Source organism: Eulemur rufifrons, chromosome 15 (genome assembly GCF_041146395.1).
Source record: "Eulemur rufifrons isolate Redbay chromosome 15, OSU_ERuf_1, whole genome shotgun sequence".
Classification (NCBI taxonomy): domain Eukaryota; kingdom Metazoa; phylum Chordata; class Mammalia; order Primates; family Lemuridae; genus Eulemur; species Eulemur rufifrons.
In genome coordinates this window covers 81,130,953-81,267,135 of record NC_090997.1, presented here as the reverse complement: position 1 = coordinate 81,267,135, position 136,183 = coordinate 81,130,953, and the positions used below count along the sequence as shown (strand labels likewise).

General features: G+C 36.3%; 1 protein-coding gene across 1 annotated transcript; it reads left to right on the top strand.

Annotated features, from left to right (window-relative positions):
- The first annotated feature begins 19,091 nt into the window (after positions 1-19,091).
- MOXD1 (monooxygenase DBH like 1) lies at positions 19,092-105,343 on the top strand. Its single transcript, XM_069489176.1, has 12 exons — positions 19,092-19,440; positions 41,404-41,550; positions 43,207-43,374; positions 43,513-43,596; positions 79,692-79,871; positions 80,156-80,258; positions 84,040-84,206; positions 85,241-85,432; positions 87,190-87,249; positions 92,094-92,236; positions 103,322-103,490; positions 103,951-105,343. Exons 1-12 carry the CDS (start codon positions 19,177-19,179, stop codon positions 104,113-104,115), a joined length of 1,842 nt encoding a protein of 613 aa, XP_069345277.1. The 5' UTR covers positions 19,092-19,176; the 3' UTR covers positions 104,116-105,343.
- Positions 105,344-136,183: the final 30,840 nt, after the last annotated feature.

Sequence of the window (136,183 nt, the reverse complement as noted above, 5' to 3'; positions counted from 1 at the left end):
ACTTCTCCACTTTCATATTTATAATAACAAGCACAACTTTTCTTTTTTTAGTGAAAAATAACCAAATAAACATATTCCTTTTATGGAATTTAAACTGACGTAAAAGACCATTTTGGCTAAGGAAGAATAAAATTCTTAAAAACCTTTGTATTCATTTTTCCTTCTGAAGTTTTCCAATGTTATTTTGCATAGATGTCTGGTTCTTAAAATTGAATATTATGAGGACCAGGATTCATGTTAAGTTAAAACATTAGGCGAGGTAATGGAGGTAAGTGCTGAACCCAAATGAATGAATGTTCTTGTGAAATTTACCCTGTTTTTCCCATTTCAGAGATCTGAAAAGGGTTAGTCTCAATAGGGAGTGATTTGCTCTACCTAAATAAGATTTAAGAAGCAGAGAAGAGATATTGAAATCGAGCCAAAGCAAATCCTGTCTAGAAAAATGGGAAATGCAGAGAATTTGCCTAGTCAAATATTTTCAGTGATTAAAAGCCAACTTAAAAAAATAAAATAAAATAAAAATAAATAAATAAATAAGAGCCAACTAAAGCCATAGACATTTCGAGGAGTAGAAATGAATGGGAGAGCATGGCACACTTCACCCTGAATCTGGAGAACTGGGGCCTCATAGTTGATGTCTTGGGAGTCATGAAAGCTTTGGGGGTAGAACAGACAATAATGGGAGAAGGTTTTATCAAGATAATCTGACTGAAGCGGAGGCTGAAATTTCATTCTACTCCTTTACTAGTTCTATAAATATTTATTGGACACTTACTATTTGCCAGGCACTGTTCTTGTGTCATGGGACACAGCAGTGAACTAATCAGACCAAAAACCTTGCACTTATAGAGTATATGTTCTAGTTGGAATATAGGCAATTAAAATACATAAAATTATTGGTATGTTCAATATTGATAAGTAGTAAGGTGGGGAACAAAAGCAGGGGAGGACAGGAAGTATGAAAAAGGCTTGAAATTTTAGATAGAGTAGCCAGAGAAAGCACTAGCAAGTGAAAAAGATTTAGACAGGAGGAAAGCTGATGTATTTCATGGTCAAAACTTCTGTTTCTGACTACATGGTGCACTAAAAAAAATGGCGAACCCTCTCTGTGGAAACATCTATAAATGCTGGACACACTATAATAAATCCACCTATCTTAGATTTATATCGTTGTATAACAAATTTTCTCAAACTTAATGGCTTTAAACAACAATGAACGTTCATTATCCCTTACACTTTTTTGGGTCAGGAATTCAGGAGCAGCATAGTTGGGGTCTACTTCCAAGGTGGCTCAGTCTCATAGTTGGAGAGCTAATGCTCGTTATTGATGAAAGTCTCAATTCATCCTCATGTGGGCCTTGAAACAGGCTGACTGCATGTCCCTAAAACATAAGACTTTGTTACCCTTAGAGCAAGTTATCCATGATAGCCGGGCCAAGATGGAAGCTGCAATGTTTTTATAACTTAACTTTGGAAAACACACTGTCATATCCACATTATTGTAATGGTCACATGGGTCTACCTCGATTCCCTGTGGGAGGGAACTGCACAAGTATGTGAACACCAGGAAATAAAGATCATTGAAGACCATCTTGGAAACTAGACACAACATCACTGCATAAACACAGTTGTACACTTAAGAAATAAAGAAAAACAGGTAAAAGAAGCTAAAAGTCTTAGTGCTAAGCAATACTGAATTTGTTATTACCCTCAAAGGATCTGCCAGTCTCCATCTTCCTGGGTCTAAAGCATAGACTTCTAACCATAATAGTGGTTAGAAGGCTTAGATCCAGAAAGATAGAGATTTGTAATAAAAACCTAATGATATAACCAAAACCCTAAAAATACTACATGTATTGCAAAAGGAGAATCAGAAAAATCTACCCCCCCAAGAGGAAAACAATAAGAAATGTCATCTATATTGGCTTAGGTTCTGGTGGGGAAAAAATGTTTCCTCAGAATTTGTAGCCACAGTCAGACCTTCACATGACTTCTAGTTTGGATTTACACTTTCTCCAGGATCCATGAGCCCCAAACTATTAATAAAAAATTCATAGAAAGTGGTCCTGAGTTGGTAGCCTTAGGTTGCCTGGTAGAATCAATTATAAATCCTCTCTGGACTAACAAATCTTCAAGCCATGCTCTCCAAGATTCCTATGTAGTATATGCTTAACAAACGTGGGAATACACTGCTAAATTATAACATGCACAAGGAAACATGCCATTTTGAATGAGAGTCAAAAGGAACAAGCAACAGCAGAATTACACACTCAGAATTTTGGATTAAAGAACTGTTAAAATAAGAACATAATGTAACTGTTTATAAAACAGTAAAAGAAGTAAAAATGAAATAAACACATTAAAAAGATCAGGCAGATTTGAAAAATAAGAACAATAACAATCACAAAATGAATAATATAATCAAAATTATAATTTCATTGAGATATCCTACTTGTAGCATGTCAGAATGAGGAAGTAAACAAATCCTCTTCCCATAAATCTGGACAAAACATCATATGATCATTTCAGCAAGTGCGGAAAAGGATTTGGCAAAACCTGTTCTCATTTGTGATAAAAATATCTCAACGAAGTAGAAATAGAAGGAAACGTCCTCATCTTGATATAGGACAGCTGGTATCATAATTAACATGAAAGACTGATGGGTTCTTCCCTAATTTCAGGCACAAGGCAAGGATGTCCACTCTAATTACTCCTATTTAACATTATAGTGGAGGTTCTAGCAAGAAATAGAAGGCATCCAGACTGGAAAGGGCAAAGTAAACTTGTATATATTCACAGATGACACGATCCTGTATTTAGAAAACCCCAAATATTCCACAAACAAAAACTATTAGAACTAATGAACAAGTTCAGCAAGGATGGCTATAAGGTCAATACATAAAAATCAATTTTATTTTTATATTAATAGTACTAGCAACAATCTTAAAATTAAATTAAGAAAACAATCCCATTCACAATAGCATTAAAAAAGAATTAAATACTTAGGAGTAAATTAAACCAAAATAGTACAAGATAGAAGCACTGAAAAATATAAAACATTGCTGAAATAATTTATAGAAGATCTAAATAAATGAAGAAATATTTCATGTTGTTGGATTGGAAGACTCAATATTAAGAGGACAATTCTCTTCAAATTCTTCTTAGAAGGTCTTCAAAAAATTGACAACTTGACCTTAAAATATATATATATATGGAAATACAAAGAGCAAATAGCTAAAATAATTTTGAAAAAGTTGGGGAACTTAGAATTCCTGATGTCAAAAGGTGGTATAAAGCTACAGTAATCAAGACGATGTAGTATTGGCATAAGAATAGGCCTGTAGATCAATGAAACAATGTAAAGACCTGAAATAAAATAAACCCTTACATTTATGGTCAGGGGGCTTTCTTTTTTCTTTTTTCTTTCACTATACCTGCAGGTATCAGTGGTCAATTGATTATTTTCAGCAAAGGTGCCAAGGCAATTCCTTGAGGAGAAAGGTTAGCCCTTTCAAAAAATAGTGCTGGGATGAATGAACATTTACATGCAAAAAGAGGAATTTAGACCCTTACCTCACACCACATATAAAAATTAATTTAACTGGATCATAGACCTACATGTAAGAGCTAAATTTCTTAATTTTTGTCCTTTGTGTGTTGTTTGCTTAGTTTTCTATGTCTTTGGCATATATTTATCCTTAAACTCTGCCAGATGTATGAAATACCTCAAACATATCAGGCATTCTGTTAATTTCAGTGTTTTGGAAGTTCTCCTGGAGCCTACTGTTCTATGCCATGTGGATTGGTTTCTTTCAATTGTTGAGTTGTCATCTTTGGATTTCTGTCCATCAAATTCTTTGTCTCTTTTGTGTCTGAGCCCCTGATTCATGGTTCCATAATTATCCTCTTTCTTGCTCCAGCATATACCTAAAAATAGATGCATAGGAGGTAAGTTTTTGGAATTTTAGCAAGTTTGAAAATTCTTTATTTTACCCTCATCCTTAATTGGTAATTTGGCTGGGTTAAATTTTTAGGTTGGAAATAATTTTCCCTAAGAAATGTGTTGGCTTTGTTGAGTAACTTGAGGTTTTCAGTGAGCTCTTGGGAAGTTCCAGCCAATCTGTTTCTCACTTTTATAATGCAAATTTTTCCTTCTCTGGCAATTTTTCAGATTGTTTTTTTACCCATGTGCAGTGATTTCATGATGACTTTCTTTGACTATCTTCATGCTGAGCCCAGTGAACTCATTTCTAAATTCTGAGAGATTTTCTTGAATTATTTGATACCTCTCCCCTTCTTCCCAAATTTCTATGCCTTCTCTTTCGGGAACACTTCTGTTATTTGGATAGAAACTACTTGACTAGTTTGGTGTTATTAAAAATAGTTGTTTTACATCTTATTTTCATGTATTTTTTTTTTTGCTTTATTTTCTTGAGTTTTTCTTTTTTCAACATTATCTTCCTAGCCTTATTCTGAGTTTTTCATTGGTGATATTTTATTTTTAATTTCCCAGACTTCTGTTTTTCATTTATTTATTTATTTTTACTTCAGCATATTATAGGGGCACAAATGTTTAGGTTACATATATTACCTTTGCCCTACCCGAGTCAGAGCTTCAACTGTGTCCATCCCCCAGACAGTGGGCACCGCACCCGTTAGGTGTGAATATACTCATCCCCTTCTACCCCTCCCACCTGCCCGACACCCGATGAATGTTACTACTATATGTGCGCTTAAGTGTTGATCAGTGAAGTCAGTTAATACCAGTTTGATGGTGAGTACATGTGGTGCTTGTTTTCCCATTCTTGTGGTACTTCACTTAGTAGAATGGGCTCCAGCTCTATCTAAGATAATACAAGAGGTGCTATGTCACCATTGCTTTTTGTGGCTGAGTAGAACTCCATGGTATACATATACCACATTTTATTAACCCACTCATGTGTTGATGGGCACTTAGGTTGTTTCCACATCTTTGCAATGGTGAATTGTGCTGCCATAAACATTTGAGTGCAAATGTCTTCTTTACAGAATGTCTTTTTTTCCTTTGGGGAGAGGCCCAGTAATGGGATTGCTGGATCAAATGGTAGTTCTACTTGTAGCTCTTTGAGGGATCTCCATATTACCTTCCACAGAGGTTGTACTAGTTTGCAGTCCCACAAGCAGTCTATGAGTGTTCCTATCTCTCCGCATCCACACCAATATTTATTGTTCTGGGACTTTTTGATAAAGGCCATTCTCAGACTTCTTTTATTATCTGATTGTTTCTTTCTTATAGCATCCTGATATTATTTAATAGATGCAATATTATTTTTTAGCTCTGTGTGCATATTAATGATAGAGTTTTGTCGTGTTTTATCTTCTTAGGATAATATCTACTTCTTCAAGTTGCATTATTTTTTGTAGTTTTAAAATTGATATATCATAGTTGTACATATTTTTGGGGTACTTATGACATTTTAATACATGTATACAATGTATAACAATCAAGTCAGGGTAATTGGGATATCCATTACCTTGAACATTTATCTTTTCTTTGTGTTAGGAACATTACAATTCTTCTCTTCTGGCTATTCTGAAATATATAATAAATTATTGTTAATTATAATTTTCCTACTGATCAAATACTAGAACTTATTCCTTCTATCTAAGTGTATTTTTATTACACATTAACCAATTTCTCTTCATTCCCCCCTCCCCTCTTCCCTTCCCAGCCTGCATTTTTTTGATGGCCTGTTTTCCTCTTATTAGTTGGTTGTTGTTGCTCTGGTTTCTGATTTTCATTTTAGAACGGTAGAGGATTTCCTTAAATACCGTATGATCCTTCACAGTTCACTCATACCGAAAGCTGGAGAGCAAAATGTAAGTTGTAGGGCCGAGTGGTACTTGTATGCTGTGGTCTTCATGGAATCTGAGTCTGCAGTTTTAGTGAGGAGCCCCCAACGTTAATGTCTTTAGGAGGAGTAGATTCTCCGGTGAATAATCTCTTTCCTGTCTAGAGGGCTTATGTCAGCTCTCAGGGCCCTAGGAGCTGGTGGAGAAGAAGGCACAGCCATTTGACCTGTAGCATTTCACTTATCCCCCTCTTCCCTTATAGGGGGTTCCTCTCCCATGCAAGTACTAACCAGGCCCGACCTTACTTAGCTTCCGAGATCAGACAAGATTGGGCACATTCAGGGTGGTATGGGCATAGATAGGACTTCTCCTCTCAATGTTACCTGGTGCCTTCCTCCCCTTAATGGAGTTGCTCTGTTATCCTTTCTGCAGAATAAACCTTCAGTTTGGGGCTAGAATAGAAAAAAGGCATTGGGTCAATGTGGTGGTTCACACCGTAATCCTGATGATTTGAGAGCCTGACGTGGGAGGATCACTTGAGGCCAGGAATTTGAGACCAGCCTCGGTAACCTAGCAAGACCCCATCTCTATAAAAAATAGAAAAATTAGCCAGGCGTGTAGTCCCAACTACTCAGGAGGCCGAGGCAGGAGGATCACTTGAGCCTGGGATTTTGAGGCTGCAGTGAGCTATGATGCTCCACAGCACTCCAGCCTGGGCTGCAGAGTCAGACAGAGTCATTGGAGCAGCTGAGGAGAATAGAGAGGGGATTTGGTTCCCTAACTGCTTCTTCCTAAGTTTTCAAACACTTCCTTTATTCAGTGTCTCCCCCATTCCCACCCACACCTGTGGGCTCTCTGGAGTTCCCAGTGCTGCCTCAGCAGGGGATCCTGTGATGTAAGTCACCTTTCTCCTGGACTTTATCACCAAGTTGGGATTTAACTTTCTCGGGTTCGCCGTTAGTTAGTTACCATTGATCCGTAGGCTTTATAGTTCCGCAAAGTTGGCTGCTCTTTCTCCTCTTGCATTATCTTTTTTTTTTCGTGGGTTTAGGGCTCCAAAAACTTGCACTGGGGTCTCAGGAGGGAGTCCAGGCAAACCAGATGTTCAACTGAACACCTGCACTCAGAAGGATGTCATAGTATTCCTTGTGTCTTTGTATGTGTCAGAAAGTTTTCATAATTTAATTAGAAAATTTCATGCTCAGAAGTAGGTACAGTCAGGGCCAGCCTGCTGGTTGGTTATTGGTTAGGAGAGTTGTGTGTCCCAGAAAGACACTGTACGGTCAGCATAGCCACATGGGACCATCTTTCTTTACCACAGAGAAAAATCACATTTCTGATCTCAAAGGAAATGACTATTCTTGTTTTGATAAATGTCCATAAAGATGCTACTTGGCCTTTTTTCTTGCTACACATTTTCACATTTTACTACTTTTATTTTTATCCATTTGGGGTATTTTTTTTTTTTTTTTTTTTTTTTTGGAGAATAAACAGTGAATAGCGGTCTAGTAAATGTAGCCATTATAAAGCAATAAAAAATAACACAACATTCACATTTTAAATTCCCAGAATTAATGAGTATTTCAAAATGATTTCCTAGGCCCACAGGCTTGTGTTTGAACTTCCTTGCAGATGAATAGCCATCTCAGAACTCTCTCAGGAACTAGATCTTTCCCATCGGTCAGAGGTCAGCGTGATGCAGCTCAGAGAGGGCAAGTGCTTTGGGGGTGATGTCAGAACCCTTGGGGGAATCTGCAAATCTGAGAGGGCCTTTATTCATCCGAGTCGAATTCAAGGATCCCAAGAAGTCACCACTGAAGAGACAGGAAGAAAAATCTGTCTCTAACTAATTTCAGTGGGCCTCTTGGTCCCCAGGAGGAACCGCCTGTGACGCCACTTGCAGGCTCATCTGCCAGAGTTGGTGAAGAATTCACATTTAGAGTCAAAGCTGCCGGTTTGGTTAGTCTGCTGGAAAATTGTGTTAAACCCAGCTCATCCAGGGAGGTTGGGTGGGGCTCCTTCACCCCATCCCACTTTCCCTTTGCCTTTGATGTTATTTGCCCTGGAACCCTTTACCTCTGTATTTATGGCTAACGACATGCTGGAGTAGACATTTCTCTTGTAACTGTGTTATTGGAGTCAGCCGAGGTTAACAGAACTCTGTGCATGCACCTAATTACAGGGTTTTTAAATGTTTTCTTCTGCTTTCCTGTATTTCACTTTTAGACACTTCTGCTGCACTTTTCTCTCTGTCCACTCTACTTCTCCACACTGTTATCTATAATAATTTCAGAAGAAATCCTGCCTTTCATTAATGACCTATGGAATGGACACCATAGGAAACTTCTGGAACTTTCATTTACACATGTGAAGTAGATGGACAAAAAGGAATACATTTTAACTTCTTGAAATAGAATGTATTTGTTGTGCAACAACAGGTGCAGTGTGGGAGGTAAACAAAAATTAGGTGGCTTCACTAACTTTCCATGGTTTTGTTCTAGAGATATTATTTCTAGAAGTAAAGAAGAGTTTTATCTTTAGGCTTATAGATTTATTTTATTTATTATATACTTACATAGCACTTCCTAGTGCCAGGCTCTGAGGACTTTACAAATATGAGTTCCTTTAATCCCAACAATCCTATGAGATAGTTATTAACTTTATCCACATTTTATAAATGATAAAAATGAAGCACAGAAAAGTTAACTAACTTCCGTAAGGTTGCACAGCTTGTAAGTGGCAGGGTTAAGATTCAAATCCAAGCAGTCCCTTGTTCCAAAATCCATGATCTTCCTTTCCTAAAAAATTGATGTTGAAGTCATTCTTTGTTGCCTATGGGTATACTCTGCTTGCAGAAATGAAATAGGGAAGGAAGAAAGGAAGGGAAAGAGAGATAGGCGAGACAGAGTGGAAAGGTGAGGGAGAGAGGGAGGAGGAGAGGGAGAAAGGGGACTGAGGGAGGAGAAAAGAGAATCACAAATGACAATGATCAGTCACTTTCATCGCAGTCATCACAAGCTGGGCTTATTTAATTCAACAGCATACATTTAAAGTATGTGCTATTGGAAAATGCTTCCAATGCAATCTTAAATATGCAGCAAAATAAAGTGTGCCTGCACTTGAAAGCAGTGAAATGATTCATTAAAATCTGAATCTGCTTTCAATCAAACATTTTAGTTTGCTGAGTAGAGCTTGCTAAGTGTGGGGGAATAAAGAGGTAATTTCCTTGTATTTTTCAGGATATTCAAAAGCTTCTCAATATCTGATTAGGGAAAAATATGCATAACATAAGAAAGGTTTCACTTTCTATCATGTTCCTAAAAATTGTATTCTGTTTTAAAAGTCAGACTCAATAACTTAGTTTGAACTTTTGCAAAAATGGGTTAAATAGGTGATAGAGAAATGCTCTCTGTGCACGTATGTTTTCTAGGCAAATACAGCTATCCCATAACATGGGTTTATGGAATACGTTACAAAACTGGAGACGTATTTTAGCTTTGTGTACGCGTGTGTTGTGCAGTCCATGGTCTGGAGAGTGATGTCAGGCTGCAGAGGAAATGAGGCTGGGAAGTGAAGCTGGGATAGGGAGACTAAAGAGTGATCGTGAAAGTGTGGATCCCACTGAGTAAACACAGGGGAGGAGGAGGCTGAGATTTAAGCAACAAAGCTAATGACTCAAAATGGCCCATATACACCCAAACACTCATTCAGTTGACTGGATTTGCTTCCCAATAATTTAATTTGATAAGTTTAAACATCTATGCTTGTAGCATATCACATAATGAAATGCATTGGCCTTTCAGACCTTGATGAACACTGTACTCAAGCCCTGCTCACAACCACACGTCTCTATTTGTTTCTTTAGTGATTGGGCACATTATTTCTTTATGGTGGTTTAAACTTTGTGTCTTGGCTCCAAGAAGAGTATTTTGATGTAGTTTTCTCTTATATAAATACTCTTCCTCCAAATTTTTGTTTTGTTTTAGTTACCGTCTATGTTCCGATAATTCTTACCACATGGAGAAAACACTACAACGCATTATTTATTTAGGAGAATGAAGGCCTTTATTTTGCTCTTTTTTTTTTGAAGGAGTTCAAAATAACAAAGTGATAATATTTCAAAAATTGCTTTATATTAAAGAAAACTGTGTGCCATATCCAACTTAAAAGGGGGGGAAACTTGTCAGGTTTGTGACTATCTCTATTTTGATTTTTCCTCTAGTGCTGCCCGAGTTAGTTAAATTACTAGAAGGCAAGGTTCACGAGGGAACAGAATGGGTATTGTTCAGTGCTAAATCTCCAGGGCCTAGAACCTATAGGTACACAGTAAGTTCTCAAAGGTATTTGCGAATAAGTGAATAAAGTAACATCCTGCAATGCAAACTAAGTGAAAATTGCACAAATTTCATACAAACAAAATATATAAAAGGATTAATCCCAATGAATTAAGGAAGTAGATGGTTTCTTAGAAAGGTTTTGCTTCACAGTACACTTGAATTTTTAAAAATGTTTGCTTGTTTAGAAGAAGTTCTCTAGTTGCATGAAAGTCAATTGCTTTAACAATTTTTAATCATTGGTATAATAAAAATATGGAGATTTATAAATCCTGGAAGCTATTCACAAAGGCTTATTGTCTTTTAAAAGAACCTTTTCCATTGTAGAATGAATACTGTGACCATTTCCTTCTGTTAAATAGTTGAGTACTATTTCTTAATTTTAAAGTGTTCTTTCCATAAAAGTCATAATTTTTTAAAAAAATTTTTATTTTTTTTTAAAAAAGAGACGGGGTCTCGCTCTTGCTCAGGCTGATCTCGAACTCCTGAGCTCAAGCGATCCTCCCACCTCGGCCTCCCAGAGTGCTAGGATTACAGGTGTGAGCCACCACGCCCAGCAAAAATCACAATTTTCTTAGATTTTTCTGATTTTAAAGTGTGGCGCTCCCCAATCTAAAATGTGTAGTATAGATAGAGAACTTTCTTCTAATCAAAACCACATAAAAACCTCCTCACAAAACCTGACATAATATCTCATCTGTATTTAAATTGCATTTCAATCGTTAACTTTCCTTTTCAGGCTGGATTGTGAGATGAGCTCTACTCCTACTACCATGTCTGCAGCAACTCATCTTACTTCTCATTAATGTGTGTCAGTTGGGCAGAGCTGTCTTGGATAATTTAGTTAGGGTAAATTCTGTTTTCTGTTGGAACAAGCCAAGCCCTTGCTCTCCTGGTTTAGAAGCACTATTGTGAAATGCCATAAACCAGCCAAGTTAGCGCAGTGGCCATCATTGGTGGAGAGTTACCTGGAACCGTGCCATTCGAGGGAGGTGGCGATCGTGTGGGCTGAGGCCATGGGCTCGATGTTGGCAGGATTCTAGGATCCCGCTGTCACCCTTGTCCCATTCCGTTCTGCACATCTCCCACTCCTCTGACTCATTCAGAGCAATTCAATCTGCTACTTTTTATAGTTCTCTCTTTTTCTCTCTTCAACCACCAATAAGACATACAGAATTGACACTACCTTAAACACACACTTTTCGGATAATTTCTTCATATTGAAAGGGTCATTTGGCCTATCAGGTAATGCGGAACTGACAATAAATATGCTTTAAGAATGACTACCATGCGATTGATCAGTGTGTCTAACTTTGCCACATGGCATTTGCTCTTGTTCGCTGTGAATTAGAGATTTCAAATGAATGTTTTTTTACTCCATACTACTCATTATTTCCTTGGGAAATAGATTGATCCAGGAATTTCTGCAAGACTGAATTAAGACGTTACTTTTAAAGAAGAAGGAAGAACGAAGCAGGACATGGTCTGTGTTAGCTGTTCATTTGGTGCCCTCTTTGTGGGAGGCAGATCAAAGCAATTCCCATAGGTCAGGTCAAAGCCCCTTTTCTTGAATGCTTAGGTCCCTTATGTATTCTCTACATGGATAAACTTACCTTACAAGAGTCGATATTTTTGAAATATTTCCAAATCAAAACATTAGCTGTGCTGGTCAGAAAAGGCTTTTTAACAGTAATATTGGAGATACTGAAATAATACTTGGACTTCTCTGGTTTAGGTTCCAAGTCATGATATCTTTTGACTCCCTTTTTTTCTCTGATTTAATAGTCCTGCAATATAAGTAGCAATAAAACATTATTTCTCAGCTTTTAAAAAAGGAAAACAAGTTTTCTTTTTTAAATTAGATTTTAAAAACATTTTGTACCCACTAACTGGGTACAAATACTATGCTGTAGTCATGGTCTGGATTAACTAAATGCCTTCATTCTCTGATGTCACGAGACGCCACAAGATAAACTCTTAATTTAAAAAAACGTGATTATGGCAATTTTCTCCATAACTTTTTGCTGCTATGAATTCTAAGCACTGATTATTAATGTATACTTGAAAAAGAGAGCTAGATTGCTTTTTTCCCCCTGAGTTGTTCCTTACAAGACATTCACTCTCATTTTATGTTCCACTAAGTTCAATTTTCAATATAATTAGTTCTCCTTTTCCTAACACTTGAAAAGAGGAGAAAAATGGGTTTGATGATTACCATCACCTCTAACAAGAATAATTGAACTTACTTTAATGTGTGCCTGTGTGTGTGTGTGTGTGTGTGTGAAGAGAGAGAGAGAGAGAATAATAGAGAAAAAGAAAAAAAATATGACTTGCTTTCTTCAATTTCACTCAAACTCAGTTCTTCTCTCCACATCATGTCCCCCACCATGAGGTTTTGAACATTAACTTTTTATATGTCCCATTGCCATATAGCCAATCTCAGTAAATAGCCACTCCTCTGGGAACTCCACAAGCACATAGTCTTAGACCCTTGTGTCAAGAAAAGCTCCAAACATCTGTAGCACATTGGCTTTCTGTGGTTAATTTGTATCCAACAAAAATACTAGCAACAGAATTATTTGATAAGAGATATCAGAGCTTTCTAAAATATGTAATAGTTTGTGGTATTGCTAAATATTTAACATTATAAGAAACTTCTTCCTTCACAATTGAGAGATCTTGTTATCTTTGCTTTTATATCAACTGAAAAATAATGTTTTCCTCAGTTTCCTCCAAGCAACAACACTGGCCTCAAAAAGTTGCAGTGAAGATTACATAAAATAATCTATGTAACATGTTTATGGCCCTCAACAAACATATTATTATTATGATCATGGTTTTACTGCTAATGCTAACAATGTCTGACTCCTTCCACATCCGCCTTTTAACAGTTATTCTTTATTCTTTTGGTGTCTCAAGTTCACTGTTAGTATTGGTTTTAGCAAATATTAATTTCCATAAACATGTTAGAAGGAGAAAGAGTGGAGAGGAAGACAGCATTGTAAATATAATGATATTCCTTCCAAGCCTAGAACTCCTTAGCAATTACCTTTCTGGAATATGTTCCTGTGTTATCATTATTACTGATGGTTGTATTCCTAAGGATAATTTTGTAGTGATTCGGAGTTTTGATAGACCCTGTCAGGGCAAATACTACTTTAAGCGAAGTGACAGCAATTATCTGATCAATTATAGCAGTGACAGTCAATCTGATTATTTGGTTTAAAATGTATAGTCTTTTATTTCAGTATCTAAATAAGGAAAAAGATGCCTTTTGAAGATCAAGTTGTATTTATGTAAAAATAAGTTAATTATCTAATTTGGACCTTTGTGGAAATTTCCAAAGAATTGAGACTAGAGCTTACATTAAGAAGAGAGAAAATATTAAAATCTTGCAGCGTAGAAAATAAACACATACATATTTCTTCTTTATCTGTGTATTGATTAGAAAGCTTTAAAGGCTTGTTTAACACTTATTCCCCAAATGTGCCTTATATTTTCCAGATTCCATTTGGAAAAATTTACTGTTAATTATTTCAGTTTGTTATTTAAGAGAAACTCTATTCATTGTTTTTTATTCCTAGTAATGGTTATAATGACTTTAAGTTTTGGATAATTGAATTTTTCTATGTATATTTCCAGTCTTTATGTTTTTTCACTATAGTATAGATTTCTTTAAATTTTTCCAAAACCACATGTGGAATTTTGGAATCAAGTGAGTAGTTCTGAACCCTTTCATCATTCTCAGTGTGGAGTTAAATTTGTATTCAGTTTTAAATTGATGCTAGTTGCTTATTTTGACTAAGCCTAGACTTTCTTTTAAATTCATGGCCATGGAAGAATAAGCATATAGAAGCACAAGTATTTAAAGGCCAAATCTGCATAATCAAAAGGACTCTAAAGAGTCTTATGTGGGGAAGAATATCACTATTTTCACAGTACCCTCTTCCTCTCTACTCTTTATTGCAATATGTTTATGGAAGCTAAAAGTTGGTAAAATGAATACCAATGATGATCTTTAGACACATAAAAGATTAAGGGGAGGATAGAAGCCAGGCTGTTAATAGTGCAGGCAACCAACCTTCCTACTTGTATCCATTAAAAAAAATTGTAGCCTTAAACAATTCACTTCTCTCTAGGACTTGCTTTCCTTGTCTGCAGATGAGGATCTCGACTTCAGAGTCCCTAAGGTTTTTTGCAAGACTGACATTCCTACAACTAACTCAGCACATTTTATCACCCCTCATTTCTCCTCCTATAATCATTGACAGTTTCAGTTGCCTGGTCCTTCTAGAAGTGAGGTTTGCCAAGATGTGAGGACATGGATATTTTTCTGGTGCTGAAAAGCCCTCTGATACAGAGCGGAATTCCAGAGTCCACTGTCCTCATCTATTGCTAAACAACTTTTTAAACATGATTTCACAATAATATAGACTGAGCACATTAGTATAAATCAATTTCTTCCCCTCCACATTATTGATAACATTATGGTTCCCTGTAAAGGAAAGTTTTAACAGATGGTCATTAGTGACAAAAAGAGCATTGCTTTTTTTTTTTTTTTTTGTTCACAGACTTTTTTTTAGTTGAACAGTTTTGTTTCAGAGCATACTTTATGGATGTTACTAATATGTAAATTTTTCACAAAGAAAGTGATTTGCTTGCTGTGATTTTCAAAATGAAGAGCCTAAGAGTGATTTTTCAGTGCCAACTGGCACTCAATTTCAAAGTAACCTCAAGAACTCAGTTAAGCACATTTCAGTTTCCTGATAATAAAAATAAATGCACTAAATCCACACCTTCTCCATCCATTATACCATCGTCAATAATATCATCCATTATTAAAGTGAGGGGCATAACACTAGGCTAATAGTAGATCACAGGATCTCACTCATGTGAAAAATAGCCCTGCTGAAAGAATGTTTCAGGGTGATGACCTAGTGGTTTTAAAAAGTATGATTTTTTAATGGAGATGAGGTGAGAGCTACAAAAAGTATGTAGCTGAAAAAAAATACACACACACCAAAGTTCTATTTTTGGCTTTTCTGCCACTGACTCATAGTATGAACTTGAACCAGTCACTTATCCACACAAGTGACTTAGTTTATAGACTAAAGTGAGAAAGTGCTTCAATTTCCCTATTTTGGAGAATGCTGAGATCACTTATATAAATATTTTTCTTTGAGCTTCCTAGAAGACAGGAACTTATAAATATTTAGTATTATTGTTGCACCTTCAGTACAAGTAGACAGAGAAATTATGATACTCTCAAAAAGAAATACCTATTTCAGATCATCCTAGTTCATACTTTGCATTGGCTTGTAACCATCCCTTGGGCTTTCTTTTCTCTTCCTCCCTTCCCCCAGCCCCTTGCAGTTGACTAATGTAGAAATATAAATAAACCTTAGCAACAGAGGGTTGGGAGGTAAGGAAGCTCAGCATGGGTGCAGTCACACTGGCAGATTGCAGGCTATGTATCAGAGTGAGGAATTAAAATAAATACTACATTTTAAATCCCTGATTAAAAAGTGTGAGAAAAATGATTCATTTTAAGAATGAGTAATATGGTTGAACGTTCTGAACTTAAGTAAGACCTCAGTGAATCTCTAGTTTGGTCTATTCTGTTTCTTTTGTCTATTCATGTATCCAAAAAACACATGTGGAAAGAAGCAGCCTTACAAAATATGATTGTAACTGGGATGTTTATAGTGTCTCTGTTTATTTCAAGTGGAGTCTTACAAAATTAATTCACCTGTTTCTTTGCAAATTCTTGCCCAGTGGACTGTTCCTCCAACCCTTTAATGGAACTGGGTTCTGAAATGATGTTCTTGGAATGCATACAAGGGTTATTTTTGGATGGTGGAATTTCAGGTGATTTTTTTTTTTTAGTTTACTTTCTTATTCATACTTTTCTGCATTTCCTGACTTTTTTTCCTTTAAATAAGCATAATTCATTTTTAACAAAAACAATAGTTGTAAAAAAAAATTTGAAGACTTTTACCTTTGAGTTTATTCTTCTCTCTGCCATATTCCCTGAATTTTTGGTGGACCTATGCTTTTTTTTTCTGCTTTTCTTACATATTTAAGACAAGTAGCAATACAGTAATTGATTTCCAAGTCAGGATACTGAGTCTGCTAGAACATGATTTTGATCCAGAAAACTCAGGCAGCTTACAAAGAACACAAAGATAAATTTTTCTATTCTGTCTTAAGTTACTGGGGTAATTGAAGCCAAAACAGAGTGGGTCTCTTGAGTATGAATTATGCTAATAATGTTCTGGTTTTTGTCCTAATCTCAAGATGATTATATTAGTTTTAATGTTTCTTGAGTATTCAGGGCATGTTTGGTTGTAATGCCAGTCACAACAAAAGATAATAACTTCCCACTCAATGAAATAATAAAATCAATTTAAAACTTTCTCTTTTGTGTATTCATGTGTGGTCTTTTCTACTTTTGCCTCAATACCAATGCGAAGCAGAACATTCCGTATCTGGGGCCAAGCTTTCCCCCAAAGTCCAACTTTGTTAAGAGGGTACTTCCAGGAAGATCTGGAGGTGCATCTATTCATTCTTCCTACAAATATTTATTAAGTGCCTATTTATTGCATAAATGTCCATATTCTAGGCAATGGGGTTACAAGAAGGGACCAGATGCTATCCCCGACCTAAAGATACTACTGGAGGGGAAAAAAAAGCCTGTAGACAAAAAGTGTCAGGTGCCATATGAGGTCTGGAGAGAACATTCCATGGGCACCACTCTGGACAAGCTGATGCCATCTGACTGTGAAGTGTGAGGAGGAGGATGAGAAAATACTTCAAAGGGTGGCGTGGAGAAAGGACAAAGAGCAGAGCAAGCCGTCTGAAAAGGCACAGTGATGCAATACAGCATGGCCCTCCGTTAAGGAATCTAGAGGTAGTTTTCATGTGTCTAAAGGACAGTGGGTGAGTGAGATGAGAATGATGGATGGTGAAACTAGAACAGTAAATGGGGCTCAAATTCTAGAAGGGATGACATAGTTTTGTTTTAATAAGGGGACAGAAAATGTCTTCTGATAGATGTGAATCTGGGGTTTACATAATAAACCCCAAGAAGCAAAGGTAGCTGTGTGTTTGTGCCAGTTTCCTTCATGCCAGGAATAAGAGTATGGTAAAAAAAACAGGAGGCTTGCCTTTGATCACTCTGCAGTAATCTGAAATCCCCATGCAGTGTAGTGAAAGGCTGCTCAGTATAGCGAGTGCGTTCACATAGTGCCTTAACCTGCTCCTCTTGGACCCTGTGTCCCTCAATTTTTGTTTCTCTTCCTCTCTGTATCCTCCCTTTCTTCATGGCTGGAGCCAGCAGCAGCAGTCAAGTCCCCAGTGCTTGCAGAGACCCTGTTCCAAGGCTGGCACCCTTACATTGCTGTGGTGGATGTTTCTGCCCTTGACATCTACCCGGCAGGTCCTGGTGGAGGTGAGGCACCTGGCTACTAATATTTCACATTCTCAATGCCCTAGTTGTTTTAAGGCTTTACAGGTGCTTTTATTTCTCATCTTGTCCAAAGGTTTCAACGTCACTCTTCTCTGATGCTGGCCTATTGTCATTGGCGAAACCTGTGGATCTTGATCCAGTTTTTTCTTGGGATGAATCCCTTTCCAGGCAACTCCGTGAATCCCCTGGTGAGCAGGTCCACCCAGGGGTTGCCTTCCAGACATGCTCAAATATGCCCGAATCCATGGAAGAACATAGATGCACGCTGGTAACTTTGGAAAAGTTATGGGAAAAGAAAACAGGTGCAAGAAAAAAACAGGATGAAATATGACCAGGAGACAGAATAAGTAGTATACAGGTGGCTTGTGTGGAGCCTGCAAACCCAGAGTCAATAGTCCGTATTTGTAGTAGTCTTCTTATCCATATTTTTCATCTGATATTCTCGCTTATATGTTTTTTTGCTTTGTATTGTTTCTAATTTTATAAGCCACTTTAGAACTTTTTTTGAAACATAGAGTATAACAGATAAATAAGGAAGGTAATTTATAGTTGCCATATTAGTATCTAGCATTCTGAAGACAGGAGTGATCCAAGGTAGAGGCAAAAACAACACAAGACAAAACAAACTTTTGATAAGCAAGGCTATAGCCAGAACTTGAAACAGAAGGAAAAGAAGATTTTTAAATTAAAATCGAACTCTCAAATGACAATTCAACCCTGACCTCCTCTGCTGATGGTAATTTGGCAGAATTTGTCACATCAAAACCAAACCAAAGCAATCCAAACAAAAACCTAGGCGGAAAGCAAGCATCAGGGCTCCGACTCTTGCCGTGAGGAACTAGATTCGGGGCCCCCGCAGGATGAAGGTGAGAGAAATGTGCTGGGGGAGGTGAACCGGGTCCCTCCAGGGCAGCAGGGGCATCGCCGGGTGCGAGGACTCTGGAAATTCGACAACGGATACAGAGGTGTTAAGGTTGCCCGGGACGGGACTTCCTCTCGCTTTCTCTCCACCACACCCTGGGATTATCCCTTTTGCTCACTCAGCTCCTCCCCTCCTAGGCTAAACTTGCTGCCCCTCCTCAATTTCTCGCTCTCGGGCTTCCTCGCCCCCTTCCCCGAGGGCCGCGCACTTCCAGCTGCTGGACTCTCTCGCCCTCCTGCTTCCCCCGGCCCTGGGCCCCTTTTCTCGGGTCTGCTTCCTGCTCCGTGTCCTTCCAGGCAGCCCCTCGCTTTCCTCCCACCGAGTCCAGACCTCTGGACCAAGTCAGGGGTGGGGGCGGCAGGTGGGTCGGCAGGGAGGGCTCCGCAGGGCGAGGGTTTGCAGGGCTGGGGCCCGACAGGACGAGACGGGGCGGGACGGGGCGGGACGGGGCGGGACGGGGCGCGTCCTGCCGGTCGCCCAAGGCGGGAGAGCGGGTCCTGCCCCTCCCGGCCGGCCCGGGGGCGGTCCCTGGCCTCCCGCTCGCCGCCGCCCTCCCTGTGCCTGCTCCTCGCTCCGCAGAGGCTGGAGCCCGGGTGCCGGCGGGCAGGAGGCACCCGAGGATGTGCGGCTGGGGGCTGCTCTTGCTGTGGGGGCTGCTCCCCGGGGCGGCGGCGGGGGACTCGGGCTGGACCTTCCCGCACCGCACCCTCCTCGACTCGGAGGGCAAGTACTGGCTGGGCTGGGGCCAGCGGGGCAGCCGGCTCGCCTTCCGCCTCGAGGTGCGCACCGCTGGCTACGTGGGCTTCGGCTTCTCGCCCAACGGGGCCATGGCTGCGGCCGACATCGTCGTGGGCGGGGTGGCCCACGGGCGGCCCTACCTACAGGTAAGCGCGTCCCCTCCCGGAGCCCGCCCCGCTGAGCCCAGTCCCGTCCCTACCCCAGGGAGGGTGCAGGTGCGAGACTTTCCGGGACAACCGGCTCTGTCTCTCCCCGGCCAAGCCGGGACACCTTCGCCCCCCTGCAGCCCCGCACACTCTCACCAGCTCCTGCTCCCCGGAGCCCAAGCCGCGCGTGTAGCTGCGCTCCCCACCTCCACCGCGCCGCTCCAGGCTTTCGTCCCGGGAAGCTGAGCGCGGGTGACCTCAGGCAGTTTACCTTCTCTGAACACTATCCTGTTCCCAGCGCCCCACGTAATAGATTCCTCACCTACACACCTGCCACATAGCCCCCTTCATCCCTGATGGGAAGGGAGAAGGATCTCGGCTTGGGGACCTAACGGGACGGCGCTCAGAGGAGGAGGGGTGGGGGGTGTGGAGGGACAGGGAGCTTTAGCACTTTGCGGTCTTGCAGTCTAGGAGTGGGAATCTCAGAACTTCCCAAATCCTGGCTGTTTTGGAGCCCCGGGCGCAGCGCTGTGGCTGTGTCCGCTACACCATCCTCCAGATGAATGAAGGATCCTTAAGCGCTTAGGAACTTTGCTCTTCCAAGAGCTGTTTAGGAAGCCACATTTAGACCTTCAAAACCTAAGGTCCCCAGGCCAAATCTCCTATTAAGCGGTAAAAAATTTTCACTTATTTTAATAGCTAAGAAAGTTAATTTGACAGCTGCTGATTTGCTTTGAAAGAGTCTAGCGCCATTGCCTGTTCATGGGTGTGCCTTTCTGAATAGAAAAGCAAAAAAAAAAAAAAAAAAGTTGTGCGATGACCAGAACAATTAGGGGTAAGTTTCCTGGATATCTTTTTATCTTTGATCGTGACCAAAGTTTCAATCGTGGTGATTATACACTCTTTGTTACTTATCTAAATTCATCCAAAAATACTGCCCTTTGCTAAAAATCGCTTGATCGAGATGAAAACTAGTTGTTCTGGCATTGCATTAAGGCTTTGATAGTATTAAAATCCATGTTTCCTGATCGATTTTGAGTGCATTTCTTAGTAATTTTATCCCCGACTTCTGAGTTGGATTTCCTCACCATTCCGAGATACCATCAAATCTGAGCCCTAATTCTGGCACTGAGCTCTGGCAGGAAAGAAGTGACAACAATAAAAAGTTCAAAGCCACCCTATTATCTATTTTGTTCATAAACTAATCATTTCCTCTCAAAATAAGTAACTCTACAACTCTAATAAAATAAAGTTTATGAGGATTGCATTCTGCTGAAGTCACTGATGGGTAAATTTTCTTCTGTTGCAGCATCTCAGACATTAAATTTTGTGAACCAAGGATTTGATCTCAAACACAGGCCTCACTAGAAGAATGACTTATTCTCCTGTGATATGAAGTAGACAATACCTTATTTAAATATGGATTCAGGCCAAGGCTTTTTTTTTTATTTTTGACTGTTTAGGGTGGAGAATGTAATATTCCTTTTAACTATTCTTGCATGTTCTATGAAAGGGGGCATGAGAAATTTTACTATAGTAATATTATCAATCAGAGCACATAAATGTTACCTTGGTATTATTTTTCCCCAAAGTATTGCAGTTCTAGAATTTGATGTCAAATGAAAGGCCAAGAGTAGAATCCTGATTCAACATGCCACAATGGGCCCACTACAAACACAGACTTTGTTAAACTACAGAGTGTTTTCACACTGCTAGTTCTTCTTCATAGGCTTGCATAAGACTTAATTAAGTACTCTTTAGATTGATTTTGAAACATGGAACTTTTCTTAAAGTAATTAGTGAATATATATGAGTATGAGGTAAGTTAGAAATGGATGCTTTCTCAAATATTTAATGAGCAAGAAATAGGATTTTCCCCTCCATTTTTATTCCTAAGGAAATGAAATCCTTATTTTCATATATAAAGGATAGCCATTTTCTTATTTCGCTGACATCTTTTGCCATTCCATTTCCTTAAACATTGTATTCATTTTTGGACATATAAAATACAATTAAATTATGCTAATCAGTTAAGTGGAAAAACAATTTACTTACAACTCATTTTAAAAGAAGAAAGACACCAAATACTATAAATAATTAAATAAAAAGAAATGTATTAATTCCAGCTGCATCATCCAGGCTGGTGATTCTGTTTTCCAATACTTGAAATTGAATCTTCTCCCTAGAAACTATTTGAAATTTTTCATATACTAGTGTGAGAAGGGTATCTTCAGCAACTAAACCAAAAAGTAAAAAGGATTCTTAAATGTAGTATATATGATTCTATCAGTGGACTTAGGATTTTGTGTAATTTTGTTCCCAGTGAGAATAAACTTTACATGGAACAATGAAACAAAAAACATTGGCTTCTGGGGTGTCAATGTATATGTAGCAGCCACTGATAGTTGGACAATGACATCAGGCTGATAATAACCTAAGTTAATATTCCAGTCACCTCATCTTTCATCCATAAAAGAAAGGATTTTATTTCATCCTTTCTTATTTAATTTTAAATTTAAACTGTAGATTTTTAAAATTGTTTTCTGACTTTTAGTTTTTGGATTGTCTTAAACTCTTTATTCAAAAAGATGTTAATTCCTTGATAACTATATAAGTAACTTTTAATCAGCCAGGTAGAGGATTGTTGGCTAAATAGCTATCACAAGCCCAAATGTCTGTAGATGTCAGGAAAGAAATGAGTGAGAACAAGCAATATTTGTCTTACTATGCCTGGCTTATTTCACTTAACATAATGACCTCCAGTTCCATCTAGGTTTCTACAAGTGCCATGATTTCATTCTTTTTTATGGCTAAATAGTATTCCATTGTGTATCTATACCACATTTTTTTTATCCATTCCTTTGATGATGGATACTTTAGGTTGATTCCATAGCTTTGCTATTGCAAATAGTGCTACAATAAACATGTGAGTGCAGGTATTCCTTTGATACATTGATTTCTTTTCCTATGGATTGATACCCAGTAGTGGAATTGCTAGATTATACAGTAGTTCTAATTTTAATTTTTTGATAAATCTCCATGCTGTTTTCCACAGTGGCTGTACTAGTTTACACTCCTCTCTGCATCCTTGCCAATATCTATTATTTTTTGTCTTTTTAGTAATAGCCATTCTGACTGGAATAAGATGATACTTCATTGTGATTTTGATTTGCATTTCTCTGATCATTAGTGATATCAAACATTTTTTCATACACCTGTTGGCTACTTATATGTCTTCTTTTTTGAAATGTCTATTCATGTCCTTTGGCCATTTTTTAATGGGATTATTTGGGTTTTTTTTCCTGTTGAGTTGTTTAACTTCCTTGTATATTCTGGATATTAGTCCCTTGTCAGATGAATAGTTTGCAAATATTTTCTCCCATTCTGTAGGTTGTCTCTTTACTCTTTTTGATTGTTTCCTTTGATGTGTAGAAGCTTTTTAGTTTAATATAATCTCATTTATCTATTTTTGTTTGTTTTGTGCTTTTGAGGTCTTAAACATAAAATCTTTGCCTAGACCAATGTCCTAAAATGTTTCCCCTATGTGTTCTTCTAGTAGTTTTATAGTTTTGAGTCTTGTGTTTAAGTCTTTAATCCATCTTGATTGAGTTGATTTTTGTATATGGTGAGAAATAAGGGTCCAGTTTCATTCTTTTGCATATGGTTATCCAATTTTCCCAGCACCTTTTATTGAAGAGGATGGCTTTTCCCCAATGTATGTTCTTGGTACATTAGTCAAAAATCAGTTGGCTATAAATACATAGATTTATTTCTATATTCTCTATTCTGTTCGCTTGGTCTATGTGTTTGTTTTTATACCAGTACCATGTGGTTTTATTTACTATAGCCTTGTAATATATGTTGAAGTCAGGTAGTGTGATGGCACCAGTGTTGTTCTTTTTGATCACAATTGTTTTGGCAATTCAGGCTCTTTTTTTGGTTCTATACTATTTTAGGATTTTTTCCCTAATTATGTGAAAGATAACATTGGTATTTTGATAGAGATTACACTGAATCTGTAGAGTGCTTTGGACAGTATGGTCCTTGTAATGATACTAAGTCTTTTGATCCACAAGCATGGATGTCTTTCTATTTGTTTGTGTCATCTTCAATTTCTTTCATCAGAGTTTTGTAATTTTTCTTGTAGAGATCTTTCATTTCCTTGGTTAAATTTATTCCTAGGTGTTTTATTTATTTATTTTTTTTTGTAACTGTTGTAAATGGTATTTTCTTCTGGATTTCTTTCTCAGCTAGTTCATTATTGGTGGATGGAAAGGCTACTGATTTTTGTTGTTGATTTTGTGTCCTGCAACTTTACTGAATTTATTTATGAGATTTAAGAGGTTTTTGGTGGAGTCTTCAGGTTTTTCCAGATATAAGATTATATCATCAGCAAAGAGGAACAATTTGACTTCTTTTCCAATTTGGATTTCATTTATTTCTTTCTCTTGCCTAATTGCTCTGGCTAGGACTTCCAGTGTAATGTTGAATAGGAGTGGTTATAGTGAGCATCCTTGTCTTCTTCCAGTTCTTCGAGAAAAGGATTTCAGTAGTTGTTTCCCATTCAGTATGATGTTAGCTGTGGGTTTGTCATATGTGGCCTTTATTATGTTGCGGTTCCTTCTATGTCTAGTTTGTTGAGAGTTTTACCATGAAGGGATGTTGAATTTTATCACATGTTTTTTCTGCATCTGTGGAAATGATCATGTAGTTTTTGTCCTTTATTTTGTCTATGTGATATATCACATTTATTGATTTGTGTATGTTGAACCATCCTTGCATCCCTGAGATAAATTCTACTTGATCATGGTGTATTATTTTTTTGATGTGCTGCTAGATTTGGTTTGCTACTGTTTTATTGAGAATTTTTGTGTCAGTGTTCATTAGGGTTGTTGGCTTGTAGTTCTCTTTTTTGTTGTGTCCTTGTCTGGTTTTGGTATCAGGCTAATGCTGGCTTCATAAAATGAGTTAGGAAGAATTCTCTTCTCTCTGATTTTTTGGAATGGTTCAAGGAGAATTAGTGTTATTTCTTCTTTGGAAGTTTGGTAGAATTTGGTAGTGAAGCCATCTGATCCTGGACTTTTCTGTGTTTTCTGTGTTGGGAGACTTTTTTTTACTGATTTCATTTCATTACTCATTATTGGTCTATTCAGCTTTTCTGCTTCTTCCTGATTCAGTCAACCAATGGTTTTAAATTTTATGTGCTTTCATGACAGTGTATAACAAGTCAAGTTGTAGTTGTCTAAGAATTTAGCCATTTCATCTAAGTTTTCCAATTTGTTAGCATATAGTTGTTCATATTATAATAGTGGTATCAGCTTCCCATGCAGCTGGGATTATAGGTGCACACCACACTGCCTAGTATAAATTTCTTTTTTATTAGGATATGTTACTGGAGAATTATTGTGTTCCTTTGAAAGTATCATATTTCCTTTCTGTATCATGTTTCTTGTATCCTTAGTTGATATCTGTGACTCTAGTATAACAATCGCTTTTCCAATACTTTGACTTTAGTTTTGTAGGGGAGGATTTTTTCTTAAAGATATATCTATGATATCGGTTGGGTGAGGTACTTTGGCTTTGATTCTGAATGTGTGCTGTAGTGTAGTCTCTGTGTAGTTTTTTGGCTTTAAGTAGTCAGTAGTGTCTATTATTTCCTTGGTGGTTTAGAATGCATTTGTTGGTAGAAGTTGTGGTGAAGTTTGACTGGGGACTGGAATGGCAGGTGGGCCAGTCTTTGGGCCCCAGTGGTGTCAGCAGCGGGTTAAGCATGCCTGTCTGTGGGCCCCAGGCAGTGTATGCTGGCTCTGGTGTTAGCAAATCTAGGAAGGCTGATTCTTGGGCCTCCAGGTGTCTTGCTAAGATGCTGGGAATGGCAGTATTGGGCCGGGTGGGTTCTTGAGCCCCTGGGAAGCATGTGTAGTGTGGGCAATGGCAGTATCAGTGTTGTGACAAACCTCCAGGAACCAATAGGTCAGTGCTGTTGGTAATGGCTGCAGTGGGCTGGGTGGACCAGTCCCCAGGCCTGCAAGTGACATATGAAAATGTGCAGCCACCTCTCTTCCGGGGCGAGGGGGCAGGGTTGCTGCCAGTGGCTTTAGGGATGTGGAGATACAGGGACTGTTGGGCCCCAGGACAGGACATAGTCTGGTGGAGATTGGGCTCCTAACATGGTGCCATGCTGCAGTTGCTTAGGACTTGGGGTTGTGTAGGAGCCAGCATGAACTCCCTCTCTGGAGCAATACTGCTGTACAGTCTCCAGGCAACTCTCCAAGTTAGTCTTAGGGTCTGTGAGGGTTGAGAGGCTCTCCCTTGGCTCAGATTGTTGGAGTCCACAGCGGGAGTGTGGACCACTGGGGATCTCTCACTTACCCTTGCCCTGCATTGGGGAACCTCTCCCGGCTCCCCAGTCAATGCTGGCTGAGCAGGCTGCCTTGCTTTCCTCATTTTCCTTGCTTTTGGTGTTTCCTGTCACTTCTCTGTTGAATTTCAATATTCTCTCTTAAATCATCTGTTTGAAGTGTGATTATCTCCTTGCTATTTTGGTTCCTCCCCATGGAAGAGGTGAGTATCAGATGCATTAGTCAGTCATCTTGAAGCACCTCCCTTACCACCACTTTTGAGTACCTGTCCGCATGTATCCATTCTCTCTTGACACTACTGAAATTAAGGGCGGTGTTTACTTTGTCACCTCCCACCCTACCCCTCAACACAAATACACACCCCCACACACCCCTGCACACCCCACTCACAAGGAGTTACTAAACAATTGGTAATTTTCCCACTGTCCTCATATTCCATACCTCCTTCCCCCCAAGCCCCTAGAGAAAAGATTCCTGAACCTCAGCAACCCTATATTTTTCAGTGGTTACCAATCACTAATTCAGGGTTAGAGTCAGTGAGACTACCTCCAGAGGGCGCTGTGACATTTACCTGCAGACTCGCGGAGTTAAAAAATCAGATTATGAATTTCCTTGCCTTAAAGCAATAGGTTTGGCTACCTTTAAAACTATATATTTGATGCGTGCCATTATAGAAATTTGCCCTGCCCATTTTGTAACCTTTCTGATCATTTATGGAGATATATCCTCAAAAGGTGTATAGCCAGGTATGATCAAAATGGGGAAGAAAAGAGAGAAATGTTGTGATTATGAAATGCAGCGTATCTCTGTGTAATCTATTGGACAAATTGTTCTGGAGAAGCTTATGCTTGTGGGAACGTTGCTTCTGGGATGCTGCTGAGGTCAGTTTCTACACTATCTTTTCCCAGAAGCGGCAGAGGTAGGAGTGGGAAGCAGTCTTTTCTTTTGCGTTGGCTTTTTAGAACCTCACTATTTTGTGTCAGTGAATCAGCTCCACTCTCATTTCCCTGATGGATTTGTGTCCTTTCCTTGTTCTTTGCCCCTTTTTGACGCAGAGCAACTCCACCCCTACCCAAACCATTTAGCAACTGTGAGTGCCCATTTGAGGCAAGTAATGCAGTTGATGAATGCTCAGTTTGTGTGAGTTTGAGAAGAGAGCAGCATTGTTGGATGTGCCTGTTGAATTTGCACCAAAATTGATTCACCCTTCCTATGGGGGTATACATCACCAGTGAATGGAAGCTGAAACATATGTCATCATTCCTTACAGCCTAGCTTGCCGGCTGTCTCTGAAACTGAAGCCTTTCTGTGATGAGAAGTGTCTTCAGCAGCAGGGTAATTGCTGCTGGGCCACTCGCGGAGGAAGTGCTTAGAACCGATTTGAAATCACAGAAAACACTGAGCATTCTTTGTGGTTAACGATGTGCTTCTTTTGAGCGCACCCCAGCCAACCGCAACAAAGAAATGTTTGGAAAGCAAATTGAAAGCCTGTAAGGGAAAAATGAAGAGCGTGTGCATCCCTGACACAGCTCAGCTGGTGCTTTGTTAAGAGATATTTATAAGTCTTCGGATTGTGCCCTCTGATTTCCAGATGACGAGGGGACCTGTCCGAGCTTCATGCTTTGCACATTAGTAATAAGGACACATGCTTCAGGGTAATTCTGGAACCGGGATGATGCTCTTCAGCTGTATGCTTCTCCCTGGCAGAGCAGAGGATTTCATAATTAGCCTGAGGAAACGGGAAGACTGAACAGCCAAGGAAACAATGCACCTGAATTGACAAACGGAGTTCAAGGCTTCAGGCAACCTACAGCGTATTTCTGGAGCGCTGGAAGGGGAGGCAATAGTCCACTTTAAAGAAAGTGAACAGTGGTTTATTGGTTCATCATTTGTAATAGAGTCCTGTTACAACAGTTACTGACAAAAGGGATGAATTCATTACATATCATCATGTTTCTGGAAATGTTTGATCCATATGTAATAAAATATTTCCATATGGATGACTCACAGTGCTTTTTATTGTAACATAAAGAAATAATTAGCAAAGAACTTTTAAACAGAACAGTCTTTCTCCAGGAAACTTCTTCCATATCTATGTCTTTTTAACTTGTTAAATTTCAGAGCTCATAAAAAATCTGCTCATAAGGATATCATCTAGCATATAAGCAAAAATTTCTACAAAAATGATTTCAAAGGGATAACTTTTGCTAACTGTAAGCTTGGGATTCTACATCTGAATGCTACACAAATTAGAGAACAAATTGAATTTACTATGGAGGTCTTTCTTATTTATCTAATTTGCCAAAAATGATGAGAAAACTTTTATATCATTCTTGTTTCTACCAGTTAAATGTTGAAGTTTTGCGTACTTGCTGCCCCTTAAAAGCTCAGAGTTTGGTTGATTTTTCTCAAACCCCTTCCCCGATGCCCCCAATGTTTCAGGTGAGGAAACTAAGCCTTAGGTTACAATTACATGGCTTGTTTGGGGCCATACAGATCAGCAGCTTGGATTTGTTTTCTCTGAGCCTGGGTTTGGTGCCCTTTCTTCTGCAAGCAAGATGTAGCTCATGTAAAAACAGTCCAATTTTCTTCCTAAGTAGTGAAAGAACATGTATACTAAAATACATATATAAACAGAATGAAAAAATAAAATCGTAGTATTTCTCTTACTACTTTTGTTCCACTATACATGTCACAGTTATACATTTTTGTAATACGATTTTTCATTCATTGAGTTCTCAATATATGCCATACATTGTGATAAGTCCTTAAAGTGTGTTCCCCATGTAATTCTCACAGTAGCCCTATGAAGTCAATATCTTATTTCTCTCATTGTGTAGATGTACAAACATGGGGTTCCAGGTCACACAGCATGGAAATCGTTTGTGACTTTCACATGGCTGTCTCAATAAAGTAGTCATCTATAAGCAGAGAATTTTGGAATGTTTATTTATTCATTTAGCCAATATTTATTGAAGGTTTATTGAATAGTTCTAGGTGCTGAGGACATAGCATTGAATGAGATAACACCAGTGGTATTATTGGAGCTCATATTTTGGTGGAGGGTAATAGTTAACAAATAAATAAGAAAAATATCAGAATGTGATAAGTGCTATGTAGAGAATCAAAATGGAGTGATGTGATAAGAAGTGTGTCTATGTGGCACTGATAGTCAAAACATCAAGGAAAGCAAGGGTTCCAAGTTTTGAATGTTGTCTTTTGAGGTTAACCATAGTGCTTACAATTCAAAATATTGTATGCTGTGAAGAAGATTATCTGGCGTGGGCATCAAAGAGCTCAGTAGACCTTAAATATAGAAAACTGCCTACCTGGAAGAAATATAATTAATGTTTTTTCAAATGTGTCTGAACCGCATGAGCTCTCTTTTCTATTTCTGTGGCACTGTTACACAGATGTTTACTAAGCTCAACTAGAATCTTTCAAGCTTTGATCTAGAGACTCTTATATTCTGTATTCTTTCTCATCTTCAACAATATTTGAGAGCTAAAGGACTTTGAGAAGCTAGATCAACAAAAAATGGTCCTCTGCAGAAGATTTCCATCTTTTATGCAGTTTTTAGACTTAACCTTTGACATCTTAGTTTCTTAAGAAAAAACTGAATTGCTGCCTTTTTTTTTTTTTTAATCCTGTAGAGTTTATGCACTGAAACTTCACCTATATACGAAGAAACTCATGGTAGATTAAGCCACATAGACACTAGGCATCCTGGTACTTTGGACACACAGTTCCTTTTGGATAGGGACAAGATGAATTCATGCTATGGCAGATTGCAGTCCAGTAACAAACTGGCAGAGTTTAATAGAGAACTGAGAACTGAGAAAGATACTTCCTATTCCTATGTCAACGTTTCCAACTCATCTGCACATTAGAATCACTTGGGATCTTTTAAAAATTCCATTGCCAGGGGACCCTCTCACCCATACCAATTAAAGCACAGTCTCTGTGGAGTGGACACAGACATTAATATATTTTCAAGTTTCTCAGTTTATTTCAATGTGGAGGCAAGTTTGGTGATTACTGAACTTATGTGGTTAGGTTCTTTGAGAGGAATCAGGTGACTCAGCTTGCAGAAGCTTGGAAGATTCTAGACCTAGGGCATGGTGATACAAAGCAGGATTCCATAAGGAGCCATTCGGAATGACCAGTTGGTGTTGGAAGCAAAGGCTAGCATAGCTTGGACATTTCAGATTATTTTTTTTTAAATAGGAAAATAAGGTGGATTTTCCTGGCATGACAACACTTGTGAGATAAGTTTAATGAGTTTGTTGATAACTCTAAGTATTTTCTCTCATTTATTTACTGAGACAGGAGCAACAAGTGTTGAACTGGGAGTAGAGGTGTGTTTTCAAAATATGCTGAACCAGAAATCTTTCTCTCATCCTCATAGCCCTCCACCATTCCTGGGCACCTTTTGTCACCTGGCACCAGCTGCTGTATTTCTGAGCAACAGGATTAACTAACTGCACACACAAGCCTAAAATGTGTCAGTTATGCTTGGTTACAGGGCATCAATGCAACATTATTTCATTTCATTAATAAAATGAAATTCCCCAGTAATTCTCAGTTTATGTTTAAGCCAAGAGAATTATTCTGCCCTAAAATCTCTTATTACAACTAACAGTAACAAAATGGATTCTCTTTGTATTTGGAAAAATTCTCGAGTCTTTCCAGTTATGTAAATTCATATCGTTTCCCTTTCCTCTGCATTCCCCAAGGTTACTAATAAGCAGTGAAATGCCCTCAAGAGACAGTTACAGAAGAGAGAAGGAGGAAAAGTAGCAGGAGTGCTAGATAATAGTGTCTTATTTGAGTCTGCATGGAACATTTGCAAGTTGATGACTGTGTCAATGCTGCCAAATCTTCCCGAGGTACCAGAAACAATTCCACATGCTTGGCAAATCCCCAAGAAATACCTGCTGAATAACTGCTAAGCAGTTAAGAACAGGAAATCTTCTAGACTGAATGTGAATTCCAGCACTGCTTGCTACTTATTGTGTGGCCTTTGGCAAACTCCTTAACCTCTCTAAGTGACAGTTTCCTTCTGTGAAGAAGGGAGATCATCATATTTAACTTACAGGCTTTTGTGAGGATTAAATGAAATAGGCATGTAAAGCTCTTAGCAGAGCATGTGACACATTGAAAGTAATAAATACAAGATATTATCGTAATGAATTAATCATTTAGTGTAATGTGAGACTGGTCAGAAGACCACATGAAGAAAAATATCCCAGCTTTTCAACTTGGGGAGAAGGTGTGCACTAAATGTATAGATGGGGAGATTGATAGTAATTTTTGAGAAAATTTGAGGCCAATCTTTAAGCAATTGGTTTGTGAACACTGTGCAGTCATTAATGACTAGAGGCCAGCATGGTTTCAATAAACATAGATTATATGACAAGACTGCATTTTCTTTTGTATTTGATTTGCTGGACTGTAGATTAGGGTGTTAAATAAATAGTGCATCTGAGTCATAGTAATATATTTTACAGAGTTTCTCATGGTATCCTTGTAGAATATGGACTACGGTTGAATTAGTTATAATTGTAAATATTTAAACACCCATATCCAAACCTGTTAACACACTGGCTACATTGGGTTACAGAATGAGGACTTAAAAGATAGTGATATACTAAAACAGTAACAGGAAACTAACTGGGAATATAAGTAAACTTCAACAACTTGGTTAAAAAATTAGCTATGTATGTACAAATGTACAAAGTTGTACTTAATTGAAATTCATATGAAAAAGCTCTAAGTATTTTCCCATTTTAAACTCAATATGATGTGGCTGCTAAACACAGAAATACAATAATCACCTGTAAACTCTACTGTTCACATCAAGGGAAGTAGAATTGACATAACACTCTATCCTGGGCTGATAACACTAGAGGATTCCTTCTAGGAATAGCATTTTTAAAGGACATGTAGATAAACTGGAGCATAATGAAGAAGAATTACAAGGATGGTTGAAACTTCTGGAAATCTGGGTACCTAAGGAATGGGAAATATCTGGCAATATTTTGCCTGGAGAAAGAACAATGAGAAAGACATGATCAGTGTCTTTGAAGTAGTGTACAGTCTTCCTCAAGAAATATGAATTAGATGCTGCCTATTTGGCTCCAGAAGAAAGAAAAAAAAGACCCAATTAATATACATTAAATGGTAGAAGATTTTAGCTTAGTATAAAAAATGCATTTCTGACAATCAGAGGTATTAAAATTGAGTGGGTTGCCCTGTGCGATTGTGAGATCATGAGCTTTGTCACTGGAAGTGTTAAATACTGTGTGATCTTCTCTTAAAAAATATTTTTGAGACAAATCCTCCTTCAGTGGGAGCCAGGATTAGGTATCCTTCAGGTCATCTTGGAAGTTGAGTGTGATGCTGAAAATCACTTCACTTCACATTCATGCTTTTAGGTTATTCAAGAAATGAAGAGAAGGGAAGACATTAGCAACTGTAAAACTGTGTTGTTTTTTTAGTCTGCTTCAAGAAGTTCGCCTGGTCTCTGTGGATAGGTTTGCCCTGGACCATCGAGTATTTTGTCTCTTTTCCTATTATGAATTTCAGTATATTTGATTTCTGTATAATGGACAAATATTAGTTTTGAAATCTGAAAAAAATAAGGAAAAAGAAGAAAAGGAATGTTTTAAGATTTGTGTATACTCAAAGGCAAGAGCAGGGGGGCTTTTAGAGCAAAGCAGAATGTGCAGTTGGGGAGATTCTGAGCCCCTCCCCCCCCCACCCCGCTGGTGCATTGCTTTGACCTGTCTTAGAACAGGTTGCGTCTTCTCTGCCTCCTGACCTGCCCTCTCAGTGTCTAGATAGACATCTTATACTTAACCCGATTTACCTCCAAACTGTTTCCTTCCCAGCTTTCCCCTTCTTAGTAAATGGCACGTCCTATTAGTGCCAGTCAAAAATTAGGAGTTATCCTTGTTTCTTCTCCTTCCTTCACCCCGTGTATAGAACCCATCTTTAGGTTCTATTGACTTTTCTCCGGACCGAATTTAAAACCTGTCCACTTCTCTCCATTTTACTACCACTCAAACTGGAACCCACGGGACACCTGCCAGACTCCTGTCTTCCAGCTCTTATTCCTTCTTCCCTTCACTCTCCACACGGCAGCCTTGCTGCTTATAGCTCCCTACAATAACCTATAAGGCATCACAATGTCTGTAGCCTGGTGACCTCATGTACCCCTTTGGGCTCTACCATTCCACCCCACCAGCTTTTATTTGCTTCATCACACTGGATGACCCAACTTCCTCTCCAGGTCCTTTTCAGTAGCTGCTTTTTCTTCTTAGAATCTACTTCCTCCACACTTTGGCTGGCTGGCTCCGAACTATAGTTTATTTCTCAGCCTAAGTATTAATATCATTGCCTCGGTGGTAACTTTTCTGATCACCCAGCCTGAAGTAGCCTTCTGATCCCTCTCTGTAATCTCTATTTTATTTTTCTGTAAGCACTTAGATAAAAATTTTTGGTTATTATTTAAATTTCTTTAAATGATACAGTATTATTTAATATTACTAGTAAATTATAAGTTCCATTATAGTAGGGACCTTGTCTACTGTCCTGTACCAATCATGTACCCTCAGCCCTGCAACAGGGTCTGAAGAATAGTAGTCACTCAATAAAATGTGTTGGAGAAAGAAAGGAGAGGGGAAAAGGGGGAAAGAAGGAAGAGTGGAAGGAAGTGAGAGAGGGAGGGAGGAAGAAAGGGATGAAGGAAGAAAGGAAAGAAGGGAAGGGGAAGGAAGGATTGAATGAAGGAACCAGCTTTCTCCTCAAAATTTATTTCTCATATAAAATGGTCATGGACAGTTAAGAGAAGTCATCTAAAAATTTTTTGAAAATTAAGATGATGGGATAGGATGAAGGTAAAATTATATCTTATTTGAATTATGAACTCTGAAGTTGTTTTTTTTCTGCTGAAGTATATTGTTCCAGATGAAGAGTCAAATTTTTAATTTTATACTATATCTCTGATGATTCTATAATTATAGCAAAGTATTAAATTATTCTACATGAAAACTACAATGAGATGACTGGCTGTGGGAGAAAATTCAGGATGTGTGTTTTTAGAAGGTGGCACTTAAAGAACAAATTGCTCAGGTGAACCTCTTTTTATTGGAACACAAGCTGTAGGGTTTATATTTTGGCTTTCTGGTGGGTATTTAATGGAGCCCTTATGAGACATAGAAAGTTTCAGTTTTATCTGACATGGTTTCTAAAAGACAAGCCCCTTCTATTTTGACATTCCACTCAAATTTCTAAGATTAGTGAAGAAATAACTTATTAAGATTAGCTTATATTGAACTCTGAAGATTGTGTTTATATCGTTGTTTATACAGATTTATGATTTTTTTAGGATCAAAGATTGTCTTTGACCCACAAATATTTATTATTATGCTATCAATATTATTAAACCACCCTAACATTTATAGAAATTGATATTACAAACAGAAATGTTTGAAGTAACAGGGCTTTTGAGATTTAGAAAAAGAAGAAAAACTACAAGCACCTGTTGAAGAAAATGATGACAGATGGTAACATTTTTCTCAAGAATCTTCCTGCAGCTGTGCTTACATTCAGTTCTCTAAGCTGAACCAAGGTCTGTTTGTATCATTTGTTACACCCGTGAGTTTTCACTTCCTCCTATTCAACACAGCACCAGTCAAAGATTTTATTTAAGAGAGAAGAATAGACTGACAATGAGTGAGAACCAGTTTAACATCTGCGTAATCATGTTTTTGAACAAGAAGTCATAGCCATCTTGGTATCTTAGTTTGAAAGTGATGGTCAGCACTCACGCTATCATGCGACATAATAAACGTCAATTTCCTGCCAACTTCTGCTTGATGGTAACTTCCATTACTGTTGCCACATGGCATTTTGAAACCTCAATTATATATTTCTTAATTTTTTTCAAAGCATAAAGTGTTCAAAAGAAAAAAAATCTTGTAAGAACATGTTTCAGGAATGATGTTTTTGTGACACAACTGAAGATTAGCCTTATTACTGGAGTCTAATTATTAACTCAAATTTTCAAAGGAAACAGGTAATTTTTTATCTAAAAAAAGTATGAACAAGCTAAATACATGATCAATATAACAATCCACAATAAAAACAAAAAATAATACCTCAATGACAATTTATATTGAAGCTGATCTTAATCCAAGTATTTGAGTTAGAATATGAGTTCTACATCAAGCCATTCCTACGGGCTAACAGGACTTTACGTTTCACTTTGCAGAACGTTAAAACTGAATAACTGAAAACAAGAATGACTTCTGCATATCATCCTTAATATTCACATTATTAAAAAATTGACATATTTTTCTTAAACTCCTATAAAATTTCTACAGAATCGTGATTATCTGAATCCTCCCCAACTCTCTTACCCCCCAAAAGCCTATTTTTAATGATTCCTAATTGGAGCTTACTTTCATCAGTATTTTATGTTGTATTGATATGTACAATACATTGAATGTGTATATGATACAATTACATTTTAATGGCTGTGACATCAGGCATGACACTGACAGTATGCTGCAATCAGTATTTCCATTTTTATTTTAGACATCCTGGAATATCAAGCACTATAGGAAAATGGCTAAGGAATAGTCTTCACCGTGGATGTACCATAGAGCTGCATGTGATTCCATTCACTAAATGGGACAGGGATTAGGGGTGAGGCCATCATCTGGTTCTAATTCTAAAGGTGAAAATCAGATGTAGTAAAAGTGGTTTAGGAAATTTCCTTAAATATCTCATAAGTACTATACAGTGTGGTTTTCTGAATATCAATTTCTTGATGACTTTACCAGTATTTGAGCTCTTAATTGGTCAATGTTTTACTGTGTTAGTTTCATTCTACAGGATTTTTTTCTTGAGGGTCATAGTAACATAATAACTATTCATGTGATTATCCACTTGAATAATGTTTATCCCTTTGTCAAACTGTAAGGAAACTCAAACTCATTGCATTTTAGGGGGGATTTAACCAATTTACATCTCAAGACTGATGGTTTCAATGCTGACTTTTCTTGGAGCGGCTTGTGTTCTTTTTCTCCTTCTCTCTTTACCGTTTTCTTTCTTTTCCTGTTTTTATTCCTCTCAGCAAGAATAGTTGAATGATAGGAAATTTGAGACCCAGAATTTTTTTGTCTTTTTCTCTCCTTTTACCTAACTTAATTGTGCTCTTACGATTTGCCAATATGCTATTTTTACTGTGTAATATTGATGCCATGAAGGCTGTGTTTGATAACAGTCCATGAATTTTCTTAATACAGAAGGAAGAACTAAGGTACTACTGGTGAATACTTCGGTTCCACCAAGTTAAACTATTCCTATACCACAAAATTGTGAATATCGATACTGAGTTCTTGTATTCTTATCTTTTAATTTTAAAATTATTTAGATTTAACAAAAGGAAAGGCAGGACACTCCTTTTTAAAGCATGCACAAATATTTAATGAGCATCTTCTGTAGGCAAATCTCTCTGTTAGGTACTGAAGATATAAATTAAGACTAGCAAATATTCTGAAACATGACTTCTCTCTCTCTCAGATCTGTTGTTTTTTTCTTATTTATTTAAAATTGGTAGGAAATTCCTTCCTTGTGTAAAAAAATTTCAAAGAATTGTTGCATGTATAAACTCCTTTTTCTAAAGACTAATGTCAGTTTCCTAAGATTCATGTCCATGTGGGGGCCAAAAGGTCACAACAACGTTCCTGGCTTTCAGTGCCAGATGTGTCTACGAGGCAGATCATGCAGACCCAAACTCATTCTAGCATCTGGTTAAACACATTCCACACTAGGTCTTAACCATATGTAAATATAATTAAGAGCAAGTGGGAAAATAATCGATTATCCCCCCAACACCTTATTTTTTTTTTACACTCACAATATAAACAACTATTCTAAAGGCACAAATTTATAACTGGATGAACAAGATTATCTGTCTATTTCTAGGCAATTATCACGTGGTTGAAAGATAACGCAATGTCTAGAATATATTGCATGTTACATGGGAATGTATATAGAAGAATAAGGATTCAGAGGGGGAATGATCACTTTCAGTTGGAATGATCAAAGATAACTTCACAGAGGAAATAAAATCATGAGCCTTGGAGGAAAGGAAGAGATTAAGTATGTGGAGTTAGTAGAGAGGATATCTCAGCCAAATGAAGAGAGTAGAGGAGACAGCAAAGAACAAAGTAAAGAGCTGGAAAAAGGCCGAGTATTTGAAGGGAGCAATAAATAGATAATAGAGGGTATGTCATAAGATTAATAATAGGAAAGCCAGGTTTGGCCAAATTTTAGGGAACCTGGAATCTAAATTACAGAATTTTGTGCTATATACTGTTGAAAAAAATGCAGTGACACACTGAGAGTTATTATTCAAGGAAGATCTTAACAGAAGGAGGTAAATGATAGAATCTGAACTGAGATAGGAGTTGAAATGAAATAGAACTAAAAGGTGGATTATTTTTCAAAGGAAGACTTGATAGGAGCAGAGGCTATCTGTGGAATGTGAATCATGGGGAAGAAGCTAAAGAAGACTGAAGTTTTGACTATGGATGGCTAGGAGAATGGCAGCATAATTAAAGAAAATCAGGAAAACTAGTCTTCCAGGTGGAAGGTGAATACAATTTTGGATTTATTGCATTTGAAATGACATTGAAACTTTCAAGTGAAAATAGACTTTTGGATATGTGATGCTGAATAAGGGTAAAAATTTGAAATTATTGGAGTAGATGAGATTCCCAAATAATGAAATGTGAAGATGGAAGAATATAACGTCAAGGGCAGAACTTTGAAGTCCTTAGTTAGAGAATGGGAGGGCAAAACAGAGCAGGGAAATGACCGAGATAAACTGTCAGAGGTAGACAGTCAACAGTGGGGCTTTCTGGAAGTGGAGAGTGTGGCTATACTTGCCTTGTTCCAGGACTTACTTCTTCTTAAACTTAGTGGGGAAGAATTCAGTCTTTCACCATTAAGTATGATGTTAGCTGTAGGTTTTTGTTATAGGTACCCTTCATAAGGTTGAGGAAATACTCTTCTATTGCTAGTTTACTGAGCAATATTATAATGGATGAATATTTTCAAGTGGTTCTTCTGAATTTATTGAGATTATCATTGTTTTTCAAGACTTTTGATGTGATGAATTCTATTGATTGATTTTCTATTGTTGAGACAACTCTGCATGGTTATGATATATTAACCTTTTTTATATTGTTGAGGTCTATTTGCTAAGAAATATTTCTATTTCTATTAAGAAAATCTGCATCTAGGTCCATGAGAGACAGCGGTCTGTAATTTTTCAGTAATGTCTTTAATTTTGGTATCAGAGTAATGCTGGTATAAAAAAAAAATGAGTTGGGAAGTACTCCATCCTTTTTTATTTTCTAGAAGAGTTTGTGAAAGATTGGTGTTACCTCTTCCTTAAATAGTTGGTAAAATTCCAAGTGAAAGCCTTTTGGCCTAGAATTTTCTTTGTAGGGAGGTTTTTTTTTTTTTTTTTTTTTTCCTTTACCCATGAGGGCTATTCAGAGTGTCTCTTGTTTTCCTGAATGAGTTTTGCTGGTTTGTGGATTTTGAAGATTTTGTTTCTCATCTAAATTATCCAATTTTTTGGCATCAAGGTGTGCATAATATTATTAACCTTTTAGTGTCTGTAGACTCCATTGTGATGTATCTCTTCATTTCATTTATGTCTATTTTCTGTGTATCCCATCTGCTCTTTGTTTTATTTTCATTTTCTCCTGCTTTCTCTTACAGTCAGTATTTTTTTTTATTTCATAAAGTGGATATTTTTTAGAATAGAAAGAAGAGAGATGGGAGCTCTCACGTATCATACCTGAAATTCTCTTAATAAGATGTGATGTGTGGGTGGACAAATATTGTCATCTTATATAGAGAAGGTTTAGAATAGATATTTGGGGAGGTCTCCTGAAAAAACAACAAGAAATTAATATGTGGTCTTCCAAGCATTAATGAGGGCCCAGCTGAAGTAAACTTGGAAATCATATTATTTGGGCAGCTAAGGTATACTGTAGTCACATCTGAAGATCTGCCTCCAAAATAGGCCCTAAAAGTTGGAAAATGTGAAAAAACAATTATAGTGGAATTGCAGTGGTGGTTAGGTTAGTTCACATTTTAATTTTAGTTTAAATAAGATCCAATCATATTTTCCCTCATTAAGGTTGACGATATCAGCTTCTTTTAGACAATCACACTCTTCTGAGAGTTCAGAACTTTGAAATAATTTGGCAGCTGTCTTTTCCAAATATTAAGCACTCAGCTAATTACACAAGGCAGATGAGTGCAAGGGATCTTCAATAGGAGCTGAGAGAAGTTTCTCCCGTTTTCTAATAGCTAAGTTATCTGGAAAGCGAGAAAGGTGCAATAGCTGGAAAGAGTTGGTATTGTTGAGTTGTTGAGTGGAAATAAAATGAATGGAAAATTGTCAAGCCAGCTGGATATTTTGTGGAACTAATGGTTTGGGGAACATATTTCCGAGACTAGGATAATTATTCTACTCTTTGAACTGATTACAATTTGTATTGTATTCTTTTTGTTTGCAAAAACTGTGATTGCTTGAATCATGTAATGAAATATGAGTTCAGTGAAAAGGCATAGTTTAGTTGAGCCAAATCCTTTGTCCATAGACATTGCTATTTCATTTACATATTGAAAATCTACGTGATGAAAAATGGGAAAATTACAGTATTGTAGGAGTATTTCATTTAAATTGCTTTCAAAATTACAACCTGGTTCTCAGAATAAATTTTTTGACAAACCTCAACCTGGGCAGTAGAAAAGTAACATTTTACGTGAAAAATTGATGTAGCTAGTTTCTATAGACAGAAAAAAATAAAAATAAAAAAAGTAAACTGACCCATCCTATGCTAGCAGTAGCCCCTGTAATATGGAATAGTGAAGAAGGGTGCAGACTGGGTCGGAGTACCAGGGTTTGAATATTGCCTTTACGATTTATAGCTGTAGAATCCTGGGCAAGTTGCTTAATCTCTTTGTGTTTCTTTGTCTTTATCTGTAAAATGGAAAAATAGATTTGCTGTGAAGATTAGATTAGTTAATATATGCAACATGTTTAAACAGGTCCTGGTGCATAGAATATACTCAGAAGTTGTAGTTATTGGTACTGGGGTGAAGAAAGGTTAGACTCTGTGCATTGCCAGTAATGTGGAGTTTTAACATATTAAAGAATATCTAGATCTGGATCTAGATCTGGTACTCTGGATGCCAAATTTATGCACACTCAATAATTTACCTTACAACGGTACTTGGAATGAAAATGTCAAATGCCATCGATTTGAGTGTGACTATTATAGACAATTTATGATTTTAGCTTGGATATTGTATTTTTTTAGTCAAGTATAGCAATCATTTCTTTATGATTTCAATGTTAGTAAGGTAATTATAATTATGTTTCTACATGTATATTCTAAATCAACTCTATAATTTTTCAAAAATGAAATATTTGGTACTGAAAAAACAGTATAATCAAGGAAAATTTTGTGTCTTTTATAAGTGACAAAATTAACACCATGATTTTGATAACTCTCAACATAATAGGCAAATGGTAAAAGGTATGGGAAGATATTTGGGGGATAAAATCAAACTGTAGTGTAAAGAAGGGAAGAAAATTAGCATTGAATGGGTACTAACCATGGTAGACAGTTACACCCCCCCATATATTATCTCATTTATTTATCTTCCAAAATCCATAAGAGAGGTAGATATTGTTCCCATTTTACTAATGTTAAAACTAAAGCTCTCAGAGTTTGATTTCCACAATTCTTCCAGGCTGGTCGGGAGCACAGCTGGGGGTCGGATCCCAGGCATTTGATTTCAAAGCCCATGCTCTCTCTACTGCACTTGTCTGCCTCCTAGAAATGATTTGTACACCACTGAACAAGTTTAGTACAAAAATTATGGCTGAGTCACAAAATCAAAACTTCCCTAGTTTTTAAATATCTTGTAATTCTGCTAGTTTCATTTCTTTGCAATTTTTTCCATTGCATTTAATTTTAATAAGAATGTGCCATTAAAACTCATGCTGAAACAACCCTCCCATTTTGGGTCTTTTTGCTCTTATGAACAGTGGAGGGAGGCTCCACCAGGCACAGTTGTGGAAAGAGTGATGACCTGGGGCTGATTCTGGCTTTGAGGCTCACTAGTTTTCTCCCTTTGGGGTAAGACATTTTACCGTGCTGAAGGCCCTCTTTTAGTTGTACAATGAAAGAAAAGTACTAAATGATATCAAATGTTCATTCATTACATTTCTTTTGATGCTGTATGATGTTATCAATCTGCACTGCCTTTTCCTAAAGGGCCGAAAGTTCAAAGATGCACCAGTTTCCCAGGAAAAGATTCCCTAGTTGGAAAACTCCAGCAAAATTCCTAGTTGGAATTCCCCAGGATTTATAAAATGACTCTACATATAGGATTTTGTAATAAGCAAACCTAGAATCATTTTTTTAAGGTCCTATAAATTCCTTTCATTCTGTATGTAGGATATCCTGATTTTTCTTTTCCATATTTTCCACAGGATTATTTTACAAATGCAAATAGAGAGTTAAAAAAAGACGTTCAGCAAGATTACCACCTCGAATATGCCATGGAAAATAGTACACACACAATAATTGAATTTACCAGAGAACTGCATACATGTGACACAAATGACAAGAGTATAACGGTAAGGAGTCTATGAGTGAATGTTTGCATGAAGAAATTCTGTCCTTACACTTGTGAAATGCTTTACAGAATAAAAGAAACAAATAGTTAAAGATAATCTTTGATAACAAAGTCACATAGTCTTTTTGGGAATATCTAAAAAATCTTTTTAGAAGACAAAAATAAAAAAATCTAAGACTATAAATTTCAATAATGGCAATTTTTGTGTGAATTTAACATTTTGAAGAGCTCTTTAAAATTTGTGTGCTTTAGCTATAAATGCATTTTAGCTTCTCTGTAAAGTTTGAAAATAGACAATAGATAAGGTTTGAAGACATGTATTACACAAGAGAGAATTATGAATCTGAATACTAGGATACAATTGGGATTTGTAACTGATTCATATTTGTAAAGTTCTAAAATCAAGATGAATACTTGGCTGATTATAATTGCCTATTAGCATATTATATGAGAGCTCTTATTTTCAGACTTCATGCAAAAATTAATATCTTTATTCATATGCAAATTAAATATTTAGAGGATATATAATTCATGTGGTACTTCAGAAATTTCCATGAATTGCTTGGATCAATTTTATTTTGTATAGACCAATATAATTATCTTTTTTATTTGGTAAATTAAAACTTTAAAATGGGAACATAAAAAATATGAAGCAATTCTGATTAACATTCAGCATAAAGAGTAAAAAAGAAAGAAAAAAACACATGCAAAGACATGGATCACTTTTTATGTAATATACAGTACAATTATGCTTTAATTGGAATAATAATTATAGTCATTTGACTTATTAAGAAAGAATATAGCAAAGGGAACATTTAAAATAAATAGCTTTTGCTTTATTATTTCTTTTCAAAATTCTTATTACAAAGATCTGACAAAAACACCTCTATCTGTGGGAGGACTGAACAATTTCTTTACACCCCAGAAAACCTTCCCCACCCACAACCCTTTGGGCAATCTCTCTTGGTTGCTCAAGGGAAACCAATTTCATCTGACAGTACTTTCCCTAATTGGGGTACCTGAGTCCCTTGGAAATTCCCAAGATTCATAAAATGACTATAGAGCGACTCTTATGTAATAAACAAACCCAGGATCAGAAAGTATAAATGCTTTCCGTATAAATTCATACATGTGACCAGGCCAGTGCCTAGGAAAAAACCTACTGTGAAATGTAAAGTCTTAAGATAATTTTAGTTTTTATTCTATTTATTTATTTTTCCTAACATGTTCCATGGCACTAAAACAGGTTCTAATTTTCCAAAGTCCCTGATGCTTAACAAGAATATTTGCTTGGTAACTAGTAGATGCAAGTTTAAAGTTTTGGTATGACAATGAATTGTTGTTGTCATATTCATGAAAGTGTTAATTACTAAGTCAATTGTCCCTCATTCTATTTTGGAACACATCTTGTCAAAAGAGACGATTTCTTCCAAAAAAAAAAAAAATAATAATAACTTGTGTCTTTGGGTCCTTAATAACTTAATCAAATGTACACAATTAATGTTAGAGACCATGTTGAAAATGCCGTGTCATTATTCTCTCGCTTGTTTTTGTTTTTTACTTGTATATCTTGTTTAAAATAGAGCTCTTTAAACTCAACTCAGTGGTAAGGAAAGTGCTCTCATGAGACATAATCTTGCCTATGTCTGGTCACCAGGATAGCACCGTGAGAGTGATCTGGGCCTACCACCATGAGGATGTGGGAGAAGCCGGCCCCAAGTACCACGACTCCAATCGAGGCACCAAGAGTCTGAGGTTACTGAATCCTGAGAAAGCCAGCGTGCTGCCTGCAGCCTTACCATACTTTGACCTGGTAAATCAGGATGTAAGTTTTTTTTAGGTTTTGTGATTGTAGGGATGGTTTATTGAAAGTATATAAGAGCATTTTTGCTTACATTATTGTATTTAATAGCATGTCAAGAGTATGTGACTTTGTTTCTTCCTCCCCTTTTTATTAAGACAGGTCCCCATCCCAAACAAAGATACAACATATTGGTGCCAAATGTTTAAGATTCCTGTGTTCCAAGAAAAGCATCATGTAATAAAGGTATGTCACTTGCTCACAGGCTTAAATTAATTTGTATGAATGGAGGAAGAACTTGATGTCCTTAATATGAAAACAGTAAAAAAAAAAAATAGAAATGATTTTCCATTATATGGAAGTTATTTAGAGAAGAAAGAACTGGCTTGCTTAGCTGAGCCACATACTGTCGTAAGAGTCTGAAAGCTTAAATCATAGCTGGTATTTCAGTTATCTCCTAATTTTATATATCAAAGGTAAAAATTTTGGTATGCATTTGAACACCACTAGTTATTTTTTTTAGTCAGCTTCTACAATTGGAATTGCAAGAATTGCAACTTAAAATAATATGTTTACATATTGATAAATTATATCCAGGAAGGTTACATTCCCCACCAATAATTTTTGAAAATATCTGCTTCATTGAAAATGCTGGATATTGTCATAAAAAATCATTATTACAGTATTTTTTTTTTTGAAAATAGAAAAAATACAGAATTTGGTAATAAATAAGCCCAATTTGCCTTTGGCATACAATTTCTTTCCACCCTCCTGGAATGGGCCTCCCAAAACTTTTGCATCTGGTTAGTGAATGAACAAGTATTTTTAAAAAGTTACAAGTCCTTGCCTCCGTGCTAGTAATTGCTGGAAGTGCCACAGAGACTGAAGATACGATCTGCGCTCTCAAAGAACTTACAGTGAGGTTGTGGTAGACACGGCCGTGACGTAAGAAAGAATAAGACGGAATTAAATAGTGCATCCGGAATATTGTAGACATTCAGAAGCCCAGACATTGCTGCCTTTCTGTCAGCCCCCTACGATGTAATGAGGCAGCGTGGATATGAGAAAGTTGCAAATTTCCAAACTCTGAAATGTAGAGGGAAATATGTGGGTTTGAATCACAAGTCCACCCTTTAATTAACTATGTGCTCACAGGTTAAGTCACTCTGGGGTGATGCTGTAGCCCTAGGTTTCCTCATCTGTAAGAGGTAGACAGTCATAACACTTTCCCTCCCAACCTCAAAGCATTTTAGCAGAGATGGAAACACTGAGAACATTCTATAAAGTGACTTACACTTTACAGAAGTACATTTGTAAATTCCTAATATATTTGTCCAGCTGCACAGATCTGCCTTTTGTTTACAGAATGATTCACAACTACCTAGAGAGGCAAATGGGGTGGGTTGAGGGAATGTTAGTGAGTTAATATGTGGTCCTAAATATTTGTAGGATATTTTTGCAAACACAAGACTTACCGACAGTATGACTATAGATGAGTCATTTCCCTCTGTGCAATAAATTATTTTCTGCTTTAGCATGGGAAAGGGGGATGCAGATTCTAATTTCATATACTTCATACAGTGCTTAAGTCCTTCCTTCATACCAATGAAAAGTCTTTCTCAGAAAAGAGAATGTTATATATACTGTGTGTCATATATTACTGTGTGTCATTTGCGGTAAATTTAACTGGGACCTGGCTTAAGGGACAAATGTAAAACTGAAGTTTCAGAAATGAAAACGAGTGTTTCACAAAATAGGTCCTTTATTCATTTTTCAGCAAACATTCATTGATAGGATGTAAATTCCTTCACCACTTACGTGAATGCATTTTTATTCTTGTCCTTATCAATGCTAATATAATTGAGTTGAATGAAATAAAAATAATTGCCTACATTTCAGAGAGGTCAATATATATGTTCCAACCTTCTATGTAGGATATTTGCTGGATACCTCATCTAAGAATTTTTAGCTAATTTTCCTATAACAAGCATATCACTATAATACTCAGCTAAGTGGGCTTAGAATTAAGTACTTACGGGACCACTTTACTGTCTTCACCAGGCATTTACATCAAGACGGATCTTAGTGACATGAAAGGCTCTGCAGCATTTTTTGCAGTGTTTGGGCCTCTACCAAACAACAGAAGTTCTTTACCTTGGGCAAGAGGGGATTTGAGGGAGAGACAGCAGGTCAGAGAGGAGTGCTGATGTCAACAGGAGTGCTCTGTTGCAGGGGACAGAGGTTTGGTGACTAGAATTTATAATTCTATTATTATGTAAGAATATCACTTATAGGATAGATTCCTGATCTTGTTAAACCCTAAAATATTTTAAAGTTCATTAAGTATTATGAAATATTTTTCTTGAAAATGAACTCAAGTAGGACAATATACATATATATATATATATAAAATGGAAATGTTACTGGAAAAAATAAACTTAAAATACTTAGGTTATGTAAATGGTTTTAAGGCAGTTTTTATTTGCAGCTTGTACTAGGTTACAGTAAAAATCTTAATGAAATAGAATGCATAAGGCTAGGACTTGGCCTTAAGAAATGACCTAGTTTCCATTCCCTTTTCCCTAGCAGAGATGATTTCTAATAATTTAAGAAAAAGTATATGTTCTTTTCATAGAATCAAAGACTCCTGTTTTGAAAAGCCATTAGCGCTTAAGAGCTTCTCCTTATTCTTTATTTTATGTCTCACAAATCTCTGTATCAAAAAGCCTCAGTCCTTCTCTGATACAAACAAAAACTACTTTCATAGAAAAGAGAACATTGCTTTTACAATGCATTGTGTGGTGTGTCATTTGCCATGAGTTTTAAGAGTACAGATCATACCAGTATTGTGAGAAATCAGTTTCGTTGTCTGGACTCTAATTCAAAGGAAGAAATAGTTTGTATTTACAGTTTAAGTGTTGATAGCACAGAAGTCCCCCTTATCTGGAGTTCCACAGTTTCAGTTTTCCGCCCATGCTCAACCACAGTCAAAAAATATTAAATGGAAAATTCCAGAAACAAACAATTCATAAGTTTTAAATTGCACCCCACTCTAGGTAGCATGATGAAATCTCACACTGTGTTGTTCCGTGTGACCCGGGACTTGACTCATCCCGTGGTCCAGCATATCCGTGCTGTAGATGCTGCCCACATGTTAGTCTCACTTAGTAGCTGTCTCAGTTATTAGATCTGCTGTCGCAGTTATCAGATCAGTGGTCGTGGTATTGCAGTGCTTGTGTTCAATAACCCTTATTTGACTTCATAGTGGCCCTAAAGTGTAAGAGTAGTGATGCTGGCAATTTGGATATGTCTAAGAGAAGCTGTCAAGTGCTTGTTTTAAGTGAAAAGGAGAAAGTCCTCTACTTAATAAAGAAAAAAAAATCGTATGCTGAGGTTGCTAAGACCTATGGTGAGAACGAATCTTTTATCTGTGAAATTGCGAATAAGGAAAAAGAAATTCATGGTAATTTTGCTGTTGCACCTCAGACTGCAAAAGTCATGGCCACAATGCAGGATAAATGCTCAGTTAAGATGGAAAAGGCATTAAATGTGTGGGTAGGGGCCATGAACAGAAACGTGCTCCAATTGACGCAACGTGCTGCGTCAGAAAGCAGTGAGTCTGTATGAAGACTTCAGCAAGGGAACCCTGAGATGTGTCACTGAGCCATTTACTGCAAGTAAGTGATGATTACACAGATTCAGGAATGCAGAAGGTCAATAGTAGCCTAAGGCTATGTCACAGTGCCAATGTCATTCATCTCACTTCATCCCATCATGTAGGCATTCTATCCTCTCACATAATGAGAAGAAAAGAGTAAGTACAGTATAATAAGGTATTTTGAAAGAGAGGCCATATTCACATAACTTTTATTACAGTATATTGTTATAATTGTTCTGTGTTTAGTTATTGTTGTTAATCTCTTACTGTGCCTAATTTATAAATTAAACTTCATCACAGGTTTGTATGTATAGAAAGAAATATATATAGGATTCGCAGTTCTAGGCATCCACTGGGGATTTTGGAACATACCCCCTTGGAAAAAAGGGGACTACTGTATACATTTTGTAATTGTAGTAACTGACTAAGCAAATAAAATACATGAGTAGTTTGATGGGAATAACTGAACTTAAAAATATTAATTACATTTTAAATTTAAGTCTTAATCATGTAAAAATTGCTTCTAAAATTATGAAATAACATAAATGAGCTCTAAGATTATTAAAATTTTAAAATAAACATAAATTATTTTATCTGCAGGAAAGACGAGATTATAATAAAAATTATTGGCTACTCCAGTTCATTTGTGATTCCAATTTATTGATTTGTATTTTGATTCCTGAAAAAAATCTTTAAAATTGTGACTTGAAAATGTGTGTATTGTCAGATGACTTCATGTCACACTTGCAGGTGGGTATGGAAATTTTAGGAAAGAATATTTTTCACACTTGTAGAAGGATATGGAAATGGTAGAAAATAATGTTCTTGGTAATTTCTATTAAAACTGCACTTCTCATCAGAGATCAGCTCTGTGACAGACACTTGAGACCCTCTCTCTAGTTCTTCTCTCTGTATTTCAGCATGACTCTCTTTAAGCTTTACCATAGATGTGACTTTACCCTAAATTAAAATATTTTAGGGAAGGTGATGCTTTCTGTTCTCTTTAGTCAATAGTCATGTCATTGTCACGACTCAGTCATGTTTGGATATACTCTGCTAGAGGCTAGTCTAATCAGCTGGTTTAATACGCTGCCTCTTTTGAAGGGCTGTTTTTGTCAGGGAATTCTCATAGATGAACTCCATTTCTAATTCATCGGTTTAAACATGATGTGTCTGATTCAATAAAATAAATACTTGTTGATGGCCTATTATGGTCAAGAGGAGAAGAAAGGAAACCAGCCAGCCAAAATCACCATCCCTTAGTCCTCTCTCCTTCAAGGACCAGCTTCCTAACAGGGAGGCAATAAGCCTTATGCTCTAGTAGGTGGGTTCTGTGGTTGGGTGGATGGTTTTCCATTTATTGGTCATGTAACTATGGGAAAGTTGTTAGCTACTCACGGATCTCATTTAAATGTAAATGATGCTTTCCTTATGGGATTGTTTAGACTATGGATAAAATAGGTTTCTTTAATTTAAAAATTAGCACAGTATGTGACACTTAGAAAATTATTAATGAGCCCAACTATTATTATCAGGCAATTTATTTTTAATGTTGCTCTCTGAATGACTTTTCATTATAAACTAACTACTGTTTAGTGAGGAGGCCCAGAAAAGTATAGAGCATCACACTAAAACATTGACCATTGCTGTTTTAAGAGAGGATTACTCTTACTAGTTTTGTGACTTCAGGGAAATTATTTACCTCTCCATGCCTCAGTTTCCTTATCTAGAAATTGGGGATAATAATAGTTCTTACCTAACAAGATTGCAGTAACTAATAAATGAATCAAATGGGTTTAATATTTGTAAAGTATTTAGAACAGTACCTGACACATGATATCTATTAAACAAACTAAGTAAACAAAATTTTGTTGATCACTAATAATACATAATTGCTAATCTGTTGATCATCTTGTTAGGTTTCTGGGTTGCTGAGGGATCACAAACCAGTCAACCCTTTCTAGACAGAGTTCCAAATAAAACCTTAGAATGTCAATTACTTCATTTAGGGAGGTCTCCCTGAAAACTTTCTGCTTTGGAGAAATGTAAAGTTGGGGTAAACAAAATGCAGCCATCATTCTCTTCATCAGCAAATGTGGGAAGGGAAAAGCTTTATTACTTGCTACTGAACAGACATCTTTCCATGAAATTAGATGCTGTTGTTCTCTTCTATTGGTGACATTTGTAAATCTCAATGATTGAATTTGGGGAATGTTTCCTAGGAAATGAAAATCTAAGAATAATTGACATCGAATAGCCATGGAAATGTCCTTGAAACCAGAATACTGTAGAGCTGTGAAATAGTCACTCCAGAATTGACTTCCCTATACTGGACACATAATGCGAACATTTGGCTTAATACATCATGTTAAATGGACAGTGCTGCTCAGTTTCCCTATTGTGTTCCTCTTTTTTTTTTTTTTTAAGAAAAAGACACCATCAAATGGAGAACTTTATCATGAAAACAATTCTGAAATGTCAAGTGTGATAGATGGTTTCTATTTTCTGAAAATGTGTAAGCCTTCGAGATTAAATTTAGTAAACTGTGGGAATGTAAGCATTCTTAGTGCCAAACTACATGATTTTGCAACTATTAGAATGAGCTCTTCTCTGACAGGGCATCTCTTTCATTTTTTTCCCCTGAAGTGATATTTTGAAATATATTTTAATTGATGTGTTTTTTTTCCCTGATGGAAATAGCATTTTTGGCTTGTTACGAGGGTGCATTTCCTTGGACTCCCCACTCTGGTTCTCATTTTCTTTTCATGTGTTCCCCTCCTGCTTCCCTTTATCACGTGAGATGCTGGTGGGTGTTTGCTATTGTGTATTGGCTGAATGGTTCTGTGTGTTTTCATTCGTATCCATTCCAACTCTGTAGAAGTTTTTTTTGCTCACTGATGTTTCCGTTTTATCCTTGACTAATTTAACCTTATTTAGTAAAGGCAAATCTTTGGATAGATTTACTTAGCATGTTGAAACAAATTACCTTTAACTATATACTTCATATTAAAATACTATCTACTCCTTTTAAATACTTTGCAACACTATATTTGGTTATTAAGTTCTTAATACCAATGGGTTACCATTATACCTGTGGGTTTTGTCATCCATTGACAAAATATGAGATTCTTGATCTTCTAGAAAAAGTTATGCTATAAAATCAAAAGAGTCCCCTTCTTTGGGAAGGGGTATAATGGTATAGTGTTGGTATATTTGTGGTATAGTGTTTACAAATGCCAAATAATTTTATCCCTTATGTCCTAGTACACTTGAAGTTTTATGTATATTTTTTATCTACTAGAGAAAAGATGAAAATACTTGAGCATTTACTGTGGTTGAAACTATAACTTTGGACAGAAAAAGTTGGTAGTAACACTACCCTGACAATAATGATTTGACTCAAATTCCTGCATTTAAAAGATTGCTGACTTCGATAGCTCAGTGCTGTCAAGTTCATGCTAGATCCTCCTGGGTTATGCCTACTTTACAACACTATATTGGTTATTATGGACACTGTAAAGGTTTGTGGTTCCATAGTTCAATTTGATGTGAATGGTTTGAATTTTCATTGTCATTTTGTGTGTATAAGCAGTTGTTTGAGAAACTCAATAGTCATTAAATATCATCGATAACAAGCTCACTTAAGTTTATGGGAATTCACAGAAACATTGGAGATTGTCTAGCTACATGGGTGTTCTTAACAGTCACTTGAGAGTACAAGGTAATTAAATTTACTTTGAAAGCATGTCTTTTCATGGAAGTGATTTATTGCTAACTCTGTCACTAATTAGCTTTCTGACCCTAGAGAAAGTACTTAACCTCGCCTGGTCCTCAAGTTCCTTGTCTGTAAGATAAAAGGATTGGACCAGATGATCTCAATTGGCTCTTTCTACTTCTAAATATCTATGACTTGATGAAAACAATAAGTGAAGTCTGTGCTGGGGTTTGGATCCCTGGGATCTGAGTTTCTGACATACTTGCTTCTCACAGTTCCTGGGCGCATGGATGTGAAAATGCTTAGGACCCCACTCCCTCCCTTGAAGGTAAAAGGCCTCCTTTAGCACCTTAGCACTGACTCTCCTAGCATAACTCTTGAGGCATTCCAGTTCTTTCTAGAGCAGGCCAAAGCATCCCAGAACCCCCAGGAGAATTCAGAATGTCTAGAGACATCTGTGGCTACTTGGTCTGTTAATAGAAATACTTAATTTTTTTTAAAAAAGGCTCATCGAGTTTCTAGTTTCTGGGCTATAACTCATTCTTTTTAATCTTTAAATTCCAGTAAACGTAAGTGAGCTTGTTATTGATATTATTTAATGACTATGGAGTTCCTATAACAACTGCTTATATACACAAAAAGACAATGCAAATTCAAAGCATTCACATCAAATCAAACTATGGAACTGGAAATCTTTACAGTGTCCATATTATCTAGTGACTGTTACATGGTCTACAGGGCCAGGCCACATGGATTAAATTTTGGCTCCACAACCTACCAGCATGTGATAATCCAGGGCAAGCAATTTAATTTCCTTGAGTCTTTGGTTTCCGTCTGTACATAGGACTAACAATAATTTTTGACTCAAATGTTAGCTTTCATCAAATGAGATATCTATAGAATGCTTATATGTTTGGCATATTGATAGATCAGTAAGTACTGGCTATATCCCCAATTTGCTTTGGTTTTCAGCTACCTCTTAAATCCTGCAGATAATGTCATTTAAAAATAAGGATAAAAATGAAGAGTGCCAGGACAAGCAAAGCTTTACTGAGATAGGTTGGTGCTGTGCACAAGGATGGGATCTGGAGATGGGTGGTGGTTGTATTCTAACTCTGCTTCTCATTAGCCCAACAACCTTGGGCAAACTAAACTCTGAGCTTGCATCTTCATTTGCAAGGCAGGAAAAATAATTTTCAGTGAAGATTAAATGAATACAAGTGAAAACACCTGTTGCATAATAGGCTTGTAATTGCTTGTTTTCTTCCCCTGAAGAGGATTATAGAGATGGATGACTAAAATTTCATCTAGTATTTTCTCATACTTAGAGTCAGGGCTGCACTGAAACGATGGTAGGCAGTAAGTCTCTATTTTATTTCGAAGAAAAGATTCCCTGGGAATTAGATTTCATAGTTTGTTTCCATCACTCTAAACCAAATGAAATTTAAGCTTATTACCTCCTGTTCTTGTCTAAGTAAGGATAAAAACCAACTGGTAACTATCCTCTGGGAAATATGCTTTCACATTCTTAGGCCACCCATTAGCCTTCCATTCTATGGCCTTAAATAATGCCATTTTCAACAGACATAAAAAGATTTTTTTTTTAAGTTTTTCTTCTGCCACCCAGCTCTACTCCAACCTCATAAATTTTTTTCAAGTAGTCCAAAAGGTTAGATGACAAAATTGAAAAGCACTAGCACATTGATTGGGAAGTATTCACTGTAAAAATGAGTAAATAATTTAATTAACAGCACTTTTATTGAAAGACTACTGAGATATTTATGTTGAATTCTAGATGTTGATAGCACAATAGGGTTAAAGGGTGTGGTAAAATTTACTTACATACAGGGAACTATGTAGGTAGAATACTTACCTATTTTTTGCTACTTTAAATACATTATCTCATTAGATTTTCACTCACAGCCTCCCACAATGTAAGTTGAATTACTTACTTTCCAAATGAACACACTGAGGAATAGCAAGCTTAAGTAGCTTGTTCAATATTATGCAAATTAGGTGAAGCAGAACCAAAACTTGAACACAGATCTTCCAGGCAAAATTAGTTGATCTTTCTCTAAATAATTTTGATAGCCTGGGCCTTCAGATTTTTTTTGAGATATATATGTTACAATGGAAAATAATTTGTGTGGGAGATATATGATATCTTATATCCTTTGAGTAAACTTCTCAGAGCCCAGGCTACTTCTTATTCTTCGACAGCTTTGATGAGGTGTAACAGATATACAAAGAACTGCACATATTTAATGTGTACAATTTGATGAGTTTAGACACACACAAACACTTGTAGTATCACCACTGAAATCAAGGGAATAGACATATTCATCACCTTCCAAAGTTTCCTGTGTCCCTTTATTTTTTTGTTGGGGTGACAACATTGGACACGAGATCTACCCTCTTACCAAATTTTCAAGTGCACAGCATCATATTGTGCAGGGTACTTTTGAGTCCTACAGAATTAGTGCATAGACCCAGGGCTTTGTGAGTAAAATCCACCAGAATCTTCCAGAGACATCAGGTCAAGGATCCTGGGAACCGACTTAGACCTAGCTAGCGGCATATGAGTACACAGCGGCTGATGTTTTCACCCTTAGGGGTTGAAAAATGCTCGTTAACAATGGATGACATATGAAAAGTTTCATTTGTGAATTAGGAAGTCACTTAAATAAGATTAGCATTAAAATGATTAGGCTAAAGATTACACATAGGATTACAAAAAGGGGTAGAATGTTAAATCTCAGTGATGATGTTAGGGAGAAAGGAATTGGAAATAATTTCAGTGGAAAGGAAGTAATGAGCTTGCTAATCTTATCGGACACATCTTGTAGCATACGGATCATTGGAAGCAAGTCAAATGCCTTCTGTTTAAGCTGAGTGAACATCTTCTTTGGAGTTAAGGGAAAATAATGGTAATAGACTATTTTATTCCCCTTCACTGTAACAGTCTATAAAATGCAACTTGTGAGAGGAAATACTAAGATTTTCATTTGGTGGTTAAGTTTATAAGAAAAATGCCTCACGTAAAGCACTCTAAAACAAGAAGAGATATGTTGCGTGTGAGAAAACTAGAAGTGTTGGCATCTCAGAGTGGCCTAAGAACCAGACTGAGAGTCTGGGTTCTAATCTTACCTTAACCACTGGTCAGCTGAAAATTAATGTAATTATACCACGGTGCCTCTTGAGATGGAATTCATGCTAATAACACAATTCAAAGACTATAAATCTGTATAACTGAGAGATTGTTCTAAGTGATCTTTTACCCATAAAATTCTATGACTTCTTTCATTAAATATTGGAATCGACAAAGCTAGAAATTTATGAGATCAATTTATAAATGTTCATATATTTATAAAATAAACTGTAATAAAAGGATGTCTTAAAAATTGTAAAAGGAATACAGATAATTTTTGTGTGTTACCATTTGTATGTCTATTTTCAATGGAAAGAATTGTTTACTTATCAAAACAGGGTGACATCCATTACCCTCTTGAGGCAACAATGAAATTTTTTATAGTTTTTACAAATGGCACTTTTAGTATTTAGCAGAAATAATAAAAATGCTTTTAATAAATGAGATATTTTACATTCAAATTTATAAAACACATAATCAGAGTTAATGACTTTAACTGAATCATGAAAGGCAGCACAGTTGTATTCTTTAAAATATCAAAATTTTCTTTGGTGCAGTTAACATGACTGTATTTCTACATCAAAAAATTCAGATCATACTTAAGAGTTTAATAGTATATCTATTTTATAAGAAAAATGTTACACTAACATATCAAAAATGTTACGGTTGAGGCTTGCTTCACTGAGTCATTATTAATGTTTCTTGATCCATAATGCAGGGTGCACACCAGAATGCTCTGTGTCAGAATCTTTAGGGACGGAGCCCAGGCTTTTGTGATGGTCGTTGCTATTGTTTGGAAAAGTTTCCCAAGTGACCCTGATACAGACCCTCTGTTTGAAAATTATTGTTTTGTATTTGTGAAAGTTTCCCAGGACTCTGCATTTGTTAAGTTATATTTTATAGCACCTAGTAAAATGCCCTTTGTGCCCTTTATATTAAGAAGCATTAATACATATTTTTATGGCAATGAACTATTTTATTCAACAAATGTTGTAAAGAGTGAACACACGTTGAATGTCTACTATTGAAATGCACTAAATTAGTTGTCTGCATATGAAAAAGAGTTAAATAGTCGGTGGTTTTGAGATAATTTATTCCTTGATGCATTGCATATTTTTTGTGGAAATGAAGAGGAAAAAACACCAGCTGGTTCCTGGAATCACAGCTGAATTTCATTATAAAATTTGAACTAATTCATAAGGGATAATTTCTTCTATGAAGGGAAAAAGATTTATGTTCCAGTGAAATATATGCATTCAAATTAACTCTATATATTAATGTTTGTAATGTAATGGACCCATTTTAGAAACTATATACTGAAAGCTACCTCGCTGACTTTAAAATGCATCTTGTTACAAATAGAGAGAGATCTTTTCATCACTGAAATCTCCCTTAATTACTCTATGTGGAATTTAAAAAATTAAGTAAAGGCAAGACCATGTAAATAACTGTTAGTGTGTAAATGCTGCCTGTAGTCTCTCGGACTGTAGCTTGGCCTGAAGACATCCTGAAAATAAAGGCGAGACAGTGGTTTACGGTGTGTTTCAGAAATCAGATGCGTATTCAGTATGTCTACTGTGTATCCCAGTCAGCTGGAAACATCCCATCACACTGCACCTCTGCATTGCAAAGAATCAACGTGTGTCTGTGAGTGCCTGCTTTGGGCAGCGCTCCGTGCTATGTCTTTTGGCAAATGTAAGGTGACATAAAACATTGCCCTTCACCCCAAGGACCTCACAGTCAGGATGGGGAGAAGAGAAGCACACACAAATGATAGAGAACCCCCAAAGCCGACGAAGGAACATTCGTGTCAACCTGCATTGTAGAGGCAGGAAAGGACATGAAGACAGAAGGGAGCAGTGATAGCTTGGGCACATTCTTGTGCCATATGGAAAGAATAATTCAGGGAAAGTACAAAGTAGATGAGTTTTAGGTTAGGGGGAAGTGGCAGTGTAGTGCGGATGACTGCAAGGCAACCTCTTTGTTTATGTGCTTAAGCACCAAAATGAAATTGGATGATGGAAACTAGAATTCATTGAGAGCACTGTCCATTTCATGGGCCATTTATTGAGAGCACTGTCCATTTGTGTTTTGTCCTCACAAACAACCTATAAAGTGGGTAGTATGACTACCCTCATTTTACAGATGAGGAAACTGAAGCCCAGAGAGGTTAAGTAACTTGCCCATTGCTGATAATTTTCCTGGTAATACTCTTTTCCCTGAGGAAGATAGTATATTTTTAAAATGAACATGTATAAGCACTTTTGCTGATTTAACTTCAAAAGATGACTTTTACGTCTAAGGAAAACAGCATTCATTGACTAAAAAATAGGACTCTGGTTTCCAAGTCAATGTTCTGAAGTATTGCATGCTGATCTGTGTGGAAGATCTGTTTGGTCCCACATGTGGCAAAGAACATTTGATGCTACAACTGACATCTGCCCATACTAGAGCCAGCTAGCAGCTGCTGGCTAAATCCATAGTCTAATGTGTCAAATTAGAATGCAGGGTCCCTGCAGTGACTTGTTGTCAGGGTAACCGCATTTTTTGATCAGAGAATGCCTTAACCATACCAAAGCCCCTAGTGTATAATATTGAAGGGACTGCAGACTGTGGCCTTTAATACCTAAATGGGGTCAATGATTTTATCCTGAATGATACCATTGTGTGGTTTTAACACATTTTACTTATTGTTAAAACTCTGGCAAATTGCGTCATATTCTCTAAAATAGAAATAAAGGCTACCACTTAATTGCACACACATGCATGTAACCATTTAGTTGTTTAAAGGAAAACTGTAGGCAGTTCCTAAGAAGAGGACAATGGACTTTCAATTATTGTGAAAATGAAAAGAACGTCCCTAAAGCTAGTGACTTGACTGTGGGGTTTGTGGAAACAATGTCCACTGCCATTGCCAATGTCTGTCATGTTTTCTGAATAGTTTAAATGTATGTGATGTGTGTGGGACTCTTTATATTAACAGAAGAGGTTTGTATCATTTAGCTTTTCATTTTGTTGAAACATAGGCCTAATAAAGATCTCAAGAGATTATTTATTTATTTTTTGCCCAAGATATGAAAAAAATACTGCTTTAAAGCCATCCTCCAAAGATGTATATTTGTGTTTCTCCAAATTATTAAAATCTTCCACAGGTTTTCTAAAATCATCTTTGTTAATGAAATTGGATATTTTCTCCATAATAGCTGATTTTAAACTCACGACTTCAATGTGAAATGAGTCCTTTTGGATGGAAACTGAGCAAGGGTTTTCAACACAATAATCAGTATTATGGCCTGTTTTTGAATATGCCTCTTTACTTTTCCCTAAACTTTTATGATCTTGGTGTCAGTATGCACCCATTTGTAAAATGGAAGCAACAATAACTGTCTTTTCAAGATTACTCTGAAAATCCTTTTAAAATATTGAATTTTAGAAAACAAATATTTATCTATTGCTCATTATGTGCCAGACAGTGTGCTTTACTTATTACTTCCCCACTTTGCAGATGAGAAAACCGAGGCTCAGGAAAATTAGATGTCTTTTCTAATGGCACAGAGCTAGGAAGTGGTAGACATGGGATAGGAATCTGGCCTCATCTGATTCTAATGCCCACTCTCTGAATTACTGTGATGAATGAACTCTTTTCAGTATAAATGTGCTACACATGTAGGTATGATTAGTACATGTATTACAAACCATCATTCATTTAGTCTAATGGTGGGACCTTGAACACTTTATTTGAGTGAAACATGTGAGCCTGTGTTTCTTTCTGGTCACATAGATCCACTTTCAAATCCTGGCTCCACCACTTACATGACCTTGAATAACTTAAAGAACTTCTCTGAATCTCAGTTTCCTCATTGGCAAAATGGAGATATGACTTATTCACAAGCTTACAGTGAGAATTATTTGAAAAGTGTTTATAAATCACTTGAGGTATGATAGATATGAAATACTGTCATTTTATAATAAAAATGTTTCTCTAACAGTCTAAACTTTCTATTTGCTTTTGTCAACATTTATTTCATGGTGTTAGAAAATGAAGTCCAGTGGAAAAAACTGCCTTTCTTATCCAGTTAATTAATTGAAATTGGGATTTAAACTTAGGTCATAATTTATAGTTACTTATCTGTATCTGTCTTTCAACATATGAAATATAAAACAATTTCAAGGTGAAAAATATACCGAAGATTTATATGCCTTTGCACTGTTGGCATCTTTTCACAATCTATAATTAAATAATTTTTAGAGCTTTTGAAAAAGCTCTAAATTACTTGGATATAAGTATCCAATAATTTAGAGCAGTTGGAGACTCACTTTGATTTCATTGACTTTTCTAACACATTTAAAAGAGAAATGGAATTGAAATTTATTTGTTTATTTCCAACTTTATTTTATATATTAGTTCCTTTATAACTTGGAATTCATTACTTCCCCTATCTTTGGTTTTTATTTCTATATTCACTTTTAGGGTATTTTGAGATAAAGGTTAGTTTCTTTAAGAACTAGACTGCCAAATGCACCTTATTTGTTTAGTAAGGCAACTCTCATTGCAAGGATTTGTAAGATTCACAATTGAATTAAATTTACAAGGTTAAAGAACTAAGTTCTTTTTATAATGATAAACAGGAAATATCAGTGCTCTGAGTAATATTTTCCACTCCTATAGCAAATAAAATTTTCCAACAGATTGTTGGCTCAGTCAGGTTATTTCAAACTATATTTACTGCAAGTGATAAAAGATATTTTATGGAATAATTTATTACTTTTTCAGCTTGAACTCATAATCATATAAAATTTATATGTGATATGATGTTCTCTTGGATTGGCATTTAACAATCTCGAAAAAAGATCACAACTGTTAAGTTTTTATCTTTCATCATTTGAAAGATTAAGGAGTTTGTTTTGTACACTGTTTCTTGAGAGAATGCTTTATTTTCTCATGTGAGAATATTTTCTAATGTGTGTACTTGTTTCATTTCCAATGTAATATATGCTTGTTATAACAAGTAAAAAATTGGAAAACATGTATAAAAGAAAAATTATTGGTGTCCCCCTCCCCAAATTTCACTTTCTCGAGGTGACCAATGTAAACAGATTTATTTGTATCCTTCTATAACTTTATGCTCAAAAAACATTTACAAAGTTATATAGGATTTTATTGGATCAATCTACCTTCTTTTTTTAAGAAAAAATTTAAGATCACTGTATGTATTACTTTAAAATTTGCTTTTTCAAATTCCCACCCTTATCATTGCAGGTCAAAATATAATATCACTTTCATTTTAATATTTACATAATTTGATCCTATTAGGTATAAACTGTAATTTTTGCAGCCATTCACTATTGATACACATTCAAAATGACTTAAGTGTTTTGCTACTATAAACACTTCAATAAATGTTCTTGTAAGTATAGCCTTATGTAATAGCAGTCTCATTTCTACAAGATAGATTGCTAAATGCACTGAGTCAATGTTACATGTATTTCAAATTTTAATATGTTTGTCAGATTACTTTCTAAAATTCGCACACTAGCAATGTGTCAATATTTTCTTGTTCCCTCTCAAGCACTGGATATTTCAGTCTTTTGAACTTATTGCCTATTGATAAGTGAAAATTAATATTTCCTATCACTTTGACTTGCATTTCTCAGACTATTAGTAAGACTGATGCTCTTTTTATTTATATTTTCTCTTCTGTGAATTTGCTGTTCAACTCTTTACCAGTTTCTTTTCTAAGTATTTTTTTTATTGAATTGCGTATGTAAAAGTGCACAAACACTGGTGTAAAGATTGTCGAATGTTCATAAGGTGAACTGACTCATGAAATCAGAATCAAGACCAAGACATAGAATATTACCCCAGAAGTGACCTTTGAGTCCCTTCCCTGGCACTATCTGTCCCCAGAGGTAACCACTATTCTGATTGGATCACTGTTTACTAACCTTGCCTGTTTTGAACTTTTTGTAGACAGAATCAAACACTATTCTCCTCCTGTGTCTGGCTGCTTTTGTTCAACAAGATGTGCAAGTCAGCATGTTGTTTGTAGAAAATGTGTTCATTTTCATCTTCGGATTTCATTGTCTGAATATATCGTAATTTTTTATTCATTTGTATTAGTCAGCCTATTTCTGTATGCCAAACCACCCCAAAATTCAACAGCTTTAAATAAGCTTTACATAAATAAACACTTGTTGTGATTTCCAGGTTAGCTGGCCTGTTCTTCTGTTCTTAACTGGCCTTACCCTCAGATCTGTAAGCAGCTTGGGTTCAGTAGGCAGTTCTCTAAAGGTGCCTGGGCTCTCTTGTATGATTGGGGTCAGCTCTTTGTAGTTGGTCTTGGAAGCCTCAGCTGGAACAAGTGGGCCCTCCTTTGTAGTATCTTGTTTTCCAGAAATCTAGACTAAGCTTGTTCAAATGGTGGCAGCCAGATTCCAAAAGAGAGAGTAGAAACTGTCAGGCCACTTGAGCCTGGTTTGGGATTAGCAGACCATTCCTTTTGCCATAAGAAGCAAGTCCAGCCTAGATACAGGAGATGGGTAAATAGAATATACTCCTTGTTGGAGGAACTGCAAAGCCACAAAGAAATGAGCATCAATATGGGGAGAGGAAGAAAGTTAGGAAAATCTTTACAATAAATTAAGAAAGTTTTTGCAATCTATATGCCATTCTACTGTTGATGGATATTTGGATAATTTCCAGTTTTTGATTATGTCAATTAACACTACTATAAACACTCTTGTACATGGGTTTTGCTGAACATGTTTATGTGTTTCTGTTCAATATGTACACATGAATGGAATTGCTGTGTTGCAAAGCTGAATATGGTAAATACCAAACAGTTTTTCAAAGTTTAATAGTTCCAGTTCCTCCATATCCTCGTCATACTTGATATTATCAGTACTTTTCATATTAGCCACTCTAGAGGACTATAGTGGTATTGCATGGTGGTTTTTCGAAAACACAAAAAGCAGCTTTGTTGAGGTATAATTGATTATACATTGCACATGTTTAAAGTAGAAAATTTGATAAGTTTTGATCTATGTGTACACCTGTGAAACCATCACAATAAAGATAATGGACATATCCCTAAAACTTTATCAAGGCTTTTTGTTATCTCTTTCTCCTGTTCCTTCCCTACCCCAATTCCCAAGCAACCATAAATTTGCTTTCTGTCACTATAAATTATTTTACATTTTCTAAATTGTATATAATAGAACCACAGTATATGCACTATTTTGGGAGGTTCTGGTTTCTTTTACTCAGCATAATTGTTTTGAGATGTATTCATGTTGCATGTTTTAATAGTTCTTTTTATTGTCAAGTAGTATCCTGTTATATAGATATAACCCAATTTATTTATCTGTTCACTTGTTGACAGATACTTGGGTTGTTTCCAACCTGAGGCTATTCTAAATAAAGCTGCTGTGAACATTTGTGCATAAGTCTTTGTACAGACATATGCTTTCTTTTCTCTTGGATGTATAGCTAGGAATGGAAAGACTAGGTCAGATGGTAGGGAGTATATTTAACATTTTTAAAAGTTGCCAAACTGTTTTCCAAAGTATTTGCGCCATTTTACATTCCTAGTAACAAGTAACACGGTATGATTATTTCAGGTATTCCACATCCTCAGTAACATTTGGAATAGTCAATCTTTTAAAGTTTTAGCCATTCTCACAGTTTTATCTATTGTGGTTATAATTTGCATTTCCCTAACGATGCTGAACATCTTTTCATGTGCTTGTCATTCGTATATCTTTTTCAGTGAAATGTGTCTTTGAATCTTTGTTTATTTTTTAAATTGGAAGTTTGTTTTCTTATTACTGAGTCTTCAATATTCTTTAATATGCTAGATACAAGTTGTTTATCACATATGAGACTTGGAAATATTTTGTCTTAATCTGTGGTCTGTCTTTTCATTCACTTAGTGATTTTAAAGAAGAGACATTCATAATTTTGGTAAAATATTAATCTAGCTCTTTATTCTTTTGTAGGTCATGCTTTTGGTTGTAACTAAGAAATTTTTGCCTAACCTAAGGTCATGAATATTTCCTTGTTTAGTTAATTTAAGCAATATTTTTAGATTTTAGTGTAGAGGTCTTAAATGTTTTTTGCCAGATTTATTCATAAGTATTTCATATTTTTTGATGCTATTTTAAATGGTATTTACTTTTAAATTTCACTTTGATTGTTGCTAATATATACAGCTGATTTCTGTATAGTGATCTTGCAGCCCTTACACATGCTAAACTCACCTTTTAGCTTTCGTAGCATTAGTATAGGTTCCACTGAATTTTCTGTGAGAATGATCATGTTACTTAAGGATAAAGACAATGTTACTTCTTCCTTTTCAATCTTATGCCCGCCTTGTCTCCATCCCTTACTCTCTCTCTCTCTTTCCTTCTTTTCCTTATTGTACTGTGTAGAATCTCCAGTATAATATTGAATTGAAACGATGAGAGTGGATCCTTGCTTGTTGCTTATCTTAGAAAGCGATCAGTCTTTTACCATTAGGTATGCTGTTAGCTCTTTTCAATCACTTCCTATGGTGACTTCAGTTTTATGTTTATTAGGCTGTTTCTAGTTGTCCCATATCTCATTGAAGCTCTTTATTTTTTTCAGTCTTTTTTGAGTAGTTTTATTCCATCAAGTTCACCAATATTTTCTTCTTTATTGTCTAATCTGCTCTTCATACCATATACTGCATGTTTCATCTCAGACATTATAGTTTTAATCTCTAAAAGTTAGATTTGAGTATTTATTAATATCTTCTATGTCTTTACTTAATATGTTTAATTTTTGGTCTGTCTTCTGATATATGCAATGCCTTTATAAGAACTGCATTACTATCCTGTTACTTCTGTCATTTACATTATTTATGTGTTAATTTGGTTTAATTAAGCTTTCTCATTATGGGTTTTATTTTCCTAATTCTTTCTATGACTGGTAAATTTTGCTTAGATGGCAGATATTTTTTAATTTTACCTTACTGAATGCTGTTTATGTTTGTATTCCTGTAAGTATTCTTGAGCTTTGTTCTGAGATGTAGCTAAGTTATTGGAATCACACCTTTTGGATCTTATTTTTTATTGTATTTAATTTTAATTTTTTTTTTTTTTTTTTGAAACAGAGTTTCATTCTGTTGCCTGGGCTAGAGTGCCGTGGTGTCAGCCTAGTTCACAGCAACCTCAAACTCCTGGGCTCAAGTGATCCTCCTGCCTCAGCCTCCCAAGTAGCTGGGACTACAAGCATGTGCCACCACTCCTGGTTAAATTTTTCTATTTTAGTTGCCCGGCTAATTTCTTTCTATTTTTAGTAGAGGCAGGGTCTCACTTTTGCTGAGGTTGGTCTCAAACTCCTGATATCAATCGATCCTCCCTCCCACCTCGGCCTCCCAGAGTGCTAGGATTATAGGCATGAGCCAACGTACCCAGCCTGGGTCTATTTTTAAGCTTTATTAGTTACTAATTTTACGTACTATACGGCAAAATTCTTCTGAATATTCTGTGTAATACTCTGTGAATTAAGAGATTTTTCATTCTGACTGCTGGGAAGAGGCCTTATTTTCTTCATTGTGATATTTCTGTAACTGTTCCCTCTAATCCTTTAATGTGATTTTTACCTGGCCTTGGGTAGTTTCCTCCTACGTACGAGAGGATTAGTACTCAATCGAGTACTTGAGGCAGACCTTCTGTAGATGTCTGGAGTCCTCTCTCCATGCATCTCTCTCATCTCCCACATTTTACTCTCTGAACTGAAACCTACGAGGCCTTTCAGGACTCCCAGCTCTATGTCTTCAAGTCGGGGAGAAAGCCAGGTCCTGCCTGGGTTTCTCCTTCCTCTGTAACAGCCTGGAAACTCTCTCCAGGCACTAACCTAAGAAAATTACAGGACTGACCTCAGTCATTTTTTTTTTTCTCAGAGATTTTTTTTCTTTTCTATTTTTTAAAAAAAATTTAATAGATTTATAGGGTAAGTTGAATTCTGTTAGGTGTATGTATTGTATAGTGGGGGAGTCTGGGCGTTTGGTGTACTCATTACCCAGGTAGTGTCCATTGTACCCCACAGGTAATTTTCCATCCTTCACCTCCTCCAATCTCCCCCTTTTGAGTCTACAGTGTCCATTTTACTACTCTGTGTGGCCCTGTGTAGGCATAGTTTAGCTCCCACTTATAAGTGAAAAGATATGGCATTTATCTTTCTGCTCCTGAGTTACTTCACTTAGGATAATGGCCTCCAGTTCCATCCAAGTTGCTGCAAAAGACATTATGTCATTAACAATGCTGAGTAGTGCTCCATGTTTTATACACACACACATATATAAATACACGTGTGTGTGTGTGTATATATACATATATACACATATATATATACACACCACATTTTCTTTATCCACTCATCAGTTGGTGGGCACTTAGGTTGATCTATATCTTTGCTATTGTGAATTATGCTGGGATAAACATATGAGTTCAGATATCTTTTAGATATAATGATTTCTTTTCCTCTGGGTAGATACCCAGGGGTGGGACTGTAGGATCAAATGGTAGATATACTTTTGGTTCTTTGAGAAATTTCTATACTGATCTCCATAATGGCTGTACTAATTTACAACATCTATGGAGATAATTCCCACCAACAGTGTGTTACTATTCCCTTTTCACCACATCTAAGCCAACATCTATTGTTTTTTGACTTTTAATAATGGCTCTTCTCGTTGGAGTAAGATGGTATGTAATTGTGGTTTTAATTTGCATTTCCCTGATGACTAGTGATGTTGAGATCACTCTCCTTTTTTGCCTGATGTCCAGTTTCTTGAGATACTTCTCAACATTACTCATTAAAGAAGTGCAAATTAAAGCCATATTGGGATACCACCGCACACCTGTAAGAATATCTAATATTAAAGAGTTGGAGAGATGTGGAGTAATTGGAATTCTAAAGCACTGCTGGTAGAAATATAAAATGGTATAAACACTTCGAAAAACTATATGACACTTTTTTTTTTGCTTGTGTAACTTTTTTTTTTTTCAAAGTATTATAGGAGTAGAAATGTTTTTGTTTATATAGATTGCTTTTGTAATGCTGGAGTCAGGGTTAAAAGTGTGCCTGTCACCCAGATGGTGTTCATTGTACCTGTTAGGTAGGTTTTCACCCATCCCCTCAGCGCCCTCCCCTCTGCTTGATTTCATTTGAGATTTACTTCCCTCTATGCACATGTGTGCTCATCAGTTGGTTCCAGTTTAATAGTGAGTGCATGCGGTGTTTGTTTTTCCATTCTTTAGATAATGGTCTCCAGCTCCACCCAAATTGTTGCAAAAGTCATCCTTCTTCATGGCTGAGTAGTATTCCATGATATACATATACCACATTTTGTTAATCCATTCATGAATTGATGGGCATTTGGGTTGATTCTACATCTTTGCAAATGTGAATTGTGCTGCAATAAACATTCATGTGCAGGTGTCTTTTTGATAAAATGATTTATTTTTGTTTGGGTAAATATCCACTGGAGAGATTGCTGGATCAAATGGTAGGTCTACTTTTAGTTCTTTGAAGAATCTCCATGCTGTTTTCCATAGAGGTTGTACTAATTTGGAGTCACAGCAACAGTGTATAAGTGTTCCTTTCTCTCTCCATCCACACCAGCATTTATTGTTTTGGGACTTTTAATAAAAGTCATTCTGAGTAGGGTAAGGCAATATTTCATTGTGGTTTTGATTTGCATTTCTCTGATGATTAGTGACATCGAGCATTTTTTCATATGTTTATTGGTCATTTGTCTATCTTCTTTTGAGTAGCCTCTGTTCATGTCTTTTGCTCACTTTTTAATGGGGTTGTTGGATTTTTTCTTGCTGGTTTCCTTGAATTCTTTGTAGATTCTGGTTATTAGTCTTTTATTGGATGTATAGCTTGTGAATATTTTCTCCCATTCTGTAGGTTCTCTTAATAATTAAACATACATTTACCATATATTCCAACTATTCCACTGCTATATATATATCCAAGAGTAAGGGAAGCATATGTTCTACAAAGCTTATGTTGTACAAGAGTGCTGGGCATAGCTCTATCTTGCCAGATTCAGCATTGAAAACATGGGATGCCATGACCATGGGCACAGAGAAAAGATGTTCCTGGAAGAGTTTGGGAGTTTTGTGACAGTCTCACAGACAATGTGGCTAGTAGGCCAAGAAGTAAGTTTTTTTTTAAGGAAAAGTGGAATTATTGGGTTTTCACTAGAGAAATGGCATGATGTGTTGTAGATATTTTAGAAGACAGATGATTAGAGCCAGGAGTTTAGGTTCACATATTAGGACAGTGTAGGTGGGAGTAAAGGCAGCCTCAACTGGGAAAGTGGCCTTGGAAATAAGGGGAGAATGTGCTCAAGAGTTGTTTTGAAGGTAGAAGTTGGAAGACTTGGCAGCTCGTTTGATGTTAGGGGTTAGGACTTTAGTAAAAATTCAAAAAGAAATGCTGGTTTGGGGGGGGGAGTGAAGATGAGGTCTTTTTTTGGAACCATTATCATAACTTGATTTATCAAATTTATTGGATTTTTTTAATTAGATTTCTTCCTTTATCTGCTAAAAAGAGTAATTGGCTGCATTTCTGAAACTGTAAATTTTTCTTTGAAAACCTATACAGATTGTGAATTATGAAGTTTAGAGTGTGTGGTTTTTTCCAACTGGGAAAAATAGGGACTAAATCGCCCATGCTTTTTATATGTTTCCTTCATAAGAGGATCCATTTTTAATGTAGTTTCTATGACTGAAGACGTGAAAATATTTCAACTCTGATAAAAAGTATTAATTGCAAAAATGATTTCAGGCTCAATTTTAAAAAGATGGTTGACATGTTTAGGGAAAAAAGCAGCTCAGACCTGTTATGACTAATGACCCCTGAGTTTGTCCTCGAGACCCACCATGGTCTGCGAGTTTGGCAAGTCAGTTTACCATGTGAGTACCTGATGGGAACACAGAAATGTGATGAATTAAGTTGGGGCAAAGACGAAGAGCAAAGTAAAAATGACAAAATTCTTGCTGATTGTTATATGAACAGTGTTATGTTATTTTCTCTGTATATTAACTTATCAAGTTAAATCAAATGTAAGAGAACAAATAACCCCAAAGAGTAATAAGACATTTGCCTTGTTGTCAAGAAACCTACATCTATAGGAGAAGACATTTATTCAAATAGCTGGAAAGCAGCAGGAGATATCAGGGCTTTGAAAAGATAAATTCAGTGTGAACCTGTTTGCTAAGATAAACAAAGACTTCATGGAGCAGGGGTTGTGCACCTAGCGTGGAGATTCACCCACAGACCTGAAGATAAGTGATTAATTCAGCCATGGCCTGAGAAACAGTATAGTTTGTTGTCTTCTCTTTTTCTTGGAATTGTCCTATACATGAGGATTATTTTTTATGGAAGCCTCATATTTAAACACATAGAGCATAACAGAGAAACAAAGAGAAGAGCCAGAACTAAAGAAGTCATTTTGTCTTCATTTATTTGTTTAACTTTTATGAAGCATAAAAGACTATATTTTTTGACTGTAGTAATGGTTAATCACAAATTCTGTGACAGGTTAATAGTCTCTTTCATTTTTTCATCATCTTTTTTCCAACTAAAGGGCAACACTCCATAATGTAAATCAAATGACTTTTTGAAACAGTACTATTTAAAGTACAAAATTATTTTGAGCTTTATTCCAGTTCTTCTTCTGACCATGTCTCCCTCCCATGTGCCTCCACTGTAGCCTGTACAGATAAGAAAGGTAGACAAGCACAGTCGCACAAAGAATGAATCTTCAGCCACTCAACCCTGGGTACGAATTCAAGCCTGCTACTCAGAAGCTGTGTGAATTTGTTGTTTACATAACTGTGCTTCAACTTCCCTGTTTGTAAAATAAAGACAGTAAAATCAGTCTTAGGGTTGTATGAAGATTAAATGTAACAATATGTGTAATATTCTTGGTAAATGCAAACACTCACAAATGATAGCTATTATTGGCATAATGACAGCTATTTTTTTTTATAGGATTTATCTTTTTATCTGACCATAAAACTTTAGCTCCTTGACAATCGTGCCACATGCATCTTTGGATCTTCAGGCCTGGGCACGGTTCTTGACAGTGCTTAGTAAACGTTTGTTGGATGAATGACTCAAATCTAGACTCAAGTCAATGACGATGAGTTGTAAACAATATTCAAAAAATCTGTTTTATTCCTGGGACAAATTAATTTTGAATGATGGCATGATGGATTATGTATCTAATGAATTTAAGGGCTAAACAGAACAGCTCTGCTGTGCTACTCGTAGACATTTTGTAAAACAGGCCAACAATCCAATAAACTGTGATTTGAAAACCTGGACTTATTATCAGTTCTAAAGCAACTTTATTTTGTATCTTAGAGAAAAACACTTAATACCAGTTTCTCCTTTCATTATAGGATAAAACAGAACTACTTTGCAGGCATTTAAAAAAGCGTTATATTCTAGGCCTTCGGATAAAAGCCAACATAGAATTCTGCACGAGGCAATGTTATTAATTCGCATTACCTACAATTAGATTTAATCTTTAGACTATGCCTGAAGAAATAAAAAATGTCATTAATGTTATTTCCCTACTCCTAGGAGAAGAAAAAATAGATGGCTCATTTATTAAATTTCTCCAGGAAATAAAATCCTTAAATTATGATGAATAAGTGCAAAAATAATATACTTTATTTAAAACTGCCAAAATTATTATGACAAATTATATATAAACACAGGCACTAGAAGTTTCAGGATGTGAAAACAGTTTTTTTTAAAGGAAGTTAGTTTTATTACGTGCAGAATTAAATTGGTTATTTTTACATGTAAGTTGTATTGGCCTAAGTGAAAAACTAAGTTTTTTTCTTTCTCCTAATTTGGGGCTATGGAATTTTATCATGAGGATCATCTGTTAGTTATTAAGTTCTGTCCTTTCATGGATAGAATTATTAGGCCTTGAAATCATAAAAAATATCCCTCCCCAACAACAACAGCACAACAAAAAACAGACAAGCAACTGTAACTTCAAAGGAGATCCCAAAGCAAAAAGCAATCCAGAAAGACAGAAAATGTTTGAGGCAGAACCAAGGAAAGGTCTTGGCATCTTTGCTGGGATCCCCCCCATCAGGAGAGGGGACTGGTCAAGGGGAAGTCACGTGTACTGGCATCTGTCATATGGGTTGTGAAGCCTTCACAGCAGGTTTAGGTAAAAAACAAAGCAAAACAAAAAACCTGTTTTAGTTATTCTGAGGGCGTGAAAACTCAGAAAATATAATTGGGTTTTCTGTTCTAGAAACCTAGCTCTAAATCCATCCTAGTCAATTATTACTCTAAATACAAATTCCACATTAAAAAATTATAGTAGTAGATAAATTATGTTGCATTGACTCAGTATTAAGAAAATAAATATTTTCAAAGGTTTTTTTGGAGACTCTATTATATAATTATGATAATGTACCATAAATATAATGCAAATATAATTTTCAGGGAAATACCATAAACAGATTAGGGATGGGAATTATGAGAACTAGCATTTGATGAGTGCTTTGTATAGACCCTGTACTGTATAGGATTTTCTCATGTAATTCTCATGATAACCTTGGGAAGAAATAGACTCATCCAGTTAATTAATTTGTCATAGGCCATTCAATCAGTAAGTGATAAAACTATACTTTTAAAAAATATACTATAAAACTAATATTTGTTCACTGTAAAAAAATTCAAATACAGAAGGTCATAAAGTGAAAAGCAAAATGCCATAATTTCTACCACTCAAGTTCCACTTTGCATAGACTATCACTAATATTTTCTTGTATTTTTCTGAAATTTTCTATACATATGAAATCACATACCTTTATGTCTATTTCTGTTTATATTTTCATTCCTCTCTCTATGATACAGAGTTATTCTTGTTTTAATTTTAATTAAATTTAAACTGGAAGCAACACTTAGCTGAGGAAATTTAATTATTTCATTGTTCTGTCTCCCCTGTCATTCTGTGATGTGGAACTATGTTCCTGTAAGGTATTACCCATTTCTACAGTTTTCATTCTCCATAAAACATGGTTGTCCATGTGCAACTGACAGAAATCCAGATATACTCACCCCTTTGATATATTGCTGCATTGAAAAGCATGTATTGACCAAAAAAATTATTGGAAAAATTCTATGAACCATTTTTCTGCAGTTTGAAAAAGCAAAATCATATATATCTGCTTTATATTAATTGCATTCATATTTGACTCTACAAATTTCCAGAATTTGAAATGCAGTTTAACCTAAAAAACAATTCAACTTATTTAAAAACAGCTCACACTTGTAGAGATAAAAGCAATAGCATGTTAAAGTAAAACTATCAAGATCTAGTCTTCATGTTATATTAATATTTCCTTAGTTATAGACACATGCACACACAAATAATGAAGGCTTTGAAAAAGCCAGCTCCTTGTAATGAACTGGTACAAAGTGGTAAAACAATGAATTGCCACTCCAACTAAGGGGAAAAGAAAATGCATATATGAAATAATTGCCTTCAGTAAAAAGTTAAGTATGTGATAATTTGTATAAAGCTGAGTATAGTTTTAAACTAATGTTACTATAAATTATGTGCTAGACACATTTCTCCTTTAATTTTTATAAAGGATTAAAAGTTGATCTGTATTTCTCTTTTATAAATAAGGAAACTGAGTTTCAGTAAGGTTAAATAATTTGTCTCAGGTTACACAGCTAGTAAGCGTCAGACGTTGGATTCCAAACCAAGTCTTTGCCTTCAAGCTACCACACAGTACTGCCTTCTGAAAGAAGTTCAGAGAAACAAGACAAATGTGTGCCAAAATAATCATAGATGGCATCCAGGGAAAACAAAACGTGGGCTTTCAAGAATGAATAGGTTTTAAATAAGCAAAGTTGAGTCAGAGGGACTATTGGATGGGGAAAACAGCATGAATGAAATCATGGCAGTAAGAATGAATCTGGTGCATAAAGGGAAGGGGTCCCTATGACTGGGAATTCATGCATATGGGGCTGTGTAGGTAACATGCAGCCAGTGACAGTGGGCCCTGAATGTCAGAAAAAAGAAGTGTTAATTTTATCAGCTGCAGGATGGGTTTTGTGGTGCCATTGAACATTATTGGTCAGATTAACAAGGTGAAAGGGATGATTTTGTAAGATTATCTGGCTGGGGTCTGGAGTATTATTCAAAAGGAAAGTTCCTAAACATCTGTTTTAGTTTGTGTTGCTGTTACAAAATGCTTTAGACTGGGACTGGGTAGTGTATAAAGAACAGAAATTTATTTCTTACAGTTCTGGAGGCTGGGCAGTCCAAGATCAAAGCACCAGCATTGGTGTCTGGTGAGGGCTCCTCTCTGCTTCCAAGATGGGGCCTTGCTGCTGTGTCCTTACATGATGGAAGGTGGAAGGGCAAGAGAATGAACCCATTCTCCCAAGCCCTTTTGTAAGGGCCCTAATCCCATCCCTGATGGCTCCATGTTCACATCTTAATCACCTCTTAAAGTCCCCACTTCTTAATACTATCACATTGGCAATTAAACTTCAACATATGAATTTTGGGGGACACATTCAGACCATAGAAACATCCCAGAGGTAAGTAGGTAGCTAGTGGTGTCATTCACACAGGATGGATGGGAGGTGTGGATTAAGATGGTGGCTCTGATTGGAAAGAAATTTGAAGGACATTTCGAAGATGAGAAATGGGAAAGAGGATGAGTCATGTTGTTTTGGCATGTTCTAAATATTCAATGTTCTCTTGAAAAAAAATTGGTTTTCAAAAATACATTATAGAACCAGGCTCAGCTATTAGTTATTTTGGTAACTCCTTTTTTATATTCGTTTTTTCCAGAAATCTGGATTAACAAAGCTTCCAACTTAATCCAGATTTGGGTAGTCACCTCAGCTTTCATTGCTGATCTGAAGAGGGGGAAGAAACAAAAGGCGATTGAGGAAAATAATTGTCATTGACAATTACTATCAGCATCAAATCCATTTTTATTTCAACTGTGTGTTGCCTGGATTTATTTGAAGCAAATTCCTTAGTCTAGAGGTTCATGATGTTTCCAGACGTATAGCTGCATTCTGAGCTTGCCCTTAACATTGTGCTGTCTTCATCCTTAGGTGTTTTCTCTTATGGTAGAGAAAGGGCAGAACAAACTCCGGAGGTTGTACACATTCTCTTTCACATCTGGGGAAACAAAGCCACTGTGTCACACGTAAAGGTCCAGAGTTTCCCTTTGATTGGACCAATTTCAGCTCATGTCAAGGGTGGGATCCCATAAGTGGGTTTAGGCCACTCAAGGGAGTTGAGGATTATTCTTAGCCAAATAGTGTAGCTCAGAAATTCAGGATCCTGACAAGAAAGTCTTCTGGAACAGTTGATGCATTCTCTGGCCTTAGCTTCTTTACTGGCTGAGAATACGAACCGTATGACTATCAGATTCATATTTGATGCATTATTGTTTCCTCCCTTGACACCTAACAAAAAGCATATAGTAGATAGATATAGATGGAATATTTTGGGGAGTGGGGGAGAGAAGTGGGGTTTGTTAGTTGAGTGGCTGAATGAATGAATGAGTTAGGAGCATCTCTTAAGAGAAAATATTTTTAGCTCAAAATGATAATAGAAGTTTACATTAAAAACCATACATACACACACCTGAGAAGTGCCAAAATAGATAAGTTTCCTTTGGAGAAAAGAGGGAGGTCATATTTCAGAAAACAATATCGTTGTAGAGAACATATAGTTAAGGCTTATATTTAATACATACAAACGAGAAAATCAAATCCTTAATAAATTGAGATGGTACACAGAAATATAGATTTCATATGATTACATATTTTGCAATAACACATTTGACCATGCCAAAACTTTTTGGCTGAGTATTTATGACATACAAGCCTTAAAATTAGATTTTGAAATACTGGAACTTGTGAACGGATTACTTGGATAGATTTACTCAATATCTTATGAGGGTACAATGTTAAAAATTTATTTAAATTCTAACTTATAATAATAAACTATGACTAGTATTATTGTTCGAGCACCTACAAGGTGCCCGTTGCTTTATATGTATCAGCCATTTAATTCTCAAGTAATCTTATAAGAAGCCTCATTGTCACTGATTTACTGATAAGGAAACTGAGCTAGAAAGAAGCTAAACAGCTAGGAAACAGAGATACAAAGTAATAAAACAAGACTGAAACCCCAGAAAATGTGTTCAAATAAATGCTCTTCCATTGTGTTACTTGTCTTACATTGGGTTCCCAAATGCAGTCCCTTGAGACATGGATTTATGTGCAATTGATTTATTAGTGCCAGGAAAAAAATACTAAGTGTGGGGTTGGGGAGGGGAAGAGTAAGGCAAAGGAAGAAGCAGCTGAGCAAGGGTGTGATTCAGTTGCAGTTCCAACCTCAACCTAAACCCACAGAGAACATGTCCCATCTGAGGCACCGTGGCTGGCTGTTACCATTCCCATACCTTTCACCTAGAGCATGTGTTTTCTGGCACTTGCTCTCTGCAAGATCAGTCCTCTGAGGAAAGTCACAGGTGCAAGTGATTAGAAATGAGGCGCCTGGAACAGAATCTGGGTGATGGGTGCACAGAAAAGGCTAAAGGGACCTGTAGTGATCTTGGTAGAGCGCTGGCATGGTCCCATCTCCACCTATCAGTAAAGAGGCGAGTCTCTCAGTGTGGTGGTTGGGAGCACATTTCTAATCCGGAGCACCAGGGTCAAATCTGGGCTCCAACAACTGGGCAAGTTTCTTAACTTACATGTGCTCTGCTTTCTGCATCTATAAGAAGTAGAATAATTCTGTTACCTAAGCTCATAAGGTTGTTTTGAGGATTCAGTGGATATATATTCATTTAATCTGTATGTAGATGAGAGCCAGATGAAAAGAACAACTAGTAGTGTGTGACTTACTCATGGCCTGGCACACAGCTTGTTAATAGTACAGGCAAGACGTACCTCTAGGAGACCACTACTTCTTGCTTGTAGTTTAAAGTATCATAGAGTTATGGATGATCTCTGGCTTATTGAATAGCTCAATTAATTGAAAGTTAATATATATGTTAACATAAGGCCAGAAGCTACCTTAGAGTTCATGAATAATCTATTAAAATTCAAAGACCAGTATATACACTAAGCATGCTATGTTATAAACTTTTTTAAACATAATTTTCTATTGTGGCTTTTTTATATTCTTGAGGTGTTTGGCAAAAGAACCTAATTAATTCACATTCAAAAATAAATGACTGTAAATCATAATGTGTTACCTCTCTCAAGGGTACTTTCATATTCATCAAGTAAAATGGCCTTACTGCTAAGTGCCTAGATGGAAATTCGGAAATCAGTAAGCCAAGGAGAAAGACATTTGAGTGTATTAGAGGAGGTGCTTCCCACCTCACCCCCATATCACTCTTCAAGGGCATTTACTGAAGTAACTTTGTTTGTAACTTAGCCAGATCCAATTAAGAATAGTAAATAAACTGGAAGAATAAAACAAAAGCAAAGTAGTTTTATCTGACAATGTTCTAAAGAGAAGAAAAAAGATAATGTCACGTAGTACATGCATGAATTCACGTACATATTGACGAAGATGACATACACTTACTAGCATTTGATTATTAATCAGGACTTTTGGTTGCAAGTGACAGAAACTCAAGTTGAACTGGATTAGGAAAAAGAAAGGAATGTATTATTAATTAGGAGGAAAGGTTGAATAAATAAACCACAGGATGGCAGAGATGCAACTGGTTTCAGGAACAACTTAAATGAGGTATTCGAGCTCTGCCAAGCCTGTCTTGTCTTGCCTCTGGTACCCCTCTGTGTGCTGACTTTATCATAGCTCACCACAGCCTGGCTTCTTCCACGTGCTAAGGAACATCATCCCTGAGAGTTGCTGAACCACACAGTGTCCAGCTTCTTGAGGAAGATGGATTCTTTTTCATAGGTTGGAAACTTCCAAGACAGGCTGGGCATCCGTTCCTGAACTGGCCAGTTGTGTTTGGCAGGGCAACAAGATAGTTCCCATGAGAACTCAGGATTGCAGTAAGGGGTGAATTATTTTCCAGAAGCCTCCTCTGCCTCATTTCATCCCTTTTCTTCATCTCTATCTCACTTCACCTCTTCTTGCCATCACCTCCTGGGCTTCAGCTGCCAAGTCCATTCAAGCTGTGGCCCCTTGACAGCACATAAGCAAGTCAGGCTTTGCTTTGAACCCTGAACCTTCTGCAGAGTGGAGTTTCTGTGGGGCAAAGATGCCATTCCCTTGCTCATTTTGGTTGCCTCTCAGAAGTTGGATATATTATCATGTTAAAGGAACCTTCCCCATTAGGGACGAGGACACAAGTGTACAGCAGGAGAGGGGAGGGGGGGCAGATACCTCTGTCCTCCCATTGTGACATGAGATGTCAGCATGATCACATAATCATCCATCTCCACTACTAGTTCTGGCTGAAATGTTCCCATGGGTAACGCATCACTTTAGGAGCTAGCTGGCCTTTGCATAGCTTTTGTCAGAGATGGATTATGGGCTTTTACGTGGGCAGCAACCTGTGCCTCGGGTGGATACATACAGCAGGGTGCCAGGAACAAGAACGGGCAGGAAGAAAAGTGACAGGGATTTACAAAATTTCCAGCTCATTAAAGATTCCAACTATCACCTCGCTCTTTTGTTCTAATTTTTAATTTATTGAGTTGTGCGTTGCTTTTGGAGAGCTATGTTCCACTCATCCTCTCATGTTTTAACAAGCAAGGAGCCACATCTTAAATGGGTAGACCTGGAAGGATGAACACAGGGAAATTGTTCAAAAGAGCTCTAATAACCTCTCTGTATTTCTCACATGGTGCTTAGTATACTGAGACAAGACAAGAAAGGCACTTCCCTGCCCTTTTACTCCCAAAATTAACAACTAAAGCAAGGTACACATATATTTAGCTATAGGTAAACCTATTTAACCTCAATTGTATAAGAAAAACATGTATGTTTGTGATAAGTCTGTGTCACAAACAATTGCAGGGACAATCATGACCTAGGTATAAATGTACCAATCTTCAAATTGTTAGTTTAGGATAGAAAATTGAAGATGTATTAGCTTCCTAGTATTAGCTTCGTCATAAATGACTACAACAAGCCGGGTGGCTTGAAACAGCAGAAATTTGTTCTCTCACAGCTCTGGAGACCAGAATTCTGAAATCAAGGTGTGGACCAGGCCAGGCTCCCCCCGAAAGCTCTAGGGGAGAATCCTTCCTTGCCTCTTCCATATTCTGGAGGCTTCTGGTATTGCTTGGCTGTGGGAGCATGACTCCAACCCCTGCCTCCGTCTTCACACGGCCATCTGCTTTCCGTATGTGTCTGCGTCTGAATCTCCTTCTCCTTTCTCTTATAAAGACACCCGTCATTAGATTTAGGGCCCACTCTAATCCAGTATGACCTCATCTTAACTAATTACATCTGCAAAGACCCTATTTCCAAATAAGGTCACAGTCTGAGGTTCCAGTTGGACATGAATTTTGAGGGGACACTCTTCAAGCTGTTACTGGAGAATTAAGTAAAAAGTAGGTTTCTTTCAGCAAGTGTTTTTGGCTATTAGGTAATTGGCTATTTGAAGTTTGCAAAAGCATGTGGATTCTTAAGTTTGCTAAGGCTCAGTGGCTTTCAAAACAAATCCTTTCTGAACTGAGTACCGTGAGCCAGCGGCCCCATCCTGTGCTGATCAAAGTGTTCCCATTTCCTGCAGTTTGTACCCTCTACTGACCGGTTATGCCCATCCTAAAGGAACACCCTTGGTGTCTCAGTTGTCCCTCATGGTGGTCTTAAACTTCCCTCTCCAGAAATTCTTCTATTCTTCAGGAATTTGATAATGAGGCATTTTTCCTCCCGTATTAACATCCCCTTAACTCATGGTTATCCTTACGTATAATTCCCAAGCACTTCTTTTTCTTTCTCCTTCCTTCTCATCTCTCACATCCTTTTGCCAAGGGCTTTGCTTCATCTAAGCCTTTGTATCTCCTCGTCCCGTGATCAATACCCAGGTTTGAAGAAAGTTTCTTTGTTTTATGCGTGGGTTTTTTCTTAGGAAATCCTCGTGTTTAGGCTGTATCCCCAACTTGTAATCTGTAGTTCAGATTGCAGTTTAATTCTCCTTGAAGCCCTCACCAGGTTTCAGAGAGAGATCTTGTTATTTGCCCTCTTTGAGAAAGAGCACATTGAAAGGTCATGGGTCTGTCTCCTTGCCCTGGAGGCCAAGGGGCACTTGGACTGGGATGACAGGGAGGCCAGGAGACCCCTCCCCAGGTGTAAGACTGCCAGTCTGGTGCTGCTCCTCTGATGGCAGCGGAGTGTGGTGGTCCTTACTAGTGGCTTCCAGAAGCACCTCCTAGTACTGGCTCATGGTGTCATCACCGTCATTAATGACAGCTGTTGGCAACTTGCCTTATTGAAGCCTGTCATCCTCCCCTCCACTGACAGCAACTTTCAGGGTCCTTCGTGCATCTCCAACATTCCTTCCTGCAATAATGCATTGCAATTAGAAGAGTACAGGCTTTGGTGTCAGACCAGCCTGGTTTCAAATCCCATTTACCACTTCCTAGCTGTGGTACTTTGAGCTTGTTGTCTAATCTCTCTGAGTCTCAGTTTTCTCATCTGTAAGATGGGAACAATAATTTCTATCTTATAGATTTGTTGTAAGTATTAAATGAAATATGTAGAATAACTAATATGTGGCTGGAAGATAGTAGATGCTGAATAAAAGATGGATGTTACTATTATAATTCCAAGGATGGCATTGGTAGCTTGGCAGCTTGGTGTTAATTTCAGCACTTCCTATAAACCACACCTTTCTCCCAAACACATACACAAAAAAACCTTGCTTTTGAAAGGTTCTTTTAAGCAGTTTATTTGAAACTCTTCAAAGTCGGGTACCACCCAGCGTTACACATCTTAGCTCTCTCTTCTTATGCCTCAGTGAAGGCCACTAATTTCTAGAGCTGCCTTGGCAATAGCCAACTCTCATTTGCCCCAGAGCCTTCTTTTCAGGACCTACCTTGCAGAGCTTAAGGTTCTGCCTGAACTTATAAGGCACTTAGCAAAAATCTCACATGTGCCTGAATATTTCACTATTGACATATTAGCAGTGCCCTGTCCCCCATGGAGTACTGAGGCATCCAGATAAATCAACTCTTATAGAAAGCTGAGACTAGATGTAGAAAATAAATTCTAGTAGAAATTCTGGATTACACTTCTGTGCAATCATTGCTTGTTATGCAACCATGCTTGAACAATGATGGCCATTTTCAAGAAAAATAGAAAAGTTTCTGCCTTCAGGGTTCTGACCTTTTAGAGACAAGTGCAGACAAAACCATGTGCAATGTTATTTACATGAATATGATGTTAAAAATGTGTGTGTGTGTGTGTGTGGCTTAGGTGTGGCATGACTCACCATGTAACACAAAAGAAAACTCGATTTAAGAACATGAATTCCTTGGCTGCCCATTTAGACCTCTACCCACTACATACCCTTTCCCCCTTTGGCTGCTTAGATTTTCCTCTAGGAAAGAGAAAAACTATGGGAAAAATGGAAAGTCCTAGGAGAAAATAGCTAAAAACACTTCATCTAAACATGCATGTTTCAAGTAGAGAGCAAGCAGGGGTTTCAAAAGGCAATGCCTGCATTTGAGTAGTTAGGACTAAAAGCAGAAGTGCTGATGAACTCTAAGGCAACTAAGCTCTTGGAAATTTAGGAGCACACCAGGGCTTCTTTATCAGAAGAAAGAAAGATTAAAGAACCCTGAAAATAAAAAAAGAACCCTATAACTCATGGCAACACCTACAGCCCACCTAGATTAAGTACAGGGCTCCCATTTGGTCTGGATATAGGAATCTGGGATGTTAGGATGTGCTTAGCTCATTCCGAGTTGGTTCTCAGGTTCTTGGACTGAAGTGGGCAGGTGTTATGAAGGGAACTTACAGAAACACTATGTAATACGATATTGAAGTGAAGAGGTATTAAGGATGTACATTTGATTTCTGAATTTACTTATAAAATATTTCAAACCCCCCGAATGAGGACCACCATTCTATTCTAACTGGTTTCTAGTTTCCCTGTCCTAATTTGAGCAGTGTCACAGGAGCACATCACTAACAATGTTTTCTTTTCTCTTCCAAATTCTAACAATAAAATCGCCGTTAGAATTTGATCTTAATCATGAAAATAAATGTATTCATTATTAAGCCCTACTTTGTGCTCAGCACCCTGGATAATAGATAGAAAGAAGAACGAGACATCATCTCTCACCTCCAGTATGAATGGGCAAAGATAAGCTTTTGAGGTGGAAGAAAGGGAGACGGAGGGAGTTTGTTCCTATAGCCTCGACTTCTTTTTTCCATGTGGAAAAATAAAAGAAAGAGGGAGAAAGAGCAAGGCAAGGGAAAGCTTAGAAGAGAACATGCAAGTTCCAAAACAAATGTTCTGCAGAATGGGTAAGGGAAACAAATTGAGTTCAAAACAAAACAAAACAAAAAAGCAGATTAATAAAGTCCTCTGATTCTTGGAATAAATGATCATCTTGTCTTTGCTATTGACATTGTCATCATCATCATCACCATTGTCATCATCTCCAGAAAAAATTATACTTGAACTATATAGCCTTTACATGATTGAGAAGAATATTCCTTTGAAAAACCAATAACATTTATGCTAGCTTCGTGCCTGTTGCAGGATGTTGTAGGGTGGTTTTATTTATCACATCCTCCCTCTCATTTGTGTCTGTGTAGATTGAGCCAGTGATACAGAGAGGCCACGAGAGTCTGATCCACCACATCCTGCTCTATCAGTGCAGCAGCAACTTCAACGACAGTGTTCTAGACTCTGGCCACGAGTGCTACCACCCTAACATGCCTGATGCCTTCCTCACCTGTGAAACCGTGATTTTTGCCTGGGGCATTGGTGGAGAGGTGGGGATAATGATTGCTGAGATGTAACATAATTAATTGACCACCAATATGATTCAAATATTTATAAGTAAAGCTCTACACACTATTTTTGATATGTGGGTAGCTTATTTCCATTTTCATGGGGAGTGATTCTTTCCTTAAGTCATTTTTATTTTATTTCATCAGTTATAGATTAATGGAGTTTGAGAAGGTTGAAATATCTTTGAGAATGGTTGTTTTTTTAATGTAGTAGAGCTCTCAGTGACTTTCAAAGGACACTGTCTCATGGAATTTTCCATATTTAGGGTTTTTCCTACCCACCTCACGTTGGATTATCCCTTGGCACCCCGTTAGATCCGCATTACGTGCTCTTGGAAGTCCATTATGACAATCCCACATATGAGGAAGGTGAGTTTATTCTTCATGTATTTTACCTGTGACATTTAAAAAGTTTCATAACTCTTGCCTTTAATGGAGTTGAAACAAAATAGCAGTCATTGTTAGAGAGAATTAACCTACAATTTATCATCCAAATTAGGATACTTTTTGAAGTGAAACAGGGTACTATTCATAATTACACTGCAACAATAGGCATTAACCAGCACCAGGCAAATGTGCATATGTGGTCACTAATCTTAAAAAACCATTCACATACTACCTACCAGAAAGTAGAATAATAGTTTTTTTCTTTTGTGATATACATTAATCACATGGTACTTATGAAACATTTTCTTTCTAACTGCACAGATGAAAAAGCTAACATTTATTACACTAAAAAATATCAAGCATTTTGTTGTGATAGGCAAGTCATAAATATACTCAAGAAATACTTGTGGAATGACACTGTGTAATACAATATTGAAGTGAAGAGATGCATTTAATTTCTGAATTTACTTATATAATATTTCAACCCCCCATTAATAGATTTAATATGAAATTATCAACATAAGCAACTCCAAGGTATTCTTTTATATTGATTCGTGCAATTATTCAGCAAACACCGAGCACCAGCTATGTGCCAGACCTGAGCTTGAGGATACAATGTGAGTGAAAACCAGACACTGTTCCTACCCTTATGGAAATTGTATCCAGTGAGAATGAGAAATAATCAAATAATCACACCATTAATATAAAATTATATATATGCCAGTTGATCCAAGGGACAGGTACCTGACACTATGAGAGTATTTAACTGGTGACCTGCTCTAGCCAAGGGTGTGTGGTGGAGGGGGATGGTCTAGAAAGTCTTCGCTGAGGAATCAAACTATTCACCTGGTGGCTGGAGGTGCAAATAGGTTGGGGGTGCAGTGAAGAAAGATGCTGATGAGCCTGAAGGTGAAGGCAGAACCAGACCATGTAAGGCCTTGTAGGCCATGTTAAGGATTTTGGTCTGCATCCTATAGGCAATGGGAAGCAATTGAAGAGTTTGATACAGTGAAGTCAAATACCAAAGTTAGTATTTTGAAAAGACCACTCTGGCTGGTGCAGAATGAAAAATAGATTATTAAGAGAGGTAACGTGGTATGATGTTTAAAGAATGATGCTTCTGTAAAGGTGTCTAAGCTATTTTGTTTATGAGCAAGCTAGTAAAGTATCTTTTTTTGTCTTAAGTAATTCATATGAAATATTAGTAGTTTTTCTGAATTTACTTTTATTTTCACCCACCAATCATATCCCATACTCTGAACCATGAATCTAAAATGAATTAAATTTAAAAAGCATTCATAAATCCAAACATTTATAAAATAACCTATTAACAAATTCTAAAAGTTAGATTTCCCATGAAATCATTATCTGTCTATGAAACACAAAATTATAATTTTAATAATAATATAAATAATTCTTAACCATAAATTATATTGCAATTTTTATTTTTCAAAAATTTTACATCTTTGATTTTGTTATTCATAGAATATTTTATATAATGTATAATACTTCTTTAGAAATTTAATGAGACTTCTTCCTTTCATAGTCTTTATTATAAAAGTAGATTTGATTTATTTGCCTTGTCTGTTTTCAATTAAGTTGACTTTCTCATAGTTTCAATGTAAAAATGGAATGTAAGATTATTTTCCTAATAGGTTAATGTAGAACTCAAGATTTTTTAGTCTTGGATTAATTCATATTCATAATTAGACCAAATTTTAGATTGTAGTAATTTTGCCTTGATAAACATAGTAAACATTATATAATATGAATTTAAGTTTACAGGAAAGTTTTTAATAATCATTTTATATTTATTTCATACATTATTACTTTGTTAATAGATGATGTATTAGTGGTCCAGACCCCTAACACAATTTAATAAAACTAATTACCGTAAACCCAACTGGAATTTCTGCTTGCCTTTTTCTCCCCTATCAAACTTATATTAGAAGGAGTTGGATCACAAAAATATAAAATACAAAACAAAATTCTCCAAGATATGTCCAAAGAAAACCTAGGATCAATATAAATGTTCTGCATTGTCATGCATTTGTATCTGCACTGGTAATAGCATAAAAAGAGAATTGATTTTCATGATATATTTGTTTAACAATTGATTGATTCCCTGGTATATGTGTGAGCACTAGACAGAGATACAGAGATGAAAAAGACACAATCTTTGGCCTCAAGAAGCTTTTGGACTAGCTGCCATTTATTGAGCACTTCATTTGTGCCAGACAGTGTTCTAAGCCCTTTGTGTTTAAGCCTCACATCAACCTTAGGAGGAAGCAGTGCTACTATTATGGCCATTTTCCAGTCTTAGTCCATTTTGTGCTGCTGTAACAGAGTTCCACAGACTGGGTAATTTATAATGAACAGAAATTTATTCCTCACAATTACGGAGGCTGGGAAGTCCAAGATCAAGTTACCATCATCTGTCAAGGGCCCTCTTACTGTGTCATCACATGGTGGAAGGACAAAGAGAGAGCAGGAGGGGGCAGACCCACTTCCAAAATAATGTCCTTAATACATCCAGGAGGGCAGAGACCTCACGGCCTAAACACACCTTAAAGGTCTTACCACCCAGTACCATCAGAATGGCAATTGAATTTCAGCAAACATTCAAGTCTGCTTTTGGAGGGATCAAATATTTAACCCCCAGCACTTGCCCAAGCTCATACAACTCCTAAGAAGCAGAGCTGGGATCTGTAGCCAGGGTGGTCAAGCTCCAGAGTCAGTGCTCTTAATTGTCCACTACAGTGGTTTCTTGTGTGACCCTAAATATCTGAACAAGCTTGAGTCAATGGACAAATGCTAAATGACTTATGTTCACAATAGCAAGCTCACTAAGCAGGAAAGGAAGCTTGGATTTTTCAAAGGTGTTAAGGAAGTCAAGAGATAAGAATTTCCTGAGATAATTATTGATACTTAATTTTATCAACTTACTGTGCCCTAAAACATTCAAAGTAATAGATATTTTCTAAATGTGTATGAGTGTGAGTCTGTGTGAGTGTGTATGTGTGTGTGAGTTAGGGGTGTATGATATATTAGTACAATGAGAAATATTTGTTATAAAGACCTTGGTGTTTAAGAATGATTGACTATAAATAGATTAAGCTGATTGAGTAAAAGGAGTTGAGAAAGCAAACTAGAGAAAGGGCCAATCTGGTAGTCGCCAGTAGACAAGTCACCACTGCAGAAGGGAGTCAGTTAATTCTGAAGTTAGTAAAACAGATTTATGCAGTGTTTGGGGCTCATACTCTCCCTCCTTATAATAAATATGTCATAGCAAGAAGTGTGTCTTATTAAGAGAATGGCGACAAACTATGAAGAAAGTAAGTTCATCTTTAGTGGTTTTCTCCATCAGCAGATAGTTTCTAGACCAAGGGTTTTTTACCTCTAAATAAATGTTATTGAACTTTACCTCGAAACAATATAAAACAAAACTTTTATTGTGTTATTCTATATTAGAACAAATGACTTTAAAATTTTCATTCTGCCTCCATGTTAGATACTTGTGGAATACAACAGCTAGATAACGCTTCTCCCACGGTATAGTGTATGAGTCCACAGCGGTTGCAGGCAGTGTGGCTACTCATCTTTTAACTCCTTTCTGTGAAGCTGAATGTTGTCTTCTATTCATCTCTGTTTATATTGCTTTCCCTTATGAGAGTTTAAAGAAAATTAGTTAACCTATTGCAACTGAATATGAACACTTTTTTAAGAACTGGAACTCACTTTTAATTATGTGCTTTTGTTCCAGGTTTAATAGATAACTCTGGGCTGAGGTTATTTCATACGACGGATATAAGGACATACGATGCTGGGGTGATCGAGGCTGGCCTCTGGGTGAGCCTCTTTCATACCATTCCCCCGGGAATGCCCGAGTTCCGGTCCGAGGGTCACTGCGCCCTGGAATGCCTAGAAGAGGTACGCAGCATCTGGGTCTGCGAGCTGCCCCCTACGGACTCATCATTGCTCTTAAAAACTGTGTTGTGAACAATTCCTTGTTTATTGATAACTGATCCTTTTCTTATGGGCACGTTGTGAAACCTTTATTGCAACTTTAGCAGGACATTTGACTGCTTTTGAAATCTCGAAGGCTGTAGGAGTAGAATTCTGAAGACAAGAACACCTTTCAGGGTGTTTTTCTTCCTACTTCTGCCTCGTTTGTTGCATATTGACGTTTTGTTGCATCTTTTACAATTTCTACCTTTGTGTAGTCTCTTTTTCCTTTCTCGGCTTTACCTTTTATCCATATTTATTTTTTCCATCATTCTATAGTTTCTTTCCTTTCTTTCATCAAAGAGCAAGAACAACTAATATACAAATACATATTAGATAAGAGAAAAGCAAGTATAAGTATTTAATAATGACTGTTTTCATTTGGTGTTTTTGAGTGAAAATGTTTCTACATGGATTATATTCTTTATATATTCTAAGATACTGTGGTTGTGGACAGTATGGCAAACTGGCAAAGTGGAAAGATTATGCTCTTCTGAGTTATTTGGACCATGATCAAATTGCGATGACATCTTTACTAGCGGTAGGACCGTGGGTGACTCATTTAATTACACTGACCCACTTCGGCTTTCTTATCTGGAAAAGTGGGAATAATGTCTCCTTTTGAGAGTTTGGATTTTCAGGTTGCTAACATACTGGAATCATTACGACAGGAGCATTGTCTACCTCTTTACTTCCTAAAAGAAGAAAAAAAGCAAGATAACGATTAAGAAGGGACCGGCAGGTCCGTAGTAGGCATCAGTTTCCTTTCTTTTCGCCTGGCAAAATGTTCCTTCACAGAAAGAACACTGAATAATCCAAATTCAAAATGTTTGGCAGCTCAAGCATTCACTTAAGTTGCTTAAGTTTTCTTCTCGGTTGTCCTTCCAAGTGTGATTGAACGTGAAATGTCTGAACATGCACTGTTTTGGCTAATCGGTCTTCCTCGGCTTCGCCCGCAGGCTCTGGAAGCCGAGAAGCCAAGCGGAATCCACGTGTTTGCTGTTCTGCTCCACGCGCACCTGGCTGGCAGAGGCATCAGGCTGCGTCATTTTCGAAAAGGGAAGGAAATGAAATTGCTCGCCTATGATGACGATTTTGACTTCAATTTCCAGGAGTTCCAGTATCTAAAGGAGGAACAAACAATCTTACCAGTATGCATGCTTTTGTTCTTTTTTATTGACTATTGTAAAAGCCATGAGACATATATCTGCTGAGGTGTAGCAAGATTTCCACTCGTGAAATGACTTGTTCCTTGTATCACCACCCACCAGGGGTGTTGCACAACCCAGATGGAATGTCTTTGATCTGTTTTCCAAATTTGAAACTCATTTTTATTGCTATTCCCAGAGGCAATTCAAGTTGTTGATTCAAAAATAAAAAAAAAAAAAATTTAAAAACCTCAAAAAAAAAAATCTCAAGGTTCTGAGCGCTAAGCATTACTTTTTTTATACTTGATGTTCCAGTTAGCAATCCTTTGGTTGCAATTCTGGAAATAGTAAAAAGATCCCTATTCTGTTTCTTTATGCTATCTTGAAGAGAGAGGATTTTTTAGAAGTTTCATTTCAGTAAAAATGAATATAAGGATAATCCTTTTATTTAACAAAGGTATTTGAATGTAGCTAATTATACTGTGCTACATGATCCAGCTTAAAACAATACTTGAGGTTATGGTGAAGCATAGAAGAGACTCTTATGCCTTACAATAATGAATGCTTTTTAAAAAAATTTATGACTATTTTCTCAATTTTTTTATTCTGTGACAATGAAGCTTAATAGTCATATGATTTTCTACCGTTATTCTACTCTTAAAAGTCAAATTCTTATACTGTTTATGAAATGAAAGTAATAGCAATATCTTTTCTACGTGATGCTGAGGGCAGGACTTTTAGATGGGGTGAACTGTCAGGAAGAAGGCATAGCACAATGTGATGTAAAGGGAAACATGCAAAAAGAGAAGTTATGATGAGGAGAGGGGCCTTCTTTTTTCTAATGGCTGTCCCTTCAACCTACAGCGTTGGCTCTATATTCCTTTCACAAATTATTTGCTACACCCTGAGGGTAGAAAGATGAAGTTTGAGAAACAGTGATGTTGTCAAGGTCCTTAAGGACTATACTCTCTTTTATTATGTCATCTCGGGACTTTCCAAACACTGTTACCTAGAGCTTTCTATTAATTAGTAAACTGTGCTATGATTAGAGTGTAAGTGTGTTGGGATACTCATCTCTGGGCCCTCTGGCTAGTCGAACAGGGGTGCAAATCCTCTGAGGGCTAAAGCCCAGAGATGGCTGGCTGCTCGGGCCCATGAATAGCTTCATTCATTTACCTGAGCAGGGAGGCATAAAAATAGTATCATTTTCCATGTGTTCTGCAATTTTTAAAAGGTTGGAAAACACTAGAGCAATTACTTCACTATTAATTTGCCTCAGAATTCTGTTCCAAGGAAGTAAAGACATGACTAAAGAGCTTTGAAGAAAAGAATGTCAATGAAGAGGTGATCACAAAAACTACTATCTATGGCTAACATTTGTTAAGTGTTTATTCTGTACTAAGGACTAAATATGCATTACGTCATTTAATCTCCTCTCAACAACTGTGCAAAAATAAGTGGTATTTTTTATCATCATTTCTTGGATGAACAAATTGTAACCAGTTTATTCAATTCCTTGCCAAGGTCAGCCAGCTAGAATATTGTAGAGTCTGGCTCGAACACAGAGAGCCTTATTTGTTTATTTGCTTGCTTATTATACGCAAACCTAGAATTAAACAAATTGAAAGTCTTCTCCTGAATCAAATCACTTGATGCATCTATTCACAGAGCGAATATTAGTAACTTTTGACCTACAAATGTATTAGAAAAATAAAACAGTATAAAACTTCAATCCGAAAGCTTCTACTTTTATCTTTTAGGGAGATAACCTAATTACTGAGTGTCGCTACAACACAAAAGATAGAGCCGAGATGACTTGGGTAAGAAAACTTTTATTATTATTACTGAAGTTCATTTATGAAGAGGAAGAGATAAGCTTGACTTAAGAAGAAAAAGAGTAAAAATCATTCCCATGTGGAAACAAAATTTCTGAATGTCTTGAGCATTAAGTATCATATAAGTGAAATCAGGCTGTTTTAACATTTTATCAGACTTCACATTAATGATACCATAGTAATATTTGCAGCCTAACGCATTGACTGTTTTATAAAAAGCTATCCTTAGTCTTTTAGCTTTTCCTCACCAAATATTTTTAAAAGACCTGGGGTCATTAACTGTCTAATGGAGTCTGGCTTAGATAAATCCAGACTTCCAAAGGAAGAATGAACTGCATGACCTAGGGCCTCTGACCCAAATAGAAATCTGGTGGTCCCAAGAGATTTATTGGGGAGTTCTAATGAGCATTCAAGAAATAGATAATTCATGCCTCACTCAATCTCTTCCAGGAACACAAAAAGAGGGAACACCTTCCTCTAATTGATTTTATGAAGTTCACATTATTTTAAAACTAAACTTTTGTAAGAACAGTATAAAAGAGGCCAGTAAGGTGCACCTGATGGAAATATCTTTGACAGAGTATTGATAAAGAAAATCCTGCATTATATGCAAATCTAATGTTAGGACCAATTTGTGTTTAGCTAAGAAATGTAAAATTGATTTAAATTAGAAAATATACTAATGCCTAGTACATTAAGAGATTGAAGGAAAAAGTTATATGTTCACCTCAATAGGAGCAGAAAAGGTTTTCATAAAATTGAAGTTCGTCATGGGGGTAAGACATTTAGCAAACCTGAAATAGGAGGGGATTGCCTTAAGTAGATAAAAGTTAGCAATGAAAAATATATAGCAAATATTAAGCTACATGAAATACTAACATTATTTCTTTAAAATTAGGAAGAATATAATATTTACTATCACTGCTTTTATTCAACATAGTATAGGAAAAGAAAAAAAATTAGCTATAAGGATCAGGAAGGAAAAAAGGTGAAGAGGCAAAACACATTATTCACAAATACTATTATTCTCTACATCAAAATCCTCCCCAAACTGATAATATCTAAAATTAATTGTATTTCAGTGTATAAGAACTATCTGAAGAAAATATGATTTAAAAGTATAAGTTAACATAGAAATAAATCTAATATTAGATATGTTTGATCTCTATGGATAATATTATAAATATTTATTGCAAGACATTAAAGAATGCCTAAAGAAATTAAGAGATACCAAGTTCATGGATAAAAAGGCTAAGTGAAATAAAGAAAATTCTTCTATACAAATTGGTCCATAAATTTGATATTCTAGTAAAGAGAAATTCAGAAAGATTTTATAATTTGGGGTTTTGGTATCCTAACTAAGAAATTTCTCATCTAGCCAAAGCTGCAAATATTTTCTCCTAATTTTTTATTTTTATAAAAATGTTATAGTTTTAGCTTTTACATGGAGTAAGTTGATTCTAAAATCTACATGGAAGAGCAAACGGTTAAAAATAGGCAAGACATAATTAAAAAGAACAAGATGGGAAATAAGCTACTAGATATGAAGGATTATTTTAAAGTTGTGGTGATTAACATAACATGGTTGAAGTCTACAACAGAATAGGGATCTTAGAAACAGACCTACAAGTGCTATATATGAACACTTGGTTTATAATGGACATAGCATTCAGGTAAGGATGGGCTTTCATTAAAGGATGCTGGCACAATTGGGTATCCTTATGGAAAAAATCAAATTGGGTCTTTATCTCATACAGTACACAAAAATCAATTCCAGACATATTAAATATTTAAATATGAAGAGCAAAAAATTTAAAGCCACTATAATAAACATATTTTAATATATCTTTTTGACCTTAGAGTAGTTAAAAATTTCTTAAAACATGAAAAGTATAAACTATAAGTAAAATATTAACAAATTTGACTACCTTAAAGCTTTTGGTTACAAAAGACACTATTAAGACGGTGAAAAGATAAGTTTTAAACTGAAAAAAATTGCAATACATAGATTATCAGGGAATTAGTATCTAACTTATAATAGAAATTCCATAAATCAGTAACAGAAGACAAACATACAATAGAAAAAGAGCATAAGACAAAAACATTTCACAGAAATAAACACCCAAATAGATAAAAACATATGAAAAGGAACTCAATTTTGTTTAAAACCAGGGCCATGCAAATGTGAATCAGAATGAGATATTTTATACTTACCAGTTTGGCAATATTGAAAATTGCATTTCCACTGTGCTAAAACTGGAACACTCATATGTTGCTAGTGCGATTTGTAAATTTATAAAATGACTTGGGGGAAAAACAGGACATTATTTAGAAAAAGTTGGAGATTCATATATGCTCTACCCAGTTCCATTCCTATGTAGATTTAACCTTGGGGTTACTTTTGCAGAATGTGTTCCCAGAGAGAGATATGTAAAATATTCATAGTAATATGTCATAACATAGGAAAAAAACTGGGAACAGCTCAAAGGGAACAGCTCCCTATTTGTCATCAAAGGGAGAACAAATAAATATACTATCATATATTTTTATAATGAAACAACACATAGTTATGAAAATTAATGAACTAAAGCAACATATATTAACAGGAATGAATCTGAAAAACGAATAATGTTGATTGAATAGAGCAAGTTTGCAGGAGAATATATATGGTCTAATAATATGTATGTAAAGTTAAAGAACATACAAAATTAAACAAGATATTGTTTAAGGATACACATTTCAATATAGTGAATACAAAGTGTAATGGGAAGCAATATAAAGATAAAATATTAAGATAATAATCATCTTTGGTTGTAGTGAGAAGAAGACAGATTGAAGCTAGGCACACAGCAGGTAGCTAATACATTTGTGTTGGTTTTATTTTTTCTCATGCTTTATATATAATTTTTGTTTGTATGAAATATTTTACTAGAGACATGATGAGTTATTACTGTAGTTGGTATTTTGGTGCACTGCCTTGATACCCTCTTCAGGGCCAACATAGCCAACCCCAGCCATTGGGAATATCAGATGATAAAATGATAGTTCACAGCTATGTCCCTCATTGGAAATTGTCCTTGGTATCAGAGAATGACTCATTTAAAGTTATAGTCCCTCCAGTGGGGCATCAAGCAGCCAATGACTAGTTGTTATGAGGTTATTAAAGTCCAGAACCCTTCCTACAATTTGTTACAACTCTGAATGGCCATCCCAGCTCAATGATAGATTAAATATGATATTTACTGAGGCATCAGTTGCAAAATCATTTGTGGATCAGCCTTTCCCTTTGCCTAATCCTGCCTTGCTCAACAGGTACAAGAGATCGTGTTTTTGCAATTAGTAAAATCATTGCTTATTAGGCACTACATTAATTTATAGCCATGAACAATAGTCCTAAGTTTTTCACCTTCATTTTTGAAGTATAGATTGGTTAGATACAGAATTCTTGGTTGGCAGTTTCTTTTTATTTCCTACAGCACTTGAATATATAATTCTAATATCTTTTTGTTACCTCCATCATTTATGATGAAATGTCAGCTGTCAATTGTATCATTGTTCACCTGTACGTGATGTGCCATTTTTCTCTTGCTTCTTTCAAGATTTTCTCTTTGTCTGTGACTTTCACAGTATGACTATGATGTTTCTAGGTATGGCTTTTTTTTGTATTTATCTTTGCCATTAGTTCAGCTTCTTGGATCTGTAAGATAATGTTTTTCACTAAATTTGGGATGATTTTAGCCATTATTTCTTCAAATATTTTTTCTTTCTTTTCTCTCATTCTGGAAATCCAGTTACATGTAATAACATACATGTAGACATGCACATATGTTAGACATGCATGTTAGAAAATTTAATATTGTCCCACAGATCTCTGAGGTGTTTTCAATTTTCTGAATGAGATCATTTCTATTGATCAATCTTCAAGTTCACTAACTTCAGGTTCATCTCAGTACTGCTGTTGAGCTCATCCCATGAATTTTTTATTCAGTTTTTTTACTGCTCAGCTCTAGAATTTCTATTTTTAAATATTTTCCTTTCTCTAATGTCATTTCCCATTTGTCAACTCATTTTTAACATATTTTCCTTTAATGACTTGAACATATTTTTCTTTAACTCTTTGAACATTTTTTAAACAGCTGTATTGAACATATTTATATCTGCTTTCAAGTCTTTGCTAAATCCAGCATCTGAATCTTCTCACAATCCGTTTCTAGTGTCTTTTTCCCCTGTTTAAGTACAGATTGTAGTTTTCTGTTTATTTTTCTGTTTAATTATTTTTGGTTGAAAATTAGATGTGGTAGATAATATGTTGTAGTAACTCTGGATCCTGTTCTTTTAAGGGTCTTTGTGTTTTTCTAAATGTTAGTAGATAACTGGCTACCAAGATTCAAAATGTGAAATCTTTCTCCCCTGGCCTATGTAGCTGCTAATGTTTATACACATGAAGACAAGATTATGAAAAATTCAGTTGAATCAGGAAAGATTCAGTCAAACTGATTGATTGGTATTATGTTAACCAAGCATGCTCATGATTCCCTGAAATATTCAGTGTGGTGAGACATTTACACCTCATCAGAAGAATTTTATGGAGATTATTAGGTTATTTAGGAAAGGCAACATTTGAAGAGGTGGAAAGAAATCTATTAATTTTTAAATGTGTCACTACCTTTTAAAAAGCCAAATTGTCATTTAAGTTATTACTTTTCAGCTTTAAGATTTATTAAATTTTAATACTGGAAGGAACTGTTTGACATTAATGACTTAATGTGTTATAAATGTCAGAATTGGTGGAACACATACTTTGCTAAATAAAATATACCCATTTCCAGGGAGGACTAAGCACCAGGAGTGAAATGTGTCTTTCATACCTTCTTTATTACCCAAGAATTAATCTTACTCGATGTGCAAGTATTCCAGACATCATGGAACAACTTCAGTTCATTGGCGTTAAGGAGATCTACAGACCAGTCACGTAAGTAGTAACTGATTTCATAGTAGAGGTTATATACTTCAGAGAAGGATGCGGTTTATTTTCATATTCAATTTATTAACCTGTTGTAGAAATTTTTTATGTGCTGTTGTTTTTGATTACTTTTGACTGTGAAGACCAGGTAAACTTCTCGATTGCTATGTCCAGGGTCCTCAAGACCACCCCCAGTTTCAGTGATTTGCTAGGAGGACCTAAAGAACTGAGAAACATAGTTGTATTCACAGATAACATTTATTACAGTGAAAGGATACAAAGCAAAAAGAACAAAAGGTACATCGACCAAAGTCTAGGGGAAACCAAGTGCAAGCTTCCAAGAGGCTTCTCCCAGTGGAGTCACACAGAGTGCACTTAATTCCACCAGCACAGAATTGTGACAACATGTATAAAATGTTGTCTATTGGAGAAGCTCATTAGAGACTCAGTGCCCAAAGTGTTTTGGGGACTGGCCACATAGGGCTCTCTGCCTACCACTTACCAAAATTCCAGACTCCCAGAAAGAAAGCAGGTGCTCAGTATTAACTGCATTGTTGGCACAGACAATTTAGATACAATGAGTCACTCTTATCATTTAGAGAAAATTTTATATCACCATAAGAAATTGTTTACTATTTAAGTAAATAGTATGTCAACCACGAATCATCCTTGCAAGCTGGCTTTTATGAGGCTAGCATTCTTAGGCCTGCTATGTTAACTCATTCTGCACAATTGCGTATCCAAGAAACAATTTATGATAAAATAATAAATGAGATAAATATTGTTTCTGCCCTCTTGAGATTATATTCTGGAGTGGGGGAGAGGTAATAAACAAACATAAAATTTTATACAGTAGTAGGTGTTATGAAGACAATTAAATCAGCAAAGAAAGTGTGGTGCTATTGTCAATAGGGTGGAGAAAATCTCTCTGGGGTGATGATATTTGAGCAGAGACCTACGTATTGAAGAGCCTTATAGAAAGATATACAAAGGTATTTTAAACAGAGATAAGAGCCAGCATCATGATCCCGTGGTGAGTATGAGGAACAGCAAGAGGGTGCGTTTGGCTGGAGCTGAGGAAGTTTGGTAGAGAAGAAGTGATGAGATCTGAGAGCGAGTAAGACTAGATCATTCAGGACTTAATGGGCAACATAAGGCCTTTGGGCTTTAAGTGCAAAGAGAAGCCATTGTAGGATGTAAACAAAGTCAATTTGGCTACTATATTGAGAAAGAACTCTAGGAGGGGAAGATTGGAAAGAATAATGCCAATCAGAAAACTATTGTGATTGTCCAGTTGAGGGGTGAGGGGACCTTGGACCAAGGTGGTGACACTAGAGTTGATGAGATGTGGTTACATTCAGGTTACCTTTTGAAAGTAGCACGCACAAGACCTGTTGCTTGCATCTCAGAGAGGCTGTGAGGGTAGGAGAAGAATAAGGCTCAGTGATGATGTGTGAAGGTGTTAGGGGAATGTGTCTGAGGAAGATACTGAGAATTCTGTTTGGGATATATTAATGCTGATGTATCTATCTATTCTTATCTATTCTTACTTACATCAGTGGGAAGAATTAGAATGACTGGTGGAAATTGTTTTAACATAAGGAAGAATTCTCTAATGATTAGGACTTTTCAAAATGAAAGGGACTGATGTAATTAGATAAAATATATTCATAGATTTTTCAGGGAGTGTATTTAAGGACAGAGTGTATTCAATGTAGATATGGTAAAATGCAGATCCTGAAGGAGAATATAAATGTGGTCTAATTCTTATTCCTAAATATTATAGGGATTATAAATTATGAACTAAGAACTCTCTTTTTTTGAATTAAATTTATTATTCATAGATACGTTTTACTCAGTTCCTATCTAAATAACCCAATGACCACCAAAAGAAAAGTTTGTATCTAGAAAAATACAAATACCAAAATGCTTATGTAAATTGGTTTGTATAATAGTTCACTAAGTATTTCACATGCATGATCTTATTTAATTTATTTTTAAATAATTCCAATACCTAGAGTAGGACATACAATACCAGTTCTATAGAGGAGGAAAAATTAATAGAAACTAAAAGATTAAGAAACTATGCAACATTACATAGTACACAATAAAAGGGGGAGTTAGGGTTTGTATTCTGGTCTCAGATCTCTCTCTATATATAACACATATATATAGATAAATATATAAATATGAATAAGTATATAATACATAATTACATATGCAAACAAATAAAATATTAATAAAAATCAAAACATCATAGAAAATATAATTTAAAAAAATACTAGGACATAATTTTGGTTTTAAATACTGATATCATTCCTTACTTAGACTTAAGTAGGCTTTTTTAATTTAAAATATTTGTTACATATTGAATAGAAACTCTTCCTAATCAAGGGTTAATTTGAGAGGATGTTAAAAATAAATGGACACATTTCTTGAGTGTCCTCAGGTTATTAAAAAGAAAATAGACATTAAAAGCTGTATACATACAAAATGAGTGAAATGCATTCTATGGCCTAATTAATTTCTTTTGCACACAAATTGTGTGAAACCTCTAAAAATGCTTAGCTCTCATTTCCCAATGAGCTATGTCAGTGTTTATACCTTTGCTCTCCTCCAGAAAGTACTAGAGTTGGGTTTTCTTCACTTGGAAAGACAGGGAGAATTGCTTCACAGAACAAGTCCAGTTGTGAAATGTCATTGCCCACACACAAAAAATTTAACTTCATAGTTAAATGTATTTTTCAAAAATATGAGCAAAAAAGAGGCTTTATTTTAAAATATATGTTTAGATTTTATTTATTTAAAAAATTTAGGGAGTACAAGTGTTTTTGTTATATGGATGAATTGTATCATGCTGAAGTCAGGGCTTTCAGTGTGCCCCTCAACAGAATAGTGTACATTGTACCCAATGGGTAGATTTCTCTATCTTCTTCCTATCCTCCCCACCTTCTTAGTTTTCAATGTCCGTTACACTACTTTATGACCATATGTATCTCTCTTTTAGCTCCCACTTATAAGTGAGAACATGTGGTATTTGTTTTTCCATTCCTGAGACACTTCACTAGGATAATGGTCTCCAGTTCCACCCAAGTCATTTCATTTTATGGCTGAGTAGTACTTTGTGGTGTACATATACAACGTTTTCTTTATTCATTCATCAGTTGATGGATGCACAGGTCGATTCCATATCTTTGCAACTGTGAATTGTGCTGTAATAGTTTTCCTTTGGATAGATACCCAATAGTGGGATCAGTGGATCAAGTGGTAGGTCTACTTCTAGTTCTTTGAGAAATCTTCATACTGCTTTTCCATAGGTGTTGTACTAGTTTACATTCAACAGTGTATAAGTGTTCCCTTTTCACTGCATCTATGCCAACATCTATTGTTTTTTGACTTTTTAATAATGGCTATTCTGACAGGGGTAAAGTAGTAGCTCATTGTGATTTTAATTTGCATTTCCCTGATGATTAGTGATGTTGAGCATTTTTTTCACGTTTCTTGGCCATTTGTCTATCTTCTTTTAAGAAAAATCTGTTTATGTCTTTTGCTCACTTTTTGATGGGATTATTTGGGGTTTTATTTCTTTCTGATTTGTTTGAATTCTTTGTAGATTCTAGATATTAGTCCTTTGTCAGATGTATACTTTGCAAATATTTCCTCCCATTCTGTAGGTTATCTATTTACTCTGTTGATTACTTTCTTTGCTGTGCAGAAACCTTTTGGTTTACTTAAAGTCCATTTATTTATTTTTGTTGTTGCTGTATTTGCTTTTGGGGTCTTACTTATAAATTCTTTGCCTATGCTAATGTCTAGAAAAGTTTTTCCTACATTTTCTTCTAGAATTTTTATGATTTCAGATCATACATTTAAGTCTTTAATCCATCTTGAGTTAATTTTTTATGTGATGAGAGATAGGGATCCAGTTTCATTCTTCTGTATGTGGCTATCCTGTTTTCCCAGCATCATTTATTGAATAGAGCATCCTTTCCCCAGTGTATGTTTTTGTCTGCTTTGTTGAAAATCAGTTGGTCATAGCTATATGGTTGTATTTCTGATTTCTCTTTTCTGTTCCATTGGTCTTTGTGTCTACCTTTATACTAGTACCATGCTGTTTTAATTCCTACAGGCTTGCGGTATAATTGGAATCAGGTAATGTGATACCTCCAGATTTGTTCTTTTTGCTTAAGATTGCTTTGGCCATTTGGGCTCTTATTTGGTTCCATATGAAGTTTAGGATTATTTTTTCTAGATTTGTGAAAAATGACATTGGCATTTTGATGGGAATTACACTGAATCTCTAAATTACTTTGGGCAGTATGGACATTTTAACAATGCTGATTCTTCCAATCCATGAGCATGGGGTGTTTTTCCATTCATTTGTGTCATTTATGATTTCTTTCATCAGTATTTTGTAGTTCTCCTTGTAGACATCTTTCACCTCCTTAGTTAAGTATATTCCTAGGTATTTTATTTTCTTTGCAGCTATTGTAAATAGTATTGAGTTCTTGACTTGATTCTCAGCTTGACTGTTATTAGTATATAGAAATGATACTGATTTGTGTACATTGGTTTTGTAATCTGAGACTTTACTGAATTTATTTATCAACCCTAGGAGTATTTTGGTGGAGTCTTTAGAGTTTTCTATTAATAGATATAAGATCTCTGCTGGCAAACAGGGATAGTTTGACCTCCTCTTAGACTTTCGATTGGACTTTCAGAACTAGGTTATCATTTCAGTGACATAATTCATAGTGAAGGCCAAACCAATAAGATACTGACTAAAAGATCAGAAAGAGAGAAATGGTTTAGGTTCTTTTTCTGTTTTGCTTAAAAGAATATTATTAACTGGTTTTCAGGATACAATATTAAAAAGGAATGTCATATAACATATGACCCCAAATCTTCTATTCTGTGCTTTCAGTATTATGACTAACTAGGTGCCACATTTTATTTTAAATATTCTGTAGCAATCGTAGGATTTAGAGGATAGGTTGATGGAAAAATAGAGACAAAAACATCTTGTCTCAATGTTTTCATCTGTTCTGGGGAGTTCTGATTTTCTCTGTGTCCTATACATCTGGAAAGGCTTATGGAAAAACAAAAAACTCACAAACATGAGATAACAAAATAGATAATGTGTTTAGACAAATTTAGGTATTTCTGTTGTATCACACATCAACACTGAATATGCAGTTCTTGTGTTACTGGTTCTATTTCTAGAAGAGAATCAAGAGGTTTTTCTCTTTTTCTTTGCAGGAAAAATCATTTTGTATTTTTACTGTTTAAAAATCACATATTTTTATAAAAAGTTCAAGTAATACAGAACACATTTTTCAAAGAAGGCAAAAGCAATCACTTCAAATTCTGTTAAAAATAAACATTGCTAATGTTAATTGAATGTTATTATAGACATTTTTATATATTTATTTATATAAAGATGAATAGATTAAAGATTATAATTTGTGCAGTGTTTTAAATGAAAACATTGAATTTTAATTTTGTTTTAATTTATCATAAGAAAGAGAAACTAAATTAAAACTGAAAATTTGTTGAATTTCAAATAAATGTTGTTGCTGTTGTTTTTAACCACAAGAAATAATATTTTATAAAGGGAATCTCAAATATTGAGAAAATAGATCATAAAAGATATTAAGATGTTAGACTATTTTATTAATTACATGTCTCAATTTTAGGTCACAAAAGATTAGGACATTAATGCTTTCACAGTTTTTTCAACCTCCCTTTTCCACACCACGAAATATTTATTATTTATATTATAACTTTTGTATTTTCAAGATTTTTAATTTTTACATTTAATTCTGAAACCATAATTCCCACAATATTTAACATGCCTTTTATATATAAATAGATTCAATGAGAACCCTTAATCTTTATATGATTCCTATATTTCTGTGTTTTTAAATTTGAGTCATCAGGATTTTATCCTCAAATTATTAAATCAGAAAGGGCTTCTGAGTGCTTTATGCCCCAAGTTCTTTCAAGTTTGAGAATTTCTACATTTTTATTTGGACAGAATTTGGGCTAGAATATTTTTGGGGGTTATACTTTCTTTCCCTTGGTAGATGTCTCTAGATAAATGAAAAAAATTTTTCCTTCACCTGCAGGATTCATAAGTTAAATTGAATATACTTAAGTGTTGAGCATCTGAATCCAATTTTCTGAGCACAAAGTGTTCTTTCAGTACATATATTCGCTTTATTTTATTTTAGAGAAATTTTCATGTAGTATATCTGAAAATTTTTTCTAACTTATTTGGAATTTTTCTCAGGCATTTTCCTTTATAATTTTTTTCAGGAGTGTTTTTCTGCTTCTTGATTTTTCTAATTTGTTTGGTGCTAAATTTATTTTTTCTTAAATTTATTTTCTTTGGTCTGCCATCTTCCCTTTTATCTCATTCTGTTATTTTCCCATCTTGTTTTTGAGTACATATTTCATTGAAATATATTTATATTTATTATATTATATTATTAAACTTATGACAATTGTTGGAATTCCCTTCAGCATAATTTATTTATATTTTTTTCCAGACTCAGTATTTCCTGTGCTGTAATTTCCTTTTCACTCTATGTTTGCATGATTGTTGTCTTATTTCTTGCTTATGCTGGGGCATATCTGTCCAAATCTTTTTTTTTTTTTTTTTGCTCTGGTAAAACACAGGTGAATTCTTGATTTCCTTTTCACCATACCTGACCCCAGTGTTCTTTCTCTCCGTACCACAATTTGAGATTTCAGTGATTTACTTTATGTACATATTGAGAGTAAAGGGTTGTGGGTGTGGGTGTGGGATTGTATGCTCTATATTAGAATGCATTTACTAAAAATATGTTCAAGGACTTTTTTTTTAACTAGTCGGGGCGGAATCATTTTCCGTGGAGGAATGAACCAGGCTTTATACCATGCTAGAAAATCTGTTGCAGCCTTCAATCCTTCCCTTCTCTATCTGGGAGACTCAAAGTTCGGTTGATCCATTTTGAATCAATTTTTGTGTGTGGTATGAGGCAAATCCTAGGTTTGTTGTTTTTCATTATGGATATCAAGTTCTTCAAGAAGCATTTGATGAAAGAAAACTACCTTTCTATTATTGAATTACTTTGGAATATTTGTAGGAAAAACATTTTACCATATATGACTCTATTTGGGCATTCTATTCTGTTTCATTGTTGTGTGTGTTTAGCCTTACTCTAATACCACACTTGATTATTATAGTTTTATAGGAAGTCTTAAAATAAGACAATGTAGGTCTCCAAGCTTTGTCGTTTTTTTTCCAAAATTACTTTGATAAGTACATATTTAAATCAACCTATAGATTTCTTTTTGTAAAAACCTGCATGAATTGATTGTAATTATGCTGAATTTCTAGATCAAATTGAAAGAATTGATATCTTAACAATATTGAGTATCCTAATCTGTGAACATGGTATACCTCTTCTGTTAGTAGTTCTTTCATTTTTCTTAGCACTCTTTTGTAGTTTTAGTATTAAAGTTTTACACGTTTTGTTAATATTTAACTTTATGTTTTAATATGCTTGTCTGCTAATTTTTTAATCTCTGCCATTTCTAGATCTTGGAGTATTGACTGATTTTCTTCCTGGTTAAGAGTCACATTTACATACTTATTCGTGTGTCTAGTAATTTTTGACTAGACATAGATACTAGGCATTATGCTGTTGGGTTGATCAGTGCTAGATTGTTTTTATTTTTTTGAAGAGTCTTGTTAGTGTGCATCTAGAATAGATGTTTACTCTAGGGCTTATCTAGCTTTACTACTAAGGCATTACCCATGCTCAGATCACTACTAAATGCCTGGATAGTCAGCAAAGACACTCCACTCTGGATAATTTAAGCTCAAATGTCTGCCAGCTCTCTGTGACCTATGGGAATTGTTTGGCTTACAGCCTTCCAATTGTTCTTTGCCCAGTTTTGTGGAATTTTACCCTAAATATAGTTGGCTTATTACTCAGACACAGATTCAGGCGATTCTTACACAGATTTTTAAAGAGATTTCTATGTGTACTTTTTTCCTCTGCAGTATTCTACTTTGAAAATGCAAGCTTCTTCAACTCCTTTAATTCTAATTTTGATCTTAACTCATTGAGATTGTTATTTTTTGCTTGGACATCCCCTTTCCTGCATTACGGTTCAGAGAGAGCTTCCAGGCAAAAAGTTGGGATGAACATAGCATTCGAATACCTCATTTGTTTCCTTTCTTTTGGAGATCATAGTTCTGTGCTGCGTCTTTTCCAATGTCCAAAACTAGCTGTTTCATATAGTTTGTTGAATGTTGAGTTTTTTATAGTAAGTTAGTATCAACATGGCCAGAAGTGGAATTCTGTTAATGAATTTTTGTTTATTTTACTGATTTTTGATCACATGTTTATTTGCTTTAAAGGAGAGTCTGTGATGTAATTCATTAAGCTGTATGTACATAAACACAGCTTCTTGGTTAGATCTTCCATCTCGCCTCTTTCCTCCACTCTCTCCTCTCCCAAGAAAGACACTAGCAATGGAACTTTTAAAACAGAAGTGGAGTTACTAGAGAAGCTCAGATAAGAAATGTAACCGCAGATTATCTTTCTCTATCTGCTCTTTAATTTAGAGCAGAGGGACCAGGTATAAGAATCGTTAAGTTTTTTAAATTTCTATTGATTGGTCTGAACTTACAAAAATTAATTGCTTTATTTGTTCTGGAAAATTACAACTTACTCCACCATCATGTATTACAGTAAATCTTGCTACTTTCTTAGAAAAACATGTCTCAGAGTTTAAATTGAATTTACAAAGGAAAATTACCCATTAATATTAAAACATAATAGTAATACTGTTTTATCAAATATAATGATATATAAACAATATATTTTTATTTATATGTTTATCTGAATAAACTTTTACACACTGCCCAGAACAGCAACTTGAAAATTTTCATTTCTGTAACATTCCTACTATTTCTAACTAACTGCTAGTCCCAGTAATAGCAGAAGTGCTTGCTACTTTAAAGTTACCTGTTTCTGATTTATAGCTTAGTCTTTTTGAAACAAAAAATACTCAGGATAAGTATTCACCTTTTCTTATTTATCCTCTTTCTGTTTTCTCTTTTCTCCAAAAGGGTAATCTGGAAATGTGGTGTGGAATAGGCTGGAAAACCGAACAATGGCAAATGGGATGTTTATTAGTACAAAATTATTACAGAATAGGAGCCTGAACAAAGTTAGTAGGAGTGGGAAGGAGACCATAAATGTGAGACAAAGATGCCATCTCAGAAAGATTGATGACCACATCTCCAGGTCACCCAGCCTCAGTCATTCTGTTTCCAGTTTACGAGCCATTCGGCTTGCCCTTTTCTATATGTCTGTACTAAAAAAATAACAAATGTGGTTACACATCTCCTGTCACTTAATGTTGTGCAATAAATATCAATAAATGGTAGTTTACAAAATTATAATAGCAACAAGACTTTTAAAGATTTCATCTATGCATTCACTCTTTCCCGAGAGGCTGCAGAAATTGAGAGTGCCACCTGAGCACATTGGTAGAGATCAAGTGCCACCTGGTGGTGTTTTAGGTTGTTGCAGACTTATGATTTCTCCCTAGCGTCTCTGGTTATGAAGTTGATTTTCTCCTTTTCAAAATAGGCACCATATCGTTTTGAAAAGTAAATTTTGTTTTTAACTTTGATTTTATATTTAATAGAACCTATCTGTAGCTTTTAGTGTATTTGAAAGGACACAGTATGTAAATATTATAGGCCCCTTTCAAGGCAAATTTTTGTTTTATACTAATTCTGGATTGTATCTCTATACAAGTTGTTTAATTTTAAAATGCTGTAGATTTTAAATCATTGCTAGATACATTTTATGTGGTGTGATGCTGATTGTTATGTGGTACTTAACTTTAAGGTCTCTGTATAAAATAATTCAGTTAAAACTCAACAAAGATTTTGATTTAAAAGGAAGTTAGGACTGAAGAATGTAAAGATATTCATATATTACCTATTGTTTTACTCATTGTTTCACTTATTAGATATGGAGGAAATAATTCAAATTTAGTCATTAAAAATTCATATTTGTAACTCAAAAAAATCCATAAAGGATATTTAAGTTGCTTAAGAAGATAATATTCAGTGTGCCTGAGTAGGTTATGTGTATAAGAGAGAGAGCAATGACATAAATAAATGAAGAAACCGTGAAGATCAAATGTTAAAAATGTAGATTCCTTAGCTGAGGTTAATTATTTGGTAATTGCTAAAAATCATTGGAACATCTTCTTGGGGTGTGATGGGGGCCAAATACTTATTAGTTACCCATGATAATTTCCTGTAAGGTCCATGGATTAGTTAATATAAGTTTTCGTGATATACCAGTGCTTATACTTTTTCTTTTTTCAGAAATCAATAATCTAAAACTTGTATTTAATCAATGGCATCACCTGAAGAGTATCTTTTCAAGCAGGTCATGTCATTCTTTTGTGATTTCTGTTCTCTTTTTTGGACATTTAACGTGTGTTTTTAGAGTGGCAAATGGAAGTAGAGTATTGTCTACAGAGTATTTTTTTCTCAATAAAATTTTAAAAACACTAACCAAATTCAAATGTTTTCCATTTATCTTCTCACTTAGCCGTGCCAAAATAAAGCAGCCAGCAGGGGTCAGGCTTTTGTAGCGTATGGATTTAAATGTTACATCTGTTACAGTATCTTTTAGGAACCTGCAAGTTTATTGCACCGTTAGCATGGCTGTCTTCAGAAATAAATGCTTACCAGTTATATTGCTAACTAGAGTCAAAACAAATGAGTGAGGAATTATGAAGCTCTCCAGAAGCTTTCTGAGCCAAAACCACTTGTTTAAAATTAATATCCATCTGCCACTAAAACAAGGAATACCGTTTTAAAAAAGACTCCTTATTTGGTACATATTTCTTCTAGTAACTGCTGATGCGTTCATCAATGCTTTGCATTAGGTTATCTATATGTGTAACAATGAAGAAGTATGACGTTGATTTTAGAATGTTGAAAAGGAAAGGAAATATGTAATGCATTTGTTCTGAATGTGACAAATTATTTTTTTATTTTAAATTCAGGACCTGGCCTTTCATTATCAAAAGTCCGAAGCAGTATAAAAACCTTTCTTTCATGGATGCAATGAATAAGTTTAAATGGACTAAAAAGGAAGGTCTCTCCTTCAACAAGCTGGTCCTTAGCCTGCCCGTGAACGTGAGATGTTCTAAGACAGACAACGCAGAGTGGTCGGTAAGCTCAAATTTGTTTTAACCTCTGAGAACCTAGATGACACATTTTACCTGAATCCATTGTAGGAAAACTAAGGAACAGACACGTATCCATAGATCCAGTTTTCCAGCTGCCTTTTGATATGTTTGATAATTTATTTGTTCGATGGAAAACTTGATTCCACTCCTTTTGAAGAGAGAAATTTGTTCTAAAACTAAAGTTGGGATGAAGCTGGAATAGCATGGATGAGAGCTTAAGAAGCAATAGAGCCTGCTTTGTGGTTTTTGTTTTCCAAAGGAGTGTCTGGCCCTCTTTCTACCTTTCTTCTAAACCTTAAGTTTCTGACTTCCCCGATGTATGACTGTCCCTCCGCCAGTAACCGTCCTCTGCCGCCTACAGCCCCTGCAGAAGCCACTGCCACTGCCACTCCCCTCCTCTTAAATCTTACGCTCATTTGCATTGTCTTTGCTTCCATTTTCAGATTCAAGGGATGACAGCATTACCTCCCGACATAGAAAGACCGTATAAAGCGGAACCTTTGGTGTGTGGGACGTCGTCTTCCTCTTCTCTGCACAGAGCTGTGTCCCTCCAGTTGCTCGTGTGCCTTACACTACTCTGTGGCGTGCTGAGCACCAAGTGCTTGTGACTAAACTTCCGCTGTCCTTGGTGACGATGTTTTCTGTGATCTGATCCTGCCATTTAAAGTACAGACTAAAGACCCTGTCCGCTTTGGGCATGAAGAGATGGGCGTGAAGAGTGTGAAGACTTTTCTTCCACGTTTTCCCCTCGTCTCTCCTTCCCAGTCTACCTGAGAGACGCCAGTCGGGGTCTCTTCTTTTGCTTAGAAATGTATATACAGATGGCCAATAAAATAAAACTGGCCTGACTTGACATAACCATTTTTAAAAATTGGACGGTCAAGTGGAAATAAAAGAATTCTTTTATTTCCTTCCACATTCCATTTTATTTAAATACTCACTGTTGCTATTTCACTTTTTGGACTTGACTTTTATGTTTCTTATAAAAAATCCTTTCCTCTTAAAAATATAAAAGGAACTGCTCTCCATTCATTTTCTTTCTGGTTCTTTGAGTGTGATCATGTGAGTGTAACAATAGCCCTTCCTGTCCTTAACATCCGGTTCTGGTCTTTTCTGTGAATTGCCCATGGGCTCCTTACCTCAGTGCTGTTCAGTGATGTCCACTCTAGTCTCCCTGTTTTTCTGAGTCTGCGGGTATCCCAGACCACCCCACGCCCATCTCAAAGTACTTTTATTTTTTGCCTTCTCTATTCAGTACTGGCTAGTTGAGGAGTTTTTTTTGTTTGTTTTTGTTTTTGTTTTTTTGAGCTCTGTCACCATCTGACAAGAAAGAAGCTAAGGGAAACACAGAAATGGTGTGTAGCTGAGAAAATGCAAACCCAGTGCTGTGAGGGGAACTTTATGAGGCTCCAGCTCAAAGGCAAACAATGTGAGTCAGCACCAAAGGGTGTGTGAGGTCTGTGTAGTTCCTCACTGACTGTTGGGTACACCGTGGTGCATACTGGCTCAATCTGAGTCATGATTGCAGTTGTAGATTTATTTTTATATTAGTTAAGAAACTCACTTTCTATGTAAAATTGTCATCAATTTAAAATCTTGTCATTCTTTTGGTTCTCTTTCTATAGTTCAGCCAAATCTTGTTTTATGTCCTGTTCTCATTTCTTAAGCTAAATCTGTTTGGATATTAATAAACTAAATGAAATGAAATTTTTGTGCAGTATCTTGTATACTCCTTAAGAAAAGTGAGTGATTCCGTACTGGTAGTAGTGTCAGTAAAATCAATAAGGAATGTTGCATTTTTCCATTTTATTTTTAAGCTCTTTGTGCCCCACAATGTCTTCAACTCAAATTATATTGTCTTTTAAATAAATATTATGTTTTGGAGTGTTTCCTTCTTTCTTGAAACACTTGAGTGTTTCCATTTGATGAGATGTTTGTAATATTTATGAGGCATATTTTAGAGTTAACTTTACTTCTTTTTATTTTATAAGTGCTATATCACATTCTATGACTTTCTATTCAAATATTTGTATAAGAAATATGATAATCCCAAGTGCTCCCTATTTGAAATTTCATGTTTATTTTTACTTCAGAATTTCTGAACCTGAGGTGTCAAAGTCCAAAAATTTCCTTTGGAAATTCTGTAATATTATATTTGTTTTCATTGTTCTTGGTAAGGAAGGTGAACATACCAGCTAGAAAAGGATGAAAAGCTTTGGAAACTTGTATTTGTGGAGCCAGCCAAGGGAATCTGTTTTTCCACTGATGTTATTGGGAAGAAAGTTGACATTCTTCTTCTAGAAATTCTCATGAATATATGTGGTTTCGAGGAACTGACTATTTTAAATTAGGATAGGTTCTGTGCTGCATATTCTGTAAAATTTAACTTATTTGCTCTTATATTGAGCAGACTTTTCTGAACAGCCCAGGCATTTTATTGTTCCTTTTGCATAGATGTTTTTTACTGCTGCCCTAGATCAAACCTGATTGCCTGATCCCTGGGCCGTCCGGCCTGAGACTTGAGGAAGAATCCAGTCTCCATGTATAATGGCCTCTGGTCTGATCCTTAGGTGCAGGGAGGGCCGGGGAGCCATTCCTGATGAAATCAATATTCATCGAGGCCATGTGAGGTCGAAGGTGTCCTTGGTGATCATTTTTTTTCTGAAGGGTGCTCAGGCAGGATCAAAAGAGTCCCAGCGGTGATAAGAGTGATACAGTCAACAGACGCAGACATATTAAAAGCTGTGAACTTTGTCCTAACAGCTACAGAGGCCAATGACAGGTAGCAAACAGGAGGGTGTTTGGAAGCGGTATATAATTGCACCATATAATTTACTAAACCAAACTCTTATTATTGGTCATAAAGACCATTTCTAGTTTGTAATGTGATAAATATTGCTGATTGACAGTTTTATAGCTAAAACTTTCTCATATCTCTATTTTCTTATAATTAAGTTACAATAAGAGAAAATACAGAAATAATCATTGCATGTTTTCAAGAATTTTAATAAATATTACAGATGTCTTCAACTAATTCTCAAATGGTTCAGAAAAAATATCTATCTATCTATCTATCTATCTATAGAGAGGGTGATAATTCAAATATGGTACAATAAAAATTGGGGAGACTGGGCAGAGGCTATACATACAGAGGCTATACAGAGGCTGTACTATTTTTGCAATTTTTTAAGTTTGAAATTATTTCAGAATAAAAAGCTACTAAGGCAAACCATATGCTAAAGGATCCAGCTACAATAAGGTGATCCATGTAAGTTTTCTTCTCTATACAGTACCCTTCCATTTTGAGGTGGCAAAGAGAGAAATTGGATTGTAATTACTCCTGAGATGCCCATGTGAGAGGGGAGGGCTGACTGGCGGTTTGCCAGCTCTGACTAAAGATGGGCTGTGTTCCCAGTTTGGAGGTCTAAAACAAACTAAGAGCTTGAAGAATATAGAGAGTGAGGAAGGATCCCAAAAACAAAAATGAAAAAAAAAAAACATTAAAAAAAGGTTTTGCAGTCTGGGAATCATTACAAAATATATAACATTTATTTTGTTTTCCCTCTGGCTATAAACCTAATGTGTAATAACGTCTATTTGCTGAAGAAAATTTAGAAAATATGATAATTTAGAAGAAAATTAAAATCTGTTAATCCTATCACCCAGAGAATACCATTTTTAACTTTCTGATGCATATGTTTCTAGTATATGTCTATGAAGGTATATATCTGCGTGTATCTTATATAGTTGGGGATATAGATGTTAGATAACACTAGCTTCTGAAACAAATTTCAAAACATCAGTGGTTTAACAAAATAAAGTTTATTTTGTGTTCGACTAATTGTTCCATGTGTGTGGTTCATTTGGTAATTGGCTTTCCTTCTTGTGGTGATTCAGGGATCCAGGATCCTGTAGCCCCAACATCTCTAGAGCCTAAGGGTCTTCAGCATTTAGCCTGTTAATGGAAAAGAACTTGACCTAGAAGTCCCATTGGTCACTTCCATTTTCACCCTGCTCATTAAAATTAGTCACATGGTCTCACTGAAATGCAAGAGGGGTTGGGAAAGTAATCTCTGGGTACCTACAGAATGACAACACTATAGAAGACAAGCTGTCCCTGCTGCAATATATATTTTTAGCAAAATTGACTTTCATCTACTCCCATGATTCCAAGATTTTTGAGTTTTAAAAAATGTTATCAAACTGATATAGGGTTATCAACTATATATTTAGCAAAATAGGCTATTAGACAGAATAGTTATTATTTATTTAGTTGGTTAACAAATTTTATTAAAAGCCTACTTGGAGCCAGGCTCTGTACTAGCGTGTTAGGCTTACAATTGTGAGCAAAACCACATATCACCTCTGCCATGTTGGGCATTAGAGTCTTCATGATGGAGATCATAGTTGCATAAACTAAAATTGTCTGTCACAGCTTCATTTAAAAAAAATGGATTCAGAATAAATGTCAGTCCTTCAAATTGAGTAAATTTAGCTATATGAAAATCTTACTTCTTTATCATAGACCATCACTTCTCCATAGATTATCGGGACCACAAACCTCATTTTTATCTTTTTGATCATCTTAGCCGTACAAGACCTTGACTGACAGTTGTATCTAAATTCAACATAGTCAACTGGTACTTCATGAGTGGAAAATGGTCAATTGAACAGTCTCATAGCAGCACCATTCCAGGCCAGAGCTGTGTTCCATGGAAAATATGAAGAGTCATGGAAAATTGTTACAAATTTAAACAGGCTTATGGCAGAACTTCTCTGTCTTTAATATATGAATGTGCATTTGAAAGTCCAAGAGAAGTTATATACAGTATGAAACATTTCTCAAACTATAATAACTGACCACTGTACCGTGTTGTGGTAGAGTGACATTACCCAAGAAACAAACTTTGGGGCACACAACTTTCTGAGCAGACCATCTCCAGGTTTCTGTGACAAGTCTTTTGAAGCTTCCAAACTGTTCATGGGCAACTATAAAACACAGCCCAACAAACATGGGTCTTCCACCTGGGTTCACTGGTCTATTCCTTATTTGCCGTTCTATTTTACCAACAAACAAATACACACTCTATTTTTTATCCATCTAGAGTGGTACAATTTACAGAGAAAGAAAAAAAAATTACACTTTTGTAAAAGAATATGCTAAAATGAATTACTTGCCATGAACTGGGTATTTAGCAAATGTTGATTAATAAGGTTGTATATCTTTGGAAAGCTTCAGACCTATAGATACAGACTACTTTTATTCAATAAGTAATTTTAGTCCTCAACAGAAGGCTACATTTTAAAGTCATGACTTATTTCCCAACAATGGAAGCAAAAAAAAAAAAAAATTAGGAAACAAAACCCATCAGATGAGTTATAAGTGATTTTTTGACTTTTGACAACTTTTTAACTTTCTAGATGTCCTCCATCACAATGAGTAAAATATTTACAAAGATTATTTTTGGTCATTATGATGTAGCTGAATCACTTTACCATAAGGAAGACCTTATGTTAAACAGCAACTCTTAAATGGAAGTTGTTTTGTTAGAGCTCCATTCATTGTTCTTTAATTAATAACAGCATGAGGACTCTGTGTCCTCAATCTAAGGTTTATTTAATAAAGACATTTGTTTCCCAACTTCTTTAATATTTAGTGTGGAATTGATGAAATATTTAAAAAATTCAAAATTGGGGAGAATAATCTACAAATGTAGGATGCAAACCTGAATTGAACCAATTTCCCCCTTAATATTTTTAAATAATGCATTAATTATTGCCAATCAAAATAATGCCATATATTTTTCCAGTGCTTTAGAATTTGCAAAGTGCTTTCACAATATTTCTGATTTAATGCTTAAAACTGCTTTTACAAGCAAATAGCTATATTCAGAAAAGCTAAGTAGGTAGGGTGTTGTACTGCAATAATCGTACAGTACATTTCCAATCACTTTACAAACTACATGGGTGTGAACTATATCCAAATTGCTTGGACTTACTAAGCTTCTGTTTTCCCGCCAGTAAAGTGGGGATAATAATTTCTAACCTTGAAAAGTTGCTTGTGGATTAAATGCAATATGAAGATAAGCGCCTGACACACTGAACTCAGTCAATGTTAATTTTTTTCTTCCCTTTGAAAGATTCCACATTTAGGGTGCACGACATTTGACAACATTGCAGGTTTTCTTTCTTACTTTCTACACCATCTTTCAGATGTAATCAGCTGAAATTTGGCTTTAACTGAACCAGTTTTGCCAAGTGAATGACACTTAATCAAATGAGTCTTAGGTCTGAGTGAATTTGACAATTATTCCTCCCTAAAAAAAATTCTTTAATGACTGGCTACCTGTCACGTTTCTGTTTCAAGAGAAGACAGACATTAAACTTTGCTCTTCTTTTTCCTCTTGAAAATAATCTGCTCTCATTCAAACTAATAAAACTGCAGAATTAAAATGAACCAATTCACCTTTCTTGTCTTTTCTGTCATGGGTTTTTTTATGTGGAGAGCTTTATATAATAATTTGCTCTATTTTCTTTTGCTTCATGAGATGTTTTCTTCTACATTTGATTACTGTATCTTTGCCTCACCTTGACTATTCCATAGTTGTTTTCTTTTATTATGTTTAGAGAAAAAGACTATTCCAAATAATCCTGCTAAATAAAATGATATTCTATGATCTGAAAATAAGTAAAGACATGGAAATAAAGAGGGAGGGAGGAGGTGTCTGTATTAAACTAGGGAAGTGTTTCTCTACTACAGCCATTGGAGGGCGCTTTGTGTATCTGGTATAATCCTGAGAACACTGCCTCAGCTTCTAAGAACCTGCCCCTGACACTTCCCAGCTTTCACTCTACCTACTTCTTTCCCTATTACCTTTATTTTTGCTAATTCTAAATTCAAATTACCTTCAGTTTAAATTTTCTTTTTGAGAGTTTAGCTTTGAGATCCAATTTGTCTCTTAAAGGTTTACTATAATGATTCTAAGCCTCTTATTAAAATTTCCAAATTGTTATTTTGTTGTAGCTTGCATTTTATACTTCACCTTCTATTTTAGGATACTATATTTAGATCTTTAACTTCCTGCTTTCTTATTTATTTATTTATTTTTTATTTATTTATTTATTTTTTTTGAGACAGAGTCTCGCTTTGTTGCCCAGGCTGGAGTGAGTGCCATGGCGTCAGCCTAGCTCACAGCAACCTCAAACTCCTGGGCTCAAGCGATCCTCCTGCCTCAGCCTCCCGAGTAGCTGGGACTACAGGCATGCGCCACCATGCCCAGCTATCTTATATATATATATATATGTATATGTATATATATATATATATATATATTTAGTTGGCCAGATAATTTCTTTCTGTTTTTAGTAGAGACGGGGTCTTGCTCTTGCTCAGACTGGTCTGGAACTCCTGACCTCGAGCAATCCACCCGCCTCGGCCTCCCAGAGTGCTGGGATTACAGGCGTGAGCCACCGCGCCCGGCCTTATTTATTTATTTATTTTTTTAAATTTAATTTTCAGCTTAACTCTGATCTGACCATCTTAATCATTGTTTGCTAATTTCTTCGTTGTTTAGTACTTCAGTTTTCTATTTTAAAAAGATATTCTTCTTTATTTTAATAACAGCTTGAGAAAGTGCTCAAGTGGATTGTAAGCAATGGTGAGGATGCACTTTGTAAACAAGGAAAAATGGAAGAGGTTTTTTTTCCCTTAAAACTCTCTGCATCTACATCACTGACTCTGCGTAAAGGATTTTCCAGACCACATGATAATTCTCCAGTGAACGCACCTGAAGTCATTTGCTGATCTTTCTAGGGTCATTAACACCGTGACTCAGATGGTATAATGGATTTGCAAGCATGGAATTGCATTCCACAGATCACTTAGTCTTCATATGAAAAACTGTGTTCTTTAAAACTCCATAGTCTCTAAATTATAAAATTAGGAAACTACCACAATTTCATTCCCCAAGTTGGGAGCTGTGTATGGGCAGTGCTCATGGAGAACTGAGCAAATAAGGCACAGTAAACCCACTCCCAAGGTTGCCAGTTTTCTTCTGTTACTTTGGTGATTGTTAAAGAAATTTTCTCTTTCCTCCTTTTAATATCTCTCATTTTTACAGTTAACAGAGATTTCCTATAGTCTGTCCTCTGCTTAATTGACATCTGGTTGTACATATGGGCTCCGTAGGAAGTCCATATGCAGCCTTTAAATAATTTGAACTTTTCATCAATCATTCACCCTTGAACACTCTCTACATACTTGAAATACACTGGTAAACATGAAAGCTACTGCAAAAATCTAGTGAAGAAAATGGAGATTGTAGGTATGAATATTTTTAAAGTCTCTTATTTTTGAGTCTTCTTTACTTTTCTAAAATAGCATCAATTCTGATGGCCATAGGAGGACATAGTTTCTTATCACCTATAATATACATATTTACTTGTCATAATAGTTGACATATATATTGCATTCAATTAAATGTTGTATTTGTCCTCCATACTAGTGGTATTTTTAGAACTATCATATTTTCTATATTGTCTACAGAAGAATTTATTTAAATTCAATAGTTTAAAAGATCTTTAAGTAAGATATGCTTGTGTCTCCAATAAGTATTATTTTTATGTTATTTGTATTGATTCAACTCTAGTTTATAAATTATAATTTTGGGCACTCTTCCTACAGGAGTGAAGGAGAAGCTGAGATATGGGATTAGTGAGCAAAGGGTCTATAGAGATGGAGAGTTTTGATTATGCACTGTAGCTACTTGTGCATATTTATAGGAAAACATTTGAAATTGTTACACAATGCTTAGTCTCCGGGTGATAGTATCTTTTAGTACTTATTCTGATGTGAAGAATTGACATTAAATCTTTATCTTACTTCATTACAATGAAAAAAGGATAGATTTAAAGTTAACCCAAGTATAATGAAGTGAGAAAAAAAATATCAAATTTTAAAATATCATCTTAAAATAGTTACCTAAAATTTATGTGCATTAGACTGTCTAATGTGATTTAACTGAAAACTTTTCATCGTTTCTCTTTGTAACTCCTATAAAGTTTAGCACAGTGAATTGCATGTAGTGATTTTATTATAAATTTTAGTTGAATCATTCTGAAATGTGGTTTTAGATGATCTTTAATGATGACTTTTTAAAATTTCTTTTTAAAGTTTATTGTCAAAAGCTCAATAGGCTAAATAGGCTTGGCATAAATATGCTTTTTAAAACTCTTAAAAATCTGAATTTAGAGTGTTTTGTAGCAATGTAATATAGAGCATGTAATATCAGACTAAATAAATCAAGCTTTCCCATCCCAAGATCTTTCATGAGCTATCTTATTGTTAGTAGAAAAACATAGTAAACATAACTGTGAAACTAGCTTAAGGCCATGTCTTCTAGGCAGGGATCACATTATTAAAATAGATAACCATTCATGTGATTTAGCTTCATGAACTCAGAAGCCTACAGGATGGATGATAAACCAGTGTCTAGATAGATGCTATCTAAATGTCTAAAATTCCCAAAATAGAATATCATTATTTGGTAATGGGAAAGGGGATATATTAAATCTTACTGTTATTTCTTCCTGAGAGAGAAGGAATACAATGGGAAAGTAGTGGAGGAAAGATAGAGTTGCTGGCATGCTCAGGTGAAAGCAGTTGGCATGCTCAGGTGAAAGTAGTTGGCTCAGGTGAAAGCATGAACAAGAGGACCCGCAAAAGATCATGGGTGTTAAAAGAGAGTGAGTTTAAGACAACTTTTTTCTCCTGTTTCCTTGGTTAGTACTATATATGTGCATAAACTGTACATCCAAGATCTTTCAAGATAATTTGCATTTAATGATTCTCTCCTGTCTTCTACAAAAGTAGCATAATATTTATTCCAGTGTAAAACAGGAGCCTGTGGATTAACATGTAAAGAGGGAAAATCTAATTCAAAGTTTAAAATGCTCCTCTTCCCTCCCCCTTACAGAACAGAAACATTTTCCTTCAGTGTTCTGCAACTAGAAATGGACTTGATTTCTCAAGAAAAAGATTATGGATCATAGGTCTGTAGAGATCATCCAGCGTCTCTACCAGTGTCACGCACAATGAAGAATGCTCCAGACCACAATCTCAGGCTGAAGGAGGAGGAGAGACTCTTTTCATTTCAAAGAGCTTTCGAACCTCTCAAAATCTCCGTATTTATTATAGGAAAGGTATATGTGTTTACAGTAAAGAACATATAGATAAAAATCTTTGGTGTTATATAGTAAGCATATTGTTGTAAACAAGTCTATTTAGTTATATACATTAAACTTATAATTATCTTGTTATTTCCTTGTTGTTCCTTAAGACCATAAAGAAAGAAAAGGGCAGGAACCCAACACCAGTCAGGCTTCCATACATTCCAAAGCCTGCTGTGTGCAGCCAGCTGATAACAATCATATTCCAAGTCCTGTTTGTAGGACTGTCAGATGTTCGCCTTTCTCACAGTCCCTTTACCCAGGCCTTTATGCCTTTTATAATATCCTCTACATAGGTCAAGGAATAAGAGGTGCTCCTTATCCCTTTTTGGTGGTTGGTGTGACCTTACCAAGACATAAAAGGGGTGACAAATCACTGAGGTCCTCATTTGGTTTTTAAGGACATGAGTCCCACTGTGCTGGCAGATTCCCAGGCAGCTGCAGATGTCATTACTGGAGGGCCCAGCAGTCTGCTTTTGCAGACAGAACAACAGCGTGGATGGAGTTTGAGCAAACACTGTGGCCCCACAAATTTCTCATCTTTCTTCATTTCTTCCTTGTTCTCTCTCCTCCCTCCCTCCTACGCTCCATTTCTCCATTCATTTCCTTGTCTTTAACTGCAACCTCTCAGCTAGACAGCATGTATTTATTGAGCACCAAACTTTGCCAGGCCATAAATAAGACACACTTCCTGACCCTCCAAAACCGACAGCCTAGTTGGAGAGAAATATAATGCACAATAATAACACCAACACCCCATTCATATATCGGAATGAGTAAAATTAAAACATACTGAAAAATGCTGATGAAGATGTGAAGCAATAATGCATGTTAATAAATTTCTCACAAATGGCAGGTAGGACTATAAAATGTTACAGCCACTTTGAGAAAAGGTTTGCAGGGCCTTATAAAGTCGATCATACATTTACCATACAACACAGCCATCACTGCTGGGTATTGATACTAGAGAAATGAAAACTTATGTTCACATAAAAACATTCATGAAGGCTCATAGCAGCAATGTTATGAGCAGTATCACCATCCAGTATAATTTTCATCAAAGATATTGCCATTTTTATCTTTAGGAATTTGAACTGAATCTTTTTTATGTCTTCTATGTCTCTGCATAATATGCTCAATCTTTCTGCCTGTGTCTTGAACATATGGCACACAGTTATAATAACTATTGTAATGTCCTTGTCTACTGATTCTATCACCTTGATAGCTTTAGGTCAGTTTAAATTGATTGACTTTTCCCCCTCATTATGGACTTCATTCTCCTGCTTCTTTTCAGGACTTTTCTGTAGTAATTTTTGACTGAATGCCAGACATTTTTAAATTCACCTTGTTGGTTGCTATAAATATTCTCGAACTTTATTCTGGAACACTGTTAAGTTACATGGAAACCGTTTTAATCCCCAATCTTGCCTTAAAACTTTGTTGGTGGAAATAGTAGCATTTAGTCCAGGGTTAATTTTTTCCTCACTACTGACGCAAAATTCTTCTTAGTATTTTAACTGACACCCAATAAATTGTGAGTTTTCCACCCTGTTTTTTGGGAATAGGTACTAGCTTTATTGTCAGCTTTGCTTGACCTCCAGGCTCAGTTCCCTCTCATCCTTTCAGGTGGTTTTTTCCCTGGCTTCAACGTGAAATGATTAGTGGTCAACTGAAGATGTAATGGGGACCCCTGCAGATCCCCAGAGTTTTCTCTTCTCTCTCACACTCTTCCAGTGAGCTCTTGCAGTCTTGGTTTTCCCATGATCCAAGTCTGTCTCCTCATGGCAGACACTGCTGGGTACCTGTGGTACTGACAGCAGCAGCCTAAACTAATACTCATGAAATTGATAAGCTCATATGTAAACAAATCTCATTATGGGTTGATATCTGAAGTGACTTGGTTTCTGCCCAAATTCTTCCTTCTTCTCATAACTGAGGAGAAAAGTTTATCTATCTGGTTAATGAGGTTCCTTGGGCCTGCGGGAGGAATAGGAAGAGTCCACCCATTTCACGGGGCCCCGTTTAAAAGGGAGCACTGACAGGAGACAGTGAGAGCCAAAGAGAGCAGAAAGCCAAAGCTTAGGCCAGATGGATCTAGGTATAGGAATCCAGATGACCAAACCAAAGGGCAGCAGTACATGGTCTTTCCTGCAGGACACTATCCCTGCCACTCCCCATCCCCTACATCTGGATTAGTCACTCTTCGTCTGTTAACAATAGCACCATGTTCTCTCCTTTTTCATAAGGTTTCTTACTGTATATGCCCTGAATATTTTTCTATGTCCTCCAGCCTTTAAATTCCAAGAAGATAAGAATTATATTTATCTTGCTTATTGTCATCCCACTTGTTCCTAACATACTATCAGGTACAGAGAAGGTGTTCAATAAGTGTTTGCCGAATAGATGCATCTCTATTCTGAAGTATTAGATGAAAAGTCAGGTAGCACGTGAGACCAATCTCATTGAACTTCTCTATTGCATTGCAATGATTTCTGTGTCTTTTTTTTCTATTTCACACTTTTCTCCCTTGGCTATGTTCTCTCTCCTCGTTCTTTCCCAATCTTTCAGCTTTTCTTAGATCCTGCCCACTCCTTAAATCTGGGCTGGCAAACTCAGTAACTTTGGTGGCCCAGGAGGTGGTGTAAATAAACATTCTTGTTGATTATAAAAAAAAAAAATTGGAATGAAGCAGTCTCTGGCCAAATTGGAGAATACAAGCCTTAACTAAAGGTTTCAATATATTTTTTAATTTAAAAAATTCTGAGCTGACCATAGTATATACATTTCTGTGATTCAACAGCTTCCAGGCTTAAGTGTTGGTTCTTAGGGTTTTGTTTTCTCACTGGGGTTCAACATTGTTTGTATCCTAATAATTCCTAACCTCCAAACTGGACAAGACAGCAACTTGGAATTATACATACATTTCAAATTTGTTATATCCCCAACAGAACTCACCTTGCTCCAAAAATTCTATGTTCTTATCTATTTCCTTTTTTAGTAAACTGGCACCATAATCTTCTCATTTACCTACCCTGCAATTTTGAATCATCATAGATTTCACTCATATTTTTCAGTCTTCACAATCTGTCTTCCCTGTGTCTAAAATGCTTCCTGTCATCCTCACTGTTGTAAGTTTAATTCAAGTTCTTATTATCTCTCATCTGGTCTTTTGCTTTAGCTCCCTGTCTGTGATCCCCAAACCTGGATGTGAGTCAGAATTACCTGGGGCATTGTGTAAAAATAAATTTCCCTGTTCCCATCTCATACCTACTGAAGTATAATATCCAGGAATGTAGCTAGAGCACCCACGATTAGTTAACTAAACCAATGTGATGAATTTTTAAAAATATTCATCAGTATTATTATTGTTATTCAACATAGTGCCGGAAGTCCTAGCCAGAGCAATCAGCCAAGAGAAGGAAATAAAGGGTATCCAAATGGGTGCAGAAGAGGCCAAACTATCTCTCTTTGCTGATGATATGATCTTATATCTAGAAAACCCCAAAGATTCTGCCAAGAGACTCCTGGAATTGATAAATAAATTCAACAAAGTCTCAGGTTACAAAATCAATGTGCACAAATCAGTAGGATTCCTATACACCAACAACAGTCAAACTGAGAACCAAATCAAAGACTCAATATCTTTCACAATAGCAACAAATAAAATAAAATACCTAGGAATATATTTAATCAAGTTGATGAAAGACTTCTGCAGGGAGAACTACAGAACACTGAGGAAGGAAATCACAGAGGATATAAACAAATGGAAAAATATATCATGCCCATAGGCAGAATCAACATTGTTAAAATGTCTATACTACCCAAAGTGGTTTACAGATTCAATGTAATCCTCATTAAAATGCCAACATCATTTTCACAGATTTAGAAAAAATAATTCTACAATTCATATGGAACAAGAAAAGACCCATATAGCCAAAAAAAAAAAAAAAAAACCTTAAGTAAAAAAAAAAAAAATAGGGAGTCATCAATTTATCAGACTTCAAGCTATACTACAAGCTATACTACAAAGCTATAGTAACCAAAACAGAATGGTACTGGCACAAGAACAGAAACATAGACCAATGGAACAGAACAGAGAACTCGGATATAAAACCATTGTCATATGGCCAACTGATCTTTGACAAAGCAGACAAAAACATACACTGGGGAAAAGAATCCCTATTCGATAAATGGTGCTGGGAAAATTGGATAGCACAAGTAGAAGACTGTAACAGGATCCACACCTCTCACCACTCACAAAAATTAATTCATGATGGATAACAGACTTAAACCTAAGGCATGAAACTATAAGAATTCTAGAAGAAAATGTTGGAAAAACTCTTATAGATATCAGCCTAGGCAAAGAATTTATGAAGAAGACCCCAAAAGCAATCACAGCAACAACAAAAATAAATAAATGGGACCTGATCAAATTAAAAAGCTTCTGCACAGCCAAGTAAACTATCATGAGAGCAAACAAGCAACCTACAGAACGGGAGAAAATATTTGCATGCTATATATCCAATAAAGGGCTGATAACTTGAATCTACAAAGAACTCAAGCAAATCAGCAAGAAAACATCCAACAGTCCCTTTAAAAAGTGGGCAAAAGACATGAACAGAAACTTTTCAAATGAAGATAGACTAATGGCCAACAAACATATGAAAAAATGCTCAATGTATCTAATCATTATGGAAATGTAAATCAAAACCACAATGAGCTATCACCTAACTCCAGTGAGAATGGCCTTTATCAAAAAGTCCCAAAACAAGAAATGTTGGCATGGATGCAGAGAGATAAGAACACTCATACACTGCTGGTAGGACTGCAAACTAGTACAACCTCTATGGAAAGTAATATGGAAATACCGCGAAGAACTAAAAGTAGACCTACGATTTGATCCAGCAATCCCATTACTAGGTATTTACCCAAAGGAAAAAAATACATCTTATAAAAAAGACACTTGCGCTAGGATGTTTATTGTAGCACAATTCACAATCACAAAGATGTGGAAACAACCCAAGTGCCTGTCAATACATGAGTGAATTAATAACGTGGTACACCACGTGGTTCAGCCATAAAAAAATGGTGAACTAATACCTCTTGTGTTAATCTGGATGGAACTGGAAACCATTTTTCTAAGTGAAGTATTGCAAGAATGGAAAAACAAACACCACATATACTCAATATTAAATTGGAACTAATTGATCAACACTTACGTGCACATAAGAAAGTAAAACTCGACGGAAATCAAGCAGGTGGGAAGGCAGAGGAGGGGATGGGTAAATTCATACCTAACAGATACAATGCACACTATCTGGTGATAGGCACACTTATAACTTTGACTCAAACTGTGCAAAAGCAAATTATGTAACCAATTCTACCCCCCTAATATTCTAAAACGAAAAAAATATATTCCTACTGTGACATCGTATCAGTCTGTATTTCTTATATAAACCCATTGACACCCAGGCTGCTCTCTTCTTTCCTCTTCCTAGAGGAGAGTGCACCACTGGAATGTGACAAAGGGAAACCACAGTTCAAGGTGCTGCGGTACAGCCCAGAAATGCCTCAAGCTCAAGAACGTTTATAAGGAACTGTGCAAGTCAAGATGCAAAATGTTTCAATATTATGAGTTAGAAAATTATCCAGCTAAACTGCAGAATTGAAAACCTAATTGCAACACTGAGTTTATGAAATCCTCAAAAAATAATTTATCTGTTTCATGGCTTGGATGGATAGATTGTTATTGATGGATTATTTGTAATAAGGCTTTCTGTCAGTTTTGGTGAGAGAGTTTTGACCTAGTTCTGGAAACTAGTGACAATGTGAAACTCAGAATTACCTACATTGAATGGAGCCTCTGATCAGGAACTGGTGAAAATCTCTCAAATACAGTGAAAATAGCTCTCCATTCCATTGTTCTAGCATTTGATCTCTAACAGAAAAATAGTCTCTAAAAGTAGCAAATTTTTTTAAGTAGATGAAAAAAGAAAGCTAAACTACCAGTTTATTAACTAAATAACAGGTAGTTTTTTTCTTAATAAAGCTTCTACTTATAAGAAATATTCCATTTTCAAAATGACAGTGCTAATTGACAACCCAAAGTTTTTAAAGAAAAATTTGACAGCAGGCAGCATAGCTGTAATTGATGAAGCAGCGCCATCGTGTGGCGTGAGTGAAACATGACTTCAAGTGTTCACCAACCAATAGTTCTCAACGTTTCCTTGTCTGTGGAACTATTGAACTGATAATGGCTTGCCAGTTTCATCTCCATCCAAATACAATAGACACGTGCTGGAACCTTCTGGGGTAAACCTGCACAGAGTGCTCTTTCCGCAAGTGCGAATTTTAGCTTCTTTTGGAGTGAATTAGGAGCACAGTGCCCGCCCTCTTGTGGTAGATCTGCCACTTTGCAAAGACAGTGGTAAATTGCGGAAACAATCCTAAATTAGACTTTGAGAAGGACTTTAATATTATCATGTGGTTGGGTGGGCGTCTGAGAATCTGCATAGGAATCACAAATGCAATACTAATAGGGTTTCTTATTTTCTATTAGTATTATATAATGACAAGAAATTTCATCTTTACCTTTTAAAAGAAATTTGTTATAAAGTATTGGTTTTAAACCCAGACAGTATTTCCTTCGCAGTGTCTCGTGTACATTAGAGAAATATATTGAAAAAAATGACCTAGCTAAGTATTTTTATCAACTTCAAATTGAGACAATTAAATAAACACTAAAACTGACCAAAATTTATTGTCCATGTCCATTTGTGAGAAATACTGCTAAATTTAAATTTCCTCTCTCAAGAACCTGAATGTTCAGCAGGTGTCTGGCATAATAAAAACACATTTCTTTCATTAATTTTTTAATGAATAGAAAATTTCACATTATATTATCTGTCTGCTAGAATTCAGATATCATCCTTCTTATGAAATAGATGGGTTAGGTAATGAAAGCTGTGTAAATAAATTTTCATATTTTAAATGCACTTAAAAGGAACTTATTATATTAAAAGAAAAAGCCCTTGCTTTCCAGGAGTGCACTGACTAATGAAGCAGATAACTGCCTACTGTATTTTATTTTTTTTAAAAAAATGAATCTGATTATTCACAAAGTGGATTTGTCTAATAAAAAGCTACATATTCACTTAGTTTTCCCCAAAAGTGGTGTACTTTTATGGCTAATTTTGCTATTTTCTTTTTAACTTTCTACGATAAAGAGAGTATCAATGAAAGTTTAACTTAATATAAAATTGTTTGCATATATTCCTGCCTCCTGAAAAGTTATAGAAGGTAGAAATTTGAGATCATTCAGAGATGAGAAGTTTCTTAGCACACCATCTTCAAAACAAAGTAGACGGCACTGACTTCTACCTTAGGGGCCACTGTAAGCCTTCTACAACTTTCTAGGAGCTACAGGGGGCCTGGAAATTAGCAGTCTAATCCTGGGAGGATCAGATTCTGCAAAATTAAATATCCATAGGAAATAGCCAGGTGAGGTGGCTTAGCACTTTGGGAGGCCAAGGCAGAAGGATTGTTTGAGACCAGGAGTTCAAGCCCAGCTTGGGCAACATAGCAAGACCCCATCTCTACTGAAAATAAGAAAAATTAGTCAGGTGTGGTGGCACGTGCCTGTAGTCCCAGCTGCTCGGGAAGCTGAGGCAGGAAGATCTCTTGAGCCCAGAAGTTTGAAGTTGCAGTGAGCTATGATGAAGCCACTGCACTCTAGTCTGGGCAACAGAGCAAGACCCTGTCTTTAAAAACAAAAACAACAACAAAAATAACCACAGGAAATAGCTAAACGAGAGGATTTTGAATGTTCCCAACACAAAGAATTGATAAATGTTTGAGGTGATGGGTATGCTAGGTATCCTGATTTGGTCATTACACACTGTTTATGTGTATTGAAATATCACACTCTGCCCTTTAAAGATGTATAATTATTATGTGTCAATTAAAAATATACTCATAGGATTTTGCTTCAATTGTGGGGGGGTTGAGATTGAATTTATGGCACACCTAACATAATAATACTTTAATTCAGGAAGAAATAAAGCATGCCAAGAGTTAGGTTTGCTCTTTTCCACAGAAGAGACGGTGCCCTAACTCTGGAACACAAAGCCAGAAAGAATATTTCTTTATGTGTTTTCCTTTTTGGTTTTGATTGGCAAGATTCTAGGTTGAAACTTTCTCCTACACTGGTTTGCTTTAATACATGACTTTCCATTATTCCTTCCACACAGTGGTTCCCAGATACTCTCCTATGTGCTTAGCACATTCTAGGTACTTAGACCATGGAAGCGTGAGGGGAGGAAATTTATGGTCCTCTTCTCAGTATTTACAGTATGGTCAAAAAAGGTGTCAGTATAAGAAATAATGAAGAGCAGTAGAAAATGAAATACACTCAGTGGCATAAGGTGTATTTCCTCCAGCGGGGAGGATGGGAATTATACCATGGCCCTTTCCTGAGGCCACACTCTTCTTGTCTATTCTCTCATTTAACCCTCAAACGTCAGTGAGGAATTTGCAGACATAAAAGAGTATGATGCCGAAGGTCACATACCAGTCAGGCAGAGACTCTGGGATGATAATAATAAAGATACTAATAATATAATTATAAAAACAAGGTGATATAATGTCTTGAGTTTCACCTATATGCCATTTACTACACTAGATAACAATCCCATGAAGTAGGAATTCTATGAAGTACATTTTTATTTTGTACAGGAGAAAACTGAAGTTTAGTCAGATTAAATTATTTCTCTTCATTTCCCCCTTAAAAGAATAAAAACTACCTGATTTAGACTCGGTTCCATCTGAAATTTAGGCCCATACTCTTGGTGCTCCACCGGGATGCTCTTACATCCGGACACTGAAGTATAAAATTTCGTCAGTATTCTGCCCTCTTCAATATTTCTTCTTCCACAGCATGAACCCTTGTGCCAAAGAGAGTTCCATGAGGATATCTAGAGGCTGGAAAGTTCTTTGGGGCAAGGCAGAATGTCTCCAGGAGCTTCTTGTTCAGAGCCACACATCTCTAAAGGGTTTAATTCTCCAGTGTTTCCCACTGGTCACCAGAAACGAGATCCTGGCCAAATAAAGTTTGGAAAACACTTGGTTCCTCAACATTAAAAAGATATTGTTTTTTGTTTTTAATTGCAGGAATGCTCAGGATCATTAAAAAGTTGTAGTATTTAATAGTAGTAATTGTAATACTACTTGTTAACATTTATTGAGCACATGAGAAATGGCAACTTTTCTGCTGCATGTTTAATATACGGCACCTCCTTTAGTGCTCACAAAAATAATGAGAGGAAGAAACTAGTATTAGCCCCACTTTATTGGTGAGAAAATGAATGCAGAGCAGTTAAGTAACTTGTCCAGGGGAAGAATTGCCACTGATCGTTATGAATCTCCATGGGACCTTGGGAACGCCTCAGTTCACGGCATTTCCCAAGCATATGTGAATTTTGAGCCCTATTTGGTTACAGTAAATCATGAGATTAGTTTCTTCAGGACATGCTTTGATAAATAGCACTGTAATAATAAAAATAAATATTGAGAAGCACTATGTGTTGCCAGCCCAGTACTAAACGCTTTGGATAGAATATTTAATTAGTCCTTGGGTATTAGTAGATCTCCTTTTAGGGTGAAAAACCAAAACCTCAGAGCAGGTAGGAGACTTGCACAAGATTAGGGAGCAGATGAGCAATAGAGCTCCCCAGGCTGTGCCTACGACGCCGCGTCACCCTCCTCTCCTGCCATGTCACTCCGCCAGCAGCCATGTTTCTGTGCTTTCTAGGAAGCAGAATCTTGATTTGAAGGGTGGCTAGGAAGATACTAGAGACCGGGAGAGGAAGGATCACAGAACATGGGTGCGTTTTGTCAGCAGGAAAGGAAGACTATAGATTGTAGGTCTGCAGGGGACATAGAGGGACGCTGGTAATGGCCAGGTGAGGGCACCAGGGCCAGACCTGAGCAGAGAGAGGGTGGACAGTCATCACAGGCCAAAGAGAGAGCTAGAGGGAGTGGAGGAGAAGTAAGGAGACTCGAAGTTAAAGGTTTGCGTTGGGGCTTGGAGTAAGTCTGGGGTAGGTGCAAGGAATGCCTCAGAGGTCTAACATGGCCTTGACAACCTCTCTGAGGAGACCAAGTGACATTGTGGGGAGCTGCCAACACCACGCCTGTTGTCACGTGGAGCATGCTTCCTGCCTGCCAGCCTCAGCTTCGTGGGGGTGGGCCCGGGTACCTCTAAACTGCCTCTAAACAGCCATCGGGTTCCTTCACCGCTCTCCCCGCAGAAGGCAGAAAAGGAAGGCACCTTTGTCTACCAGGGGCGTTATTAGGTAGGAGGCACTACAGAGAACAGACACAAGCATTGCCAGGTTTTATTTCTGCTCTAAGTTTCCTAGGACTCAGGCTGCAAACGCCAGATGGGGCCTATACAAGAAAAATTCACAAAAAGAATCTCTCTGTTTGTGCTTCACACCTGGAATTAGTATAGTAAAAAGCTCAGTTCACTCAAATGTCCATTTGGTCATTACAAGAGAGTTACAAGTTTAGGACACAACAATTATAAATCCTTCAAAATGCCGAAGATAACTTGCTCTGGAGATAGCAAGGAAAAGAGCGTGCCGAAGGAGCAGTGAGCTCTGCTGACTGTGCTATCCGCCCCAGCCAGCACTTGAGGAACTTCTGGTTAGTTTTAGCACATTCCTAGTCGGAAACCCCGCATGTCGGGGGCACCTCTCCAGTGCTCGCTGGAAGGCAGCTCTAGAGACGAGGGACACCCACTCCCATTAGGTATGGCTGACTGGTCAGGAAAAGGAACAGAAAGTGCTTCTTCTGCAGCTGCTGGACCCTCCTGTCATGACACTCACTGTTCCAGAATCAGGGGTCTTTTTCAGTACTATTAATTTTCTAGAAAGTTCTCTGACTCATAAAACCAGAGAGGTCAAAAACTTCTGTCTCTCTATTACAGAACTATAGCAGAGCAGAAGCTAACCATGTGATGACTAGGTTTCTCAAACTGAGCATTACAAACCCGCAGGGGTTGTAGATATAAGATGATATAATAAGAAACAACAATTATAAGACATCAAGGAGGACATGAATTGACTTCCTTCAGCTCTATAACCAGCCCAAGAGGTAGGTTTTCCTAGCTGGCTGGAACTCCACAGCTGAGTCTAATCTATACTCTGCAGGAGAAATTAGCTTCTTTTTTTTTTTTTTTTTTTTTTGAGACAGAGTCTCACTCTGTTGCCCAGGCTAGAGTGAGTGCCGTGGTATCAGCCCAGCTCACAGCAACCTCAAACTCCTGGGCTTAAGCAATCCTCCTGCCTCAGCCTCCCGGGTAGCTGGGACTACAGGCATGCGCCACCATGCCTGCCTATATATATTTTAGTTGGCCAGATAATTTCTTTCTATTTTTAGTAGAGACAGGGTCTCACTCTTGCTCAGGCTGGTCTCAAACTCCTGACCTTGAGGAATCCACCCGCCTCGGCCTCCCAGAGTGCTAGGATTATAGGCGTGAGCCACCGCACCGGCCGAAATTAGCTTCCTTAATTAGCAATGTCCCCTGTGAGTGCTGGGGCCGATGGTGTGATGACAACAGTGCAGTGTAACAAACCTCGTTTTAAACCACCCTGTTGAAAAAAAAAAAAAACCCTTTCTCACTGCTTAGGCAGACTTTGAAACCGTAGGCACAGAGTCATAAAGCTCAAATAACTGTGTGGTCCTGAAGACACATACGCAGCAAATTTGTAAGAATAAATGGGAGAGGATAAAGATTAAAAGATTTTAAAATTTATTCCTATATATTAAAAAGACAATGCCGATACAGTATTTTAGAAAGTGATACCATATAAATTTCATTCAAAAGCATTTACATGAACACATTTTATTTGCTGCTAGGTATACAATGGCTATGATATGTACTATAGTTGACAGATTTGGTAAAAGTGGATAAATATTTTATCTATAGTATTCCATCTACAGTATTAGATTCACTACTGAATATTAGGTAAACTTCTTTAGTGAGATACTTACCATCAACTTCTTTAGTGAGCTACTCACTAAACTTCTTCAGTGAGTTACTTATCATCAGCTGGTGACAAAATATTCTATCCTAAACTGATTATTCTGCTATAACATTGACTTAGAGAACAGCTTTAACTTCCTTCCTGATTGATCTCCTTTACTTGCACTAGAAATTTGTCTTGAAAAAAAAAATGATGTATATCTGATGTTCTGATGCAGTAAGATTTTTTTAACAGCTTTATTGAGATATAATTAACATATCATACAATGAACACATTTATGTGTACAACTCAATGGTTTTTAGTATGTAAAAATGTACAGGTATGGTTTTTGAAAGCCAGTCCATCAGACTGTTTTTTTACCTTACAACAATGTGTACAAAGCAATTTCCTCTCTCCACCTGCTCTTTTCTATTCCAAAAACAAACAAACAAACAAAGATGATTTCTGCAGGGAGGTGTGTGTGCGTGTGCGCGTGTGTGCATATGTGTGTCTTCCTTAGGAGAATAACAGAAACTGTCCATTTCCATTTACTATTCAGAAGCCAAAAAATGGATAATCTTCACAAGCAGAAACTTTGAGAAATGCCAAAGGAGTAATATTATTCTAGAAACCATGCTTTCTGTTTGTTCTTAAAGGTCTGGACAGGTATTGCATTTGCTGCCTGACACCCCACTCTTCCCGGTCATCTAAAAAGACCCAGTAGAGGTAGGCAGCTGGCACCCTGGAAAGGGAAAGGGAAGGGCTGGCTGCTGCTGCTCAGCTGTGTTTACCCACGCTGAGCTCATCAGTGCGACCTAGGCAATACCTCGTGACTTGGGAGAGTTGCCATGAGCACTTGGGTAAAGGGAAAACTCAGGGACACAGGAAGAAGAAAGGCCAATATTTGCTCTTGATATCTGGCTGTTAAAGCAATTTACGCAAATCACACTGGGCTGAGTAAGAAGAGACCAACAGGCTGAGCAGCAGCAGAGGAGGGAAACTGTCTCAAGACATGGAAGGAGCTTTTACATCCTGTCAAACTTGAGACCAGTGTTATTTCTTGCAGTAAAGCTATGGAAAATACTGGAAGGTTTGAGCAGACAGTTTGAAGACAAAAATTGTGCTGCTTGTAATTGTATGCCTGCCTCTTCGCCAGCATATGTAGACGAGAACCAGCCCAGCTGAAGATCATTTCCTCTTGCTTGAATGCCCATTTGCAATGATTGATTCTTAAAGGTCACAGGGAGCGCTTGCCAGCACATTTTTATATGAGGAGTCCAGCTCTCTGTTTTGACGTTAGTCAGATGCGTATGTGGCACCCGAGGACCAAGGAGGAGACAGGGAAGAATCAGATTCTCTTTTGGCTCAATCACTGTCAAGTTCAAAACTCTTACGTGTCTGAGTGCCTTATATGGCCTAGACACTTCCAGGCCTATGGGGGAAAAAATACCTGTTTTGTAATATTTTTATACCACTTCTTAAATATTTATCCTTTGACTTTTTTTTTTTACTCTTCCAAACTCTTCCCTTTTCTTCTTTCCCTTTCCAACTTCCTTCCTCAAACTTTTTCTAGCCCCTTTATATGTCAAGGACTGTGTGCTGCTGTACATAAGAGTACCCAACAGTCTTGGCAGCAGGGTGTTTACAATCTAGTGGATATTTGAAGATTAATAGCAACACAATCATATAAATCACATTAAAGGACTCAGGTACAACATGCCCTGTGTCCAGGATAATGGCCTGCAAAATACTAAATTCCATGTTAATTGCTAGTATAACACAATTATTTTTTTGCCATCTCTCTTTCTGATTAATAAATTTTTGGAGCCTTTTGTTTTTAATTTTACTTTCTTTTTAAAGGAAGCCTTCTTAGAAGGCTGCCTTGACTGAACGATTTCAATCAACATTTATTGAATGCTTATTAGTCACCAGCCGGGCACGTGCTAGGATTTGGGGGTTACAAAAAAATGAATAGAAAATTCCCCTGGCTAAAAATAGCTCATGGTCTTACAGGTGAGGCAGATTTTCAAAGCAACGCTATGATTGAGATGAGTAAGTTCTGGAAGTTTTGTACTATGAGAACACAGAGCAAGAAGAGATTACTTTGTCTCCAGTGGACTTCCTGGGAGATGGATGGGTCAGGTGAGACACAAAGAGGAGATGACATTTCAATGCTTGAAAATGATTAAGAGTTCACCAGACCAATGGGTGGCTCTGTGTTTATTTCAGATTTTACCAAAGTTTAGGTGCAACACAGTGGGTTTTTACAGCTATGGAATGCAAACAACTCAAAATTAATTGTTGCCCATGCCTGCTCTCACACTTTGGGTTGCCCTGACTAGTCATATTATCAGCCCCCGTCTTTCTCTTAAGTCCTCTCCCGGGTCACCCTGCTCCTCCACTTTTCTAACCCATGATCTGATGGTGTCTCCAAGTTAACTCTCCACAATCCTCTCACTTCTGAGCCTACTTTTCTTCTCCAAAGGACATGTTCATTTGTACCACTCAACAAAGCACCTACTCAGGGTCTTGGCGTATAGCAGAGCCTTCAAATTTCAGCCTTTCCTCTCCAACACCTTCTGTAAGTGGAAGGAGCAGAATAGAGATTTATTCTCTCCTATTAATTATCCAAACACCTACTCAAACCCTAGACAGTAGAAATCGCCACTGTCAGTTTTCATTTCTAATAATTTTCATCCCAGTGAATTACACTTGACTCCTGACCTCAAGGAGGTCAAGTATTTTGAGGTAATGTCTACTAGAATCACTTGTTCTTATTTATTTGTAACTCATTGCATCACATCCATAAAATAAAACATAAATGCAATGACTGCATACCCTGCCAGACCACAGCGTGCTGATTTTTCTTAATATTAGATACCAGTCAGTTAGGATTTGCTGCCAAAATCTCAATTTTTTAACAGAAAAGCTAAAAAGAGTAATTGAGTCTTTTGAGCTGGTGTTTTGTAGACTATCAAGACCGTCTTGACTGGGAGAGACAGCAACAATAAGGGACCAACTACAAAACAAGGTAAGTCAATTAACAGTAGGGACATAGATGTTTTGAAGGGATGGGCATGTATGTTTGCTACTTTAAAATTTGCCAAGTTATAGTTATAACAACAAATTCCTTGGTTGCCTTTATTCTTTAGAGTGACTGGACTAAAGAAACCCAACTATTTTTAAGTTCTGAGAAGAAGCAGTCCACGCTCAATTTTAGGGAGTCTGTTTTCTGAACTTTTCCTAAATTTTCTTTTTGAAGGTGGAGAAAATATTGCTTTCTGAGAAGAGGTATGTTCTTGGAACAACTGCATCCAGCTAAAAATAGTGGGAATTGAACATAAGAATCCTTGCAAGGAAGAGAGCCAAACTGTAGATTCTGGTTACTATATTTGATGAAAAAGTCTCCAGAAAAGGAAGAAAACAAAAATCCTATTAGGTTTTATTAAAAATCCAATTGATGTTATTTGAAAAACAGCTGTCTTTTATGGTGTAAGATTTACTTCCCTTAAAACACAACGCATTTTGTTTCATTTATTTTTCTGAGAACTCAATATCATTCAGTTGGCTTAGGATATTAGACATTATTGACTGGGTAACTAAATATAGTTTTGTAATCATAAAATAAAAATCAGAACATTCAACTACAAAGTATAGATTTAATTCCTTCATGATTTTTAAGAATGTCTGGTTTCCTTTCAGTTCATAAATGTAAAGCATTTGAGGTTTCAAATGAGGAAATGAGAAATACCAATTTAAAATGGCAATTGATCCATCTAAATCCAGTGCTGTGACATTTTGGAACATACTATTTAGATAGTAAAGAGAGAATAACATTTTTATATATCTGCTGAAAACAGTATCTCTACAACCATAAGTTCTAATGATGAACTGGGAGAGATCTCGTTAATTTTTAAAAATTCTTCCTCTAAGTCCATATTTTTAAATTTCCACAGTAAATGACACTGTGACAACACTCTACCTCTGAGTGTCTAAATTTATCATCAGGCTAATTGACTGGATGTCATTTATCCTGGTACAGTAGCAATAGAATTGGCAGTTCTCCTTTCTTTGTCTATAGCTTCTGAGTTCAAACAAATTTCACTTATTGTGGTGACAAATGAATTCTGAAGTTTGAAGTAAATGAAGCAAGATATTTGGCTCAGAAATTCAAAATGTATTGCAAATTCTTTTGTTGATGGACCTTTCATCTATATTATTGACTGAGGCACTTTTCAGTAATTCAGTAAAGTCATTTCATGCTTTTAATCCTGTTCCACCCAACACCTGATCACTATTTTGGGGCCACCTTATTTTTTGAGAAAATACAACAATTTAAATTTTGGATGAGACTTCACAGTTAGTGCTAGATATAATGTCAGGCAAAACTGCTACACTGGTAAAGAGCCATGGGAGAAACTCTTCAGCTATCAGGGATTGAGAACATACTTAGAAAGCTGGGCTTCAGGTAGAGTGAGGGAAGAACCCATTTGTAAAGTATCTAAAGTGATAACTCAGAGGGTTGTGGAAGTTTAAAGTATGTCTTCAAATAAACATATGAAAAAAATGCTCAGCATCACTAATCATCAGGGAAACGCAAATCAAAACCACACTGAGATATCACCTAACCCCAGTGACAATGGCTTTTACCAAAAAGTCCCAAAGTAACAGATGCTGGTGCGGGGAGAAAGGAACACTTATACACTATTGATGGGACTGCAAAGTAGTGCAGCCTATATGGAAAATAGTATGGAGATTCCTCAAAGAACTAAAAGTAGACCTACCATTTGACCCAGCAATCACATTACAGGGTATTTACCCAATAGTTTGGGTGAGGGAGAAGAATGCACCAACCCACTTCATCCAGGTGTATGCAATAGCAATGCGAAGGAGAGAATGAGAGAATCTATGACTTTGTAATTCTAGGGGTGTGAGAGACTAGGGGGAGTATGGTGAGCAGAATTTTAAGATGGTCCACACGACCTTGGCTCCTGGGTGTTATTCCTATGATTATGTTACGTTATATGGCAAAGCGGAGGTTATCCAGGTGCTCCTAATCTAATCACACGAGCCCTTTAAAAGCAGAGAGTTGTTTCTGGCTGGGAGCAGGGGGAAATTTGATGAGAGATTTGAAGGTTAAGAAGTATTCAACACCTGTGAAGACTTCCTACTGCTGGTTGAAGATGGAAAGCGTAAGCTGAGGACGGCCTCTAGAAGCTGGAAAAGACCCCCCACTAGCAGCAAGAAGACAATGACGTGGGTCCTACAAGGGAAAGAAACTGAATTCAGCCAATAACCGGAATGAGGCTGGATGGCGACCCTTCCCCCAGAGCCTCCTACTAACAGCCGGGCCCAGCTAGTAAGTACCAAGCTCTCAGCCTTGTGGGGTTCTGTGCAGAGAACCCAGTTGAGCTCCCCTTGGCTTTTAAGCTGGAGAACTGTGACATAACAGATTGGTGGTGTTTTAAGTCACTAAGTTTATAGTAATTATAAACTTACTATAGAAACTTACTATAGAAACTTACTGTAGAAAAACCAATCCAAGCAAGGAAATGCTTGGGTGACTAGAAACATGCAAGTGTTTTTAGGTAAAAGAGTGAATATGAGAAATGGAATCAGAATGAAAAAGAAATACGACTGATCTTAGTTTCTGACTCAGATCGTTGAGTGGGCCATCTAGTTTCATGCAATAATTTTTTATTTACTCAGAAAGCATTTTATGATGTACACACTTCGTGCTAGGCTTTGGGCTTGTCTTAAAGATACTGATAAAATTTATATAGATCCAATGTCTGGCTCATAAAAGCACTGAATGCATGTTGAATTGGGTTGAATTGTATTAAATACCTTTGAGAAGCCTCAGTCTGGAACTTTAAAATTCTTAAGCTTTATAGTGAATAAATGTCTGTATCTTTGTAGCTCTCACCCTCCACTGCCACACTCTGTTTTGATCACTTTCCTATTATTCTTGTTGTATATTTTCTATGTACATATTTTACTTTGCTTACTCCTGAAGACAGAATTACCATAGTTTAATTCTTCACTCTACAAGGCAGGTATGATATTGTATGTGTGTTTGAAAATCGCAAATACCATTCTTACAGTTTACCACTGAATTGATGGGCTGGACAGACTGGGTTCCCTTGTCTGCAGGTTGTTCCTCTGCCTGAGATCCATGGCAGATATTAGGCCTTGGATTCTGTCCCCTGATCTGCCATCATGATGTATCAGCAGAGAACAGTGTTGGTTAGGAGAGGATACTGACATCCTGCTAAAGTTTGTTTTGCTTCATACAGATTCATTGCACCAGTCTTCAACAACCATAGTTACAGGAGTCTTTGCAAGACTTTCCTTGAGCTTTTATTTCAGTATTTGCTGTACATCTGTCTTGTTGCAGTGAGAAATTCTAGATCTCTTGAGCTGTGCATTGCTTGAATCATGAATTTCCTCTTAAATATATTTTTGGGGAAAATTCAATAACCAGTATTAAATAAAATTCTTGAAAAACAGCATGTTCATTTGCGTCTGCCTCATGATCTTGTCTTACCCCAGTTTGTTTTATATGTTTGGTACAAATATCTTCATAGGATTGTTTTGATACAAATAGCATTTCTTAAAAGGACAAAATGAAAATTTTTGTTTCTAAAATTTTGATTAGAACTACAAAGATAGAAAAGATTTTAAAATGCCAGCACAAATAATCTCACTGTAAAATATAATTATAAGTAGTTTTAAAAATACTAAGAATTAGCAACCAGTTTTAAAAATTAAGGGAGAATGGCTACAACTTATAAATATAAAGACTTTATAAATTGATACAGACTGCTTAAAATTAATAATATTGAAAAGGTACAGTGTAGATAGAGATGTGTAAATACAGGTATCTTAAAGCTATTTACAAAGATTTATTGAGAGAAAAAGAAAGGCTGTGTCTCAGACACTTTCACAAAATGCCCTCTCTCCATATGCCTTTTCAGAATCGCCTCTCCAATCAGCTCTACGAAAGCATTAACCTCCTCTCATATCCTATATTCTATCATTTTATTTTTTTAACAAGTTATTGATAACTAAAAGGATCACACTTATTTTTCTGATGTCGTGTTTCTTGTCTGTGCTCTTCAATCCCCAAATAGAATATAAACTTCTTGAAAAGGTTCTGTCTTGCTCACAGCCATATTGCCAATGCCTAGTAAATAGTAGGGTGCCAATAATTATTTGTGCACAGATTAACTTGTTAATAAACATGGTAAGTAATTTTTTCATAAGCATATAGAAAAGGTATAAAATCTAGAAAGCGATACAGGTACTAAGACAGCACTTTAATTTCTTTGTTTTGCTGTAACAGAAAAAGCAGCAGACTTAGAATATGGACAGCTGTTCATTCATACATCCACCCATCCATCCACCCACCACCCCTCCATTTACCATTCAGTGTGTATTAAGTGCCAGCCATGTATGGACTCTCTTCTCTCTCTTTCATTTACTGATTGTATGACCTTAGACAAATCCCAACTTGCCTGAACATTTTTTTCTTTTCTATAAAGTAATGACAGTGATCCCCATCTGCTTAACTCATGAAGTCTAAAATTAATTTTTTTTATAAAAGTGCTTTGAAAACAGGTGCTCTGCAAAAGTAAGATATCATCACTACGACCAGTATAATCGTCACTAGGAATGACCATATTCATATGAGGGCCAGGAAAATAAGAAAATCAATTTACTTGTATTCAAATAGATCTTCCTACAGTTCTCATACGTCCTCAGGAAAGTGGAGGCTAAATATATACATCTATGCAATTTTTGTACGGATTTTGAAAGAACAAATTATATGCTCTGTAGTGGATAGCAATGCGTTGTTCCTTCATTCAACAAACATTTATTGTACCAAATTACATGCAAAGCATTATGCTAGGCACCTTATGTGATATAAAGTGTTTACAGAAGGCAATTTAAGGACAAGTCTGTGTTCTCCCAAGTTAAAAAAAAAAATCAGTTAATTAAATTCTTTCAAATATTTTAATATCCCTATATCCCTAATAATTTGAACAAAATCTGGATTATTGTCTTGTTCCCACTATTTTTTTATTATTACTGACAGCTCATCTAAATTTTATTTTTATTTTTTTTTAATTTCCACATATTACGGGGGTACAAATGTTTAGGTTATACATATTGCCTTTGCCCCACCTGAGTCAGAGCTTCAAGCGTGTCCATCCCCAGACGGTGCACACTGCACTCATTAGGTGTGCATATACCCACCCCCTTCCCCCTGCCCACCTGCCCGACACCTGATGAATGTTATTAGTATATGTTGTTCCCACTGTTAATACAGGGTATTAACATCATGTAATGCTGACTGTAGATAACATTTTTAGAACATGCTATTTGTGTCAGTAATGAGAGTACTCTGCTTGCATTATATAATGTAATACTTCCAAAAAACCTAAAGGATAGATATTCCCATTTTACATATTGGAAAATTATAGTGACATGACTCTTATCAATTATTTTGTGCCTTAGTTTTTGTTGACTTAATGCAGAGACATATCACATTATATAAAGATTAGTAGCTCAGGAATATAATATGTTAGTGCTAATTGCTCTCTGGATCAGGCTCAGGTCCTAACTTGTAGGTATAGATCTTAGAAACACATAGGAACTAGAATCCTGGAGGCATAGGCAACTTTCCATGTTGTCTCTTCCATATAACCACGTTTTGTCAGCATAAAAAATGGATCTGTTATACATGGAAAATATAGTAATGCTAAGAAGTTGGGAAATGTTTCAAAGCATGTCATGCCAAAGCCTGCAGCAAATCCTTCTTTGACATCACACAGCTACAGATGTCCCAACATGCCTGCCTCTGTTGTACTCAACAAGAGTGATGTGGATCATGGAACACCACATGCTTGGGAGGCATTATGGATTCCAAACAGCACTGGGCCTTTCTCATCATTTTTCCCTCTAATGCAGATGCAATAGTCATATAAAAATGGTAAGAGTGTCATAGTTCAAATGAGAGATAATTTTTATTTATACCATTTTTAGTTTTTATTTATACAAGAGGGTAATTCTCCTTAGCTCAATATGATAAAAATCAGATGTGATGTTTTTCTACTTACATAAGTAGAGTTTTCATTGACATCCATGACTGAGAGAGATTAGAACAGATAATAGGCACAGAGAAGTTTGGCTTTCCTAAAACTGAGATATGCCAAGAGGAAGGCTATCTATCAAATGTCTCATTCTGAGCCTGCTCCAGAAATTTCTTGTGCAGACTGGAGGATCTAGTCTGCAGCTGCTACAAGCCTAAGAGTAAAACAGGTTCAGAACTCACTTACAATTAGTGTTTAGTCTAACGACCTGCTGAAATCTGCTCATATTATTGGCAAGAAACCCAAAAGTAGCCTTTGTTTTCTTATTTATGGAGTCATCTAGAAGTGCTGGGCAAAATGGCTTGGTGTATACAACATTATCTTCTGTGTACTACATACAACCTATAACAATGTGTCCAGCTAAGTCTTGATTTAGAAGGGGACCATTATTGTCACTGCCCTGTTTATTTTCATTGGCATGACTTCTACAAACTGCAACTCCTCCACTGTTGCAGAAAAGTCCATTGAGCTGGAGATGAGAGATTCTTGCCTCTTGTCCCACATTGCTACCAATATGTATGGCCTTGGTAGTGTTTCTTGCTTTCTCTGTGAATGAATGAGAGTTTGGGAGTTTTCTTCCAAATCTAAAAATCTGCTAGTTTCTTTGAAGTTGGCATTTCTTTTCATCCATGGACATCTCCATGTCTTTAACATTGATATTCATGTCCCTTTTATCTTGAACTCAGTTTAAGTGCTGTGATGAGTCTTCAAACACACCCATTCTCTTGTATGGAGACTATTCTTTAACTGAGACACACCATATATTTTTCAAGTTACTTGAAAACAAATCAGGGTGTGGGAAGATCAATTAATTTATAAGATTTTTATGGGAAGAAAGAGGAATAATAACAAGCCTATGATTGTTACAGACTATTTGAGGAGGTCTTTGTGTAGGAAAGCAGAAGTGCAGCTAATTTCCTTGCACTTCCTGGTGACCTGTGAAAGTGACGTTCTTAGACCACACGCGAGAATGAAATTTTGAGACCCTAAGCTGAGCTCAACAAGTTCAGGATATGATTCTTTCTCCATATCTTTCCTGACATTACAATTTTATATTATTATTATTTTATGTATTTCATATTATCATTGATTCACTGATTCAATGGTGGCTCTGTTTTAAGTTTTGGTAAACTGAAAAAGAATTTTATATTATAAAATTTCATTGTGAATTGGTAGCACACAACTAAGAGTACACAAATATGAATGATAATAAGGTATCTTAACAACACCTGCACTATTGAAGTAAAAAATACTACACGTTGTACTAT

Coding starts and splice junctions, on each gene's coding strand:
- MOXD1 (XM_069489176.1), top strand. CDS start 19,177: ATGTGCGGCTGGGGGCTGCTCTTGCTGTGGGGGCTGCTCCCCGGGGCG. Junction 85,433..87,189: donor AGGAACAAACAATCTTACCA/GTATGCATGCTT, acceptor TTTATCTTTTAG/GGAGATAACCTAATTACTGA. Junction 92,237..103,321: donor GAGATCTACAGACCAGTCAC/GTAAGTAGTAAC, acceptor TTTTAAATTCAG/GACCTGGCCTTTCATTATCA.